The sequence below is a fragment of the Grus americana genome, chromosome Z, assembly GCF_028858705.1.
Source record: "Grus americana isolate bGruAme1 chromosome Z, bGruAme1.mat, whole genome shotgun sequence".
NCBI lineage: Eukaryota > Metazoa > Chordata > Aves > Gruiformes > Gruidae > Grus > Grus americana.
The window spans coordinates 26303274-26447452 of record NC_072891.1 but is presented as its reverse complement, the minus strand read 5'-3'; the positions used below and the strand labels follow the sequence as shown (position 1 = coordinate 26447452).

The window sequence follows — 144179 nt, the reverse complement described above, 5'->3', positions numbered from 1 at the left end:
CAGAGATTTTAAAATATGCAAGGTGCCCAAATCCCTCATTACCTCAGATAATGGGGAGCTGATTGTATTAATATACCACTGCAGTTCTGCTACACAAGAATGAAACACATGCTTTGCAGGAATGTGGTGTTACAAGTAGCTGTAAAAAATGGTACAGTTTAGTAATCTCAGTCTTCATATGAGGATTTAGAGAAAATTTCCTTAATGAACACAAACTGCTCTTCTGATTTTCTTCTTTCCTTCCAGTCCCTGCCACATTATCTTCCTCATTGTTCCTGTCCTATTCTTGTGTCTTACTTGTTTAGGAGTCCTTGCTTTTCACCGATTTTCAACTAGTTCCACTCCTTTATCCTAGGAAATCTGAGTCCTTGTACACCATGGTCCCTTTTCTAGTGTCTCTGTCCCAGGTTTAGCCATTTTTCTATCCCATTTCTGCAGGAAAACTCCTGTTCAGTCTCTGGCTGTAGAATACTACTGTAGACAGAATGTGTGAATCTTAGTGCAAGATTTAGTGAGTATTGTTTATGAGCTGTAACATTTATAAAGGCTTGTGAATGGGCCTCATGAATAGATTTGGTGAAGAATGGCAGAAAGACATATCTTTAGGACAAAGGTCACTTCAGCCAAATGTGAAGTTCATTCTCAGAAAATGGGGAAATTAGAGCTTTTCAAAAGAAAGACTTCACCTCAACAACATACCTTCCAAAAATCTTGTTTTTCGGAATGGTTACACTGCTTTGACTTTTTTCTGAATAAAATTCTAGCCTACTCTTGTTAACATTTTCAAAGCTGTAACTGAAAACAATCTTAAATGGGAAGCATTGAGCAACCTTAATAATAAACAGTGCTACAAGCTGTTAGCTGTGGGCTAACTATACCTCTAACTTCTTTGCACATTAAAATGCCTAGCAAGCTGCTAATTTTAGATAATAAAATTTGTCTAAACTAACAGCACTAAGTCCTCTGTCACAATGTCCCTGCTAGTTGACTATGAGATAAGGATTTGCTAATGCACACAAAAAATTACAACACTGGTAGAAACACTGCAGTGACCCAGAAGAGGGTGAAGAGAGTCAAAAGTCCCTGAAAAGCAGACTTAGCAATCCAATACAGCAACATAACACCAACCTGTGTCTAAACATTTAGAGATTAATCAAATTCCTGAAATAAGTTGTTTAAAGAAACTTAAACATATAACACTGGTCTTCATTTATTCCTATACGGAAATTTGATTCTGTTCCCATTGACACCCATGAAGGAAAACAGGCTCCAAAGTCTGGCAGCACAGTAGTGAACTTAAACAGTCTTTCTGGTGAACAAGGACTAGGCAAACCGCTTTTGTAACTCTCAGTTCTGCAAATGTTACTAAAAGATAACAATTTTTTTTCTTTAAATCCAAGCAGCAAAGGTGAATACCTTTCACAATGAACCATTGCAAAATTACCAAACCTTTTTATTTTGAGGGTCTCAGAAAGCATGTTAGTGGTACTGCCTTATCTTATGATCTGAGGGTTTGTTTGGTTTGGACTGAAAGAAAACTGGAAAAAGCCGGATTTTGAACAGCAAGTTAGGCAATTGGAAAAACAATGTAAACAGAATGTGTTCAATAACATGTGCCTGGAAGTGTATTCAGTTCATTCTATCCATCTTGAATCAATGGTCAAACCAAGACAATTAAAGAGAAGTAAGAGTTTTACCACTGACTTCAGTGGGGCCACAGTATATAAGATGTAAGCCACATTCAAAGAAAATATTGTAATGAGCAGGAAAGAATAAATGACACGACTAAAACACCCATTCCTGTTGTCACACTGCCCTCATTTGCTTTCCTCTAACAACCAGCAACATCATTTCTCAGCTCAACCTTCCACAGTCAGTACCATTACTGTGTTTGTATCCCTAGAGTGGTCAGTAACCCAGGATGGTGTTCCCAGGGTAGGTTTAGATTGGATTTTAGGAAAAATTTCTTCACCAAAAAGGGTTGTCAAGCACTGGAACAGGCTGCCCAGGGAAGTGGTTGAGTCACCATCCCTGGAGGTATTTAAAACACACGTAGACGTGGTGCTTAGGGACATGATTTAGTGGTGGACTCAGCACTGCTAGGTTAACGGTCAGATTTGATGATCTTAAAGGTCTTTTCCAAACTAAACGATTCTATGATTCTATGCTGGCGCTGCCTTCTGCTTAGTATGCCCGTCCACTCTCCCCCCGAAGTTAATACCTCATAGTAGAAGTTCTCCCTGTACGGATCATTCTTGCCACAACTTCAGTGACACCAGTTTCTGCATACACCAAACAATTGTTGAACACAATGTAATTCAAAGCAATACATAAAATAAATTGGAAAGTATATTGTAAAGCCCAGCACTTTTATGACTTTAACTTGCTGCACAGACAGTACCAAGTTCTACCCATTTCTTGCTGCTTCATAAAATATCACATATATTGGCTTCCAGAATAAAAGGAGGAAGCAAATTGAAAAAATAGTGAGAGTTATGAAGAAGATGTAAGAGAGAGCTTGTATTTTATAGGTAGTGGTAATTAAGCCTATTTCAAATTACATTTTACATAAAATATGTGCAAAACAACTCGCAAACCCATAAAAATTTGCAAAGCTTGAGCTGACTGCCATTTTAACAATATGATAGACAAAAGTTGTCACAAAGAATTTACTCACCCAAAACCAATAGCTACCCAGTAATTTCTGACACCCTGATGTGGTCCCACCATAGGAAGAATGTCTGGAGAATAGGTGATAGGACCCGCAATGGTGTTTACGATGTCTGCATTTTTTAGAACTGGGACCATTTCCATAGCAGCCTCAATATGCTCCATTATTCTGTCTAAATCAGACTCAAAAAGTTCTTTTCCAAAACCTGCACAAATATTTGACTTTTATTATATACGTAAGTACAGTGAAAATAGTTACATTTTAAATACAGTTATGCAATCTACATATATAAAAGTTGTATGGAATTCATCAGTGAGTAGGTTCAAGCTTTTGCCATCCCACGCAAGAAAAATGGTGTGCGTAAATCCCTAGTTACCTGCAGGATCAAGCTTATTGTCACTGCAGTCACACTGTACTTTAACCCTAAGGTCACGCAAATTCAACAATGAAGTACAAAGGAAGTGGAGAAATACAGAAATTTCCTTCTATGTTAATAAGACCCACTTATTTTTCTCAATATGCCAACAATTTGGGGAGGGGAAGAAAGATACTGCCTGGGTCAGCTTATGATTTCCATGGTGTTTAGGTAATACCTAGATATATTTCTGTCTTACGTCCAGGCTTTAAGCATTATTGAACATCACTCTGTAGAGGGTCTCTTGACAGTACTGTAGGCAGTAAGTTCAGGAAGTTGTGACGGTGCAATCCAAAGCCAAACAATGCTGATTGCTCTTCCTTAGGAAACACATTGTGTTTTTTTTAAAATAGCAACGCTATTGACAATATAACTTTCTATCAAGAAGTTAATGAAAAGCTGGAGCCTAGATATAAAACAATACTTTTAATTTTTTTTAATAAGCAGCAGTATGGCATGGTTGGGATTTTTTGTACAAAAATTCTAATCAAATCTACAGCTCTCTTGCACTTATATCCTAGCACAGCATTATGTCTAAGACATTCCTTTGATATACCTGTGCTCCTGCTTGACAACCACGTTATCTCTGTGGGAACAGCAAAAATCCAAAGCCCTTCTCAGTATGCTGGAGAGAACTGTAGCTTAGAAAAATCCCTCTTCAGTTGCAAAAGGCTACATAATGCAGATTTGGTGACTACATCTAACTACAACACACAGGCATCTGTTCAGAAAATAGATGTGTATTTTGTGCCTATTTCAAATAGGCTTTTTTATTTCTATTGACTCTTATCACTACAGTTCTATTCTTTGAAAAAAAGTTTCCGCATTACAATCACACATTGCAAATGTTTTCTATTTTCCATCACATAAGGCAGCATGACAGGCTGGGATTTATACACATTAAAACATGTGCTAGTGCTTCTCAAGTTTAAAGATTTAATATTCTTAATTACCTGGTGGGACTCCATTTGTTACCCATGAGTCCTGCAGCTTCATCTTCTCCTCACTTTCATATGGACCAAATAAAAGACCATTCCTTTCTTGCCTTAAATAATATGATCCTTCTAAGTCACGAATCACAGGCAATTCTGTTTTTAGGGCTTTCACTTCAGGGATAGCAGATGTCACAACATACTGGTGATGAACGGGTATGAGAGGGTGCTGCAGGCCAATCATCTTGCCTATTTCACGGGCCCAGAAGCCTAGAGAAGACAAAAAAAACAAAATAGAAATATTCAAAGACTAATTTCAATGAATGGAAAATAACAGTAAAACATTTACAGGAAGCACTGTGCTTTACAGAATGTGACAAAGACTTTTCCATGCTTTTAATTTTCAAATTATTTTTCATATTATGCAGCATAAATTTCCCTCCATAATTCCATGTCCTTGTTCCTAATTATACTACCATATATTATTCTAGTATACAGACATTAAAAAAATAATTGGAAAAATATTTGGCTTCTAAAAGTTCAGAAGAGAGTTTAATTAACAGTCCCACAAACCTCATGGTTTATTTCAGTCAAATAGGCCTGCAATGCAGTCCTAGCAAAGTCACAGACACTTAAAAATCAGAATAAATTAGCTCACACCGTAGGTCTTAACCTAGCCTCTTACTATCAACCAAATGAGCTCCTATATTTTCCCAAGACAGTAGTGAAGTCCTAACACCTCAACAGAGCAAGGCAGTACTTTCAGCCAGCTAACCTCAAGAAGTTTCTCTCCTCTTTCACATGCATGATGTGACTCATATTAATTATGTTTCTCAGCAATCAATTCATTATAATGTTCGTACTGGTGAGTGGTCAGTGTGGTCTCCCATAGTTGTACAATTAAAAGTTCTGATACAGACTGTGACCAGAAAAAGCAAGCAACAATTTCCCTGCCCCTGAAGCCATTCAGGCCCTTCATGTATACCACAAGCCATAAGTTAAAGATTGAATTATTCTCTGTTAAGGTCCTTCCAGACTAGCTGTTTCTAGCTGGTATGACACATTCACATAGTGAGGTACCTGTGTCAAAGTCAAGGAGTGGAAGCCACATAACTGCCAAACTTAACTAGTTTGGCCTCTGCATCATGGCTTACATCTGTAGGGCTGGAACATACAGAGCTGGGAATCAGACACATACAATTGACTGGGATGGCAGCTGCTTTAAGAAGCCTGGAATACCCCTCAGATCCACCCTCCTGACTGATCAAGCAGTGGAGGTCTCAGAAATGGAAAGAAGGGGGAAAATCCAATGAAGCAGGATTTCCAGGTAAGTCTAGGAGTGACGGTTGGGGGAAGGTGAAATGGAAGAGAAGTAAGAGGTAGCAGGGACTTCCAAATAAAAGGCTATGTGCTATATGGCACCCAGGAAAAGAAGGCAGGTTAGCCCGGATCCTGTACCTAACACAGCTGCCCCTTCTGGGACTTAGACTCATGATGCCCATTTTAATATTCAACTTTTATTCCTTTTTGCTGCTTACTTGTCTTACTCAGATGCTCCTACCTCTCTCTTCAATTCCATGCTGTCTAAGCTCTGGTCAAAATTTAGCTCTCAGGGCCCTGAGGGCACTAATAATCATTAATGATCCAGAGCGGCGTCACCTGGGACTTCCACCCAGACCCCTCCTGCCCACAGGCCCAGGGAGCCCCATTTCAGGTCAGCTCGGGGCCTTCAGAACCTGTCTGAGCTGGATTGAGTGTAAGTGTGCCTGTTTACAGCTCTGTCACAACCATGGCCGTGCCTGGCCATGGACCTCATTGATCCAGACCCTGATCTGTGGACAACTTCCCAGCTTGACCTCAGCCCAGTCTCATCCCTGTGCTCCTGTCTGTTGATCACTGGGCAGTGTCTGACCCCGGTTACCGTCACCAGACCTGTTCCTGACCTGTGGATTGACTGCCGGGCTCGGTCTCAGTCTGGTTCATCACTGTGGATCTGCCTGTGCCTCATCACCACAAACTTGTCTGGAGATCTGGACCGTGGGCTGAGCCCAGCTGCTGGGCCTGGGCCTGCTCTGCTCCCTCCCTTGTCCCTGTAGGACGGAGCCCTTGCTGTCTCAGCCCCTGCCTGCCTCGTTACCACGCCTGGCTCCCTGTCCTGCGTGGAGCAGTCAGCCTGCGCTGCTTGCTGACATTACCTTGGGAATACATTCCTCTCATCTCCAGCATGGCCTAAAAACAGGGCAATTAGGAAAGCCGAGTTGGGCTGTGCTGGCCTTGTGCCATTCCCCCATGCCAGGAGAGCTGTCAATCTCTTATTTAATTTTACAAACCAGCCTTGGGTCTAACACCCACTTTTTTTAGAAATGCAGAGTTTCTGAGGAAAACGTTTTCTGTGGTGACTCACTTGACAATTGCTGACAGCCAGGTAAAGCAAGGGAGCAGGAAATCAGGATCATGATAGAGACATCTGTTCAGTTAAGAGCCCCTGCCCAGTAAATACATAAAAACAGTATCTGGTTTTCTGCATTTATCATATGTAAGAGTTTTACTTCTTAATGTCATCCTCACCACTTGGAGGAGACTCACTGACAGAACACTTAAGTCAGTTAAATTAGCTCAGGGAAGATTATGCCATAGTCATACAGTGATTCAAAACATCCAATAAGGCTACTGAAACCTGATTTATGCACCCTTATACAAAACAAACAAACAAACAAACAAAATTCAAATAAATTTACATTTCTAGCACATCTGCAAGGGTTTCCTCCATTACACATGACAAATACAAACGTGGATTTCAGTACAGTCTAACAATCTTTAGTGAACTGGGTTTGATTTGGGCATTTCCATGTCACCTACAAAGAAAACTATTTTAAGGTAAGGTCAGATAATGATCTATAAAGGAGAAGGAAAGGTGAAGTTAGCAGAAAATTCCATCTCTACTATCATGCACTGTTTTCCTGCCAAAATTGCTTGGATTTAAAGAGATATTTGGAACAGAAATAATGCTCTGGGAATGTGCTTCTAATAAATTCACTATTTTGCTTACTCATTAAAACAGAATGAGTGGGAAAATATAGAGAGCAAGCATATTTGAGCTCTTCAAAGACAATAAAAATTGTAGACTTAATATTAAGACTTTGAAACTTAACCTTGTTTCTTTCAAAATAATATTAAATTTCTTAGCCATTAAGTTTGCAGAAGTACATTATAAACACAGCTGATTTTAAATTGCTTTTGAATTAAAGGCAAATAGTTTAGGATTGCTCAAAATCAAATTTTAAATATTGTACTTCAAAAAAAAAATCACATGATAAGTGCTTATTTAATTACTTAGAACAACAAGAGCTGACATTTACTAAATGAAAAATATTACAGTTTCATTGTCTAAAGTTTTTGAACCATGTGCAAAAGCTATTACAAACACAAAAATGGCAAAAGGAAGAGTATGTTCTCTGAAACAAAATTCCAACTGGAAGCAGATGTCAAGTTCTTTCACACATAGAGATAAACGAAGGCATAAATTTTATCTTTAGGACATTTGTAAAGATTAAATTGTAGAGATTGCAAACATGCTGAAATATTTAGTGGTGGTAGTACTTAGCATATCTATTGAACTATGTAATCTGACTATCTCTTGTTTTAAAAAAAGAAAATTTTCCATTGCTGCGTATGTAATTATAGGTGTATATACAGTATGTACATGTCTGCAAATGTGTGCTTATGCACACGCACACATACTGTATATATAAACTAAATTCACTATTTTTGCAGACTTTAAACAAACATACCATTATAAATAGGCTGCAAATCACTTCAGCAGGTTCAGTAACAGTTAGTTCATGTCAAGGATTATTTATTAGGCATCTGCTTTCTTCCTAAATGGAAATCTCACATAAGGAATAGCTAAAGATTGGTTGAAACTAGTTTGTTCCAGTTCCACAGCAGATGTCAGTTGGGGGATGAAGGGGGAGAGAGAATGTAGAGAGCCTTCTGATATTTTTTTCTCTGCTCGTATTGCAACACGAGACTAAAGTATGAGCTCTGAATTATACCAGTCATGATCTGTAGTGGAATGAGGCAAGGCGGAGAAGAAGAATGAATGTTAGCTGAGAGAACATTTATAACAGATATGTGTTATACAGTATTGATTTCACATCCTTAGCCAGAATGTTAAGCTTCAAATGTTCATTTTGCCTGAATAGTTAACTACACAAGAGAATTAACTAAATATATTGTTCCTTTAATAACTTAGTAAATAAAAAAGACTATGAAAATTTCACAAGGGTGCATTCTAATTTTTTCAAATAAACTTTGAAAAGCATTTACTAGAAAACTCTGCCTAATGTCAACTTGATACATAAGCCAAAGAAAGATAACTACACTACAAAAATATGAGGAAATTACTACATCTGTGATACTGCATCCATGTGATGCAGAGCCAATGGTTAGGAATAACGAGTGCCTAGAAGTTTGTGGCCTAAATAATAAGTCTGATTGCCAAAAGAGCTGCCTTTCCATTCCATAATCTTGGATTATTCCCAGACCCATATATCCATTCTGTGATACAAGTGGCATAAGGATCCTATTAGTAGGAGAGCTTGTGATTTTGTAACTGAATGCTGTCCCATAGTTCATGCCTGAAAGCCATAAACTGACAATCCAAAGGCAATCAAATACTGACACCTCTCATCTTCTAAGTGCTTGACTTTGCAGTCTAAATAAAATTCTTTTGGTTTCCCTGTTTCTGTGGTTCCTTGCTTTCTAAAAAGCATATGAACTCCTCTAGTCCTCTTTCTCTTCAAAATGTCATTATGTGGCACTGCATGGACATCATGACAGTTCATGAGCATACTTAGAACCTTGGTGAACTTTTTCAGATCCCTGCTATTTTAGCTAGGCTTATAGCAATAGCAGGTAATCACCTATGCATAGGAAGCATATGATGAAAAAGCACACTTTTCAATGGGTTTTCCAGTTAGTCTTTACTGAAAGCCTGGAATTATCTAACATGGGGCTTTCTACATCCCGGTCACTGAAAGAAAGGTCTGTAAAGGTCAGTAAAGCTGATCCTCTCAGAGTTCAGCCCTTTTATGCCATTCCCTCCAAATTTCTCCTTATCCCAATCTTCTCTCTTCCCCATCACTGCTTGTCCCACACCTGCTCTTCTTTTCTATTCAGTGTCTTCTTACTCCAGTCCTTATATTCTTCTTTAGTTATTTTGTCTCCGTGTGCAAGTCAATCTCCTTCCTGTCCCACCTGCCTTTTCTTCCTTCCAGTCTATTCCCATCTATGTCTGCCATGCTACTCCGCCAGTCTTTCATGCTCAGACAGCTCAGGCAGCCTCAATTTTCCAGTCTCAGTGTCATACACACACCCATCTTCAAGTATCCTTCCTAATCTTTTTGTCCGAAAAGCTCCAGTTCTAGTTGCCTTAATGAACCATCTCAGATCCCTTTCTGCTATCCCTCTCTATGGTGTCATCCTCACTGTTGCCATCCCCACAGTCCCTCCTGGTTTGAGCTTCCTTATTTAGCAAGTCCTATAGCACATAAGTGTTCCACTTGCTGCCAGTGCTCCCAACCACCTCCAGGAACCTTTCCCAAGCATTTCACTCTCCCAATTTATTGCTCTTCCAGTACTACTCACTCATAATTCCAGTTGTCAGCCATGGGTATTCTATCCATCAACAAGAAGAGTCTCTGTCTCACTACTTCATTTTATCTGCTTTGCACTAGAAATATATGCTTTTTTCTTTTCCACTGCACAGATGTAAAAAAGGAATTATAAAGACATATCCTTGCTCTCAGTTCACTTGCCCATCTGAGCAAGAAGATTATTAGTGAAGTCTGATTATTCACTGAGGTAGGATGTATGAAAGACTCATGCCCTAAAAATGCAGGTATAATTCAGTTTGAGACAGTCTGCAAAAATTTCATCCAAATGGTAAATATTCAGCATGTTTTCAAACAATAAAAAAAAAGTCTTCCATAGGAAGCAGAAGGCACATTTCATATAGGAGCTGCCAATAGTTTCGCCAATAATATATTTTTCTATAACTTGTATAAAGCAGCATAAAATTAAGTTAAGTTTAGATTGAATGCAGGTTTTTAGACCTAACAACTTGTTTAGGAAAACAAATACAAATCCAAAGGACTTTTGCCCAAAAGCTCTTTGAAGCAGAAACATCAGTTTGGCTTCTTTAATGCAATGAAGAATAAAAATCGCATATGTAAATACAAGCTCCTTTGAGTTAGGAAATTTTTATTACATGAAAAAATGTACTGTTAAGCCAAGTGCATGTTTAAAATACTACTCAAAGGGCAACAAAAATCTTCTGTTTCAAGGATACATGGATAGAGTTAAATCTTAGAGAGATAATACTGAAATAGGCAGAGTTATCTTACTCGCTGCAAATCCTCGGTCTCTGAAAAAACAATGATGACATTTCTACTTCATTTGTACATCCCTTTTCCCTTCTTAAGTAGCTTCCATAAGATTCTAGAGGACAATATGCACAGACGGTAGCCTGTCTCTTCTACACAACTTACTGTAGATCAGTAAAGGTCTCTTCTGCTACTAAAATCTAACAAGATAGTCTGACTAGTGACTGCTGAAGACAAACCAGAAAGAAATATTATTAATGCCTAGTTAAGGACAATTAACATAAGAGCTAAATTTTCACAACTCTGTAAAGTAATATGTGCAAAGTACGTTTTTCCACAAACCAAGTAAATAGTCAAAAACATGTATTACTTATTCCTGTAATCCACACAGTTCAGTACAGATGCTCCATGTCAGCTAGTTTGTAAATCTGAGCAGTATATAAATGGTTACGTTACCTGCAGTATTCACAATTCTCTTTGCTTGAATTATTCCAAGTGGAGTTTCAACTTCCCATGTCCCATCTGATCGCGAGTTCAGATTAGTCACTTGAACGGGGTAATTTAGTTGGGCACCATATTTTCTGGCTCCTGCAGCCAAGGCCATAGTGAGAGAGTAGGGGTCAATGTGACCATCTCCAGGGTTATACAGGCCAGCTAAAACCTAAGTGGAGGTAAAATCCCACAAAATGAAGGAAATTAAAATTTCTCAAAATTAACTATTAAAAAAAACCCCAAACAACACTTTATTTTTTGAATATAGTAAACATTAAGGAGTCAAATTAAACAAAATTTCAAAATATATAATATAAGGCCTTCAGCTAGCCAGCCTAACAATGGTGTAAGGAAGTAAAATTGCTCAGTTCTCCCATGCAATACTTTAATATTATAATATTATATATATTATAATTAATAGTGTGCATACAGACATACTGACACACATTCAGTATGGACTAAAATGCATATGAGTCTGATTTTAGTTTATAATGTACGTTTTTTTCACTGAAAACCAAGAATTTATTGTACAATTTGTATAAACAGACCTTATGTCTACATAGCTGATAAACCGATATTTAATTACAATGGAAGTTATTTTTCATAAAATTAGGTTCTTTACCATATCCATGTTCAATAAGGGAAATAGCTCTTGTACTTTCTCAGGCGTGATTAGGTACTGCTCTGTTGGGTGCCAACCAGCACGAGTCATTTGGTACTTGAATTCATCTACCCTAGTGGGAGTTGAAGCAATTCTGATGCTGCCAGGCTGATGAAACCCCACAGCCTAAAAAAAAGAGCAAAAGTGAATTACTGAAAGAATCTTTACTTCTCTCCATAAATGCATCTTCCTATGCTATGGGAAGTCTACAGGAATTTTGCCACTAACATCACTGAAAAGAGATTCAAATAAGTTAGGTGCCCTTGGAGGAACAGTACTTGGATGTAAACTCCTAGAGAAAACAAAATTTTTGAAAAAGTTATCAAACTAACTTCCTAGGTTAATACATACTATCTTCAAAACAGTTGCAAAAATCTTTTATTGAATTTCATGATACTATTATTTGTGTTAAGATTTGATAAATATTTGAATTTATGCACTCATACACTTTCAAAAATAGAATCGGATACATCTCAAGAATATATGTGTAATAGTTTATATTAAAGTTCATAATTTTCTGTTGAGATGCTGCAAAATAAGTTGAACTGGCTAAGAACCTTTATTGACACAATTAATAACCACTTGCCTTTTTTTGTCTTTTTAATAAAGTAGAAATCCTTATATAGCTGGACACTGAATGCTCACTTTCTAGTATACACTATTTACTTCACCTTTTCTGTGTTAATTCACAAGACATTAATATGGCTGAATAAGTCTTTTAGTAGAACTCACAATGATAATATGCTGTAGTATCTAGCTGAGCAGTAGAATGAAGAAAAAAGCATTTTAGTACAATTATCAAGTTTGTAGACTAGTGCAGTGAGGATCATGAAACTTCTGCTGCTGTCTGAAGCAAGCACGAGTTTAGTAAATGAAATCTATATGGCTGAGTGGTGCCAGATAAAAAAGACAACCACTGTGTGTCTCTGCATACCCATTCCTGAAGTCACTAAATAAAAACATATCTCCGAAAGGGATGGGAGGAATTGCAGCAATCTTCTCAAGTACAGACAGCATCATATCAGATGGATTTTTAAGTGGACATGTTTAAAGCAGGAATGTATCATCATCAATCCATTCATTCCAGATCCTTGTTGCTATTTTAGCTCCTATACCAAGCTAAAGTTGAAGACTTTCATTCTGCTGAGCTTCTGAGATGTATGATGAAAACCACTTTTCTTAAACTTTAGAGGGATCTGAGAAATCATCTAAAATATTTAGTGACTAAGCACTAGACTATATGCAGGCAGGAGAATATATTTCAATAAAACGGGAGCTTTATGATAGTCATGAACACACATAATCAACTTGTCAATTCCAAACTTTTTTCTAAGACTATTCATAAGGTTAATGAATTAATCTGAATCTGAATTAATGATGAATTCATTATCTGAATTAATAATTACAAGGTTAAGGAGATTACCTGTCCAGTTTCTTCTTCCAGCTTTTCATAGAGTTTGATGCTGTAAGAATGGATTTTCTTCAGGTTTATTCCAGGATGAAAATAAGTAGTTAAACCAGCCTCAGATAAGAAATAGGAACAACAGAGATATGATTAGCAACGCAGTGTTTTCTTTCCCTCCTTCCAACTGTCATTCAAAAAGAAACTGTCAAGATACTGTAAAGAAAAGCAACACATGGATAGAGCCAACTGCTACGAAAATATAATCCTTTCCCTACTTATGCATTCTTGTTCTCTGCACACGTGTTTTTCCACCTGTCTCTTCTAATCAAATTTGTCAACCCATGATACTGTTGCAGTTGTTCTCTCCTATAGTTTCCTTTCTTCCTTAAATTATTCAGTTGTCAGTTTCAAATCTTTTGGAAGAGACACACCATCCTGTTACTGATCAACTAAATCAACTGATTGTCCTACTAAATCTCCTGTAGCCGGATCCTTTCCTTCTTGCAAATGGAGATGGGAGAGAAACCAAACCTTCACAAAGACCAGATCTTAACAAAAGTTATTACATTCCCGAGGTGTGAACAGCAGGGCTCTGGAAGTCAATATTATTCTGTTCTCAACAGTTGTCTTACATGGCAGTTGAAGAGCAATTGCTGCATTTCAGAGTAGCTTAAGAAATTACTATATGTATTTTGCACATCATTTTACTAGGTCTGACTTTAGAAAGCTGTCAAACCCTTTTGGGTTCCTGCAAAGGTAAAATCAAGAAGTTACTACAGCCTCTTCTATGTTTAAGGAAACTGTTTACCTGCCTACAGGAGACAGCTGCATTATTCTAACGATATTCATAACTGTAGACATTAGCACTTAAAAAAAGCAGAGTTAAAGTGTTACTGAAGTTAAGCATATGTCTTTGTATCTCCTGAATTTGATATCTCACTAAAACCCTTCTTCCAAGTGAGACAACAGAAATGCCAGATTAGCTTAGGTTGTCAAACTAAGTAACTACAATTATTTAAATATTTTGTATATATAGTGCATATTTTACTAACTAAATAGATCTTATGCATAGATGAAGGTTGCTTCAATTAAGGGAGGTAGACACCAGAGTCCACCTTTGAGTTCACTGCCATTCTGAGAAAAAAAACAGCAGGAAATCTAAGGGTGAAAAGTAACACATTTTAGAAGTAGACATTTTAAAGTAGAGTTTTCATAGTTTCCTTCTAAGTTGCCTAGTATGCACATACATTAACTACACTTGATTTTAGCTTGTCAGCTCTGTTCTGTGCTATGTAGTTTAGAGCTTTAACTTTTAAAGCTAGTGGAATAACTGTATACATATGAATAACAAAAGCAAGATTTAGTGGTCTTTAAAGATCTATTTTAATTCAAACTAATTTAATTATGCTAAGAACCTATTAAACATTACACTTCTCTACAAATAACATCAACATATATTGCATGAATTAGATCACACATCTTCATTTTTTGAAACCGTGGTCTCTTCTGACCCATCTTTCTTAGTGCAACTTCACATTTAAGACCTGATCTTTTCCCTCAGAAACAATTAGCTTCAAATTGCTCTTAGCAAATGGCTTACACTCACATAAAATGTCCCTCAAAAACCATAAATCATACCCACTGCCTGAGATGACAGGTACTCAGTATCTTCAGAGCAAGAGTGCAAGTGTCTGGCAATACTGAATGTATGTCTTTAGCCACAGTGTTAAGTTTTTGCTACCTTTCTTTGTGAGGATTTTATCTTTCTGATATCTTAAAGTTTATACATAATATCATAGTGTACCACATGAGTGAAATGCCAAAATAAACCAATGGAAAAATAAGCAAAATTAATAATCTACCAGTATCATATTTTTCAGTTATGCCTGTATTTTATTCATAAATTTGGCTCTACTTCCCTAAGTATGTTTGGTATTGTTCATTACCTCAACAATCTAAGTTTAAAAAGTGATCACACACATCTGTAGGAGGAAGAAAACCACATTAAGCACAAAGCAGGCACACTGAATTCAGGAAGTCCCCAGGCTAGATTAATAGTGTGGAAGAATATTACTTGTCCTTTTCTTATTATCTTTTCAGATCACCATCATACTGGACACTGCTGCAGACTAGATATTTGACTAAATGCGGGTTTACATTGTTGTTAACACATTTATTTTAATTACCTCACACTAAAGCCCAGGGCTGTTTCACTGCAGAATTTGTAATTAAAACTTGCTTGTTTCTTAAAAAATAAGTCCTAATGACCTTTTTTCTGTGTATACAGAATAAAGAAATAAATTAGGCATTGAAATGTTTACATTTCCTTAGCCATTTACAATACCCTATGAGAATTAATTTACTTATACCTGCAAATTGTGTCATTTCATATTATTTTTGCTGTCTTCTTTTATTTGTGTAAACATTTGCTGGTCTTTTGTTATGTTTCCAAATGTAGAAATATATTTTCCAGATGTAGGGAAATTCCAGTTTAGTGGTCACTGTTAGTGGAGTCATTTTGAACCAAACGAACAACAAATTACTTACAGGTCATCTATAAACCCATATAGATTCAAGAGAATTTAATTGCAGGAATTCCATCAAAACTTCTCTCTCTAACATTTTGAAGTGAATAAAAGAATTTTAAACACATTTGATGCCTTTTGGCTTCAGATAACGAATGTTCCTGGTTTCAGGAGTGCAGTTGGGAGGCAACTATAACCTGACTGGACTATATAAAAATTAAGATCAAAACATAATTATAATAAAATAAACAGATTGAATGGGACCTCAGGAGGTCTCTATCCAACCTCAAAGCAGGGCCAGCTACGAGATCAGGCCAGATTGCCCAAGATTTTCTCCAGCCTGGTCTTGAAATCTCCAAGGACAGAGACTACACTACTTCCCTGGCCAAGTACAGGACTTTGCCTTTGCCCTTGTTAAATGTCATAAAGTTCCTGTCCTTTCATCCCTCCAGCCTGTCTACGTCCCTCAGCAATGGCATCCATGCCCTTGAGTGCATTGACTGGTCCCCCCAGTTTGGCGTCAACTGCAAAATTGACAAGCGTGTACTTCGTCACCTACTCCAGATCATTGATAAAGATACTAAACAGGATGGGTGCCAGTACAGACCTCTGGGACAGTCCACTTGTTTCTGGCCCTTGGGTAGAATATGACCGATTAATCGCTACCCTCTGAGCCCAACCATCCAAACAGGCTTTTAACCATCTAGTTGTCCTGCCATACAGAACATAACATCCTCAGTTGAATACATTAATATTATGGGAGACAGTGTCTGAAGTCTTGCTAAAATTCATGTAAGTGACATCAACTGCTCTCCCCTTGTCTGCAGTCATTTTATCATAGAAGACAATCAGGTTTAGTCATACATCATTTATGCTTCACAGATCTATGCTGACTGTTCCCAATCACCTTTTTTCTCCTTCATGGGCCCAGAAATATGATCTGACACTCGCTCCATGATTTTCGCAAGAATCGAAGTATGGCTGCCCTTTAGCTCCCTTGCTTGTCCCTTTGGCTTTTTGTAAAGATGCATACATATGCCCTTCTCCAAACATTGGGCATCTCCCCCATCTGCACAGTCTTTCAAAGGTGAATGCAAAGCATTCTTGCATCCAGCCCATCTGGTCCAATATATGTGCATGAGCCAAGTTCTTCCAGTAATCCTTGTCTTGATCCTCATCCACTGTTGGTAGTTCCTCTTCTCCCTGAACCCTGCTCAGGCTTCTGTGCCCTAAGAAACCTTGTCAGTGAAAACTCAGGCAAAGAATGCATTGAGTACTTCAGCCTTACCAGTGTACAGTGACTAAATTACCTACCTCATTCAGCAACGGTCCTGCATTTTCCTTGTTCAGCCTTTTACTACTAATACAGCAGTACAAGCTCTTCTTGATGCCTTTAATGTTCCTTGGAAACCTTAACTCTAGTTGTGCTTTGGCTTTCCTAACATCCCCTTTACATGCCCACGCAATTTTTCTAAATTATCCCTTCATAGCCTTTTCCTGGTTCCACCTGCTGTATATCACAGTTTTGCTCCGGAACTCAGTCATGAGCTCCCTGACTGGCCCAGCTGGCCTCCCAATATGTGGTCCAGGGTGGACCGTTCCTGTATTTGAAGGATAGTTGCTCTAGGTTTTGCTCTATTTTTGTAAAACTGAGACTTTGTTGTAGGTGAACGTGATCTGGGAAAATAATTTTAAGAATGGCCACTTTGCTATGAGAATTGACACAGTGATTTTAAGGCGGTTTTATAGTTTAAATTTTAATTTGTTGAAATGTTCATGTATCAGTTTTCTTCTATTCCAATCTGTTTCAGATTTTATACTAACTCCATTTATTAAATTAGCATTCTGGAAGAAAATGGCACTAACACTCTTACCACCTATACTCTCTCTTCTTGCAAGTTTGACCAAGTTGTAACAAGTTTTTATTTGTCTTGTGCTGTGTTTTATTAACTATCAGCAGCAAAATCAATTGCAAGAAAGAGTATCACATAACAGAATGATACATTAAACATTTTCTTAGAAAACACCTTTCAAAAAAAAAAAAGGAACAACACGAAAAAATTATTTGCTTAGTGAGTTATATATCCCTTGTTCAGTCCCTAAGGCTTCAGTGATATTGTAAATGATCTGACCTGCAGAACAATACTGCTTCAAGAATTATTAAAGCCTAAGTCCTGACCTAATTTACACACATATAATAATGACTACTTTGTCATGGCTAGGTAAGTATAAGAATGAGCACTTGCTCTGTTATTTGTATCTTCTTATTACTGATAATATAAATATGTGCACACTTTCTGTGCTGTTTTAATTTAAATAAAATGAAAGTCAGCCAAATTTATCTCAGACCTGAGAAGTGGAAGAAAGTTTTGGCAGCACCACTAGCAGGAATATGATCTATATGAAACATGATCCTGAGCTCTGGCAGGATCTATTAGACTGTGAAAGAGGGAAAATGTGGTATAGTACAGCAACATCTGAACCAGACTTTCAACACTTGGAGCTGCAGGCAATATACTATGTGCCATTTCACATGCTAACTCTATGTGTAATTTTCATCTGTATCTAATATTGTATCACTGTGAGGAAACCACTGATAAACGCACAGCACATAGTATAATTAAGAACTCACAGTCACAGTTATGATCTTTCTCATAATCTGAACCATCAACTTTTTCATCTTCACAACACTCTCAGTTCAATGAAAAGAGACAGTATACATGTAGTTTACCTACTAGTTATCTATTTTTAACCTGTCCCATAACTAGATGTCTTGTTGTGTTAATCACATCAAATTCTGTTGCAGCAGGTGCCACAAAGCAGCCCTCTCAATAACCCAGTGCAGGCACTTTCTCTGCTGCGCTCCAGGACTCTACCTAGTTTTGAGACAGAATTCCTCACTCAGTGTTCCAGTTGCTGCATTGACTAAAAAGTAGGGGCAAAAATACTGGAGGGGTTGCTTTTACACAGTTATGAGCAGTAAGTTAGAGTGAGCGAGTATAACAAGAACAAAGGAAACATTTAGTAACAACCCTCCATTTATGATTTTGGTTTCTTATTCAATGAAGGGATTTTTATCATTTTTTACACAGTTACTGTTCTGTGTACGCATTGGGTATATAGAATGCAGTCTGTGCCTCACTCATATACTTGTCACAGTATTTCTTTGACCATTTCGTAGTTACAATTCAATACACAAGATGCATGATCTGATACTACACATGGTGTTGCTCTGTTCACTGAACTGCACCACCTGTGGTACAATTCTTTCTAAAAGAGACGTAATTACTGAGTTTGGTTTTTCCTAACTCTATACAGTGTGTTTTCTTTTGCTTTGTTTGTTGAAAAGCAAGTAAATGAAATATAAACCTACTTAAACATTTCAGGCAGTGATTTTTTCTAATTTCATTTGTTACTGTTATTCTCTCATAAAGCCCCATGCACACAAAACATCTGCACTAAGGTAAAGTATTTCAAACTTGAGACTTCCTCTCCTGGGAAAAGTATGAGTATACAAATAAAATATAATCCATCTGAGTCATCCTCCTCAATTTGTTCCTGAAAGGCACTCAGATACTATAGTTATAAAAGTACTGCATAAATGCTCTATTGTATTAATAGAGTAGTTCTAGAGACAGCAAACTGTTGGGGTTTTACTCTTTTGTATTGCTACACACACGGATAACATTCTGCCAACTTCAGCTGAGTGTAGTTGGAAATGAATGGAAAAAGCATCTATTATTGTCGCAAGCTTTATTTCATTTTGTTACACTACCTACTCCAGACATTGACATAGAAAATATGTAATTACATACATACATGTGCACCACCAGTACGTCCATGTGATTAGCATTATTATCCGAAGTGTCCCCACCCTGCCATTATTACATGTATGAGTTTTTAATTCTTTAGAGTACAGACAAACATTAAACCTAAAAAAAACCCCACAGTGTACAGTTGTTAGCTTTGCTCCTCCAAGATTTTCTGTAATGTCAGTGGTGGCAGGAAAGAAAGCTCTTGTCTCTATAAGAATCAATTGCTGGGACAGTGATACTCTCTGAGAACTGGATGCTGATGCTGCTTCTTGATTACTTCTTTTTCAGGATGGCACATAAAAAATAATTATACATACAATAATGCCAAATTTCACATTTCTGTTTTATGCATGATTGATAGTGCAACCACTCTCAATGAAAAAGTCTGCAGCACAAATTAGATTACCTTCTAAATAAAACCTTAAATTTAAAAAGTCTAAGTTAAACTAAAATTTAAAGTCTAAATCCAGTTAACTGACAAAAATATATAATAACACATCACCTTCCAGTAATTTCAAAATACAGTATTTGTCCCAATTTTTACAAATGAGAAAAGTGTACTATGGATAGCTGAACCAACTTTTCAAAACCTATACAGCAAATCTATAAAGAACTCAGAGCTAAAGTTCAGATCTATAAAATAACCAAGACAGTTAATTTCTGGAAAACCAGGGAATATAAAGGTAATGAAACTTCCATCACCTTTACGATAAACAAACTGCTGTTAATCTGAGAGATTAGCAAAACATTTCTTACTGCATGCCAAGTAGATCCTGCAGTGAGCTCAGATTTTTCTAGCAGAACAACATCCTTCAAGCCAGCCTTAGCCAAGTGATAGGCTAGACTCACACCAATGCAACCACCTCCGATGATCACTGTATCTGCTCTATCTTTCCCCAAGGAAGGAGATTGGGTTTCTTTCCTGGGGAAAAAAGAATTACTGACAGTTACAAAAAGACAATTGCACTTCTGTCCATCTTTTTTCTTTACATATAACTTGGTGCCTGCTTGGGAGTCTGAGTGAAACCTAACCTGTTCATGCTTACCTTCTTTCAAAGTAAATGCTCTTAAAGGGTCACATACATAAACAGTAGCATTACAAAAAGCAAAGCAAGTTTACTTTCACTCACAACTTTAAATCTTTGTTGGTCCAATATACCCTTCTATGTAGACCCTATTTTTCAATGAGAAACTGTACTCCCAAAATGACAGTGTCAAAACCTGACTTTTCAAAAGAGCTGTAGTATATGCAACACAAAGTCTTTAAAAATGTCTACTTAGTAAAGCTCCTTAAGAAATTTCTAAAGCCAGTGTCAGCAGACTACATCAGTCTGTGTTTCTGTTCATTAGCAATGAAACAATGTTTATTGTCATGTTCTATTTTAACACATTCTACTTTGCTGAAGTAAAAACATTATAGAAACAGGTTTTTGTCAATGGATCCCACCTGCTACTACATCACGCTACATTTTCATAACCACTTTAAGCCATCACAAACCAGAACTGCTGCCATAGGCAGCCCCATTCTCCTCCATCTTATCTGATTCTCCTCTCTACTGACGCATCCACAGACAGCCAAGAAGCAAGCCAGATCAGGAAATTTATCCAAAGTAAAAAAAGCCCTTTTTTTTGGATGTGAGACAAGGTAGGACCTCTTAGTACAGTAGCAGTACAGACTACTGTGAAACCATGGTATCTCTCCCTTCAGGACAGTTAATCAATACTCAATTTTATCTCCCCCCCCCCGCCCCCCCTTGTACATTTGCTTTTGCAACTTCTCTGGCAAAAGGCCTTCTAATGTGTAACTAGTCTTCCACCCATCCTTCACTCAGGAATCAAAGCTACTAGTTGTATGTCTTAAAAATGGAAATCTTATAATATATTTTAAATGCAAATGCAGGAGGAATACACACCATGCTTATTCACTATGTGTCAATGAATGAAAAGTAAAATAAATGGGAGCACTGGACACCACAAGTTTTCCGTATTTGGTGTACCACACATTTGCACGTGTTCTTTTTTGAGATTACATATTAATTTTTGCAAGTTAACAGTAAGCTGTTTAACAGCCAGATGCACAACACTTACACTGAATTTTGAGGCACAAATCAAGCTCAAGAGTGAAGGCTTTTCTCACGCTTCTTTTACACTGTGAATTTGAGACTTCCTCACCTGACTTTCAGCTCTTCTCAAAGCTTTTCTTTCAAACCCAGGAGCCTGGTAAGAATCTGGGGGTACCTTCCCTGTGAACTACACGGTTCACCCAGATGTTTGCTTGTGGCAGTTAAAGCAGGTGGTCATTTATCGCTCATTGATATGGCCCAGAAGACAGCAGAAGGGCTATCTCTATACCAGGTCAGCGGCTCACCCCGGGCTGGGTCGGGTCTTTAACGCAGAAATGCGCTAGGCGCAGGAGGAAAATGCACCTCCTACCCACAGGGAGAGGCCTTCGCAGCCCGGTGAACCCGTCCGGCAACTGGTGGAGCCCCGAAGGCCGGCAGAAGGAGCCCATTCTCCTTACCACCTTCCCCTCACAGCCACCGCCAGGCCGCTTTACCCTCGGGGGGCCGCGCCTTGAGGCGGCGCGGAGGCCACGCGCTGACAGCCGCGACCGTTAACGGCTCCTCTGCCCGCGCCCACCCACCGCCCCCCGCTCGCCAGGCACAGCCCGGCCCGCCGGCCCGCACTCACCGGCCCTGGGCACCCGCGCTGCCGCCGATGGGCCGCAGGGCAGCCGCGGCGAGGGGGTCGGGGGGGCCGCCGCGACGGGGGGGCCGCAGCCGCCGCAGGACTCCCCGCAGCACCGCGCTCATCCCTCACACAGCCCACCGGCAGCAGGGATGGAGAGCGCTGGCCCCCCGCCTCTCGCGACTCCGTCCCGTCCCGTCCCTGCCCCCGCCGAGGCCAGCCCTCGCGGAGGAGGGCGCCGGCCCGCCCCTTGGCTGAGGGGGCACCCAGGGCAGCAACCGGGCACCTCCCGACCTCGAGCCAGGCGGGGGCGGCGGCGGGAGGGCGCGGGGCAGCCCCGGGCTATGCCTGGGCGCCCCGCGGGGTCAGGGGCCGGACCGGCCGGGGGTGTCCTCCGCAGCGCTGCCCACCGCGGCCCGCCTCCTTCCCGGGCTATAAAACTGCGGGCTGAGCGGTCGCGGTATCTTCCGCTTTGTACCGAGCCGTCGGTGCTCACTCGGGCAGCCGGCGTCCCTGGGCAAGCAAGATGCTGCCGATCGGGAAGACGACGAAACAAGGCAAAAGGGTAATTCTCCCATCTCCCACCCCCGCTCACCCCCGGTCCCCTGCTACCGTGGGCCCGTCCCGCTGCGCTGGCCGGCGTGAGGGCAGCGGCGGGCGCTGGGACAGGTGCCCCTGCTGCTGTCCCCTTCGCCGCCTGCTGCGGTACGGGCGCTGCCCCGGCGGGACCGGGCGGTAGGGGAGACGCAGCCCTGCGCCTGTGCAGCGGGGAGCGGCCGGATCTTCTCGGCGGCATAGGGCCGAGCTCGGCTCTGGGTCGGGCCCTTGCGCCGCTGCGCCCGGCCGCCTTTCCCGCCTCGTCGGGGTCCTGCCCGGAGGCTGTCCTGGGGAGCTGCTGCTAAACTGGCACAACCCGCGAACCACGCTTCTAACTTCACAGTAAGGTACTCAGTGTTTCTGCAGGTAAGGTCATATTGTGAAAGGCAAAAGCCGTAATAATAACTATACCTATTCAACACTGAGCCATTAAAGATATTTGGACGCTGTTGTGAGATAGATAGATTAGATTGAACTTAGTGCTGTAACAGCTCATAGAATTTTGATTTCTCTGAACACAGACTGGAGCCACCGAAGTTCATAAACATTTTGCTTTTGATATGCAAACTAAGCAGTACTCGCAACACATTAAAATTGCAAATATGTTAAGCATAGACTGTCATTGGATGGGATTTCTGTCTCCAGCATTCTGCCAACTCTATTTAAAAGCCCCAAATTGCTCTTCCCTTGATTTATATGACTGAATACCAACAGTGTTTGTAATATGAGCGCAGTCTCCAATATGTGCATGCCCTTGGCACCCTCATTTAGCTAAAGAAATAAGCCAGTATAAAAAGTTACCTAGGCATCAGCCGTTCTGGCCATTAAGGCAAACACATGAACAATGTCTAAATCAATCTCTGATATATACCAGTACTGCTACCCTGCACTGCTGCTTGGGAAGGTTGGTGGAATCACTTGTTCTGTCTTCCATTCAGAAGGACACTATTATCATTAATTAGACACTTCCTACTCAGAACTGGTTTTACTCATTTTTATGTGTAGCATCTAAGTGTACAGTAAGGGAACAGAAGGATGTGGGGAAAAGTCGATGAGCTCTAGGCCTTTCAGGTAGATCAGTTATAAAGGAAGGGGGTGGGGAGGTAATTGTTCTGCTTTTTATTTTTTGGCACATACTCATGCCACCTAACTTCAGAAACATAGCAGAAGGCAATTGCCCTAAGTTCCCGGTACAGACAATGGACAGAGATAAGCTTCTTTTGAGGGCTTACTTAAGATCTGAATAGTTGTTTTGAGATGCTTTTTTCTCTCCACTGATGGAAAGGTAGGATACAGGTAGACCAAGCAGGCTTTATACTTACGTGGTTCGGTTACATTCCTAAACATGATTGAGAGAGTATCGTCATACGGACATTTGCACTCTTTCCATGTATAGATGTATGAACTATGTGGTGCAACTTCATTCATGGTAGCAGAAGTAAAGCAGTGAAAAGATGGCTCAAAAGAGCCTTGGTTAGCTTTGTGCAGATACTATTTCTTGTTATTTAATACCAGATCTGTGTACTACCAGATCACTTGACAATACAATTTTGATCTGGATTGGGCATGAGCACATAACTGTAATTCTCCAGGGCAGAACAAAACAATGTTGATGCTGAACTTATGCTAGCTATATATGAACCAATGGTATTTTACCTAGTATAGATAAAGTAAAAATGATGTAAAGAGATTATATCAGACCTATAATAAAGTTTGCAGAAAAGTTATTTCCATTGTAAGCCAATCTGAACTGACAAAGTAAGTTTGTATTAAGTACTTCGTGCTTTATAGTTTTGTCACCTGGTATTGGATGCCCCAATGCTAGGTTTAATTTGTCACAATATATTATGTATTAGGATGATATGGTCTATTCAATCCTGGCTTATGTTGCTTCTGTGTGTCAAAAGTGAAGATTATTTTAAAATGCAGTTTCAAAAAGCTAGAACTGTGAAGAAAAAGTGCGGTTAAATCCTAGAACTGACCTGTTAAAAGGAAAAAAAAACCCTGTTAGTTGTAGTGCATTTAAATATAATATCTATATATGATGCCAACATGTTTCTATTACTTAATGTTCAGTTAACAAGCAATGACTGAGGCGGCTTGTATGTTAAAGATTTTTTTCCTCTGCACTCCTGTTCTCTGCATATTAAGCTTCTGAAGCAGGCTCCATCTATAAAAGATTCTTTGGCAGGCAGAGGAAGCAGGGACTCAACCAGTGATCCCTTGAGTGCCTTTCTCTGGCCCCATTTGAGGCATTGTGTTACAACTGCAAATTAGTTAATTGCAAATACAATTTCTACAAAGCTTCCTGACATTTACACTTAGAACAGACTTGCCCTAGTAGACAGGCATGACTGATAGATTCACTGAAAATTATTGAGTTTAGGAGACTGAGAATTGCACATTGAGTTTTGCTCTGGTCCTGCTGAAATAAACGCTTGCACACTTTATTAATCAGGTTAATATTTTGGCAAGTCCACAATGTGAAATGGAATGAGATGCAGAGATTTGCAAGCCAACACTTTGCAAGCCAAGCTCATATATCTGCACAGCAGCACTGTACAGAGAAATCCTGTCACCTTGCTGCCATGTCAGTGCCTAAGCCAAAAGTGCCAGGCCTCTGTCGTGGTTTAACCCCAGCCAGTAACTGAGCACCACATGGCCGCTCGCTTTATCCCCTTCTACAGTATGTGGAAGTTTTGATTGGGCAGTGCCAGCTCGATTGGTAGACCCCCTAGCATTGACTAACCAGGTAGCCTTTGTAAATGTGTATCCCAATGTTTGAGGGTCCCACTACCCATTGCGCTCAGTGTAGTCTTTAACAGTCCATTGTATCATTTGATTTTCCTAGAGGCTGGTGCATGGTGGGGGATGTGATACACCCACTCAATGCCATGCTCTTTGGCCCTGGTGTCTTTGAGGTTGTTTCAGAAATGAGTCCTATTGTCTGACTCTATTCTTTCTGGGGTGCCATGTCACCACAAGACTTGCTTTCAAAGCCCAGCATAGTGTTCTGGGTGGTGGCACGGGACACGGGGTATGTTTCCAGCCATCCAGTGGTTGCTTCCACCATTGTAAGCATATGTAGCTTGTCTTGGTGGTTTTGTGGGAGTGTGGTATAATCAATCTGCCAGGCCTCCCCATGTTTATATTTCAACCATTGTCCTCCATACCACAGAGGCTTTAACCACTTCGCTTGCTTGATTGCAAGCACATGTTTCACATTCATGGATAACCTGTGAGATAGTTTCCATGGTCAAGTCAACCCTTCGATCATGAGCCCATCTATATGTTGCATCTCTTCCTTGATGGCCTTAGGTGTCATGGGCCCACCAAGCTATAAATAATTCACCCTTATGTTGCCAGTCCAAATCCACTTGAGCCACTTCAATCTTAGCAGCCTGATGTACCTGCTCGCTCTTTTGATGTTCCTCAGTGGCCTGACTCTTGGGTATGTGGGCATCTACGTGACGTACTTTTACAACCAGCTTCTCTGGCTGGGCAACAGTATCTTGCCACACTGGAGCAGCCCAGATGGGTTTGCCTCTGCATTGCCAGTTACTCTGCTTCCATTGCTGTAACAACCCCACAGGACATTTGCTACCATCCCTGAGTCAGTATAGAGGTAGAGCATTGGCCACTTCTCTTGATCAGCAATGTCTAAAGCCAGCTGGGTGGCTTTCACCTGTTCAAACTGGCTCAATTCACCTTCTGCTTCAGCAGTTTTTGCGAGTTTTCATAAAGGACTCCACACAGCAGCCTTCCGCCTCTGATGCTTTCCCACAATGCTACAGGACCCGTCAGTGAGCAGGGCATATTGCTTCTCATTTTCTGGCAGTTTCTTGTTTAATTTGTTCAAAGGTTTGTCATTGCTTTAGGGCCCCATTTGAAATCGTTCTTCTTCCAGGTCACCTGAGAGAGGGAGCTTACAATCAGACTGTAATTTGGAATATGCATTCTCCAGAAACCCACAATGCCTAAGAAAACTTGTGTTTCCTTTTTGCTAGTCAGTGGAGACATAGCTGCTATTTTGTTGACCACATCCATTGGGATCTGATAACACCCATCTTGCCATTTTATTCCTAAAAACTGGATCACCTGTGCAGGTCCCTTGACCTTACTCTGTTTTATGGTGAAACCAGCTTTCAGAAGGATTTGGACTATTTTCTTCCCTTTCTCAGAGACAACATCTGCTCTGTTGCCCCATACAATGATATTGTCAATGTATTGCAGATCCTCATGAGTTTCACCCAGTTCCAGTGCAGTCTAGATCAGTCCATGGCAAATGGTGGGGCTGTATTTCCACTCTGGGGCAGTCAATTCCAGGTGTACTGAACACCCCTCCAAGTGAAAGCAAACTGTGGCCTGCACTCTGCCGCCAAAGGGATTGAGAAAAATGCATTAGCTATATCAATTGTGGCATACCACTTGGCTGCCTTTGACTCCAGTTCATATTGAAGTTCTAGCATGTCCAACACGGCAGCACTTATTGATGCTGTGACTTTGTTCAGGCTATGATAGTCTACTGTCAGTCTCCACTCGCCATTGGACGTCTGCACTGGCCATGTGGGACTGTTAAAGGGTTAGCGAGTTCTGCTGATCACTCCTTGGCTCTCCAGTGGACAAATCAGCTTATGGATGGGAATCAGGGAGTCTGGGTTGGTGTGATATTGCCACCGGTGCACTGTTGTGGTAGCGATTGGCACCTGTTGTTCTTTGACCCTCAACAGAAGGATTGTCTGAGAGACTGGCCAAGGTAGACAGCTATTCAATTTTTTCTGTCTCCAAGGCAGCTATACCAAAAGCCCATTGGTACCCTTTGGGGTCCTTGAAATACCCTCTCCTGAGGCAGTCTGTCCCAAGGATGCATGGAGCCTCTGGGCCAGTCACAATGGGGTGCTTTTGCCACTCATTCCCAGTTAGACCCACTTCAGCCTCCAGTACAGTCAACTGTTGGGATCCCCCTGTCACACGACAAATACAGATGGGTTCTGCTCCTTTATACCTTGATGGCATTAAGGTACGCTGTGCACTGGTGTCCACTAGAGCCTTATACAGACCCACGTCTGATGTGCCAGGCTATCAGATCCACACAGTCCAATGAACCTGATTGTCCCTTCCCTCCACCTGGCTGGAGGCAGGGCCCCTCTAATCCTGATCATAATATTCTTTACCGACAAATGGATTTGTGTGGCACATACGGGTTTGAATCTCATCCGTATTGCTCACGTCTTGTAAATACAAATCAGAAGCTCCTTCCATAAGATTAGAAGTAAGATCAGTCGTCCTACTCTGTCTGCGGAACTGCCCACTGGAGACTGGAGCAGCAATTTTCCTGAAAGAAAGCCCATTTGAGATAGTTTTTCCTTACAATTCACATACCCATGCCTCTAAGGTCGAGCTAGGTTTTCCATCGCACTTCCTCATATCCTCTCCATGATCACACAGGTAAAAGCACGGGGTGCCTCATGGTATGCATTCTCTATATCCTCTCTCTTGAGCTGAGGAATGCTTACTCGTAATAGCTGTGATACTGGTCTGTACAAGCGGGGAATTGGACATATCATCTTTGAGATGCTGGACCTCCCAGGTTTTTGGATTTTTTTGACAGTCTTTCCACAGCCGAGACACAGGCCCGTAGGGAGGAAGAGAGATTTTCTTCATATTGCCAGAGTTGCACGAAAACTACACTCATTCCTTGTTGGTGCCTATTCTTTCCAGTCCATTACTGCCAATGAGTTGGTGTATGCTGCTGATGCGCTCTGTACAAACCTCTACTACATCGTGTACACTGGACTTCATCTGGATCTGTGGGTAACTGTGCGTTGTCATAATAAACTACCTCCCACACAGCTACTTCCCTCAGGTACTGGATACCTCTCTCTGTGGTTGTCCACTTGCCTGGGTGACATATAACATCTTCTTTGAAGGGATACCTTTCCCTCATGCTTGACAGAAGTTACCTCCAGAGGTTGAGGGCTTATGCTTTTTTTCCAATTGCCTTGTCAATGCCCCCTTCCCTAGACAGGGATCCCAGCTGCTTGGCTTCCCTACCCTCTAATTCCAGCTGCTGGCCCCACTATCCCAGCATTGGAGCAGCCAGGTGACAAGTTGCTTGCCTAATCAATGGCTGAAATCTTCTTGCTTATCATGCTGCTCCCTCAGGGATAGGGATCAGGTGGGTATCTCTGGTTCTGCCTCTTCATCCTGTTCTTCTGATGGCCCAGTTTCATCATCCTTTACTAAATGAGTTGACTTTCACATCCATTTCTTCTTGTGTATAGAGGTGACTGATATCGATATGGGTTGGTTCTCTGGTTCAACTGCAAAGCTTATTGCTGGGGTTTGAGTAGCTGCAGTGCCTATCACCAGGTTTTGAAGCCACTGTGCTTCTCACAGGGGTTGGAGTAACCACAGTGCCTGTCACTGGGGTTGGAATAGCCGCCATGCCTGTTGCTGGTGTTGATCTCCGGGTGGTGGTCTAAACTAGTTATTTAACGCTAAACAAGACCTGAACCACATTCAGGAGACCTAGCAATAGAAACATGCTGGTCTGAACATCCCAAGGATATTCAACATTCTCAAAAGCTATTGTAATTAGCCTGGAGAAGAAGGAGAAGGTGAAGGAAGGTATGTCCCCCACATACTGGCTCTCCAAGGAGAAAAAGTAAAAAGTGTAATTATTTATAGCTTCTGTCTATATTATAGACAGATGGCTCCTGAAGTATGGAGATGGAGCCATTGCTGTCACTCCACTCTGTGTGCCACCCACCACTGCTGAGTACAGATACCAGATTGGTCTGACAATCAATGATTTTATCATACGATAAGGCAGTGGTACACAGTACAGCAGAGCAATAACCTTAATCTAACACCCAGAGGTGATAAACCACACATAAACACTGATAACCAGTATATACAGCAAGTAACATGTTACATAACACAACTCAGAACAAATAACACTGTGACCAGTGATGATTAAACTAATGTAATGAATGCGTCTAACAATTTTTTTTCTACGTGGTCTGGTCAGATCTGTCATTATTTCCTTCATCTCCTTCGAGCCCCACATTGGGTGCCAAAAAGGACTGTTGTGGTTTAACCGCAGCCAGCAGCTGAGCACCACGTGGCTGCCCGCTCACCTCTCCCCGCCACAGTGGGATGGGAAGAATGGAAAAAGGCTCACGGTTTGAGATAAAGGCAATTTAATAGGATAACAAAGGAAGAGAATATTAATAATTATACACACACACACACATATAAAACACAAGTGATGCACAAATGCGATTGCTCATCTTCTGTGGAAAAAAATCCCCAATGCCCAGTTTGTTTCTGAGCAGTGATCCTGCCTCCCAGCTAGCTTCCCCAGTTGTATCCGGAGCATGATGTTATACAGCAGGGAATATCCCTTTGGCCAGTCTGGGCCAGCTGTCCTGGCTCTGCTCTCCCAGCTTCGTGTGCACCTGGCAGGGCGTGAGAAGCTGAAAAGCCCTTGACTTAGCGTAGACTCTACAACTATCTAGCAACAACTAAGAACATCAGTGTGTTACTATAAGAACATCATTCTCATAGTGAATCCAAAACACAGCACTATACCAGCTTCTAGAAAGAAAATTAACTCTATCCTAGCTGAAACCAGAACACCTTCTCAGCCTGGCTTTGTAGCCTCCAAGTACCGTTACACTGCTACACTTGGTACTGGAACTGGTATACTTGGCACAGCGCTCCTTCTTGTTGGAAAGGCATACTCTCATCCTGCCTAAAGGGTGGTGCTGGAACGTCATAAGCGTTTGACTTTCCTGGATGTATGGTGTGAGATAATTGAATTAATGAAGGAGAAATTATCAAGAAAGATAATCTACTAAAGGTTGGAGGCTAATTGTTAAAAAATCTTTCCTGTCAGCACGAAAACCATGCTCAACTCTTATGTCCACAAAACTTCTCTTTTTCCTACTCCATCAGATTTTATCTACCAAAATGCTAGTGTGCCGTCAAGAAAGATAAATATGGAAGGAAATTTTAGTCTTACCTTTGATTCTTTTCCTGTATCCACTACCTTTGTTAATGTAAAAGGGTCTGCATTCATCCACTTTTTAAAGTAAGTAGAATTATGCTTGTAATCCAATTGCAGAAATTAGTCCTGTTTAGTGTAATAGCAAGGTACTTTTTGGAAAATTTGAACAAGCCAATGAAGCAATGAAAGGAATAAAAAAATATACTAGGTGCAACCAATATATGTTGTTCTCATGTTTCTCAATTTAAGAAAAAATAAAATTACCACTTTCCTTGCATTATCATGGAGTTCAAGGCAGAAGCAAGGTTAATCACAGGGTGCTGTAAGGTTTGTAATTTGGCATCTTAAAACATTTGAGGGCTGTGCAAAACAAGCAGGATTTTCCTTAATTTTTTAAGTCTAGGTAAGTAAACCCAGGCCAGTAAAAAGTTTCTTATGTGATAGGAAATGTTACATGCTTACTTCTCTATGATGCTTGTTGTGCCATCTTGTGCCACAAGCTACTTGTGCTGAGGCTCTGTCAAGATGGCATTCTAGCTAAAGAGGAAATGAGCTAGTAAAGAGGTCACTGATACTAGTGTTTCATTGTAAGAAGTTTCTCATATATTTTACAGGATAATTTAAGATGGTGTTTTACTTTCATAGGAATGGAATTGGACCATTGACTTCTAGTTCTGGGGGCTATATATCTGGAATACAATAAAACTGACTAATAATATATATGCATGTATTAAAGCCTTATGTTGCAAAACAGATCATCTACCATTCTTTAAAGAGAAATTCAAAAAGGAAATTGATTACTTTTTATTATTATGGCAAAGATGTTTCTGGTAGCCCACAAATATTTATGCCGACTTTGCAAATACAGGAAATGACAACAAAGACAAAGGAAGCCCACAAAACTGAAGAACTATAATTGTTAATTTTTCCTCCCGCTTTCTTCAGGGTATTCTAGAGCGCTTAGATGCTGGAGAAATTGTGATTGGAGATGGAGGATTTGTCTTCAGTCTTGAAAAGAGGGGATACGTAAAAGCTGGTCCGTGGACTCCTGAAGCAACGGTAGAACACCCAGAAGCAGGTCAGTTTTACTGGGAAGTGGTAATCCTGTAGTGAATGTAAACATGGATGGGTAAATAATAAATGTATAGGAACTCATAGTAGGTTTTTAAATATAAGTGTTCCTTGACACTGTAGAATTGCTGTTAAGAATAGCCTAAGAATGTGTAGACCAAATGCTCATCTTACCCCTTTTTCTTGCTCTTAATACTGGCCAAAAGCAGAGTAAGAGTATGAGTAGTGCAAGCATACGGTGATACCTCTCCAGAATGCTCTCCCAGTCTTCAATAATTTGCAGCTCAGAGACTTTTTGACCCAGATATGGTATCTTTGTATTGAATAACATTCAGTGATTTCTCTCTCATGGATTTGTCCAGTCTGTCCTTGAGCTGATATAAAGCTTCTCATTAAAACATCTTGTGAAAAAGAACTTTGCAGTTAACTTTCTGTTTTGTTGTGTTGTAGCCATTCTAGGACTTTTACATTGTTATAAATTAATATAGTTTGTTTACTAATTCTTTCAGGAACACAGTGGCTTTTAATAAACGATGGAATAGGAGTATTTAATGTATCTGGCTCCTCTGTGAAATGGGAAACAATAAACCTCATAAGAACCTAAGAATTGCAATAAACAATTGATGGAGTAACTCTCTTAAAGTGGAGGGAGACAAAACGAGCAATCATTCTGTGCCTTCCAGCATAAAGATTATAGTGTTTAGCATAAATACTGCAAAAGCAGATGCTATTATCTATTTATGTATGCTTCATTACAAGAAAGCATTTGCCCGAGTGATATGATGTGCAGTTAATACTGTAACCCAATTCAGAATATCCTGAGGAAAAAAGATATCTTTGTTCTGTTTTAAGTGTCTTCCCTTCCAAATTAGTCTTTTTAGTCTGTACAGGGGGAGGAAGGAAGAGGAGGGGAAGAAGGTGAGAGACCTTAGCCCTTTCTATTACATTGCTTTGTACACCTTACCTACTTTTTCACCCTAATCCTTCTCCGCCTTGAAGTGTCACTTTATGTGTAGCATGCCTAACTTAGGGTCACAGCAGCCTTAGCTAGGAAAGGTTTAAAGGCCAATGATCTAATTTGCTGACTCTCATCTCCCAAAAAGACATCCTATCACCTCTCTCCACCTCTACCTTTGTCTGCCCCTGCACATTTCATCTTACGAATCATAGCATTTGCTCTGTGCTCTTTATTTCCCCTTTGCTTACTTATTTTGTACCTCAAAAGCCCTTTGCACTCTCTACATGTCCTTTTTGGAAGTGCAGGTCTCAGTCCACAGGGCATGCAAGACATTGCCTTATATAGAGGCAGTTGAAAAATGGTTTAAATTGGCTAAATTGGCACACAGATTTGCTTTAAGTAAGTGATCAGTAGTTACAGGTTAGAATCCATCCTTCTAAGATTTGCTGCTGATTTGCTAGAACATATTGCTCATGTCTGTAACATAGTTATAAAATTTTTATAAGCCTCTAATAGGCTGTTTATAAATACATCCTTCACTGGAAATGTGTTCATTTCTTTTAGTGCAGTGTGCTGCCTCCCCTCCATTACTGTTTTTTGCTCCTGCATGCTCAAAGGTCATGTTACTTTGAAAGCAGGTGTGAAGAACGGAGCAACTGGCTGAGCCAGCTGGTGTAAACCCCGTACAACTACCAGGCCTTCTTGTCTTTCTAAGGAAGGAGGGAAAAGGAGGAAGGTTCTGAGAATGTGGCAAGGAATGGGGGTGGAGGTGGGGGAGGAAGAATGAGTTCAAGACTGCTATCTCCATTACAAGAGAAAAGTTTTGCTAGACTGACAAATTTAGAAATGAGATCTAAATATTTCTCCTGAGACAGGTCAGGTATTGCTCTGTAGTAACCAGTATGTATAGGCACTTATTGCCCCCACCTCCTGTTAGCTTAAGTCTGTGTCTTTTGTGAAATGTCCAGCTCACAGTGGATTAAAATAAAAACTCAGTGTCATACATCTGACTCCTAAAATGCATCAAATTGTTACTAATTGTTTAGACTTATACGTGGCTGTTATCCCCATTTCTCAAATGATGGAGGAAAACACAGCTTCAGTAACATGCTGGAAGTCACACAAGAAGTAAATTAGAGTGGTTTGGGTTTTTGATAGTGCATACTGCTGTGGGCCTGATAATAGTAACAGTATATTCTCCTGGTAAAAAATTATTTGCTGGGGTTGAATGAGAGTCAGGCTGATACTTATAACACTATTCTTTCCCTCAGAATGTAGACCCATTCACGGTCTCCTGTTCACAACAAACTGCTGTTTGAGCTTCTCTGGCATAGACGGCTGTGTTTGTTGCAGCCGAAGGGAGTAATTTTATTCTTATGGAACATTCACACATTTCCCTAATGCCACAGATTGTCTGTAGACAATGAGGTATGAGAAACCAGGACGTCAAGAAAACTTTTCCAAACATCTGCCATAGAAACTGCATTGTTCTGGTGTCTGTGTACAGTATCTAGGGAATAAATTATTCCTGTATTTGCTATAAGCTGTTGAGCATTTTAACTGTTTTACATGATAAATAGTGTTCTAGAAATTATTATTATTATTGGTCTGTGGGGATACATGTAAAATCAATTGACAGTTCCTGTTCTGTTCCCCCTGAGGCAATTGCGGTATACTGCTTACAGCGATGAAGGCAGAACTACTATTACAGAGCCTGCTAACACAGTCCTAATGTAGGAAATTTGCCCAGCAAAAGTAATGCCAACCTTTCCTTCAAAAGAAGTGTTGGATCTGTAGTAAAATCATCATGTGCTGACTTATGAGAAGAATTAAGTCTGTGTTGCAAGTCACTTTTCTGGAGCAACAAATCATCTTTTAATTAAGGGTGTATTTAGCAAAATAGAGCTTTGGTTTTGGCTGACTAGCTTCAGCTAGAGTAGGGGAAGAAAAATAGAAAATACAAAATAGAGGAGGTAATGGAACACTGTATTGTCCCATATAAATATCATCTTGTCCTTTAATTTATTACCATGATACTTTCTCCTGTTTTCTTCTTCAGAGTCTAGAAGCTAAGAAAATAGGGCTTTTTCATTTGATGATCTTTTGGTCTGGTATTTCTTGTTATGCTTTCATGTTCTTTTTGTCAGATGTCTGCTTTCCTTTCCTAAACCACTACGCAATTCTATAAAGTGAAATTGGGAGGTCTGAAGGACTGCAGAAAGTAGAAGATAGGCAAGGTGGCATGCAAAACTGAATCTGATGATAAACTAAATAGAAATTTTCAGTTATTCTTAGCAGAGAATAACTAAGGAGAAAGTTTTCTACTTAATGTTCTGAGACTGAGAAGAAAGGAATTCTACACTGACTGGGGTACTGCTTCTAGTCTCTCATAATGGCTCTTCTAGTAAACACAGTATCACTTATTTTACAGTAACGTTACTTCAATAAACATTTAATTTTGGAATAACAACAGTAATAATGGCACCAAACATCTCTTTGTCTCTTTTAATTCTTTGCAGTTCGTCAGCTTCACCGGGAGTTCCTCAGAGCTGGATCCAATGTTCTGCAGACATTCACCTTTTATGCCAGTGAGGACAAACTAGAGAACAGGGGCAATTATGTAGCTGAGAAAATAAGTGTGAGTAAAACTCTGTTTTGATGGACATAGGAAATAAATGGATTAATTTCAAAAGGTTTAGTAGAAAGATTATCAAGTACTTTCACAGTTTGACATAACAATTCTGGCTATATTTGAGGAACAAAGAGTGAGATGATGCAATTTTAGAGTTTGGAATAGCAAGAAAGACAAGGTTAAAGGACAAAAAAATAACAAAATGGGGCAAAGATGAAAAGAGGAAAGAGGGTGCCCACATTGTTTTTTTCCCATCTGAGAAGATTAGTTTACTGCAGTTTTGATACAAAGAGTATGGGGAGGACTAAATGCACAGAGAGCAAAATCAGCTGAAAAAAAGAAATGCTTTAACATCCAGAGAAAAAAATCAACTGCAAAAATGGTGAAGAATCCTAGAGAATAATGAGTGACTAATGACAATGGAATGTTTTTTAGAACCATGTCTTCACTAAAAAATCCAAGGTGTACACCATGGTTAATATTCCCCTTCTCGTGTAAGGGTAATCTGCTACAGCAACAGAAGTACCATGTTGGTGGGTTTTTACACAAAGGAGTTATAGGATGTTGGGTGTGTTCACTAGATGCAGGCCCCAGCTCCACTGGGACTTCTGGCACAAACATTTCTATATAGTTCCTTTGAGACTAGCAGATTTGCCATTGAGTGTTTTGTCTGATACTTTCCCCCTTGGTCCTATTGTCTGTTTCAACCTCTGCAAAATAGAGAAGATTGTCCAGGGGGCAAGGAGGGAGGAATATCTTTGTATCTGTGAAGATACCCAAGTCAGAAATTAGAACAATCTGGACACTAGGGAAACACTTGAGGCTTAATTAAAAGGTCATACCAAAATGTCATGTGAGCAAATTTATCTGAAATGCTGTGCCTTTACATTCAATAGAATCAACATAAAAATGTCTGAAGCAGTAATCCAGGAAATACAGTGTCTCTGCAACAAGCCATGCTGCAACTCTTGCTGCCATGCAAAATTATAAGGGCTGGGAGAGCACCTGGTATTGGGAATGCGTTGCAGCAAAGCTTTCAAGATTGATTTGCTGCCAGTTCTAGAAGCAGGATTCTCCAGGCTTTCACTGGTTTATGGCTCCACCTTCTGGAGTTCCCAAATATGTACCCGAGCACAAGTGCAAATGGAAGACAATCTGTCAGCAATAGCCTTAAAAATCAGCTGGGTCTTTTGAGGCAGCCGTGGAAAAGTCACCTATATAGATTCTAAGTAGTCCACGGGTTGCAGAGAAACTTGCTGTAATCAGTACTTGTTATCTATCCCAAATCATGACTCTTTTCCCAAAATCTTTTTTTCCCAGCTTAACCTCTTTTTCGCAAGCTGTTCTAGTCATCTTGATTTAGGAATAGAGGGAATATGTCTGTCAGTCTAGGTGATTAATTAATCATATATAGTGATAAGTTTTCCTTTACTGTTCTTAAATTGATAACTTTAACATCAGATAATTGATGGTATTTTTTTAAAAATACCTTAAATAACTCTATATGAATATTATATCTTAAATTTTGAAAATTATCAAAATACATTAAAAAATGAAAAAATAAGTTGAAATTACTACATATTTTGTTTTCCACCCACAAATTGGATACACTTAAGTGTAACCAACTCATTTTCTAAGAGGCAAAGAAAATTCCACTTGACACCAAATATTTGGTTTTTATAGACTGTGTAAGATGTATTAAAGGTAGTATGGTTTTGTAGTATTTAATAATATGATAACTTAGAGGTGGCAAGAAATTTTTTTCCTAATGTTTGCTATTTTTTTGAAAGATGCTGATCTTCGTAATCAATATTATTAAAAAATCCATTTAAATTATAAAAGAATATGAAGAAGCCATTGTGGCTTTTGACTCTTTTTGTCCTTTTTGTGCTCTGAAATTACATGCATATCTCTGTCCAGGTAAAACTGACATAATCTGTATTCATACAGTGCCAGAAAGTGAATGAAGCTGCTTGTGACATTGCAAGAGAAGTGGCTAATCAAGGTGATGCTTTAGTGGCTGGAGGAGTCAGTCAAACACCGTCATACTTAAGCTGCAAGGATAAAGCAGTGGTTAAAGCAGCCTTTCAAAAGCAACTAGATGTCTTTATGAAGAAGAATGTGGACTTCCTAATTGCAGAGGTACATTGTAAAAAAAGTACATGCCTTCAGCTGGCATCTGTCTGCTTTAGGGACTAGAAGTATATATTGCTTCCTCCTTTAAAATTTTCTGTTACACTTTTATTCCAGTAGTAAGAGGTGTTTTTCTAAATGCATAGCAGCATCTGCACGTATCTTAGAACAGGACCTTGAAACTTAAATTTCTACATCAGTCAAGTCAAATTTTGTACTAGTACAAAGAGGATAAATTAATGTGATCTTGACTAGTTCCTATTTCCTCCCATACACCATAAGCAGTCAGCCTAAGGTGACTTTTCTAGATGAAAATAGTTCTTTGGGGATAAATCCCTGATTAACTTCCTGTATGGGCATTCTTATTCTGAAGTAAGAGTATAATTTTTTATTTAGCTTTACTTACTGACTTTTTAAAATCCTTTTTCAATTGTGTGGTCAGTGAACTAAAGTGAATTCTGTTAGTGTAAATCAGAAAAGAATCAAGTCATTGTACTGCTGTTGAATTTGAGGTCTGGATTAATGTGTTTATGCTTCCTCTCCAAGAAACAAATATAGTCCAGTTCTAATTTCTTTCAGTATTTTGAACATGTTGAAGAGGCTGTCTGGGCAGTTGAAGTTCTAAAAGAATCTGGAAAGCCAGTTGCAGCTACAATGTGCATTGGTCCAGAAGGAGACATGCATGGTGTGACCCCTGGACAATGTGCTGTCCAACTGGTAAAGGCTGGTAAGAATCTGCTTTTGATATGCCCTTTAAAAGTTTGGAACAGATTCCTGAAGTATTGAGATAAATGGATGTGTATCTCAAGTAGGTAGCTTCCCAATTATATCTGATAAAAGTTTTGACCCTGCAGAAAAGTTTTTTATGTGTACTTTTCTAGAGCAGTCTTGTAAAAAACATGAAAATGGAGCTCTGAAATCCTTGTTAACTAGGATGGTGTTGGGAGCAATAGCCACATGCGGCTGATACTGAATAGAGCAAAATGCTAGACCTACTCAAATTTGCTTACAGAGCTAACCCCAAATTCTGAGCTCACAATGATGAAACATAAGCAGAATCCAAAGCCACCTAGAAATGTATGAAGCACTGTTCAAATCCAGGATGAGAGAAAAAGAGGATGAAAAAAATTGAAAAAATTTTTGCCTATCGAAGTCTGCGTTTTCTGCAGGACAAGGGGAAGGGCAGAAGAAATTTATCAAAGGCATGATGAATGATGGTACAGGTGTTTGTTCTGAACTACTCTTTTCCTTTGAAGTTAGAGTTGAAATCCAAAGGCAGAACCTGTGTTAGGCAAATAGCTAACAGGTTCCTGTGTCGCTGTACAAAATCAGTGTTCATTGATTAAGCACTAATAGAAGCAAACTGTATGAGCGTGTGAGATGTGACTCATCATCAGGAAGGTAAAGAGTGCAATTGAGATGTAAATAGAATGATCAAATTCAGGAGAGTTGAGGCTGCCTCTAATCCAACTGTGTTGTTTTCATAATGCTGGTGTGAAGGTGAACTGCTCTGCTTGTGGAGTGCTGTGGCTAAGAACTTTCACCTCCCGCTTCCTGAGAAGATGTGACTTGAAGTTATGTTCCTGTTCCTAGGTGCTTCTATTGTTGGAGTCAACTGCCATTTTGATCCAGATACTTGCCTGGAAACCGTGAAACTGATGAAAGAAGGTTTGCAGGCTGCTAAACTGAAAGCCCACCTGATGTCCCAGCCACTTGCTTTCCATACACCTGATTGTGGAAAGCAGGGTTTTATTGATCTTCCAGAGTTTCCCTTTGGTAAGACAATGGTATCTTCTTCTTTTTTTTTTTTTTTTCAATTGTCAGTTCTTTTTTTTCCCCCAGCTTTTAGTAAAGCTGAAGCTGCAAGGTGTCCTTCTATACAATAGGATCAGTCCCAATTATCCTATCTGGCATTTTGCACAGATTGGATTAAAGATCATCCACATAGTGAGAGTATTTCAGTAGTATCATAGCATGTGACTGAAAGTGAAATTATGATGAAAACAGTTTAAGTGCCACAACCTAAACTCAGTTAAAAAACGTGGTTCTTCCTCATGCTATGGAACCTTGTTCAGGACAGCTGTGAACAGTCCAAAGAAATGAACGGAGCAAATACACTAAAAAAACCCCCCAGACTTAAATGCTTTTGCATTGGAGGTCTCCAGCTTTCTTGGTTGTGACATCTGTCCCACAAGCCCTATAATGTTTACCTACATAGTGATTTAATGTACTATGCATACGCAGTACTGGGTATAGGTGCATGATTATTGCACTCATAATGGTTCAGTTTTGTAAGTGTAACTGTCTAATACAAGTGAGATTAGAGAGAAACCAGAAGAGGGAATATGCTCTTTGTGTTGCTAACAAATGGATTAGCAGTTTGGAGATGGATTCATCATATGTATGCTCAGGAGAAATTCTACAAAGACTGAAAGATTCAGCCACTTTATGTGTATATAAGGCTTGTCTATTTAGAGTTTGTTTCCACCTGGGATGTAGAAGATCACATCCCTTTAAGACAAGAGGATAAAATTAGTGTAAACATTTTAAAATTTATTAGAAAAATGCTTTCATTTTCAGGTATCATACACTCTTCAAGATCAGACTGTAAAATAAGGTATTAAAACATTCAAAACTTGAATTTGTAGCAAAAAAAATGAGATAGATGTGATTTTCAGGAAGATTTTTTTTTCAGTCCCCCATATAAATGAAGGAAAGAGAATAAAGCATGAGCTTGAGGCATTCATTAAATGATAATAACATGTCTGAGTTCTGAAAATATTCTGGGATGTTTAAAAGTGGTAGGAACTCATTTATCCTATTCATTCCTTCACATAACTCCTCTGATTGCAAGCAAAAAAAGACAGAACAGATGCCGTAAGTAATCAAGTGAATTGAAGGATTCAGTCTTTGGTTTGTTATGGTTCTTGGCTTGTATGTTATAAGCAATCTGTATGAGATCTCAGCTTTCATAAATTTCATGAGTCAATTGGAGAAGGCTGGTTCTGTGAATGTTTTCAATACCCACTGTTCACTTGACAGCAGATAAGCAGTTTGGTAAATCATTGTTAAACTGACCTAGTTAACTCTGTTTTTTGTGGAAGGCAATAGGCACAAAGAGGTATTTAGATATTTGAAGTGTACATAACCTCTGTACAGGCCAACAAGATCTCAGTTTCTAGAAAAGCGTTGGCTATGTTGTATGGGCAAACTCCAGCATCTAGATGCCAGCAATATTTATTTATCTGTAGAACTTTTTCCAGTTTTTTGTGTTTTCCCTTCAGTGTTACTGCAATTGCTCTGAAATGTCACCAGTTAAGCAAGGACAATATTTTAGAAAGAAGTGTCCTGGTCAGTCAAAACATACACAATTATCTCAAGAGTAGATATTATTATAGTAGATTATATAGTAAGTTATCTCAAGTAGTTGAGGAGCTAAATCTAGGAGCAGGTTACAATCTTATCATCAAAAATTGATGAAAATTTCAATCTCTTTTTACTATAAATGTTAACATAAACTGTTAAGCTATAGATATTTAATTCTGAATAAAGCCAAGAAAAGAAATGCATTGACAGGCATGAAAAATAGAATGTGAGTCAATTTTGGGAAGGGGAAAATCCCAGAAAATATGATCTCTGTGACTTCTTTTCATAGAATACTGCTTGTTTTCAGTCACCATGTTTCACCACGTGTGGCCAGTTCTTATGGCCAGATCTATCCCTGTTTCTTCAGAGAGGTTAGGTTATTGCTGTCCTTACACTACTGAAGCACAAGGACGGATTCATAGAATCATAGAATGGTTTGGGTTGGAAGGGACCTTAAAGATCACCTAGTTCCAACCCTCCTGCCATGGGCAGGGACACCCTCCACTAGACCAGGTTGCCCAAAGTCCCATCCAGCCTGGTCTTGAACACTTCCAGGGATGGGGCATCCACAGCTTCTCTGGGCAACCTGTTCCAGTGCCTCACAACCCTAAGAGTAAAAAAATTTCTTCCTTAGATATAATCTAAATCTACTCTCCTTCAGCTGAACGCCATTACCCCTCATCCTATCACTCCATGCCCATGTAAACTTTAAGTCCCTCTCCAGTTTTCCTGTAGGCCCTTTTAGGTACTGGAAGGCTGCTATAAGGTCTCCCCAGGGCCGCCTTTTCTCCAGGCTGAACAACCCCAACTCTCTCAGTGTGTCTTCCCAGGAGAGCTGCTCCAGCCATCTCATCATCTTTGTGGCCCTCCTCTGGACTTGCTCCAACAGCTCCATGTCCTTCTTATGTTGGGGGCCCCTGAGCTGGCTGCAGTACTTCAGGTGGGGTCTCACAAGAGCAGAGTAGAGGGACAGAATCACCTTCCTCGATCTGCTGGATATCCAACCAGGATACGGTTGGCTTTCTGGGCTGCAAGCACACATTGCTGGGTCATGTTGAGCTTTTCATCAACCAATACCCCCAAGTCCTTCTCCTCAGGGCTGCTCTCAATCCATTCTCCACCCAGCCTGTAGTCGTGCTTGGGATTGCCCCGACCCATGTGCAGGACCTTGCACTTAGCCTTGTTGAACTTCATGTGGTTTGTACCTCTCAAGCCTGTCAAGGTCCCTCTGAATGGCATTCCTTCCCTCCAGCCTGTCAACTGCACCACACAGCTTGGTCGTGTTGGCAAACTTGCTGAGGGTGCACTCAATCCTACTGTCCATGTCGCTGACAAAGATGTTAAATAATACTGGTCCCAGTATGAACCCCAGAGGGACACCACTTGTCAGTGATCTCCACCCAGACATTGAGCCATTGCCCACAACTCTCTTGAGTGCGACCATCCAGCCAGTTCCTTATCCACCGACTGGTCCATCCATCAAATCCATGTCTCTCCAATTTAGAGACAAGGACGTCATGCGGGACAGTGTCAAATGCTTTGCACAAGTCTAGGCAGACAACATCAGTCACTCTTCCCTTGTACACCAATGCTGTAACCCCATCGTAGAAGGCCACCAGATTTGTCAGGCATGATTTGCCCTCAGTGAAGCCGTGTTGGCTGTCCCCAATCACCCCCTTATTTTCCATGTGCCTGAGCATAGTTTCCAGGAGGATCTGCTCTGTGATCTTGCCAGGCACAGAGGTGAAACTGACTGGTCTGTAGTTCCCCGGGTCTTCCTTTTTTCCATTCTTAAAAATGGGGGTTACGTTTCCCCTCTTCCAGTCAGTGGGAACTTCACCAGACTGCTATGTCTTCTCAAATATGATGGAGAGTGGCTTGGTCACTTCATCTGCCAGTTCCCTCCGGACTCTCGGATGCATCTCATCAGGTCCCATGGATTGTGACACAGTAGGTGATAGAGAAGACAGGGAAACACTATACTGTTTCCTTGGAGTTTAGTTGCTTATGCAGGGATAAATTGAGTGCAAGGTGCTGCATTCTTATTGTTGATCATTTTGTATCAATTTTGCATTAGCTTTTTAAAGGTATATGAGAAACAAGGAAATAATGAATTTGTGCTTCTGATTCTTTCTTTCACACCTGCAAGACTGTACACAAGCTTACCTTTATTTAAACAGCTTTCTATGATAGCTTCATCTGGTTTTCCTTCTGATATTAGATCATCTACTTTTCCTTTCTCAGTCTTTCCCTCTGAGACCAATAATTTTCTCTTTGGGAACATTTCTTTTTTTTCCTTCTGCTTCTTATTTTCTGAACCTGTCACTTAAACCATCCATTGGACTTAGAGTAGATCTGCTTTTTATCACCGTCTTGCATGTTAGGCATTTTTGGGAAAGGACGTAGGGAGAAGAAGCTTACCTCTCTGCTGCATTGCTGGAGCCTTCCTACGTCACCACGGCTTCTTTGCCCAGTGGAGTGTTCAGTGCACAGACATCATGCTGCACTCGCCTGATGGCCACGCTGATTCATCTTCTACAGATGTGCATAAAGAAGTGGGAGGATTTTTATTTCTTTATTCCTGTATTTTTATTCCTTGAAGTTTCTTCTTTAGTCCCTGGTCTCTCCTTTCCAGTTCTGCCATTCTTGTGCCTCCTTCCCTTTGAGGTGTGCTTTTCCTTGTTCTTTTCACTTTTTATTCCTTTACTTCCACAAGTCCTTCCTCTCAGCTCTGTTATCCCTTCATTCTACTCACCACAACCTACAGCAAGGAGAAGGATTAAAAATAAAGATCGCATCCTAACTTTTCTGCACACAGAACTTTTCACAAGGAACGAAGTGGTTTGAGGCAGCAAGCTGCTTATGGCTGGGATTATAACTAAGGGATGGGCTAAGAAATAGCTACAAATCCCAGCTGTCCGTGAAACAACTGGCTGCCAATAGCTGATGATGGAAAAAAATGTAGTAAGCATTCCTGAGGAACAATAAGCAGGCTTATTCCTGTTCCAGGTAGGCTGATACCTTCTTCTACACATTAGAATCCTGGAATCAGATTTCCCAGGTATTGATTGTTTATTAGGAACTCTTTGGAAATGCAGACGTAACATTGAAAGTACTCCAATATTCCAGCTAAGAACTGTGGCAGAATGGCAAGCATGTGACTTAGGGCTTTATCAGTCTCAGAAGACATTAGCTGCTGTTTTGCAAGGCCCAAAAAGCTTACAACAAGCATAGCTCAGCAGAGCATATCAGAATCTAAAAGCTAGACTTCTGGAAGTTTGCATCATTAGTTCTAGCTCAGACAGTTCAAACATGTACATGTACAACTACCAACAGTTTTGCAAACAATGTGCAAGTGTCTCAACAATGTGATTTCTTACCAAAACTGTGCTGAAATGGAGCATAGTGGAAACTTAAGATATTAATGTCTTTGCAGGTCTGGAGCCAAGAATTGTAACCAGATGGGATATTCAAAAATATGCAAGAAAGGCCTATGACTTAGGAATTCGTTACATTGGAGGTTGCTGTGGGTTTGAGCCATATCACATCCGAGCGATAGCTGAGGAGCTGGCTCCTGAAAGAGGATTTTTGCCAGAAGCTTCTGAGAAACATGGTAGCTGGGGTGATAGCCTGAGCATGCATACCAAACCCTGGGTCAGAGCAAGGTATGTATATCTGAACTGGAAAGCACACCAACATACTCTTTGAAAAGGGTTATATTGGTCCATGCAGCAGACTGGCTTAACTGATACGGAGGTCTAAATATCACTGTAAACATTCTCCATGTTAATGATTTTGAAGAATTAAATCTGATCTGGGAGCAGGGAAGGGGACGAAGTAGGAGAGGTCCAGAAATTGTCATCCTTGTTTAAAATGAAGATTTGGTCTGAATTAATGTGAAAGTAATTCATGAAAGTTAAGATCAAAAACTGACAGACAGCTGTAAAACAGCTCCTAATGGCGAGTCGCTTACAGTGTTTCTTTCAAGGATGAAAAAATACTTTTTAAGCATGTAGCATTTCATTGCATGCTTTCATTCATACTTCAGTATCTAGCTATAAAGTCAGTCTGTGCAAGTTAGATGACCCTTTGCAACGGTGATTTAAGCCGCATTTCCTTTAGTATTTTGAGGTGCTGGAAAACCTCCTAAATTTCCTTTTCTTTCTTTAGGGCAAGAAAAGAATACTGGGAGAATCTGAAGCCTGCTTCAGGCAGGCCATATTGTCCTTCGATGTCAAAACCAGATGGCTGGGGAGTGACCAAAGGAGCCAGGGAGCTGATGCAACAGAAAGAAGCAACAAGTGAGCAACAGCTGAAGGAGCTCTTCCAGAAACAGAAGTTCTAACCCACTGCAGTTATATAAATGTTAGAATGATTTATCTACAGACCATTTCATGCTTCATGAGAATAACTGTGAAGATGAGTACTCTGTTGATTTATCAGTTAACATGTAATGAAAGAGACAAAATGCAGAAAGAATCAATGTGATTACGGATTAAATGTGTCAAACTTTGATAATAAAATCTTTCTCTGGACAAATAGTTTAGAGAATATACAGTCAGAAGGAGGTTTGGGTTCTCATAATAATTGAACTTGTTAGCTAGGTGCCATTAATTAGGTAGACATAGAAATACATGGAAAGTAATAATTGGCTCAACTCATCTGTGAAAAGACAAAAAGCCATCTATAAATACGGTAGCAATGGACTTCCATTCCTGAGTCTGTTTTCAGTTTGGGATTATCTAGGACCTTCCTCAGACGTCAAGATTTGTTGAGGGCTACTTCAAGGACACACAGCTGCCAATGCTTCAGACACAGTTACCTATAGTTGCTTTCTTGACTTCAAGAGAATAAAAGTAAACTGGAAAATAAATCTTATAATTGGAATCACAAGATAAGGAGACTGAGATCTTGCAGGAATTTCTTATATGCAGGAGAAACGTTCAGAGAACTTTTAAGAAAGAAAAATTACAGGTAGATAACTCACTGGTTTTGTCTCAAGTTACAATGTACACAAGATTTACTCTGGAGACTAAAAGGCTTAATAGATTATTCTGAAACTTTGAAAAAATCAAATAAATTAAAAGTAATGTGGTGGAATAGTATTATATTATCTTCATGCCTTAAATGTTACGAGCTCAAACAGAATAACATACCTCCAGTAAACAACTAATTTTCAAATGATCCAGCTGTTTTCTGGATATCTCATTGGAAAGACTCGGTTATCTCAAAATAGCACTTAAAAACTGAAGCTCCCTAAAATATAACTCCTCTATATAAGAGTAGTAGAACATTCCATGATTTTTTTTTAAGCTGATTGATTTACTGTAGAATCTTAGCTGAAGACGTGAAAAAACCCTGTTAGGAAATAGATCAATCCACTGAAGTTAAGAAAACCCATGGACATTTGTACAATGAATTTGTTGAGAAGGGTTTTCTTAGGAAGAAAGAAACACTTGGAACCCATAAATGACACATTCCTGTAATTTATTTTTGTGAAATATCACACAACTTAGATTTCTCTCTAGAATTCCATTCCCACCCATTCTATGTTAAAGCCACTACCTTTATGAAAATAGAATTCTCAAAGTTGGTGTTGAAAGCTTTTGTTGGACTACTTTTTATGCAGAAGCTTATTTTATATTTCTATCCATGCTGGTATTCTGCAGTTCAGGAAACATTTAAATATGCAGCACTTTAATGGGAAACTTCAGGTATTCTTTTCAGACTGTTGTGCACACACAGATTTTAGAAAAAGCCATCTGCCTTCACCAAGCTTATAACAGATTGAAATAGTTACTAGTTGGAAATTTTGCCTGAAAGCCAAAAGTATACAAATCAAGAAAGTGGATATTTTAAAATGTAGATTATTTGGAAAGCATCCATGTAAGTATATATGCACTACATTAAACTCCTTTCCTTCCTAAACCCTTCTGGACATTTCCCCTGCAGAAAGTGGAATAATGTAAAATCTGTAAAACAAAAAGGCCAGATCTTTGATCACCACCAAAACGCACGTAGCATTAAAGACATAGGCATGATCAAGTGGCTTCAAATACAAGCTACATTTGATAAAGAAGTGTTTTGAACAATCATTACTAGTTTAGGGGCTTCCTGTGGCAAAGGATGCAGTTTGACCCTTATATAAGCAGCTGGACTGATATTTTTGAAACTGTCCAAACATGCAAAAATTTGTATTGAAGTGAATGAGTTCACAACACAGCATATTGAAGAACCATGGTATTTAAGATGATGATCAAATATGATTCTAAGCATTTATTTTTAGATACCCAGTTTAGAAAGGACAAATTTTAACAGACACTATCAATGACAAGAAATATTTAAAAGGCTATTTGAAGCCATTCAAAATAAAAGCTGACCCAAGGGGGAAGCTATACATCCCTGTTTGATTCCTGTCACAGGCTGGGCTTAGAAAGGAGCTGACAGTGGGATGAAAACAAGTTGACACAATTGTTGATCACTACAGAACCCCAAACTATCAAAAAAACCTGCCAACGCACACATCCCTCAAAAAAACCAAACCAAAACAAAAAAAACCCCCACCAAAACCCTGAGCAGCAAAGGCAACAAAGCTTTATTTCCCATTTCATTCTGTGTAACATCTTAGTGAGGGGTAAGACAACTGTTAGATTTGTTAATTAAAGCTTTCTATCAGTTTATTACATGGCTTGTTAAGGAAATAAGACAGGCTGACAGCACAATCCTAGGAAAATTAGAAAAGCCTGTCTGAAAACTTAGGTAGGAAATGAAAGGGGCTTTAGAAGGTGAAATCCTGTACTTAGTACCCTAAGGCAGGATTAGCTATTCATAAGAGAAGACATTTGTTTAACCTTCTTGGAAACACATCTAATGATGGACCTTCTGTGCCAACCCCAGGCAGTCTAGTCTTTATTCTTCTTAACAAATTTTTCCTAATGCAAATATTCCTTGTTGGAATTTAAATCCATTATTTCTTGCAACTCATTATAGACATGAAGAATTTATTCCCTTTGTCTTTGCTGAATACATTTGAAGATTTACATACAATCCTTGTTTCTCTCTCAATTGAACCAAACCTGTTCATTCATTCTTTCCCTGAGGCCTCCGAATCCATGATTCATCACAAACCCAGAGGTCACCTCCATCAGATCTTTTCCCAGAACTTCCTACCTTTATGTTTTGGGTTTTTTAACCTGGAAGCAGAAGTGAAATGATCTGAACCTTGGAAGTTCAGATCCAGAAGAGAAAATCCAAAGTCTTTGCTATCTACAGAATAAACCTTTACTCACAAGGCTGAATGTCAGGACAAGAGGGATCTGAACAAACCATAAACTTCAGAAACTAAAAGCTCTCTGTGCTGCACATGAGAAGACGGTTACGTTTTTAGTCAACTCTGAAGTTTCCCAGACCCCATACAAAAAAAGGCCTAAAACCCTGCTGTTTAATTGTCAAGTGTTGGCTTGAGTTATCTGTAAATCACAGGAAAGCCAGGAGGGTATTTCTGTAAAGAAGGCAATTTTGGAGTAAGGTTCAAAATCACAGAAAACCCAGGGGTTTTTTCCCTGTTCTTCTGAAAAAAGATTTTCTCGGAATCCTACCAAATCTTAAATCTCCATGTACCACAGATTTCTTCCTAAAGTGGTTTGTAGCTCATGCCTTCTTTTTCAACTCTGTACACAAATGCAGTGGCAGGTTTAGTGACATTTTTTAACCTAAGCATAAAAAAAAGTGGATTCATATATCTGTCTTGTTCTACTCCATTGACTTTATAAAATATTGAACGTAAGCTAATCTCATTTCATCCTGCAATGTGTTAAGTATAGACACCATTGAAACAGGATGGGCAGAATGTTATCTTAAAATATATTATTTCAGCATCTTGCTTTATTATATTATAAAAATTCTTCATTACCTTTTCTTTGTTGAGAGAGATGGTATCTGGTGTAAGTTGTATATGAGATATCAACAGCACTACATACAATTTCATGGAATTACGATAGTGAATTTGGTCAGCCAGGTATACCTCTAACTCCTGAGACAGACGGCAATCAGCTACATCCCAACTTTAAGAATCTGAAGAAGGACTTTCCATATATTTTGGCCAACTTCACCTTAGAGCAGTGTCCAGTAAAGTTGTAAATCTGAAAAGAAATGCAAATTTAGGCAACAGGACTTGATGCAATGAGAGTGGAGGGTAGTTACTAAGAAATTAACGTCAAAGCAGGTTGAAGAAATGTATGTTTGGAATAGGGAGAAGAAGCATGACTCAATCACAGAACTAACAAAGCAACAGCAAACAGGCATGCTTTACAAGCATTACCAGTTATCAATGGGTGGTTCAAGAGTGGTTTTTAGCATTGATTTGCAAACATTTACATGTCATCATTTCAGTGCAATTGAAGAAAGATCAAGTGACAACTGAAACACAGGAGGAAAACGGTCAAAAGCAAATAAGCCCTGCTTTGCAATTTACCTGTTTGCAAATCAAAAGAATGCTAGAAAGAGACCAAACTTGTTCAGCCCAGTAGGCTAGTCTGGCTTTTGGCAGGCAGGATTGCAAGCTTTATAGTAGGTGTTATGCAAAATCTCTTGATCAATTTTTATTTCTAATCAAAAAAGCAGGGCAGTTGCACCCAAGAAAAAACAAGAATAAAAAGACTGTACTATTCATTGGGTCAAGCAGAAGTGTTCTTCTGCCATATTTGGAAAGGAAGTATTTTCCTGTAAAAAGGAAAGGCTTGTATGCGGGAAAGTTTGCATATTCTTTTCAACGATGTCAGCTGGCCCGCTGGAAGATCCCGCTGGCTCTTCCTACAAACCTTTCTGTAAAAAGGCATTTCTCAGTAGTATCACAGTACTACAGCTTGATAGAAAAATCAAAGATGTGTCCTATTAAGGCAAAAGCTTTTTAAAATCTTGTTTCTCACTATGTAATTTCTGCTCGGACTTTTTCTGCATGACGAAATCTCATCAAATTGTACTTTAAGCACAGAGGCTGGCAGCAATCTGTGCAAATACTGCCTCCTGGCGACTCTTTGTATAGCTACAGGACGGGGACGGTGGAACCTCAAATGGCTTCTCAGGTTTGTATACACAGACAGAAATCAGAAGAGCAATGCATTTCTATTTAATTTCAGAACAGACTTAATTATACCTGTATTTGTTACTTAACAACGTGTTTTCTTTGCAAGAACTTTCAAAGCTAATTAAGTGTTCAGTTGTGCAACGTTTCAGTCTTATTTTACTGCCACTGGGCTGGACTGAAGTTTTTCTTTGAATATGGCCAGGTCAGCTCTTATTTAAAAAAAAAAAAATCGTATGGCATACAATGTAGACAAACAGATTTTAAATTATAAGGCACAGGGCAGTGGAGAAAAAAGTTGGAAAGTAGTCAACAAATGCAAAACTTAAAACCTACCTAAACACTACCTTCTCCTTGCCTCCCCTCTAACACTACTGAAAAGTCCTGACATTATTAGAATGCAAATTTCCAAAGTTCAGTTCTTAGTAGTTAAGAAATTTAACCAGATGCCCTTAAATCTGCCTACTAGTGTGTGTGTCCTACACAGTGAGTAATAGAGGCAATGAGGCACTGTGTGTACTATTAAATGCTGTATGTACAACACTGCATCTGCCACACAATAGAGCAGAATTTAGCTGAATGACAGGCATGCAGTGCTGCATCCACTGTACCCACTGCTTTCTGCTGGGCTAGACCTTGCCAGGTTTCTGTCTGCTATCCTGGCAAGACTGCCCCATAACTGAACAGCAAATGGAGGCTATATGCTTTAAATCTTCTCCTGCCTTTCCTGATGCCTTTATTTATATGGCTATTCTTGCCTGAGACAAATCATTGTTATTCCACCTATGTTTAATGTGACTGGTTCTGCTGGTTCTGCTAGGCAGACAGGACTCTTAAAGATAATTAGTATTTGCACCATTGACCTGAAAGACGATTTGCATTGTTTTTTTTGGATCTGAAGCTGTACCTGCTCCGTTCTGTTCACACTGATACGGCAGCACACAGGGACAGAAACTGGATTAGCTGTGTTTGCCTGGAAATGAAGCAATCCTTGGCTGGCATAAAGATGATACGCCTGACTCTTACCCACTCTTCCCACATGTATGTATATGGAACATTGCAAAGGTGTGAGAGCACGGCCGGGACAGCTCATGCTCCAGTTGCCTTTGGCTAGAAAATTAAAATAATTCATCAGTTTTGTCATGTAAGCCTGTGGAAGGAAGGCTGCATAGGAGTATGAAAGTAAGAAGTTACTGTCTGTCCATGCTTTACATTTATGCTGGACAGAATTGTTGCCAACCACCCAACATGTAACAGTGTAGCAACTCAGACCTTTGATTTTTGCTTGTAATTTTTGCCACAATATTTAGCTTAAAGTACTTTGAGGTGTTAGTGAGAAGCTGTGTCAGGAAGTTGTCCTCATCTGAGGATAACAAAGGAGATAAGAGTATGTCCAAATGGTAACTGCCAGCACTTTTCAAGTTGTATGCAGAAAAATGTTTGACCAAACAAGGATTTGGCCCTTGTTTCAAAGCTCTGTGCATAAACCATGCAAAAATCCTCTGCAAGCCTGGTTAGCTATTCTGTTCTAATATACACAGAAAATCATGGCTCTAAATCAGTATTCCCTTGGGTTATTAATAGTCAGGCATACCCCACAGGTGAGCATTCAATGCTGACAGACGAAAGCGGTTCACTCCAGACCTCTGGGCTGGTGTGCTTCCCTGCGCGTAGCTCAGTAGCCAGCATCAAGGCAAATAAACTGTCACGCAGTGCAGCTAACTACAGCAGGGGCACTAAAAGTAAGGATGGACTGTGTTCACTATTAGGTATGTCTTTACTGTTCATAGCTCGGTTTAATAGTCTGGCTAGAACAGGATCTGCTTTAATAGGGTGTCTGGTTAACAGTTATTTATCTGAAGCATAAAGAGAATTCTGAGTAACATAGCCTATTCCATTATTCGGCTAGCTAGTTGTAGATAATAAATCAAAGCTCTTCTCATTCTTTTGTCCTAATATCCTGGCCTCATTTCTAAAAGCACTGTCTAAATGTGTGTGGTGCGTGTGATAGACTTACTATCAATCCAGTCCTGTGGGCACTTTACAGCTGTAAAAGGTGCTTTGCAGACACATCTAGTAGGAAATTCTTCAGGTTTTTTCTACTCATAGAGAACATATACATCAAGCTTCCATAAACCAGCAAAAATTACATTTATTTACAGGAGCACACAGTGACATTTTTGTTATAATCTTCAGTGACCTGATGCATAGAATTCATTAAAATAATAAAATGTGTGATACTCATGGCTCAAGAATTCCTGACACATGAAAGACAGTAATATTTTCCTTGTGAAAACCTGCTGCCCCTCAATGGTTTTTAAAGGAAACAACAGAGCAGTGTCATCGATCACTCAGAACAATAAGAACCTGCTGAGAATCCAGTGCTTTTAGTTTATAACTAAATTAAGAGTTAATTATTACAGCTAATTATTTGTTTGATAACTAAAGAATAGCATGATGTCAAAGAATAGTTTGTAAACAGTGAACTGATGAGATTGCCAAGTTGGTCTACTTATTTCCTGAGCCTACTACATGTACCTCCTTCTGTCCAAACAGTGTTTGGTTAGAAGCATTCAGTGTTTGCAGCTACAGGTGGAGCTAATGTGACCTGCAAGCAGTTTGCATGTCCAAAACAAAATTCTTCACTCAGGAAAGAAAATAAGACTGGGATTCCTCATGTGAAATAACATCTAGTTTCCACAACCACTAAGAGCATGAATAAACAACAAGGACATAGCAGAAGGTTATGGTAATGAAAGTGCAATTCATCTGAAGAAACTTACATAATTGGATTAGCTTTATATAACCTCCCTTCTTGCAGTATCTCAGGGCTTCATAGACTTTTAAAGTGTTCAATTCTACAGGAATCCAGTGAGGTAAATAACTACTGACCGTCTATTTTACAGCTGAGAAGCCAAAGCAAAAAGTATGAACTGAGGCAAGGTTCGGACCAGTTCAAGTTAACGTCACTATCATATATACCTTCTCCACTGGGTCTTCCAGTCTTGTATAAACAGTGCTCTGAAGTGCTGAGTGGCACACTGCTAACACAGATGCCCCAGAAATTGTGAAACCAAGGGTTTGTACTGATAGCAAGTGGTTTGAATATGACCCTAAAGAGCTTGTCCAAGGTCATCCTGAGTTTGAAGTAGAACAGAAAGTTGATGTTGGATGCTTCCCAAGTCCCACAGGTCAGGCAGGAAAAAATTGGGGAAAGGAGGATTTCTGAAAGTAATCCTTTAATGTAATGGCAGTTTTAGGTAAGCCAGAGGAAAGCACAGTCCCCTTACCTAGCTTCATAAGGTCCCGTGGGAGCTTCTGGCAGATGTTCACAAACACTCTGCCCTGGGATTCCTTTCTTCCCAACAGTCAGTTAGCTGCCTCTGCTCTCCATGACTTTTTTTTTCCATTTAAGAGACCAAAAGCCTCATTTTCAATTCAGCTGAAGATGATTATAATTGATGTGAATTATGCAAAGCCTTTTGTTGCATTTCCCATTCTGGTTCATTCAAAGCCCTGGATCTGAAACTTCACTCTATACTGCTGTGCCAGGTCTGAATCTGTAGAGCAATCCCATCTCTAGTTTCAGAAATATTTGTCTGGTTGATCATATTAGTAATTATGATTTGTATGAACATAAGTCACCACATTTAAATTTGAGTTAGTGGAAGAATACCATCAGATGAAACTGTCCTTTAGTAAGTCCTTTACAATCCATAAATAACTCTACTGAGAGCATAACAAAAGCCCTTTGTGTCATTGCACAGTGGAGCCAAAAATGTTCTTGAAGCAAAGTTTGTTTTCAATATAATTACATACAGTTCATACATAAAACAGCTTGTCGTGCTGTAGCCAAGAATTTAGTCTTTTAAATTCCATGAACACCTTCATCTATCTATGTTAAGAATAGAAACAAATGTATGGTAAAACTATTTATATTTCACTGGTTCCTTTCTTTTATTCTATTTGATATATTACTTCTTGTCTAAGGACACAGCCACGCAAGACTCTTACTGCTGGCACAAATGTCTGCCTGTACAAATGGCCTTGCAGCATTGGGAGTTCAGTCAGTGAATTCAGGACTGTTTTGATATCTTTTGGGATAGTGCCTGTTACTGATCCTGACTGGAGACTTAAATATCTGCAGAAAACGCAGCAAAGAAATTTTCAAATACTGCAGAAAAGGCTGAGAATAAAGACTTAGACTTTTTTTTTTTTTTCATATTGGGTGTGCTAAGAACAGGAAGATGTATTCAAACTTTCCAGTGAAAGCTTAGATGCCTAAGGTTTTATTTTAGGAAACTGAATATATCCTCAGCCATCTTTATCAGCTGAAGCATTCTGCCAGGATGATCCGTTTGGAGACTTCTTAACAATTAAGTAATCATTCTGCACTTGAAATGATGGAAACAATTTTGGATCCCCCAATGTTGGTGAGAGAACCAGACAATACTCCCTGCGAGAAAGTACCATAGTTCAGCTAGGAAATGTTGTTACTTAGTCATTTGTCCTCACATCCCTGCATCCTTCCATTCCACAGTATAATGACTGTTAACCCAGTGTGGTGGGTTGACCCTGGCTGGAGGCCAGGTGCCCACCAGAGCTGCTCTCTCACTCCCCTTGTTCACTAGACAGGGGAGAAAAGGCATAACGAAATGCTTGTAGGTCGAGATAAGGACAGGGAGAGATCACTCACTAATTGTTGTCACGAGCAAAACAGACCAAACTTAGAGAGGGAATTCATCTGATTTATTACTAGGCAAAACAGAGCAGAGCAATGAGAAATGAAATCAACTCTTAAAACACTTCCCCCCACCCCTCCCATCTTCCCGGGCTCAACTTCACTCCCGGCTTCAACCTTCCCCCCCGCAGCGGCACAGGGGGACGGGGAATGGGGGTTACGGTCAGTTCATCACACGGTGTTTCTGCCGCTTCTTCCTCCTCAGGGGGAGGACTCCTCTCATCGTTCCCCTGCTCCAGCATGGAGTCCCTCTCACGGGGTGCAGACCTTCAGGAGCAAACTGCTCCAGCGTGGGGTCCCCCACGGGGTCACAAGTCCTGCCAGCAAACCTGCTCTGGCATGGGCTCCCCTCTTCAGGGGTCCACCGGTCCGGCCTGGAACTTGCTCCAGCATGGGCTTACCACAGGCTGGCATGGGGTCCTCCACGAGCTGCAGGTGGAATCGCTACACCCCCTCATCCTTCCTCCATGGGCTGCAGGGGGACAGCCTGCTTCACCATGGCCTTCACCACGGGCTGCAGGGGGATCTCTGCTCCGGCACCTGGACCACCTCCTCCCCCTCCTTCTGCACTGACCTTGGTGTCTGCAGAGTTTCTTACATCTTCTCACTCCTCTCTCCGGCTGCAAAAGCTCTCTCTCTCTAAGTGTTTTTCTTCTTCTTAAATATGTTATCACAGAGGCGCTGATTGGCTTGGCCTTGGCCAGCGGTGGGCCCGTCTTAGAGCCGGCTGGCATTGGCTCTATCAGACACAGGGGGAGCTTCTAGCAGCTTCTCACAGAAGCCACCCCTGTAGCCCCCCCGCTACCAAAACCTTGCCACGCAAACCCAACACACCCAGATGCCGGTAGTATCCTAACTGTCCATTGTGTTCCCTCTTGTATTTCAGCATTTAATATCTTTCTTTTTCAGAGCACTAGTGTGAAAGCAAATTATGATAATCCACAGTGCTGTCTCATTCCTCAGTAGAGTATGTTTGCCACTACAACATCTGGGTTTGTACGGTTCCAGAAAAAAATTCCTTTTACAGAAATAATTTTCCCTGCATAGAAATCTATAGTCAGTAAAGGGCTGCTATAGTGACCCATCTCATACTCATCCTTACTCCTAGAGAAAGGACAGAAGGGATGCAATGGCTATGCCACAATGAGACGTGGAACAGACTGAAGGACAGCTGGTACCTGAAATAGTTCAGAAATATATAAATGCTGCCCTTCTCTGTTGGGGATGGGTCAAACCCCTGGAAGCCTCAGATCAAAGCAGCCAAGATTTGTGCAGAGCACTGTTCACTTTGCTAAGAAAGCATGAAGCAGATGCCACCATTGGAAGATTTCTGTTACTGTTGGGAAAAGTCCCTTTTCATCTCAGTTTCTGATTTTTTTTTTTTCCAAGAAGCAAAAGACAGTTCTGACCCTGACACAACCTACACAACTGGAGCAGTGTGTAGCCATTATTCCCACCAACAGGCTGGGAACCATAACATCAGAGATCCATAGTCCTCTGATTCTTCCCTTTTACTTTCTTGCACTACTCTGGGAAAGAAAAAGTATTCTTGTAAGTATGCCCATTTACTGCTACATAGTGTGGCACCAGGGTAAAGCTAATCAGGGCAAAGCTAAAGCTCGAGCACCACCTGGCCCACCTCTGTCAGGGGAAGAGCAGCTTCTAATAGAAAGCAGTGACTATACAGGAGCTCTGCAGTACGCTGTAGTAGTAGCTCTGTCCCCTCTGCCACTATCATCTGCATCTGCTTACGCTCCATGCTCTACTCACTCTATTGGTAGCAACAACTAGGAGCAAGGAAGGCATCCAAAACCCTTTTGCATTTCCCACACACACAAGTAGGCCAGACCAGTCTTGTCCTAAATCACAATCTATACAAACACAGCCTGGAAATCATAGAATCATAGAATTGTTTAGGTTGGAAAAGACCTTTAAGATCATCAAGTCTGACTGTTAACCTAGCACTGCCAAGTCCACCACTAAACCACATCCCTAAGCACCACATGTTTTAAGTACCTCCAGGGATGGTGACTCAACCACTTCCCTGGGCAGCCTGTTTCAGTGCTTGACAACCCTTTTTGGTGAAGAAATTTTTCCTAAAATCCAATCTAAACCTCATATTGTCATGTCATATTAACAATGACAACATAAAATTGTGACACATGGCATGAAACAAATCCCTCACTGGCTCAGAGGCTTCTGGCTTTGATAGGGATAAGCAAAACTCTGGAATATCTTTTTCAGTGGCATTCAGAGACAGAACCTAGAAAGAAACAAGGTAAAAGAACTTATATTACAAAGGCATATCCAACCTAAAATCTAAAAATTGCCTGTTCATTACTTTGCAGAAAGCTAAAATGTAAATTCTATAAAAGTGAATAAGTACATAACATACAAGGTCCCTAACCATAATAGATAATATCATTGCAGGGAGAGTATAACTTTGCCTGTTTCATGGTAAGGAACATCACAAGGGAACAGATTATTTTGCTGGTATAAATTGAATAGAGCTCTTCATCAAAAAGAAGTAAGTCTTGCTCCAAGGATCAATATGCATTTTATATTTATTGCTAAATCTCTGGAAATAAAATCATTTAAATGACTGCTTATCTAAGCAGTTTCAAGGCAGCTGGTAAGTTGCACTGACAAAAATACTTCTTCATCTGGGAGCCAGAAGAAAAGGTAAATCCAGCCATGAGGAGTGTTCTGTGCTAGGGAAGGAAAACTATATACATTTCAAATGTGTGTTAAAAATAAAGGCTGGCAGATGGGGATCCAGCAGAGAACCTACAAGACATGCCTTTTAAATTTAAAATTGCAGCAGAAAACAAAATCTAAAAACTAACAAAGGAATTTTTGACTCTTGAAACTTTAAAAAATGGGAAGAGTCTTCCAAAGCAGGACTACCGGTAGAAAACTTCAAGGTAATGTTGCACTTCAGTCTTAACACACCATAACCATCCATATGACTCTGGAAACTAGTAACACACTGGCAGTCTGGGCCCTAAATCTTTAGGCACTATCTGCCTGTACTTCAATAAAAACTTCAGACTTTAATAATAAAAATGATGATCAAATTCACTAAATACCCAATGGGAAGAGAACTAGAAAATTTGACCTGAAATTTTTACTAAAAAATGTCACTAAAATATGTGGCATTTAGACAACCCATTGCTCACTGCAGAGCAATTCCAGCAGTAGAACTAAACCTCTGTGTTTTACTCAGTTTTCTATGATAGACCCATAAAGAATATTCTGTAGTTGTCCATCAGCTAAGTTCCCAGTGAATGAGTCTTTGATCTGTGGGCAATTGCAGCAGTTTGCTGAAGTTGCTGGCATGATAATTATCTTCCACTTAGCCTACTTCAGGAAACAATTTAGAGGGACCCCTTTGTTCAGCAATGACTAAAATTGCAGCAAATCAGTCACACAAGGACTAAGCCACGCTGAGGGTGGGGCAACAGCTGAGCTGTAGGGTCCCATGGGTTCTTCTCAAGTGTGGGAAACAGTGCAGATCTATGGGACTGATTTGAATGCAGAACTCTGTGTGTGTGTGTGTGCGCGCATTCATATGTATAAATTTTTAACAGAGCAATGAAGAGAAGCTCTGCAGATGCAGACACACAAGTTGGCAAAAAAAGCAAGACACGACCAGCAAAACAGCAGCAGGAACACGACCATGAACAAAACTAAAGCAGTTTTTGGGCTGCCTGTGCTGAAAAAGGCTTGCAACTGAGAAGAGAGAAAGTTGCTCCTGTTACTTGACTTCAAATATACTCAAAGAAATATGCTCGGCTTCTCTAAAAGCCCTGGATTGCATTAGAAAATACCTCGCTGCATCTTAATTTTCTTCTTTTACTGGAAATACCCTGCGATTCCTTCCAAACTGATGAATTATTCATGCCAAAATGGAGAAACAACATTAAGGTAGAAAAATTTGGGAAGCTGTACAGGAACTGGAACTAAAATCTAAAATCAGAAGATTATCTGGAATGTATCTGCAACTAGTTTAATTTCTGGGGTTTCATTGCATGCTTTTGAAATTGAAATAATGTCTTCAACTACTTGATTTATGAAAGTTGCACAATGCTATGTCTGTACTTTATGTCTATATAAAACTGTTGACAAAAAAAACCCACACAAACTAGGTTGGAATTCAGTTTTGATGCAAATGGATCTCCTTAGTGCCTTCCAAAGCAGCCGACTGCTACCTCCAGAATGCAGACTGCTGTCTTAGTCTCACCTGCTCCTTCCTTGTCTCGCCTATCAGGAAGCAAACTGAATGCACATAGCGACAGTATTAGTGAGAACAGTAGAAGTTGTTACTGACTGAAATCACTATCTTGGAACATATACCACATATATATTACAAATTAATTACACAATTTGCCTGATTTCCTTTAAAAAAAAAAAGTTACAAAGAAGAAACAATGCAGTGATTTAGCCAAACCCATATGTCACGTTGTATTTCAGGGTATCTGTGCTGCCCCTGAGCTCCAGACACTACTTTGGTTGAGGTACAAACCTATGTACTTGCTGAACACTGAATATACTATTATTTTCCTCCCTGTTATTATTGCAAGAGCTTACAAGACATTTGTGTTGGGTTTGTGTGGCAAGGTTTTGGTAGCGGGGGGGGCTACAGGGGTGGCTTCTGTGAGAAGCTGCTAGAAGCTCCCCCTGTGTCTGATAGAGCCAATGCCAGCCGGCTCTAAGACGGACCTGCCGCTGGCCAAGGCCAAGCCAATCAGCGCCTCTGTGATAACATATTTAAGAAGAAGAAAAACACTTAGAGAGAGAGCTTTTGCAGCCAGAGAGAGGAGTGAGAAGATGTAAGAAACTCTGCAGACACCAAGGTCAGTGCAGAAGGAGGGGCAGGAGGTGCTCCAGGCGCTGGAGCAGAGATCCCCCTGCAGCCCGTGGTGAAGGCCATGGTGAAGCAGGCTGTCCCCCTGCAGCCCATGGAGGAAGGATGAGGGGGTGTAGAGATTCCACCTGCAGCCCGTGGAGGACCCCATGCCAGCCCGTGGTAAGCCCACGCTGGAGCAAGTTCCTGGCCGGACCGGTGGACCCGTGGAGAGGGGAGCCCACACCAGAGAAGGTTTGCTGGCAGGACTTGTGACCCCGTGGGGGACCCCACGCTGGAGCAGTTTGCTCCTGAAGGTCTGCACCCCGTGAGAGGGACTCCATGCTGGAGCAGGGGAACGATGAGAGGAGTCCTCCCCCTGAGGATGAAGAAGCGGCAGAAACACCGTGTGATGAACTGACCGTAACCCCCATTCCCCGTCCCCCTGTGCTGCTGCGGGGGGGAAGGTTGAAGCCGGGAGTGAGGTTGAGCCCGGGAAGATGGGAGGGGTGGGGGGAAGTGTTTTAAGAGTTGATTTCATTTCTCATTCCTCTACTCTGTTTTGCCTAGTAATAAATTAGATGAATTCCCTCTCTAAGTTTGGTCTGTTTTGCTCGTGACGATAATTAGTGAGTGATCTCTCCCTGTCCTTATCTCGACCTACAAGCATTTCGTTATGCCTTTTCTCCCCTGTCTAGTGAATGAGGGGAGTGAGAGAGCAGCTCTGGTGGGCACCTGGCCTCCAGCCAGGGTCAACCCACCACAACATTGTAATTTATGTCCCTTTCACAGAGATGACCCCACACAGTAATCAAAAGGCTACAAAATGTCTCACAGGAACTGGCAGTTGTAGCTAGAAATCAGAAATAACCTCTGCAACTGGCAGTGCCAATTTCGAAATGAAAGAAAATGGAAGTAAAAAGTATGCAGAGAAGAGCTGGTCAACGATGAAGGCACAAAGACTATTGCTTTAAATTTTAGTGATTTTTGAAGGAAGAAGATAAGAAAATAAAATACTGTTATCTCTATAATGTACATATTCATAAGCAAGGGAGAAAACAATTTGGAAATTTTAAAAGTATCTTAGGTCAAAATTTCAATTCAATTTTGTCATACATCAAAAACATTTTAAGCCAAATTACATTGTTGAAGGAAAATGTAGTAGATAAAATCCGTTCTTTAATCCAAAAGTGTAGTTAGATTTTAATTGAGGCATCCAAAGAAGGCCAAGCAACAAGAATACAAGTGATGGAATTAGAGATGAAAGAGGCAATCAACAATCAGATTAGGAAGAAAGCAAAAGCACAGAAAGTAGAACAGGAAGAAAGAGTGAAACAAACTGCTTACCTCTTGCTGCAGTGCTCTGAAAGCCTTTCTGTTTCATTCCTCTTTCACACTGACCATGTCCTCCCCAAAGATCTCAGTGTTTCACAACGGTAGAGATGTACCATCATGAAAATGCATTCGCATCACAGCATATCCTGCATTTTTTTCAGCCTCCCTTTTTCTTGACTTGCTTCACACCTCCATCACTGACTACAGTCCAATAAAATGACCTAGAGTGCACTTCTGAGCCATCAGTCTGTCTCCAACAAACTCATCAGTGCAGATTCCCACCCAGCAGTTTCCTGCCCCTCTACAGCCACACCTTCCATTTCCTTCTGGGCTGCAGCTCCTCTTGTTGACAGAGTTCATAGGTGGAAAAATGTATTCATGTGCCTGAATTGGAGAAACTGCTTCCTTCATGGCAGTGGAAGATCTAATTACAAAACAGTCCTTAGCCCTTATTCAGGCACCAATTAATTCCTCCTGGGCCCCCAAACCCTTTTGTCTTATAGGTGGAAGGCACAATAGTTCCTATTGCTTCTTTGTCCCTTACAAGACACAGTATTCCAGCAAAATAAATTTGAAACTGCTCAGTATTTCACAAGGATAATGCTTATATTATTTAAGAGATTCCCAAAATTTAATTTTCATAATGAAATAAAAATGTTTTCCTCTGACCTTTGAGCAGGAAAACAAAAAACATAAAACAATTTCCTTTGCATTTCTATCTAATGTCACTGAAAAGTTTTTATTTCCAGTCAAAGTGAAGGAGAAATTTGAACAAAATTGAAAAAAGTCTTTGGTTTTCTTCAAATCTTTTCATACAAAATCAGCTGCTTTTGCCTACAAGCCCAAGGGAGTGAAGGGCCTTAGCCTCACACCAAGGCTCTGGCCTGAGGGGCAGAAACTCATGTCCCAAATTGCCCGAAGTATGAAAGTCCAGCTCAATTGGTATGAAGATATACAGTTAATCTGAAATTGTGCGCTAAAGATGGGAAATACTAAGTAGAGTGGGAAGCATGCTTAAAGGTAGTTTAAGAGAACATTTGCTGCTGGCCGAAGAGAACCACAGGGCTTGGGCTCCCACGTGGAAGCCCAGCCAGACCAACAGTTTTGAACACTAGGGAAGTAGAGAGGTCATTCAATCCTAAAAGAGACACAGCAAACACGAACAGGAAATAAACTTTCATGATTTTTTTTTACAATGAGGGTGGTGAGGCACTGGAAGATGTTGCCCAGAGAAGCTGTGGATGCCCCCTCCCTGGAAGTGTTCAAGGCAAGGTTGGATGGGGCTTTGGGCAACCTGGTCTAGTGGAGGGTGTCCCTGCCCATGGCAGGTGGTTGGAACTAGGTGGTCTTTGAGGTCCTTTCCAACCCAAACCATTCTACAATTGTCTTACAAAATTAGGTTTTCCTCCCAAGGTAAGGAAGAAAATGGTTAATGAGGGCTAGTTGAAGTTTACCCTTGTTTTAGGTTTTTGTGGCAAGATTTTGCTAGCGGGGGGCTACAGGTGTGGCTTCTGTGAAGTTGCTAGAAGCTTCCCCCTAGTCCGACAGAGCCAATGCCAGCCAGCTCCAAGATAGACTTGCTGCTGGCCAGGGCCGAGCCCATCAGCCACAGTGATAGTGCCTCTGCGGTAACACAGTTAAGGGAAAAACCAAAAGGAGGGGCAGATTTTGCAGCCAGAGAGAGGAGTGAGAAGATGTGAGAAACTTTGCAGACACTAAGGTCAGTGCAGAAGGAGGGGCAGGAGGTGCTCCAGGCACCAGAGCAGAGATTCCCCTGCAGCCCATGGAGAAGACCATGGTGAGGCAGGCTGTCCTCCTGCAGCACATGGAGAAGACCATGGTGGAGCAGATGTCCACCTGCAGCCCATGGAAGACCCCACGCCAGAGCAGGTGGAGGTACTCAAAGGAGGCTGTGACCCCATGGGAAGCCCATGCTGGAGCAGGCTCCTGGCAGGACCTGTGGCCTGTGGAGAGAGAAGCCCATGCTGGAGCAGGTTTGCTGGCAGGACTTGTGACCCCGTGGGGGACCCACGCTGGAGCAGTCTGTTCCTGAAGGGCTGCACCCTGTGAAAGGGACCCACGCTGGAGCAGTTGGTGAGGAACTGCAGCCCGTGGGAAGGACTCACGTTGGAGAAGTTGGTGGAGGACTGTCTCCCGTAGGAGGGACCCAGAGCAGGAGGGAGAGTGTGAGGAGTCCTCCCCCTGAGGAGGAAGGAGCAGCAGAGACACCGTGTGACGAACTGACCACAACCCCCATTCCCCATCCCCCTGTGCCGCTGCGGGGGAAGGAGGGAGAGAAATGGGGAGTGAAGTTGAGCCTGGGAAGAAGGGAGGGATGGGGGGAGGTGTTTTAAAATTTGGTTTTATTTCTCATTGTCCTACTCTGATTTGATTGGCAATAAATTAAATTAATTTTTCCCCAAGTTGAATCTGCTTTGCCCATCATGGTAATTGGTGAGTGATCTCTCCCTGCCCTTATCTGGACCCAGGAGCCCTTTGTTGTACTTTCTCTCCCCTGCCCAGCTGAGGAGGGCAGTGACAGAGCGGCTTTGGGGGGCACCTGGCCTCCAGCCTGGGTCAACCCATCACAACCTTGTATCCATTTCCACTCAAATGAAAGTGTAATGGTTCTTTAAAGAAAACAGAGTCAGTAGCATGGCAAATCACGGTATTTGAAGAGTTATGCATGGCTCTCAAACTATAATAGCAGCTCAGATTATCTGATTATCTGATATTCAAAGGCGCATGCCCTGAGAGAAGCTCAAACAGGGAAAGAGAGCCAGGAAACATAAATATTGAGCAGAGGTAGCAGGCTGTAAACAGTATTATCTACACACAAGTCAGGGCAGATAAAGCTAGAAAGGTCTCCAGGTACCCATCCAAGGACCATGAAAAGATTGTGTGGCAAACAAGTAGATCCACTGTGACCCCTCTGGTTCTCCTTTCCTCAGTCTCAAGAAATACCCTGACTACAGCAGTGCCTACAGGGCTGTGGCATGATACTGCCTCTTCCTCCAGCTTAAGCAAATGCAGCTGCTGGAAGATAACGTGCATTCCTGCCATCACATCTCGTCACTTGTGCCCCTTTTTTCCCCCAACATCATCTTCTTTCTGCTCCTCTTCCAATGACTTCAGCTTATGCCTTAGCCAGCCAGATAACTCTTTCTGGCAGCACCAATGCAAGTCTAAAACAGGGAGGCAGAGTAAACCAATGCCTTTAAACAGCTCAATGCTCGTAAAAGCCAAATCTTGGGAGTCACCATGTGCTATGCTCAGTCTCCACTAGCAACAATGCTGTAAATTAAAATCAGGAGCAGAAACAGAAGGTGCATTTTCTAACTTGGCCTTTTTTCCTTTCCCCTTTTGTGTGTGCTTGTCTTAATTTATCATTTAGGACGCAGATTCAGGCTTTTACTACAACAGCAATAACAGCAGCTCTGGCTCATCATCTTATCTTCTTCGTCCAAAAGGAACAGTTATTACCATCTTTAATACCACTTAAAAGGCTGCCAAATACAACAGTTTCCCTTATTACAAGATACAAAACAAACGACGACTACTGCAGCTATGGAGAAAGGAAAGTAAGAGATCTGTTTAAAATCTCCCTCAACTGCTTTCCCTGCATTTTTCTTTGTGGTTAATAAAGGTTTAAACTTCTGGGTTTGGGGTTTTTTTTTTGATGCGGGTGTTTGTTGAAGGACATTTGGGTGTCTCTGGCCAGACTTTAACTGTTCAGTATTGTATAGTGGGTCATATAAATAAATACCTTTGACCCTCCTGACTCATTTGTTCCAGTAAAAGAGGCTGAAAGCTTCTAATTAACACAGGATACCACTATCATCTTTTCATCCCCCACAGATGACTCTATAAACACTGTGTCATTGTTTCATTAATTTCTTCTTCCCAGTGCTCTTCCTCTGACGGCTTTGCTGTCATTCCTTGGGTTACCTCCCCCTCCTCACTGATTTAAGAGCCCCTACCATCTCTGCTGTCCCCAGGAAAGCGCTGCTCTTACCCTGATAGCCTTTACTGAAGTTAAAGGCAGACCTTTATGTTAAAACTCAGAGCCTTTACTTTTGGTTACAGAAACCTGAGAAAACTCAGTTCTTTTTATGATGACAAGATGAGATCCAAGTACCTTTTTATAGTTCAGATCATTCATATTCTTGCCTTCAAGATTCTGGTCCACAACTACGGTATAGTTTGTGACCTCATTGCAGCTTACCCCTCCCTTCTGGCCTCAGCAGCCACTGCAGCATCTCCACTTCTTCCCACAGCATCATTCCACACTGTCTTCTCTGTAGCCACTTCCCTGAGAAAGACTCTCTATGCATGTCAGGTTCCCAGGCATCCATCCTCTCCCAATTTATTATTCCCTGCTCCTAGCCAATATAGAACCAAAGGATTTCACCCAATAATGAAACTGCAGAAGGCAGATAAGTTAGACACAAGGAAATATCTTCCCATCGCAAAGAAAACTTGGCAGTATAACAGTTTGCCTAACAAGACTGAGAAATCTCTGTTGTTGGACACATCACAAAAGACATGGCAGGGACATCTAGCAGGAACAAGTTACCTGCAGTGGATTATGTTCTGGGAGAATGGATGTTCTGCCTGATCGGTTGAGGTCCTTCAGACATAGTTCCTGATTCTGTAATAAAAGTAGCAGTATCTGACTCCACCTAAGCTAGGCAAGCCTACCCCGAGTAAGTTGCCACCACCTATGGCCCCACTGCAGGCTGCCCTTTTTATACCAGCCTTTTCCCAGATCATTTCCCCTGTTTCTTAGTGCCCGCTCTGACTGCAAACATGTCGAGAGAAATAGCTTATGTAAAATATTTGCCATACTACTTGGGATAGAAGATGTTCCTTTCAAGTCAGTGAGACAATTCAGGCCAGTAAAGTTAAGCACACATACATCTGTAAAATATTAGCGTAATAACAATGCAGATTTGAGGGACTGTGGAGGCTTGCATTCACATAGCTGTAATAAGGAATTACAAATCAGCTACATTGAAGTTATACTTTTGATGGCTGAAATGGCATTGAAGCTTTTGCAGTTCTATAATTTAAAAATAGGGTCCTGCAGTAAAACATTAATTTTCACTGTCATATGAAATACATTTGGTACCACTCAGAATCCTCAGGAAAATTCCGAATGCAATTTGTGAAATTAAAATGAAGGGATGCTAAACAAAGGCACCAGATGGGGAGTCTCCTGTTATTAATGAGGTCACAAGTGAAACATCCATTCCCAGAAATAAATGATTAGTATCTCACTAGAGAAAAGGTAAACAAGAGATGAGGTGATAGATATTTTTGATCGAAGACATTGAACTCCTCTGACATATCCAATAAAATCAGAATACATTGCAGCTGACTTGAATTAGTTGCAACAGGTGAAGATCTTCAGTAGGTCTGTTTCTGTCAGCAGACATATTCAAAACTTTGGCTGAAAATGATCAAAAGATAGAATAGGTTAAAGTCAATCAAGTCTTACAGAAAACAGTAAGCCACTGAAAGAATGGAGCTGTTAATTACAGAAGAACCAGTGATACTTTAAATAAGTGGAAACAGAGTGATTAATGCATAAATGAGTTTTTTGTGTTGGTAAACAAACAAGGAATTACCAAGCAGAAAAACCCAAACACCAGGGCCATCTTTCAGTGTTTAACAAATAGAAAATAACATAATCATTAAGAAAACAAACCTTATACTACCACAAAGAATCCTGCAAACAGTGAAAGGAAAAAGACTAGAATTTAACAGCTACTGACAGTATCAATTAACAATATTTAAAGATCATGTTTTTCCCTCAACTATATTTGTCTAATAAAAGATATCTCTCCCTTATTTTAAACATTGTTAGTCTTCTGTTTTTTATAACTATGGTTATGACAACCTGAATATCTCCAAAAGGAGTAAACATACAGAATATAGCTTTGATATAATTAAACAGAAAGGATTTTCCACAGTATGATGACAAGAAATTACCAACAGGAACTTGAATAACAACTCAGAATTCTTTAGGACTTGCATCAACAGCAAAGGATGTTAAGATGTGTTTGTCATATGATGCAATTCTAGGAATAACGAGTGGCTGGAAAAGGTGTCAGCTGGTAATTAATCACAAGCGCATGAGAAATCATTAATAAAAACTATTGCTACGGATGACCAGCTTCTCTGCAAAAGAAAACAAGACCACAGCCTTAAAGCAAATATACAATACCATAACAAAAATTGGTTTGTCTTATGTATGCTATATTATGCTAAAAACAAATAGGTGATTGTTAAAATATATGATAATAAATTTTAGTGTCATTAAGTTTCATTTCAGTAATGTCAGGTATGGAGCAAATTTGTTGAACAGAGGCTGAAAGTAAAACTTAGTATTATGAGAAGCAGAGCCTGAGCTAGCAACACTGAAATGCCAGTTTCAGAGCCCATGGCTGGGTACACTACTCTAGCCTGATCTTCTGAGAAAACAAGGCTTACCCAATAACCACCCATCAGTCTGTGTCCCTGCCACTCCACACCTAATAATATTTGAACTTGCTGGCCAATTTTTGCACTGAATTGCAAAATAATTCAGGTTGGATGAGTCCAACTGCTGAAGTATCCAAAGGTAAATTAATTTTAATGATGTTGAATCACAATATGATTCAGATTGGATGAGACCTCAAGAGGTTCAAATGGTGCAGTGTCAATGGGTAAATGTATTTTTTACAAGATTAAAAAAAATGTGCCATTAACATACACACACAGCTTATGCTTTGTATCAGCTGACCAACCAAGACACACATACCTATAATAACATAGCTTTAGATGAGTCATAGCACATACTGATGCTTACCCAGATGGGCTGGCGCCTTGGGGGGTGCAGGGTGAGTTAGGGCATTGAATTGAGGGTATAGAACATAAACCTGTAAGAAAATAGTTTTGAATGTTCCATTGCTCATAGAATAAATTGTTTGCCTGAGGCATAAATGTAAGAACTGAAAACAGTAAGACTCATTAAATGGGCTAGAGAATAATAGCATAAAATCTGACACAGGTAACCTTCTAATTTCAGTTTAAAAGGCTATGTTTCATTTCTGCCTACAAACAACTTTATAATGTAATGATATGGATTTTGTTTCTATTCTGAAGGGCCCAGAATCAGAAGGTGAATTTTTGAGCAAAGAGTTTGAGATACCGGTTGAGAGGACAAATAATTATTTCTAAAAATAAAAGCTGCTGTTATCCTTTTTTACAAGCTTGCTTTTCTTTCAGCCCAGCTATTAATCAGCAATCACATGACAGTAATAAAGAATCAGAACCAAACACTTTGTACAAATGCTGAACGTTATTTGGATACAGAAATGTGTATTATTTCTAACACTATGCCCTCTCCCATCCCACATCCTTGAATTTTGCTTCTTCACTACAGAATGCATACTTAGAGGCTTGCCAAACAGTAATGCCCAGTGACATTACATAAAGAAACAAAACTCATCTCTCCTTCATCACTCTCATTTAAACTACAAATTATAGCTCCATATGATATCTCCTGGACTTTGTTACTCTTCAAAATCTGACCATCTGGATTTAAGGAGGGCTTTTATCCACCCACTGGGAAGCATGGAGGACCCTCAATGGAAGATTTGGACTTATTTTTACCAGGACTGTTTCCCTTCCTCGGCGCTGGCTGTGGTATCACATGGCAATTCAGCTGAAGATGGAACCAGATGAAGATACCATCTGTTTCTCCTGTACTGAGTAACTGGATCAGACTCAAGTATGTAGCAGCTTCGGGTGTAGTTATGTCTACTGACAGCAGCTGATGCTATCCGGTATTTCTCCAGAACAGTTTAATCAGGATAAGAACTTCTTTTGTAAGTGAAGCTAAATGTCAGGCCTTCTACTGATACGTAGAGGAGAACATCTCGGATCTCCTAGATGCAGAGGTCTCATCCTGACATGCTTTGATATGAATGCTCAGGATGAAGGCTTGCCTGTACCGTCAGCAGCATTACTGTGACCTTTCACTCCATAAGCTGAGTTTGTGCCGTTGTGTGGAGTGTTCCCATAATGCTCTGGAGAATTTTGTTGCAGGACTTTCTCACTAGTGTGCATTTCTTTACCCAGCAGGCTGTCATCTGTCTTGAACTGTCTCCAATCTCATTGGATCCCAAAATCCTGGAACACGTATCTGCCAAATTATCACTGCTATCAGTAGTTATTTCTGCTCAAAAGCTGGCAAGACTTTAAACTTTGCTGTAGCCTGCTGACTAGTGCTTTACTAGCAGAAAGAATTTCAAAATGCCTAGGAAAATACTCTGTGCTTAGTAAACATCATACAAGTCTAATATTTTTTATGTTCCAAAGACTGGTGTTAGTCTGCCTTGTGTTTTAGCTTCTGCCCCAACTCTGCCTCTGTCTTAGCATACTCTGTTGCTGTTGTACCAACCAAAAATGAATTTTTTAAGATCCTGCTCTTCAAAGGCTTCAAGTGTGTCTACACTGCAGCCAGAGCTGTGACTGAATCCTGCACAAATGTGTACAAGACAGCTTTAACATAAGCAGGTTGGGTATTTAGAAGAGTATAGCTGAAATAGCAGGGAGATTACCTCCAGCCTGGAGACAAACTTGTTTCTGTGGTGAGGCCAGCAAGTGACTCGAAATGCACTGGGCATCCTTGAGACAGTGAGTAAATAATAAAGAAAATCAGTTAAGTATCCCTAGGCTTCCCTGACCTGTATGAATGAGGAGCAGAATAATAAACATCGGAAAATTGGGGTGAAAAAAAATTATGACACTGTTCTTGTGACTTTATAAATCAGATACTTAATCTGATAATTGATCATGCTTCGAATGCTTAGAGGATTAAGCAAAAGACACATCTCCTGTAACTCCCTGAAGGTGTTGTCTTGCTTGGAGGTCAAATTCCTTGTCTGGTAAGACAGCTTTGAAAGTCACAAACAATGCAAACAAATCCTGATGCTTTCTTGGCTGAGTGCAGATTTTTGCCACCTTAATAGATTAAATGTATCAGATTCGAGCTAAGACCTCTTGAGTATGGGCTAAAAATGGCACACTTACCCTTTAATCATGTAATTGAATAATTTAGGTCTATTACTCAATGTAGTCTTAGCCTTTTAGAGGATGTATTTAGAAATTTTACCATCCAAATTGTGACCCAAGGACAGTATTGGCTGTGCTTACAACAGTCTATTATGCTCATCTCAACCAGCGTATAATGCAGTGACATAAGCACTGCAGAATCTTGCAGGGGTCAGATGGCCTGGAAACATACTGGCAATATAAATGACTCACGCAGCATTCAAAGTTTTCCTCCCTCAGACCAAAGGAACAAGAGCTTACATGTTTATGGAAGATGCTAGGATCACAAAATAAGTGGTGGTGGTGGGCACCTGATCTTGGCTTGACCAGGTGCCCACCAAGCTGCTCTATCACCTTCCTCCTCAGCTGGACAGGGAGGAAGAAAATATGATAAAAGGCTTGTGTGTTCAGATAAGGACAAGGACAGCAATTACCAGCACAGGCAAAAAAAGACTCAACTTGGAAAATTAATTTAATTTATTGCTAATCAAATCAGAGTAGGATAATGAGAAATAAAAATTAAATCTAAAGGCATTTCTACCCCACCCCTCCCCTCTTCCCAGGCTTACCTGTAGTCCTGATTTTCTCTACCTCCCCTCCATTGAGCAGTACAGGGGGACAGGCAATGGGGGTTGCATTCAGTTCATAACACATTGTCTCTTCTGCTCCTTCCTCCTCACTCTCGTCCCCTGCTCCAACGTGGGGTCCCTCCCACAGGAGACAGTCCTCCACCAACTTCTCCAACTTGAGTCCTTCCCACGGGCTGCAGTTCTTCACCAACTGCTTCAGCGTGGGTCCCTTCCACGGGGTGCAGCCCTTCAGGAACAGACTGCTCCAGCGTGGGTCCCCCACGGGGTCACAAGTCCTGCCAGCAAACCTGCTCCAGCGTGGGCTCCTCTCTCCACAGGCCACAGGTCCTGCCAGGAGCCTGCTCCAGCATGGGCTTCCCACAGGGTCACAGCCTCCTTTGGGCATCCACCTGCTCGGTGTGGGGTCTTCCATTGGCTGCAGGTGGATATCTGCTCCACCATGGTCTTCTCCATGGGCTGCAGGGGATATCTGCTCCACCTTGGTCTTCTCCATGGGCTGCAGGGGAATCTCTGCTCTGGTGCCTGGAGCACCTCCTGCCCCTCCTTCTGCACTGACCTGGGTGTCTGCAGAGTTGTTCCTCTCACATCTTCTCACTCCTCTCTCTGGCTACAATTACTGTTGGGTTTCCCCCCCCCCCTCCTTAAATACCCCAGAGGCGCTATTGCTGTGGCTGATGGGCTCGGCCTTGGCCAGCAGCGGGTCTGTCTCGGAGCCGGCTGGCATTGGCTGTGTCGGACACAGGGGAAGCTTCCGGCAGCTGCTCGCAGAAGCCACCCCTGTAGCCCCCTGCTACCAAAACTCACATAAACTCAACACAGTGGTCAAAAGCTAAGAGGTATTCAACCCACTCTTTTCACCCAAAAAGCAATCCAGATTTTTTCAGTTAAATCTTTTTCCATACATTCAAATTATTTTAGTATAGGCCTGCTATGATCTTGCAGACAGACCAGGATTGTCAGGCTATTGATCCCTCCATCAGTATATCAGGGAAAGAGACGATGGACCTCTAAGGCTACTTAAAAACATCTAAACTGTTTTCTCATTCCACTGATTGATCAGAAGGCAGATTGTATTCACTACCACAGGAACTATAATTTCCTTTTTTTAGATTCATGTAGGTATTTCATCTGTTACAACTCAATGCTTGTTCTGTGGTTTGTGGCTTTCCCCCGTAGTTACAAATGTTCTTGATTTCAGTTGAATTGTGGATGTGGCTAAACATACTGCTTCCTCTTTCCCTGAATAATAGCTTCCAATGCTCCACTACAGTCTTTATATTGCTGTGCAGCTCAGTACACTGTATTTGGAGCTAAGTGGGCATTTTCTTTATAGATCAATATTTTGAGAAATCTCAAAATATTATGACTGGAGTTTTTACTCTTGTCCTCAAAGAACATAGAACTTTTAGGGAACTGTTTGATAAAATTATCTTTGTATAATTATGAGATATTAAGCATGACAATAAATTTTTTCTTTACATTAGAAATATTTCTTGCATTTTTGCCCTTAAAGCAAAAATCAAGTACTTTTAAAAAACTTTGTATTTCTCAAAGCTACGAATTGTTCTTTGTCATCAGGATCATTTTCCCTATCCCCATGTACTTGGGTGGAGCACGTAAGAATATAGTTTTTGTAAACAAACAAGTTGATGAATTGCTCTGTAAACTACTAAAGACAGCCGCAAGCACCATCACTCCCAACTCATCCAGCCTGCAAGACAGGACTGCTCCAATTGCCTCTCTTGTTGCAAGCTGGTTTTTTATCAACCACAGAGACTACTGATAACTTTCATGCAATTTAGTAAAATTCTTATGAGTTAAACTTAGAATTTTCCCACTGCAATGGCACTTTTAAATTGGAAACTTAGTTTTTTGTATCATCTGAGCTTTCAAAGAGGGATTCTTGACTATTACCAACATAATTTTTACTCCATTAAGTTCATTCTGCCTTTCACTTAAACAGACAAACTAACTTTGCCAGTGTACTTGTTTGGCTAGAAGAGAGATTAACTTTTATGAATGACTCCTTTCAAGGAAAGATTGATTTCTATTTAAGCTACTGGGTCCTCTCAGCAGAAAATGAGAGATTATATTACATGTTCAGTTTATCACACATTTGTAAAGCTTATCACACAGTAATAACTCCCCGTTCTACAACTGCAATAATATTTAGTTGCAGAAAATTCTTCACTTTAGAGCCAGCATAAATATCCAAAGTATACAGTTTTCCTCCATAAAATGGATGGGCTATCACATGTACTGCAGCTATACTGGTTCTGCTGTACAATGCAATTCCTCGTCCTTGGAAACTACCACAGATCTCTTACTTCAAAGTTGTTAAGGGTAGTCACTTCCAGAATTTCAAGTGCAGATAAAACTATTACTAGAAAGTATGCTTTTGGGTGGATGTTTCATTGCTACTAAGCCATCACAAAGTCTTCCAATGCAGCCAACTTCTTGTCTCACTTCACACAGACACACTCTTAAAACTTTTGCCAGAAAGAAGACTCCCATTAACAACAAACAGACATTGGTATTTGGCTTGCCCACATTAAATTTGAATCATACTATCAACAGAAACATATTAAGAATGCTTGTCCAACATAGCTGTGTGAAGCACGATACTTAATAGCAATTTCAGGACACCTAAAAACACTGTCGATGCAACAGTACTTTGAAGCATGCTATTGAATATCCTCCCCCCCTTCATTTTGACTACTCTAAGGAATTGCACAGCTGGTTAACTGAGAATACAATAGCCTTGTGTTTGGACGGAAATCATCTTGCAACAGCAGTAGTTTGGAACTGATCAAACTTTAAATCGAGCTTTCCAGATGAGACCTGGTTTTCTCAAGAAACGCTTTGTACTAAAGCTAGTTTATTCAAGATGTTTAAAGATTCAGATCCAGAAGGGTGTAATTTCAGTTCAGCCTGCAGCACGCTGTAGGAGTCACACACTAGGTGCTGGAATGTTTCTACAAACACTTAGAGAAGTATTTCTGTTCTTGTTCATAACATCAGCATGCAGAAGACAATTTGGGCACCATTGGGTGAGATCACTTTGCAGTGGTTCAGGTTATTCAATCCACAGAGGACCCAACCTTTTATGTCTGGCAATTACTAACCCACCCCACGCATAAGCAAGGAGGTACATACATGCAGTTCCATAGGGTTTCATTCCATCACCAGCCTGGTTCTGCATCTATTATGTATGCATCTGCCTAGGCAGGCTACCTTTTGTGCTGAATTTGGATTCTGTAGTTTCCTTGTTCTCCCAACACCAACCTGCACTGAGATCATGTCTGAGAACCAGCAGATACAGGCTCAATGAAAGGATACTGCAAGGCAGAAGCAGCACAGAGTAACTCCTGGAAGTTTGCAAACCTACACTTCACTGGCTTACTAATTCAACATCTTACTAAATATCACTGCTTGGAGACTGCCCAGGGATAGCAATGACTCAAAGTACTCCCTGCCTTAAAAGTTCTGGCGCTTCACCCAGTTCTTACAAAAAAGAAAAAAAAAAGAAAAAAAAAAGAAAAAAAAAAGAAAAAAAGGAAAAAAGAAAAAAAAAGAAAAAAAAAAGAAAAAAGAAAAAAAGAAAAAAAAAGGACATCAATTGAGTTCCTAACCTTACATTTCAGCTCACCAGTGACAGGACGCTTGTGGCTCTCAGAAAGCTTTGGGTCTATAAAACGTAATAATACAGCTTGTCGGCTGAGTAACTGCTACTTCCAACAGCCCTGTTGGTAAAGTTAACTAGGCTTCTCACGTGTGTAGTTTCTGTGATAGCAATGACATCCTCTTGTGTCAAAGTGCCATGTCCATGGCAGCAGCGTGGCAGCAGTTCCCTTCTCTCCAGACAGCTCAGGTTTTTTTCAGAGACACTCCCCAGTACTTCTTTAAGTTGCCGCAAACTTGGCACCTTTTTAAAGTGTGGAAATCAACTGCAGGTCAGGCTGATTGGGAGCTACCTAACCCACTCCAGCTTAGTGATGAAGAGTGCGCCTCACCACAAGCCCTGTTCAGAAGGCAATTTAAGACCTTTAAGAATGTAATTTTAATTTTTTGCTGGTTTATTTAGTAGACATCATTGATGTATTTCCTTTAACCACCCTTAAGAACAGTTCACCAACATCTGAAAAGCCTGCCCTTTATATTTTTATGAACGACAAGTTATGCATGTCCCCCAGTACAGAAGTTACTACGAAGACTACTCAATGCTCCTTGATAAAGTGATTTTGAAAAATTGTTGTCTACTTCCAGGTTTTTCTGAAAGGGTACAATTTTGGCAAAGTATAATAGCTCTTGAGAGCTGATGGCACAACTTTTCTGCTGCATGAAAAGAGGCCTATCAGGAACTTGATTGTAGCCGAGTGATTTTCAGACTACTTTTCAGCCAGCTTCCAAATGTTATATTTACCCAGCATCTGCTTTAAATCATACCAGCTTGCCCCTCTGCTATCTGAGAACAGCCAGGCTAATACTGCTTCAAAGACCTCAGCCTCTACAGTAATGTACCTGAAATACTGAGACTCTGATCCTTTGATAAGGAATTTTGAAATCATGTTTAATTATCTTAAGCCTGGACATATACATACATTGTTACATCTTCATTGTTTTAATTTTACTTTCATGCATTACTACAGACGAAATTGGATTGCTGCTTACATTCATGTACTGAAAATTTGTTGCTGAATACGTAACAGAAAGAGACTGTATTTCTTCCACCAATGTATTCTTTGCTTGCTTGCTTGGCCACTTCACATGGGGTATAATAAAATCTTCCAGATCACTTCACAGGTGCTTTGATCTCGTGCCTAAATTTACAGTAACAGAAAAGAATGCTGCTCTCCAAGATGTATGGCACACATCACCCTTAGCTTTAGAATGCAGATACGGTCTTTTCTTTGCCTGCTGAACCACAATTTCCTCCCTTTTTCTAACAGCTGTGACTTTGAATATTTGAGACATAACCTTGATTCTCCTCCATATACGAGGTTGCCTTGTTAATGACCAGAGAATGTTTGGCTTGCCAGAGGCCCTCCTCAAATACTTCAGCCTCCAAGGACAGGATGCTAGTCAATGCAGTAACTTTAGAAAAAGCTGTGACTCACTCTCGCTTCTCTGGCAAACTCAATTGAGAATGTTTTATTTCCCCAGTGCTTCCTCTAATTTGCAGCAGGACAACAATACCACAGACGGGCCAATGCATATTGTGTACTGATCTTATTTTTGATGCAAGTATTTTGACACTGTTTTAGTAAGAAATATTTTTATCTATACAAGAGGAGAAATGGAGTACCCTGAAGGGCACCAGAAAACTGGCCCCTGGTCTTGGAAGTAATCATTCCATTCAGACATGGTTATGAGAGTTGCCTGTGCTGCCTTACTGTAACCTACGTGCTCTGCAGTACACTTGGAAACCTCGGAGAACACCGCAATTCTTAAGTAGGACTGGCCAGCATAAGCATAAAATGTCGTATCTCTGTGCAGTTATCTTCAGTTATAAAGGTACACAATTGCCCAAGACAGCAGTTTCAGAGCATGTCCTTGTCTCCAGGTCTCATCACAGATGCTGCACTCTTTTGCAGTCTAACCACAAGTGCAAACTTCCGCTGCGACGCACGCTGTTAGGCGCTCTTGGTAACAGATCTTTGAAGTATTCTGGGTCAATCTCTCATCAAACTTAACTAATACAGCTCAAAGAAGCTGCTGAAGCATGACACCCTTTCCTGTGACCATGCAGAAAACCACTTTACAGGAAAAGCAGAGGCAAATCCTCTGCAGGAATCATTTCCCTGTGGGAGGATCTGCTGCCTGCATGTACCTCCATACTTAAAAACCTTCTGCCAGCTGGGGGGCAGAGGCCCTGGAAAGCAGCACTAGCTGCAGGCTGGTGGAGCGTGGCCAGGGGAGCTGCAGCACAGGACCGCTGAAACCACCGTGCCCCATCGGGCTGACAGGGAGCTAACGGCAAGGCCAGCGCTGCCTCAGAAGCTGCCCAGAGCTGAGGCCGATGCCCCCCAGCCTGCCCCCGGGAGCCACGGTGCAGGCACGGCAGAGGTGGCAGATTTCATCCTTACAGCCCGCTTCCCTCGGCTCGGCTCGGCTCGGCTCGGCTCGGCCCCGCTCCGCTCCCCTCCCGCGCAACCGCCGGGCCCCACCCCATCCCGTATCGGCCCCGGTCCGGCACCCATTCTTCCCAGCATGCAGTGCGCGGCGCCCAAACGGCCGCGTTGTATCTCCGAGGGAAGGGGCGTGACATCATCCTCCCCCGCCCACCACAGGAGCGCGAGGAAGGCGGGCGGGAGGGAGACCGCGAGCGTGGCCGGCGGAGACGGAGAGAGGCGGGGCGTGAAGCTCCGCCCATCTCCCTCAGCCGGGCAAACCAGGGCAATAGCCAATGGGGAGGGCGCACGGCAGACAGAGGGAGGGGCTTCGGGAGGCCGCGGGGCGGGGCCGGGGCTGTGTTGCCGCAGCGCCACTGCCGCTTGTAAACAGATCCTGCCCCACGTGACGCGCGTGAAGTACCTGTGCGGGGGCACCGGGTATTGTCCGCCGCGGCGGCAGGTCGATGACCACAGGCGGCGGTGGCATTCCTCGGCGGCGGGCTCCGAGCAGAGAGGAGGTGATTCCTCTCTGTCCTCCCTCCCCACCCCCCACCTCCCTCGCCGCTCCGGTGGGGATCCGGCGCATCCTCCCCGCTCAGCGCCTTCCCCGTCCTCCCGCCGCTAAGATGGCTGATGGTGGGCAGTGAGGCGGCGCGCGGGGCTGCGGGGAGCCGTTGCCGGCCGGCGCGCGGCAGGGCAGGCGGGGGCGGCTGACGGGACGGGAGCGGGGAGGGTGGGGGCTGTGTGCGGGTGCGGGAGGCCGCGCAGCGCCATGTCCGCCTTCGCCCTGGAGGAAACGCTGGAGGCCGACTGGGTGGCCGTCAGGCCTCACGCCTTCCAGGAGCGGGAGAAGCACAAGTTCGTCTTCATCGTGGCCTGGAACGAGATCGAAGGCAAGTTCGCCATCACCTGCCACAACCGCACGGCGCAGCGCCAGCGCAGCGGCTCCCGCGAGCTTCGCCGCGGTGGCTCCGCCGGCCCCGAGGCCAGAGCCGCCCCCAAGGCCGGCAGCCCCACGGTGCGCAGGAGCCCGGCCTGGGGCACGGACTCCGGCCTGCTGCGGGGCTCCTCGCATCCCCGCACCGAGACGGGGCTGCGGGGCTCCGAGCGGAGCGCGGCGGCCGAGGCGCTGCCGAAGGGCCCGCAGCGCGCCAAGAGCAGCCCGGCCCGGAGGCCGCAGCCCGGCCCGGAGACGGCAGGTGCCGCCGAAGAGATAGAAGTGCTGGAGCTGGGGAAGGAGGAGGCGGCTGCTGCGCTGTCTCTGCCGCCCTCGCCGCTACAGGCAGCCGAGCCGGCCGCTCCCGACGCGGAGCCCGCGGGGGAGGAGTGCAGCTGGGCCGGCCTCTTCTCCTTCCAAGACCTGCGGGCTGTGCACCAGCAGCTGTGCTCGGTGAACTCGGAGCTGGAGCCCTACCTGCCTGCCTTCCCCGAGGAGCCCTCGGGCATGTGGACGGTGCTCTTTGGAGCCCCGGAGCTATCCGAGCAGGAGATGGACACACTCTGCTACAAACTGCAAGTTTACTTGGTCCACAGCTTGGATAGCTGCGGCTGGAAGATCCTTTCCCAGGTACTCTTCACTGAGACTGACGACCCTGAAGAGTATTATGAGAGCCTGAGTGAGCTGCGACAGAAGGGGTATGAGGAGGTGCTGCAGCGGGCCCGCAGGCGAATCCAGGAGGTGAGGCTACCGCATGGTCCAGATATCTCCATCATAGTGTTACCTGTTCCTTACTGTGACATCCTTAGTTCTCACCAGCTGCTCCCCTCTACCTTTGCGGAATCAATCGAACCATAGGACAAAAAAAAAGTACAGGAAAACTGTCTAATCTAAAAAAAAAAAGGTTTTGGAAATCTAAGTAAGAAAATGAAGCTTAACCTTTCCAGGGTCTCTAGGGCCGGGATTTAAGAAGGTGCAGATTTCCCTAGTCATCTGGGTATGGCTCAGTACTTTTTTCTGTGCAGTTGAACGTAGATGTTTGCGAACAAGGATCTGATGGATTTGGCACGGTCTCGCGTCCAGATTTTTGCTTTGCACCAGGATGTGTTGGAGTCTGAATTTTTGTGTTTAATGGGAGTAGCAACATGTGGTGTTTACTTTGAGAGTAGATTTTAGGCACTTGAGGCCAAAAGATCTTAGGTTCCAACAGTCTCTGGGTGCTGAATCTGGTATTTCAAGTGAGATTATGTTTTCCAGTGGAATTGGAGTAACTACAACTTTTGTTCAGCTCATAAGTTTTTAGAGTTGGTATTTTAAAAAGCAGGCTGTCTGGTCCTACCGAGTCTTTATTGCATAGCTGTTGCTAGTGTCTGACAAGACTTGGATGTTTCAGGACACTCCGTCTCTCTTTCTCATACCATACTATTTAGACAAAGGTAGTTGAGGAGGTTCTACTAACTTCTAGCATCAGTGTGTGAGAGTTTTGTCACATCTTTGTGGACTGAGGTATATGAGGACCCAGATTTTTCCAGTGAAAAAGGAGAATTTTGCACTGGTTTTTATGTTTTGGTGGCTTTGATCCAGAATGTATCAGGATCTATTTAGGTGTGACTATGTGTATGAATCACGTTACGGAATTTTTTATTTTTGCAAACACCATCTAAATTCTGTTGTATGGATGTAGGCCAAGTTTGGCAGCTTCAGCTGCCCACATATATCCTACCAATGTTGTGTGTTCAGAAATGTGGTGGTGGTGAATATTTGTTCCTTGATGGAGTATGAGCATATCTGCTTGCTGTCTGTTTTGATAGCATAGTTTTGAATCTTTGTAGGATTTGGGCTGAGCTTTTCCTTGTGACTGGAGTTAGTGTGTGATAAAACAATTTTAATCAATGATGAAATCATGATAATGGCATCCAGATGTAGCATTGTCAGGTACAAGTTTATTTCGAAATTGTTGTGTTAGGATATATCACTGCGATTTTTCTTTTTTTCCATGGCTATTTAAAGGGCTGAATTCATCCTTGTTAATTTTGGTATACAACTGGTAATTAATCTGTTAGTCTTCTGCAATAATTTTAGTCCAGAACATATGAAAGCATACTGTCTTCTGCTTTTCTCTCTTTGCATGAATGCTTGGGAGTGTGTGCTTAGATTCACTTAGCCTTCAGCTCAGCAGTTTTTATAAGGACCTGAGCAGGACGAGAGAAATTCCTGTTGAATGGGTGGAGTTTGGGAACTGGGTACCTGGCTCAAAGTGGGTAGTGTTTTTGAGGAAAAACTAATTCAGAATTATTGTACAAGAAGTATTCAGGTTTTTTGAGAATATCGGCTTCTATTTGCTTAGCATCAGTACTGTCAGCAAAAAAGAAATTGGTTATTAATAAGCAACGCAAGCTTTATTCATCAAGATCTGTAAACTACATCAATGTTCGGAACTTGGTGCAGATAAAGTAGCGGAGCCTATTTGTATATTTGACTACAGTACAACCCTCCTTTATCATGGTAAACGATCCAGTAGTGTACCTAAAGTAAGTACAGCTGTACTTCTGTCACTCTCAGTTGTGTAAATTGATCCTTCTTTAATTAACAGTAGTTCATGTTTAAGAAAAGAAACCAATAGAATGACCTGCTCTTTTCCCTTTTGGCTCTCGGGTTTCTCTTTTCCTTACCTGTTAGTGGTTTACTTGGTCCACAGGAAACGTCTTTCTTTTAAGCAAATACTGGTATTGTTTGTCATTGCAATTCTAAGCAAATGAAGCAATGGATGATGGGTACTGCTCAGTATTTTTGAAGTAAAGGTTTTTTGTACTTTCAAGAGAACTTGCTAAATCAATGTTTCATCTCTCTTTAACTTACTTTTCCATCTGTGCTTGAAGTCTGCCTCTTAGCTGATTCTGCTTGTTAGCAGGAATGTTGGATTCCTGCAATTTTAAATGATTTTACCTCTTACAAGAACTTTCTGGGGAAAGGGGAAGGGATTGAGCAGCACTGGCAAGCAAAATGGTATCAAGGAGCATAATGAATGTGGAGGGACTTCATTAATATAGAATTGTGTTAAAAAAAAAAAAAAGTTTAAAACTCCAAGACTTTGGCTTAACGTTTTAAAATATGCCTTTGCAGTATATAATTATTTCATATATCTCTTTTTCCAGGACAAATTCCTCTGTGCAGTTAGATATTACTGGAGAAATGCTTGCAGTTTCTGTTAATAATATTCCTTGGGGTGGAGAAGCAAAGTGAGCAACAAAAACTCTGATGTTCCTTCTTTCAGCATCCCCTATTTGGCCATCTGTTGCTTTCCATAAGTTACACACAAGCCAGTTTATTTTCACAGCAGTTAATAATTGTTGCTCTTTGTAATAGGCATTTTTATCTCTGTCTCAATTATAAACCTTTAATAAGCCAGAAGAATGTTGCAAGTAGAAACAGATCCAAGACGAGGAAGAAAAATAGTTGTAGAGGAACTGTATGACCTAGAATTAATTTCTTCTGCATGAACTGCAGTTTTGAAATAGCACATCTTTTATTTTTTCAGATAAAACTATTTATTCTGGAATAGCTTAGGAATTTAATTTATGTTAATTTATGTTAAAGTATAAACTTGTATGTAAAGGAGTAACTATTGTTCTACCTCATTTTTGAAAACACTTGTTTAGAGCCCTTGCTCATTAAGTTTATGCCTGTTTAAAGAATTCTTCAGGTGTGCAGCTAGAGATCTGAGTTTCCAAATGCAGACATGATACAGAATCAGTTAATGACCCGATAAAAAGATGTTATTATTTCAACAGAGAGCATTACACTGAATCCTTATTTGGGATCCCAGCTTCTTGGCCAGTATTTCCAAACTTTTAAACTTTGCGTCTAGAAGGCAGAAGTAGTTCTCTGTACCCTGTTCTTGCCAGTTTCTTGCTATGCTCCTCCCCGTATAACATGGGAGGAGTTTTCCTCCTAAGGCTAAGTGTACATGTTTGTAAATTCTTGTGAGTATAGTAATATTAAAGATGGTGTTATACCTCTGTCAATGCCGTGTTGGCAAAAGGTTGAACATAGTCACAGCTTTGCCGAAGAAAAAGTGGTGTTAGTATAAACTATGATTAAAAGGGTTTGGTGGCTTAGTCACACCAACAGACATATTCCATTGTATGGTTATCCTTTTACTTGCTCTTCATAGTGAGTTGTCAGTTTGGGAAGCCTGTCTTTACATTATATGCCTACTTCAGCATCTTTCAATTAATGGTACTTGTGAATCTCTCTATTTCTTATAGCTCTTAATTGCCATGGCAGTCTGAAATTTGGGAGATGATAGCTTATAGGATCTTGAATGCCAGTTATAAAACTAGTCAGAGACTTGCTTTTGTTTTGTTGTTGCTCTGTAAAATCTGTGAATTCTGGTATCTGCAGACAGACCGTTAAAGACCATTTTACATCTCTGTTCCGTGTGTGTTCTTTTGAATTGTTTTAGTAGAAAAGTTCAGAAACACTTCTTAATGATGATTAAATTCTGAAGAAATTCTGACATTGTCTTATTTTCTGTGGCTATCCTAAGACTGCCTTGGGAGTGAGGACCTGCTGATATTTTTAATCTCCTTCCCTTGTATAGTGGAATATTTTATTAAGCCCCAGAATAGCCCTGGGAACTTTTGTCAGTTGACTTAATTTCCTTTTGAGTCAAAGGGCTAGAAAGGTTAAGAAAAATTAACATAAAATATTTTACTTGTTTTATTACAGTAACAAGTTATATGAGAAGAAAATACAGGGTTTTTTACAGAAATCTGTATTGGTCATTTTCTTCTTAAATCAGTATGTATACAATTTTTTTAAATGACTGGTGTTAGTAAGGAAGTATTTTTTGTTTTCAATGAATGAAATATGATTGTCAAATCACAGAAATTGATAAGTAAATGATTTGGTTATAAATCATGGAATTTCACATTTTGCTTTCACATGTTGCTTTCCAAGGGTGCTGACACAGATTTCTGTTTACGTCAAAAAGCCTAAATAATATCCATAGGTTATTCTTCTGTTTTGTTGAACCTGTTCTAGTATTTTGAAGAAAATTAATATTTGGGATTGTCTCAGTTGCTAGGAGGATTTTACTTCCTTGGTTTTGACTGAGTTTACATTCAGTTCTAAAGTAAACGTGCATATGGTAGGTGGGCGTGGCACTGTACCAAAAATACAAGTTTTCCAGAGGTAAGGTGACCTGCTTCTATTCAATGATCTACTGCTAGGCACAGTGTGATTCAAAGAAAGATTTCAACGTCACACTCATAAATAATGGAAAAGTAAATAATATGAAACACTACAAAAAAAGTATGTGGTGTTTCATTAATACAAAAAAATAAATGTTAGCCATAGTGTTTCCATCAAAACATACGTAATATCTTTCTATGCAAGAAGCAAAGAAAACTGGATCCTCTGTGTTAACTGCAATAGCTAGATTTAGAAGATATATAAGGTGTCTCAGGAGAGAAGAGAACACTGGTTCAGATTTAACGTTGTGAGCAGAGAGATTAAAATAAGATGTACTTTGGATTTTTTTTTTTTTCCTACTGACATGAATAGAGCAGAGTTAAGGCTAATGCTGAGCATTCTGGAAATCCAGCCTATTTTTCTTTGAAATATTTTTTTTATGTACTCATTATTTGTAATGTTAACACTTGTTTCCAGTAAAACTGTTTTGATTCACTTCTAAATACTTTGTGAATAGGCTATTTAAATACTGTACCAGTGCTACAGGTTAGTACTAACCAAAATGTAATATGTCAGCAGCTGCAGGGCATGCTCTGTAGAACAGGTAAGTAGACTCCAAGTTCTTAGCAAACACATGATAGAAGTACTCTGGTTAGTACTTGTGTTGCTGTCCAATGAAAGGTATTTTCTTCCATGTCAGCCATCATCTTTTTATTATTTAATTTGCAGCGGGAGTCATTAGCAGTTATGTCTGGTTGTTACAAACTAGTCCTAAATTAATAAATATTTTAAAGGCTTGGCATTTTAGGTGATGGAAGTTCACACCTGACTCATTCTGCAAATGTCAAACCCAATAGCAAGGATACTGCAATACATTTTCAGATAAGCAGAATTAAATGTGGAGTGGTTCCCTTGTTCCCCTTTTCTGCAAATAATAAAAATCTAAGTCACATGGGTATTTTGTTTTCAGTGGTTCACTGAGTTTCTGAAACGAGTTCTGTATGTGTAAATCCATGTTACTGGTTAAACACTTGATGATGATATCTGATAGTACTGGAAGATGTGGAAGTAAGGTAGAATGGGCTATATCACTTTAGATTCTTGGACACTTATAGTAGCAAGGACAATTAAATATGCAACAGCTTAATCATATGGTAGACTCACAATTGCTGAAAGCCTAAGATATGATTATGTGCCATTTTAAAATACATGCTTTAAAATGGCTTCTAGGAATCCAGTATTTAAAGGACATTAGACCATATTACCATAGTATGTACTTCTCTCTTTAGTCTGTATTAAAACCTTCTAAGTCCTAAGCAAACTAACAATTTACCTTTTAATTGAAAATCTTATCTTCTATCCTTCTTCCATTTTATATCTTCTTGAGTTAATGTTTATTTTTTTCTACTGCCTTTTCCTTTTACTTCTGTTTTATAGGTAGCAACAAATTGTTTCAGAGGGTTACAGATTTGTGATCATAGGTTAATTAGATTTTTTAAAAAATCTTTTTGTATCGTCTCTTTTCCAGTCGCAGTAGGACACTTGATTTGGATTTGAAAGTTGTGTGTGTTTCTTTTTTTTTCTTTCTTTTTTTCCACCTTCTATATTGCACTTATGGCCAATATATGTAGATAGACTTCTGTGTTTTATTAATGCCTTGTAAAGTTTGACGAGCTAGCTGAAGATGATGAATACTACTGCTGTATGTGAAAACAGCAGAATGCTGAAAATAATGTACATGTCCTTTTCTTTGTGTGCATAACATTTGTACATGTTTTGAAGACATCTGCTTGAAAAATTATGTCTTGCTTGACAGAACTTAAGTTTTACATTAAAAATAAGAGTATATTCTGTAGATTATAGCAATACTGTTCAGTATGACCGTTAGTCAGTAAGCTTAGACTTAATTTTTAGAAACTGAAGACAGCAGCTTGCCAGTCTCATAGTTCATTTCCTTATCCAAGTACCTGGGGGGAAAAAAGGGTATAAAATCCAATATATCCTCTATTTAGCTATCTGAACTGGGATTGGGGAACCAGTTACGTCTTGTAGTTGGGGGAGTATTCTGCTATGAAATTATTTTGATATTCCCCTTCAAAATTTGAATGGTTTTGTTTCCCTGGATGTAGAGGTAGACTTTCCTCTATTTATTGTTTAAAGTTGTTGTCATTGATACACAGTTGCAGCAGTTTGATATGCCAGAATGTTTTGAAGAGGTGTGTACCACCTGGATAATAAACTTTGTAATCCATTATGCTCCTCAGGATTCACTGCTCACTTAACTTCTTTTTTAGAGGTGGTGTTGGATTGGCTCTTCTTCATGTTTACCATTGTCTTCTTGCATATTTTTTATCAATTTTTCCAGCATTATTTTCATTCTCTTCAATTGAATGTCCTGTCTTCAATTTGATGCCTTTTAAAACTGCTTTCTTAATCCAGTCACTCCTTTTTGCCCTTTGTTTCTGGCTGAGATAGTATTACACAGACAGGTTTAGAATTTGAAAGCAGATTCTTTCAAATCATTTCATCTTTTATGTTTTTTGCTATACTATGACAAGACACTGCTTACAGATGATCAATGATGTTTCTGTTGTTCTTTATATATGTAAATATGGTTACCACAGAGCTGAAGAAGGCACTGAAAAGCAGATTTTTTCAGAAATGGCTGCACCTACCATTTTTCCTCTTTGGGGAGGTGCTTTTAAGGATCCCTTTTTTTATATTGGTAGAAACATACCATTGCAGTCCACCAGGAAATTGCTATTATTGACAAGAGCTTCAGTCAAAGTGGGGATTGAGTCCAACTAAAGATACATCTGCAGAACTTTTTTATCTTTTCAAGAGATGAAAACTTAGCCATAAGGAATATGGTAGGGAAAGAAGGAAGATAGGATGGGAGGAGAGGGAAGGAGAATCATGATACTCTTAAGATACATATTGACTAACTCAGAGATGTTATGTATATATATTTGAGCTGTTTGTAAGACTGTCTACTGAATAGGGGTTGGCAATGGAATAAGGTGGGATTGTGGGATGTTGAGCCTGTTGCTTTAGCAGCTGAGAGTATCTTTGAGATAGGCTCAGTCATCTTCTTCCTTTATTTTCTCCAGAGAAGAATCAACTATTAACATTTGGTGATACTATAATTCTACTGTGGGTGAGTCTATAATGCCAAAATGTATTTTTTTTAATACCATACAAAAGCAAGAGAAGCAAATGAACATGAATTGAACTCTATAGAGGAACCTGCACTTAAAATGTATTTTGTGATTTTGGGCAGTTGGAGTACTCAGGAGTTGCCAGTAACATAATAGTTGCATTGTTTATTTCTTTTTCACAGAAAACAAACAAACCCTAGTCAAAATAAATTAACTTTATTTTTAAAATATGCCACAAGTTATTGTTAATTTACTATGTAGTAAAAGCTTGTAAATAAGATATTCTGCTGTTGTAAATATTTTTCTGTGTTAAAAATGCAGTGTCCAGAAGCTTTGTCCTGCTATTGGTATTCAACATGATAGTGCTCTGGGACAGGAGCCTCTGAGGCTAACAGCAAGTATAGGTTTAACCGTATAGTGTATTACTGATCTAGATTACAAGATTGAGTTTTTGGGGAAGGGAGTCAAACTTAATATACATTGGAACAATTTATTAGAATTACTCATAGATCTTGCATAGCACTAACATCGCTATAACCATTCAGAACAAAGATCTTGGATAGTTCACTGAAAATCCCTGGTTTAAATGCAGTGCTGTTGAATAGCAACATGCAAGAATGTTTTAAGAATGGTGAGAAAAGAATTGTGCCCTTACAGGAAGTAATAGTATGATCTCATCAGAAATCTGGGGGTGCTGTTTGCTAGAATACAGGTTAGTCTTTAATTATTGAAGCCCTTGCATAACTTGAAACAGGATTATAAAGACAAAGAAAATAGTTCATGTTTATTGGGCAAGAGGTTGGATGATCTCATAGTATCTTCCAGTCATAAGCTGTGAAAATTAGTAAGGGAAATGTGTTTTTGTTTTAATTAGTTTGTTGTTGAAACTTGCCCAATTCCAAAGAATTTGGGCCTGAAATATAAACCAAACCATTATTAGTTTGTCTGAAAACTTCATGAAGAATTTTAACACACAGTGGTAGATGTTAACTGGAAACGTCTCCACAAATGTCTCCTTGTTTACTAGCTTTTGCTTTTCAGCTGTGTCCATTATTATTAGTAACCTTATTAGAGGCTCATTTGTGCAGTTTGGATTTTACTTTTAGATTAACTTCTCTGGTCATAGGCAGAAAGGTGTTCTGATGTGCAGAGAGCTTCCCTGGCAAGCTAGATTTTGAAAATCATCATCTGGAGCTGTTCAAAGTAGATGTATATAGAATGCTAGTGGTGTATCTGCCTATGACACTGCTCACCAGTTGCAAACGCTTTGGCAGAGGTTGTTTTCAGTTAAAAATCTTTTACTGGTAAGACCTTATCTCTGGATTTCCTTTCTATTCTTTTCTGCTTGTGGTATTTATATGATAGAAGTTATCAAATGTATGGATTTTTTTTGTTTGGTTGGTTTTGGGTTTTTTGTTACATATGGGGCAGATAGACATGCATTCAGAACAATTGGAATACTTTGTGGAATTTTTTTGTCAACAAGTTGCTCCTGGAAGGGTGTTAGAAAAGTAACCTTTTTTTTTTTTTCTAAGAGTAAGTTGAGTACCTCTGCTTTCTTAAATGGTAATGGAAATTTTTGTTTGTTTTATGCTACTGTTACTGTACTTTCCAAAATGCATTTGTAGACAAACGTTTATATAATGTTCTTTTGGAAAAAATGCTACGATATTGGTGTGAGGGAACTGGATGGGGTTCTTTTCCTTTGAAAAATGTTGTTTAAATAATCAATTAACATTTGTTTGTGATGACTTGCAGACAATTTATGTGGGTCATCTAAAATTAGTAGTAGCACAGCTTTTCACTTTATAGCATTGCATCATGACTTGTTTTAAGCTACTTTAGGGAGAAGCTATTGTAAAAGACTTTTCAATAGCTTAGAATCATAGATTATTATGTTAGAAGGAACCTCTCTGGGTTTTCTAGTTGAACCTCATGCTTAAAACAGAGGTAATTTTGATTAGGGCTTTTTTTAAAAAAAAAAACCCAAAACAACAACCCAAACTTTAAATAGCACTGTTGTTTTATATCTGTTTTAAGAAAATTTTTAAAAAGGAAATTATACATTTGTTTCTTTTCAGTTGTGAAGCTTTTGAGGGAGAAAATCTGTAGATCAGTTTTAGAAGTGTCTGAAAATTTACCATTTTTCTACAAATAGCACAGTGTCTTCAGAGCCCAAATTCTTCATCCTTCAGTCATGTGGTATTTGTTTATAATCATAAGATGTCAGAATTCTAAATTGTACCATTTTGTCACTTCAGAATAGTATAATTCAGCAAAAAATCCATATGTAGGAGCAGTTTAAAAAATCCCCAACTACTTGCATATTGGAGCTGTTCTGAAAGAGTTGAATTAACAGGTAAACGGTATGTATTGTTTTAACTGTGTTTTATCATGCTGCTTTATCACACGTGGATTTTATTTATCCATAATATTTACACTGTGTATCCTTTCCCCTTCACTTCTCCATGAAAACAGGAACAAAACCAACCCAAGTGGGTAACACCACATGATACAAGTCTGTGTTTGCTTGATACTAATATAAATTGCTTTTGTCTGGAATATGCTGTTATGAAAGTGATTTAATAGGTTGTTATTTACATGATATTGGCTGTTAGAATAAGAGGAAAAGTAGTGTGCATGATACAGGGTTTCAGGAGTTTCTTGATATTTAGCCTTTTGTTAATGGACTGTAAATGTGTTCTTTCTATTGGGCTTTTTTGGATGGTGTATTGAACTTTTAAATAAAAAGTTCCATTATTTTAGCTTAGAAACTTTTAAAATTACATTTAGTCATGCATAGTACTGTTTCCCTCTTAGTCCTGCCTTTCCATGATTTCGCCATTGTATAAAGTGCTGTAGAGGTTGGAACATTGTTGAACTGTGCCAACCTCGAGAAATCACCCAGAGGGCTGTTTGAGTTAACCGTCAGCTGTCATCTGGGGTTTAAAGGTGGTTCATCCACCTCCTTGTTGGAGGGAGATGAAGAACTGGATCATCAGCTTGCTAGTGCTGAAAGGGTGGGGGGGATCCTATTGCTTTGTGTCCTTCCCCTTTCAGTTTTGTGTTCCTTCCTGTTGTGCTTCTCTGTCCTTGTGGTGTGCTGATTCAACTTGGTAAATTAATCCAAGAGAAACTACAGAGATAGATTTCTGCTGGATGCTCAGTTAGTTTGTGGAAGGGTCTGAAATACCAAAGCCAGTGCAGTAGAGGAAGAGGACACCTGAGAGCAGAAGGAACAAGGAACTGGGGTGGAATTGGAAGAAGAGACAGAAGAGGGGATGGGAAGTAGGATCTCCTTTTGATAGGAGCAAGCCATTAGCTCAGCCCAGATCTAAAAAGTAAATTCACCCATATCAGTGCTTTCAATCTAGTATTGTCACAATGCTTTACCCAATTTGAATTATATTTTTAAAAGTCTTAACACTGGGTTCATCACATATTTGTGAATATCTGCGACCATGCTAAATGCATTGTAATACTGGTAAGAGTACCAGTTCAGTGCTGCTGATATGATTCCCGTGAGCTGACTTCAGAGTGAAATTGATTATACCTCTTAAATTTTTTTTCTTCCCATCAAATTTTCACCTTTGTTTTCATAAAAGAGCATTTGCTCTTTAGCAGAGTGGGTATTTATCTCGGCCTATGTCCTGACATTGAAAACCTTACACAGAGAAGGGTTTTAAAAGTATCATTGTAGTACCTGCTAAGTAAATATATTCATTGTATGCAAATACGTGAATATGTTTTCTTAACTAATAGCATCGTTCAGAAGCACAGAAGAAGAGGGTCTGTGGACCAAAAGTTAATGCATTTTGTGGCACAGCATGAACACTTATGTAATGTATGTTCTCAGTCTTCTGGCTTTTCTGGCTTTGGTTTTCTTTTTTTTTTTTTTTTTGTTTGATCAGACTCCTGCAGAAAAAATTGCTTAGAACCCATGAGGACATGTAAAATATGCTCTTTGCCAAGCCTTCAGGGTGAGGTGTTGCCTAGAAGTCTTTTTATTCAGAGTTACCATGTTCCAACTGATCAGTGATTCATTAGTGACTTTATCTTTTAGTTATTTTGCCCCTTTCCAGAGGGAGGGAGTCCCAGAGTGCCATAATAACTTTGAAATACAGTAAACAGATCTATTGTGTTCATGAAATTATATTACAATGTAAATACTTATTTCTGCGTTGCTAACAGCAGAAAAAAGCCTACTGCTCCCGTACAATGAGCGCTCCTATGCAATTAGCCCTTGTTTGCTGTGATTTCTGTAGCTTATTTGTGGTTGTGCTGTTCTAAGTAATATACTAAAATCAAACAAATAACCTGGTCTTTATAGGCACTCATTTGGCATTGTAGTGTAACTCAGGAGTGGCCCAGCCACATCACACAGTAAGGTAAGGACATCAGATGAGTACCATCTTAAAATAAAAGCAACTTTATCATGATGTTACAGATATGTTTGTCTTCCTTACAGAAAAGGAAATGCATAGTTTTTAATTGATGACATCTCCCTCTTGAGCTTTCAGAAGAGATCTCGTTGTTGTCACAATTGGCAGTTTTAAGCCTGAGCCTTACGATAATTCCAACAAGTTATATATATACATACAGTTCTGCTGAGTTGTCTATTTAGAATTTTGGGTGGGAGGAGAGAAGTTGCATTGTTCAGTAATGATGCATACATGGAAATAATGTTTTGGCTCACTTTGCTACGTTAAAATACTACTTCAATTTTTCTTACCCAGTTCAGTTCTTTTCTTTTTCTACGGACTTGTTGTGGTGGGTTGACCCTGGCTGAGAGCCAGGTGCCCACCAGAACAGCTCTCTCACTCCCCTCCTTCACTAGACAGGGGAGAAAAAGTATAACGAAAAGCTTGTGGGTCGAGATAAGGACAGGGAGAGATCATTCACTAATAATCATCACAAGCAAAACAGACTGAACTTAGAGAGGGAATTCATCTGATTTCTTACTAAGCAAAACAGAGTAGAGGAATGAGAAATAAAATCCAATCTTAAAACACCTCCCCCCACCCCTCCCATCTTCCCAGGCTCAACTTCACTCCTGGCTTCAACCTCCACCCCCCCTCAGCGGCACAGGGGGACGGGGAATGGGGGTTGTGGTCAGTTCATCACACGGTGTTTCTGCCGCTTCTTCCTCCTCAGGGGGAGGACTCCTCTCATCGTTCCCCTGCTCCAACATGGAGTCCCTCTCACAGGAGACAGTCCTTCATGAACTGCTCCAACGTGAGTCTCTCCCACAGGCTGTAGTCCTTCACAAACTGCTCCAGCGTGGGTCCCTTCCACGGGGTGCAGACCTTCAGGAGCAAACTGCTCCAGCGTGGGTCCCCCATGGAGTCACAAGTCCTGCCAGCAAACCTGCCCTGGCGTGGGCTCCCCTCTTCACGGGTCCACTGGTCCGGCCTGGAACTTGCTCCAGCGTGGGCTTCCCACAGGCCACAGCCTCCTTCAGGTGCCTCCACCTGCTCCGGCGTGGGGTCCTCCACGGGCTGCAGGTGGAATCTCTACACCCCCTCATCCTTCCTCCATGGGCTGCAGGGGGACAGCCTGCTTCACCATGGTCTTCACCATGGTCTTCACTATGGGCTCCAGGGGGATCTCTGCTCTGGCACCTGGAGCACCTCCTCCCCCTCCTTCTGCACTGACCTTGGTGTCTGCAGAGTTTCTCACATCTTCTCATTCCTTTCTGTGGCTGCAAAAGCTCTCTCTCTGTTTTGTTTTCCTTCTTAAATATGTTATCACAGAGGCGCTGATTGGCTCGGCCTTGGCCAGCGGCGAGTCTGTCTTGGAGCTGGCTGGCATTGGCTCTGTGAGACATGGGGGAAGTTTCTGGCAGCTTCTCACAGAAGCCACCCCTGTAGTCCCCCTGCTACCAAAATCTTGCCATGCAAGCCCAATACATCTCTGCACACATGTACTGAGGTAAACTGGCTCTGCACGCAGGTAAAAGGCTGCTTTAAACAGGCTTTAATGAGGAATAATGTGGCTTACTTGATATGAGCAGCTGTTCAGAATCCTAGAAGACACATCTTACGGAAGTGTTCCTGTTTATTTCTTGTGTTTTAAACACCCTGTGTTTTACTTCCAAATACCTTTTTTGGGTTTTGTTTTGTGTGCATGTGTGTGTGCTGTTTGTTTCTTAGAATAACTGCAGACTTTCAACTTGCTGTGTGTATGTTGTGTCTGTGTCTGGTTTGATTATTTTAATTAATCTCTAATTAATTTAATCTTCTTTAAACAGCCCTTCAGAAAATTCTCCCAAAATACAGACAATAACCTTTGCAATGTATTGGCATATACTTCCAATTTCCTATCTTCAGAAGCCTGGTTGAAAACGTTGGACTTCTTTGTCCACTCAGTAGGTGGATGATTGCTTTATGTACCAATTATAAATTGTGTCATTTCTAAATAATATTAATATGGAACTTGCTCATTTGTATCTTCTTTTAATATCAAGAGGTTAAACAGATGTAGTGCTGGTTCCAGCACTTCTCATGTGGGCAGTATCACTGTATTTGTTTATGCTGTCCCAACTTTGTGTCCACCTTTTGTATTCTCTTAGATGATTTCTGCCCCAACAGTAAAATATATTTTAGATCTGTATTGGAGAGTCAGGCTTTGGTCCATTACTGGGGGATTCACCTGCTACAATAATGCAAACGGTCTTTTTGTACCACAGAGGTAAGTATCGTTGATGGCAATGCAGTTATGAAAACAGAAAGCTAAATGTCCTGGCAAGGCTTGATCTTTTAACCACAGCAGATGACGTTTAAGTATAGGACCATGCGTGTAAGAGAGAGAAAAGCAGTTTGCTTACAGCACAGATTTCATGTAGTTGAGACTCCTGCTCATTACCGGGACATGTGGGAGTGTGTTTGCTTTTAACAAGAATTTTTTTTGTTGTGTAAAGATTGCTTAAAAATAGAGAAAATAGAAACAATTTAAAGCATGTTCTAAGAAATTGTGTTCTAAGTTCAGTTGCTAAAATTTAGCACCTAAATTTTACGTTCTCTGGAGCTTTACTTTGGAACTCATTGTCTGGAGCTCATTGCAGACTATTGCAAGTGTATCAGCAGGGGGATTTGTTATTTTACTCTTAGGACTCCTGTTCAGTGGAAAGGATCAAGTATCTAAAAACTATCTGCAGTACTGTACTTGTCTCTGAAAACAACTATCCTTAGTTTTACCTGTGACATTAAATACAGTGCTTCAATTAAACATCTTTAGAATTTGTCCTGGAAATGGCAAGTAATATCATCAGGCTTCCGTGAATCTAAAATTCATAGAAAAATAAGGTATTTTCTAAGTACTATTATTCAAAAAACATGAAGAACCTTAGGAAGACACTGCAAAATACCTTTATGGCCTGTTTTAGCTAAAAATGGATATATGTCATATTGCAATGTTTTTATAAAATACACAAAATAGGAATAACAGGGAAAGTTTTGGGAATAATAGCAAAGGAAATGTAAGACTCAGACCCTTCACTGATTAAATCAAGCTTTGGATTACACTCCCAACTGAGGTCAACCCACTTATAATTGCACTGTCTGCTGTAATGCTTTTAAAGCTTTATGGACAAAATATTTTTTTAAAAATACTGAAGACAATTTTTGTTATACAGTTGAAATGTATGTGCTGTTAAATTGAAAAAAATGTGTTTCCTGCTGGTTAGAGTCTATCTGAATAGTAGTTGCCTAAAATATATGGATTCATTTAGTTATAAACAATGTAACATCTGTGAAACATGATTCTTAAAATAAATGCAGTATTCAATGGGTATAGTGCTACTCAGGCCTGTACAGGATATTACTCTACCCTCCTCCACCCACTTCTTTAAATAATATAATTAAAAAGTTGTGAAAGTAAAAAATTCATACTGAGACTGTTGAAGTAAATGAACAGTAACACTGAATGTCTGTGCTGAGAATTAATAATGAGTGGGACATAAAACATGCAGCAAAAATTGTTAATGTATTTTATGCTAACATCTTGAAAACTGCATGGTGTAAGGTACCAGGTTGCTTTAGGCATTCAGCCAACTTAACCAATGTCTCCATTTTACTAAAAAGTATTAGCTGAATTTTCATGTTTCTAATAGAGTGTATTGTCTAGGTACTGCCTGTGTGAAAATTGACACACACGGCTAAACTACCTGTGAGTCTAAAGAGTGCCTGGTTTGCCTTACGACATTATTAATTTAGTGAATTCTGTGCTAGACCCAGCATTGTTGTTTTCTGATAGTCTGAAAACTTCCTGGAAAGCAGCCAGCTAAAAAAATGCTTCATCTGACTTTGATCCAGAACAGGAAAGCTTCCATTGGACTGCTTTATTGAGCAAAGTGGGAGAGGTCCTCTATGCAGTCAGCTTAGCATCATCTGTCTCCTGTGTGAGTGCCCCTTTAGGACTGATGACAATAGAGCAGCCTGGACTCTTCATCAGGCTTACAAGGCTCTGTCTAGAAGCAGAATCAAAGCTATCAGTCTTCTGCTCATACCACAGCTTATTGGTGAAGGCTTGGTGATTGGTAATCACATCATTTCCAAAAAGTGAGAGAGAATAGTCTGACCCTTCTGCATTCCTTTAAACCACATATACAGAATCATAGAATTATTAAGGTTGGAAGAGACCCTTAAGATCATTGAGTCCAGTCGTTAACCTAGCACTGCCATGTCCACCACTAAACCGTGTCCGTATGCACCACATCTACACGTCTTTTAAATACCTCCAGGGATGGTGACACAACCACTTCCCTGGGCAGCCTGTTCCAAAGCGTGACAACCCTTTTGGTGAAGAAATTTTTCCCAATATCCAATCTAAACCTCCCCTGGTGCAACTTGAGGCCATTTCCTCTTGTCCTATTGCTTGTTACTTGGGAGAAGAGACCAACACCCACCTGGCTACAACCTCCTGTCGGGTAGCTGTAGAGAGTGATCAGGTCTCCCCTCAGCCTCCTTTTCTCCAATTGAAATGGTCCTTCATTCCCTGGGACTTTCACTCCAACTTCTGCAAAGTTGTGACTGTCTTCCAGAATATCAGAACTATTAAATAGGCCTTAAGAGTGGTCTGTAAAGGGAAGAAAACACCCTGCATTGTATTGTTCTGTTCCTGGAATGAGATTACTTACGATTGTCCTTTAAATGGTGATGTTTTCTCTAATTTTTGTCATTATTTGTTGCCTTCTAGGATTTGTATCCTAGCAGAATAGTAGAGTTTCATGATGAAACAAATGTGTAATTTTATTTAATAAGAAGATGCCTAAGCAACTAAAAGGGAGTTAGCAGCAGCTCTACAGCACACTGTAATGTTAATAATAGAGACCCTTCCTGCAATTGTGGCTTGAGAAGAAAGGTTTGGTTTTTCAGTACCTTGACAGAGGGGTAATTACAGCTTCGGGACTGCAAGAGGGTTTTCTGATAGCGACGGGGAAGTAGGAGAAGGCTTGAGTATGGCAACTCTGTTCTTAGGCACTAGCAACAAGCAAGAGGAGCTGAGGAATAAAGTGGCTGTCTAGGCTAGATGGTTAAAACAGCTAATGGGCTGGAATAATGCATGAAATCCATAGAGACTTAGGACCCAAACCCAAGAGCATCCTGGGATGACTTTTTCCCTATAATTGGAGGTTAGATTATGTGTGTTTAGCCCTGAAAGTTCATCAGATGTCAATTTTACAGGCTGCAAGCCACAGACCACTACCCAGTACTCCTGTGAGAACACTGAAATGCCACAAAATACTACAGGCTGCTGGAAGAGAGCAGAAGGGTGTAGCAAATGACCTTGCATTAGAAGTAATTTCCTAGGTAAAATTGTTCAGGTAATACAACAAATTGCCTTGTGCTGCTGAGGAATGTCGCATCTGTTCTACACCATCTCTCCCAGACCTTTCACTTCTGCTAAGCCTTGCTGAGGGAAGGGTCTTCCTGGCTTGTCTTCTGACCATGATTTTAATGCTGAACATGTAAATAAAGCTACTACGAGCTTCTGTGCTCCATTCTGCATCCTGTCTATAATCTTGGCCAGTCTTTAGTCCTTCAAAGGAAACCCAGGTGGGGTTCAGGGAATCTTCAGAAGCGAACTGTACATTATGAAGAAAGAGAAAATTTTTCTTATCCAGTCAGGTAACTGAAACACAGTGTAGTAATACAAATGTAATGGAGCAAATTGAGTAGACAGTATGGTAATCAAGACTTCTCTTGACTGTCCTGGGATACAAATGAACCAGACACCAGAGGACTGTTCACCAAAGCTTCAATTTCTAATCTGCAATTCCTTCTATTTTCTCTTCCAGTTGTAATATTTGATGCCGTTGAGTATACTTGAGAACATTTCATGTAGGCTTGGCATCCAGCTTGAATAAACAGAAGATACAATGTGCTTATTCCATAGTGTTCCTAATCTATGTTAAGTTTAAATAAACATGGACTGTGAATTTATGTTTTTGAGATGATAATATAAAGGACAAGAGACTTTGAAAATTACATAAGAGGGGAATTAATTTCAGGTAATCTTGTCTTTGTAAATACATCAAGTACTCCACATATCTGTATGAGATTAGTTTTTGTTGAACAGTTGAGTATTTTTTTATAAATGGCAAAAGATTTCCAGCAGCATGTGAGGTCTGCCCAGGCAAATGCCCAAAATAGATGCAAAACAAGCATGTACATTAAAAACATACATTGCAGAAATTTATATGAACAGACAAATTTTCAGCTTTATAAGAACTAAAGGAAGGAATGGACAGATTTTCATGATGTTGTGTTTTCTCATATGAATTAAACCACAAATTATTGTAAGTATTTTTTAAGCTTATAATACTTAGATAATTTACTTTTAAAAAAAAAAAATCTAATGGAAACTTAATGCATTTGAAATTTCATGGTTAAACTGTCTAGGCTAAAATAAACCGGAAGGCAAAATTACCAGAAATGGAGATCACTGTTTTGATTCTTTTAGATTCTTGTGTGTGTCTGGAGCTGCGCTGATACAACGAGGCTGTGTGGGTCCAAAGTACAGACAGGCAACACCTCCCCCCCACCCCCCAACACCGAAAAACCTAGAAAGATCAAAATGCGACTTCTCCTCTTTTATCTCCTTTCCTATCGCTTTCTCCCCTGACACCCAAAAGTGGTAAATGTGTCAAGTAGCATATCCAATTACTACATAATAGATTCTTGTATTAAGTGGCTTTTTATGCTGTCTTTGTGCTCATATTCATTACCTTTCAGAGATTTTTGGAAAGAAAAAAATCAATAGGAGTGCTGCACATTTTGAGTTAAGGTTATCAGAGACGTGCTCATACTTCACTGGCTAAATTCAAGATGTGGGTGGGGATTAAGATTTTTTGTTTGGTTTTTTTTTGTCTGAGTGATGATTTTGTGGGAGAGGAAACATAATGCAAGAGGATAGATTAAAAATGCTTTAAAAATGACTGGCACTTTTAGCAGGAATGTTTGAACATGCTCACTGAAATTGGAACTTTTTCTGCAGCTTCTGGAAAAACATAAGAACACGGAAAGCATGGTAGAGTTGCTTGAACTGTATCAAATGGAAGATGAAGCCTACAGTAGTCTTGCAGAAGCTACCACAGAGCTCTACCAGTACTTACTACAGCCATTCCGAGATATGAGGGAACTTGCAATGCTTAGAAGACAGCAGATAAAGGTATGGTAAAGGTAACTGCGCTTCTTATTAATGGGGAAATCATGCTTTTTAGTTACTATTTACTTTTTATTACTTCTGTTATACAGTATATGCAGCGATGGTTTCTCCACTAGAGCTTGACCCTATTTTTCTGGTTCCTCCACTCAGAAGAGTGCTTCTGAGGGGTGAGGAAGTCTCTGACATAGTAGCTAACCATCTACTGTGTTTGACTGTTCAAATTAATTGCTGAATTTAATAGGTGATTACTGGGAATACAACTAATATATAAAGTGGAGACATATGTACAGTATCTATGCTATTGTTAATTCTTTTAAAAGGTTATACAGGAAGTTACTATTCATTTTAGTTTTCTGAGATAGTCTGATAAACCATGAGAAGTCAGTAGCTTTTCATCCAATGTTGTACAGATTTAAACATGGAAGTGTTTTATAATTTGTTGTAACACTTTAACAGTACGTTTTCCTAAGAGCTGAAAAACTGTAGCCAGCTGAAGGATCCTACATGTTGGTAAAGCTGTTTTATAATCCATATGGGTTTTTTTATTTAAAAATAATTATAATTTTACATACTTAACTAAAAATAGCATATGTCATCTTTATTGCATCTCAGAAGTACTTTTGGTAAAATTATTAGTTCCTATGTAGATTATTAAGACTGTAGCCTTCTGATTCTTTTAATGTATGTATTGTAACATAGAAGCTAAAATGGGTTTGTTGCATTTAATCTGTATTGCAAATGTCAATTTGTCTCAGCTTGGCACCTTGTTCAGTTAGCCAACATGATTTTTACTGGTTTCAATTTAAAAATACAGTGGTTTTCTCTGGTTTTGAGCATAGAATGAAGGAAGCGGGCATAGTAATTTTTCAGAAAGTTCAGCAATCTGAAGGTAACTCAGTGAGGTAATGTGATGAGATTTGAACTAAAAGTGCTTTTTTCCCCCTGAACAATAAATGTAGCTGCAAAGAGAATTGGGATGAATATTTTTTCCAGATGTATTATATGGTTTAAGATGATGAACACTACAATTAATAAAAACCTTTCTGCAAAGCATTATGAAATAGCTCCCATTTTATTTGAATTTGTAGCAGAGGAAAAGATGGGGTTTTTTTTGTTATTTTGTCAAACAAGAAAAGACAAATATTATATTAGTGGGCAATATGAATTAAGAGTTGAGTTTTGATTTTCTGCTTTTTTTTTTTTTTTTAATCTCAATGAGCTCTTGAATTCCAGTTTTAAAATACCTCATTTTCTACTTTTGCTGAAAGAGTAACCTTGGTAAACTTCAGAGGCATGTTCCGTGGTTGATTGTTTTAGTTGTACATAGCTGCATCTAATGTACATTAAGTTCTCTTCCTAACTTGGCAATTTTTGAGTTATAAAACTTGGTCATCTGTATTATGTGGTAGAGAAAGATGCCATCTCTTGTTTTTCATTTCATTGTTTGAGAGAAAACAGTACTTGTATCTATGATGACAAAATATATATTACGCTGGGTAGCTAGGGTAGAAGAATTGCTTTATAAATAGAACTTGTGCATGAAATGGTTTGTGTTAACTTGCTGCATATGTTTTTCTGGCAGTCTTAATAATGGAACAAAGATCCTTAGGTTTCTAGAAACCCTTACGGCTGAGGTTAGCTCCATTTTCATGCATAACAGAAGTATTTCTGACGCTTACTACCTCAGTGAAATGGGAGCTGTGAACATATAATACTGTTTACATACAAAGAGTTACAAGGAGAAAGATAAAGTTTGGATGTAGGGCAGGGTAAGGAAGGAAAACCCTGCAGAATGTAGTGCTAAAATGAAAAAATAAGTTACAAGGATAATTAAGCTTGAATACAAATATCAGTATTTAGTCAAGATTGCATATGCCTTCTGTAAGTACTTTTTAAAAGATTTTTAGACCTTTTCTCTATTAGGTCTCTGTTTTTAATTTGTGGGGAAGTTGTTTTAGGGTTTTTTTTAAGAATTTGGGGGGGGTTAACAAGTGTTTTAATCAGTTCCATTTTGTCAAGTTTCAGAATTAGTTTAGGAGGAAGTTAATTGCTTTGCCTGTAATCTTTGAGAAGAGTGTTAAGTGTCTTCTCCTTTTGGAGCAAAACATAAAAATAGGAAGGTGTATCTTGGGTGTTAAATTTCTGCTATTGCTGTGAAACTTTTAGCAAGAGACAAGCCTACAGGAGGCAAGGGAGAAACAAATACAAAATTCTGTCCACTCAGCAGAGGCTTATTAGAGTAGGACAGCTGTATTCTCTGTAGATTTTTTTTTTTGGGGGGGGGGGAGGGGAACACAATCAGCAAAAAAACCAGAATAAAAGTTCATAACAAATTTAAAACATTTAGAAGCTTGAAAATGCAGATTAGTGTTGTCCATGATAGAAGTGGGGTTTTTTCTCTTTTGTTTTTTATATTTTAACCTGCTTGTATGCTAGTTTTTCAGGTGTAGTTTGCCTCGTTTAGCGTGAAGGATGGATCATTTAGTATGGATGAAAAATCAAAGCTGTAATGTGAAGCACTTAAATATTGCTGAATTTGGAAGACATAATGAAAAAGGTAGAAGATTATGGAAGGAGAAAAGGATGGCTTATTATGAAATTAAATGTGTCTCTGGAAAGTTGACTTCTGCCAAAATTTCTGTTTAATTGTGGACTAGTCATCTTACCCTAGAACAGTGTGTTCAGTAGTGATACATTTCTCATTTTTTGGGCTCCCAGCTTCGGAAAATTGGTTTTGTTCATAGATATGCTTAACATTTGTAGGTGCTGCTCAAATCCATGGGGACCTCCCTTTAAGCATGGCAAAACGTTTACCAGATACCATGCATCCTTGAAAAAATTGGAGACTGCAAGCACAGCAGTGTTTGGGACTTTATATATATATGGTATGGGAATAATCTGGCTTGCCCCAAGGGGACACAAATAAAAGCCAATTCATAATGAATAGTATTATTAAATTGAGAAATGCTCATCAAAGAGGCAAGTCTGTACTCATTTCAAGATTAAAATGTAAGATATGTTTACTAGACATATTCTGTGTGTCTAGTATGACCATATTTTGTAAGGTAAATGTGAAAAGTTGTATTGATAAGCCAGCCAAACAGTCAGGACTATAAATATGTTCACGGAATGCTGGAGAAGGTATTGTAAAGGAATTGAAGACAATATTGTAATTTATATGCACATAAAAGCTGTGCTGAATTTGTATAGGCATTTTTAAAGTTTATTATTTCTGGACTGTTCTGGTTTAGATGTAATAATATGTAAAGACATTCAGCCAGTGAGTTTTAGCATGTTAATATCATAGAATCATAGAATGGTTTGGGTTGGAAAGGACCTCAAAGACCATCTAGTTCCAACCCCCCTGCCATGGGCAGGGACACCCTCCACTAGACCACATTGCCCAAAGCCCCATCCAACCTGGTTTAAACACTTCCAGGGATGGGGCATCCACAGCCTCTCTGGGCAACCTGTTCCAGTGCCTCACCGCCCTCACAGTAAAGAATTTCTTCCTAACATCTAATCTAAATCAACCCTCCTTCAGCTTAAACCCATTACCCCTTGTCCTGTCACTACACTCCCTCATAAACAGTCCCTCACCAGCTTTCCTGTAGGCCCCCTTCAGGTACTGGTAAGCCACAATTAGATCTCCCTGGAGCCCTCTTTTCTCCAGGCTGAACAATCCCAACTCAGATTTCATTGTTTAGGTTACTGGTCCATTTCTTCTGATTTCAAACTGTCGGATGTAACACAGGCATCAGGCCAGTGAAGCTTGATATTCAAATGCTGTATTATATGTTTTGGGGTATCTGTATATTTTTTCAAAAATCTGGAAGACAAATATGAACTTAAAACCACGGGGCAAACAATATTTATAGATTATTTTATCTAGCATTAATTTACCTTGTAAAGTTGCTCCCATACATCAAGTGCATGCGTTCTGTATTACTGAATCCATATTTTTATCATTGGCTCTTGAACAATTGATGTCTCAGTGAGCTGGTTTTTGAACTGTGCATTTTTATTTTTTTAAGCCTCATATTTTTGAGTGCATGGCAGTCTTGCGTTGAAAAACATGAATACAAAGCTACACAAGGCACATTGAAGGACACTAAAGCAGCACTGATTAAAACTTAAAATTACTTGCATGGCAATCAGCTCAATTTCATTCCTCTCAGTTTATGAAACACACCCTCTTGCAATTATAGACTAGTGACTTGCTGACAAGAAGGTGATGAAAAATGTCTGTTAAAAAAAAAGCTAAGGTAGTACTCAGCAGAGAGACTGAAGCACTTCAAAGAATTCTTAAGTATCTTTTAGTATATCTGTAGTTGAAGATGTGTCCTCACACCATCAGAAACCATAATTAAATAAACTTGTTTTTTGACAAACCTGTACAGTAGGGAAGAAATGGTAATCTATGCTTATGCAAAATGGTTGGATTTGCAAATGAAGGTGATAAACTTTGCTGAACATATTGCGTTCTTGTTTGAGAAACTGGTTTAATATGCTGAATTATGCTGTGGTAATCTTTATAATCTCAAAGTCTGTTTCAGAAGGGTTATATGCCAGTTTCTGTTTACATTCTGAACTATAAATGCTCTAAATTTATTATATGAACTCATAGCAAAATATTTTGCTGACTTAAAATCAGTGGTTTATGGGCTTTCTGAAAAAATGCTCTAAACAGGCGATCTGATGAAAGGCAGACTGGGAGTCTGAATCACTGAGGAAACTGAAGTTTTGGTATGAGGTTGCTGATTCAAAAACCGTGGAATGTATCTGATCACTTAAATCTGCCTGTCTGCAAGGTGAATAGAGTAGAAAAGTGCTCTGGATGTTCAACTGCAAAACAGTTTAATAAGACTTGTGGAAAAACCTGATTATGTTTGAATGTGAAAAAGGTTTTGTTTGTGGTTTGTTTTCTTTTTTTAAAAAAGTTCCCTTACAAAAGGCTGGATAATAGAACAGTAGGTTCTGTCAATAAATAAAAAGTAATGCATGTGTAGAAAAGTGATGACAACCTCCAAAAGTATACATGCACATTTGTATGCATTTTATTAACTATTACTCTGCAGAAAAAGGTATGAGAATTATCTTGATGAGTTCTCTGAAAATAGCTTGCCATTCAACATTTTGAAAAAGGAAAGAAACGTTTTGAATTATTAAGGGAAAAAAGCCAAACGGAAGCAAAATAGAAACAACATCACACCCTCATATATATCCATGGTATAGTTGCATCTTGAATGCTGCAGTTTTAGTTTCTCTCTCTCAGAAACATACTGTAGGATCAGAATAGTTATTGGATGGCAGTGAGGATGGGAAAGGTATTTCTCTGCAAACAGTGTCAGTGCAAGGACAGAGTAAATGAATCAGATTGCCTTACTTTGCAAAGCATGGGATTCATGTAAGAAGACAGAGATATGAATGATAAGGGAAAGAAAATACTGAATGATTTCTTACAGTCTTTCCCATAATAAAAGAAAAACGTGCCCCTCAATGAATTTGTGATGCTTTAAAACAACCTGTAAATAAAAGAAAAACAATAAAACTCTTACTAAACACACCTCACATGCTCTGTGGCAGTAATTTCCACAGTTTAACTATGGACACTAAGCATGTATGTGTTCCAGAAAGGGACAGACCCATCAGTGGCTCTTAACAATGATTCAGATTAGCCATCAGCTCAGGAATCATAGAATAGAATCATAGAATCATAGAATCATAAAATGGTTTGGGTTGGAAGGGACCTCAAAGATCACCCAGTTCCAACACCCCTGCCATGGGCAGGGGCACCCTCCACTAGACCGGGTTGCCCAGTGCCCCATCTAGCCTGGCCTTGAACACTTCCAGGGAGAGGGCTGCCACAACCTCTTTGGGCAACCTGTTCCAGTGCCTCACCACCCTCACACGGAAGAATTTCCTTCTAACATCTGATCTAAATCTGCCCTCTTTCAGTTTAAACCCATTAGCCCGTGTCCTGTCACTACACTCCCTGATAAACAGTCCCTCTCCAGCTTTCCTGTAGGCCACCTTCAGGTACTGGAAGGCTGCTGTAAGGTCTCCCTGGAGCCTTCTCTTCTCCAGGCTGAAAAATCCCAACTCTCTCAGCCTGTCCTCATAGGAGAGGTGCTCCAGCCTTCTGATCATCTCTGTGGCCCTCCTCTGGACTCGCTCCAACAGCTCCATGTTTTTCTTGTTAGGGGCCCCCAGAGCTGGACGCAGTACTCCAGGTGGGGTCTCACAAGAGCGAAGTAGAGGGACAGGATCACCTCCCTTGACCTGCTGGTCATGTTTCTTTTGATGCAGCCCAGGACACAGTTGGCTTTCTGGGCTGCAAGCGCACACTGCCAGCTCATGTTGAGCTTCTCATTAATCAACACCCCCAAGTCCTTCTCCTCGGGGCTGCTCTCAATCCATTCTCCGCCCAGCCTGTAGTCGTGCTTGGGATTGTGCTGACCCATGTGCAGGACCTTGCACTTGGACTTGTTGAACTTCATGTGGTTTGTACCTCTCCAGCCTGTCAAGGTCCCTCTGGATGGCATCCCTTCCCTCCAGAGTGTCAACCACACCACACAGCTTGGTGTCGTTGGCAAACTTGCTGAGGGTGCACTCGATCCTACTGTCCGTGTCGCTGACAAAGATGTTGAACAGTGCCGGTCCCAGCACCGACCCCTGAGGAACACCACTCATCACTGTTCTCCACTTGGACATTGAGCCATTGACCACAACTCTTTGAGTGTGACCATCCAGCCAATTCCTTATCCACTGAGTGGTCTATCCGTTGAATCGATGTCTCTCCAATTTAGAGGCAAGGATGTTGTGCGGGACAGTGTCAAATGCCTTGCACAAGTCCAGGTAGATGATGTCAGTTGCCCTTCCCCTGTCCACCAATGCTGTAACCCCATTGTAGAAGGCCACCAAATTTGTCAGGCATGATTTGCCCTTAGTGAAGCCGTGTTGGCTGTCACCAATCACCTCCTTATTTTCCATGTGCCTGAGCATAGTCTCCAGGAGGGTCTGCTCCATAATCTTGCCAGGCACGGAGGTGAGACTGACCGGCCTGTAGTTCCCTGGGTCTTCCTTTCTTCCCTTCTTAAAAATGGGGGTTATGTTTCCCCTTTTCCAGTCAGTGGGAACTTCGCTGGACTGCCAGGACTTCTCAAATATGATGGAGAGTGGCCTGGCCACTTCATCCGCCAGTTCCCTCAAGACCCGCGGATGCATCTCATCATGTCCCATGGACTTGTGCACCTTCAGGTTCCTTAGATATTCTTGAAGCCTCTAAGCTGTTTAGTAACAGAAGTTGGGAATTATCAATGTGTCCATGCCTTGTGGCTTTTTTCTTTTTTTTTTCTTTTTCTGCAAGTGCTAGTAGTAATTACAGTTGGAAGCAAGGACCAGAACAGCCTTGGATCTGACCTATGATTAGGGTATGGGGGGGAAATGGTGTGGAAAGATGCAGAATCAGTGTCCATTCAAAAAGACATCTTGATGGAACTCTGGAAGGATGTTAAACATGCAGAAAACCCTAAATTGTGTGTCCCTGCAAGGATTAAAGGAGGGTGAAAATTGGAGATGTATGATATTTTCTTTTAGTGTTGGACCTAGGGAAGGAAGAGACTTTGATATAATGTTATGCAGGCTGTGGAGGGCAAGGAAAGAGGCTTCAAAGACAGAAAAACTTGATCATGAGAGTGTAAATTTTTCAAGTGCATGTTTACCTAAATCTGTAAGTAGATGGAAATCTAGTACCTTGAGGACTATTTCTTTATTTAGGAGATGTATACTATATAAAACGTATCAAAATCCTATAGTTGCAGGCATGTTTCTCATATCTTCTCACAATAAACTTACTTAACTCTTTTTAAAACTCAGCAACACTCTGTGAACTTTTCCAGAGAAGAATGTTTCCAGTGGAAGAGTCTTGCCTCTTTGATTCATTCTCACTTGCTCACATGCTAGATTAGGGACCTCCTTTCAGTTTGTTTCCTCTGAAGAACTAATTTGTTTTCCTTCAGAAACATATCCATATGGTTTAGAAATATGTTCTTTTATGTTCTGTTACTCTGAAGCAATAGCTGATGGAAATAGATGTTTGTTGAAGTTAATGGCTTCTGCTGTTTCTTCCTCTTTTTGTCTGCTTTCCGACAACCATTTTTGTGAAAGCCATCATAATGTTCTCAGTTTCAAAGCATTATCTGAAGTAAATCTTGCAAAACATGAAAGTCTTCAAAAGCGAGTTTCGTTGTCAGGAAAAGAAAATTATCTTAGCCAATTTTATCATGAGGCTTGGATTCTTCTCACAGAGAATATAGAGGGGTTTTAGGAAGAATAGCTGGAATATTTTTTTTGAGAAAGTGATTACTAGAAAAGAAACTGTAGATTGGTGATGTGATCTCTTTGTGAGATGAGAAGATTTTCTGTTAGACCACACTTTCTCCAGAACTTTGCGTCCAAACGAGGAACTTCCAGACCAAAAAGTGAATTTGAGAAAATGTTAGAAGAGAAGCCATGGTGATTTTCTGGTAGTTTTCTCTCCTTTGTGTTTTTCTTTCTTATCCACCCTGAAACTGGTTGCTGTTGGCAAAATAGTAACAATTAATTGTGTTATTAATTATGGACTGATTCATTTTCAGATCTCAATAGAGAATGACTACCTAGGCCCTAGAAGAATTGAGAGTCTGCAAAAAGAAGATGCTGATTGGCAGAGAAAAGCCCACATGGCTGTGCTTTCTATTCAAGATCTTACAGTTAAATACTTTGAAATAACTGCTAAAACACAGAAAGGTAGTTATTTTCTGCTATCCTATTCGTCAAATGAAAGATCTTTAAAAATTTATTTAATATTTATCATGTTCTGTATTGTACTGTAATTTATTTATTTTTTTCATCAGTCTTCCATGAGAAAAATGCAGTTGTCATTCCCATTTGTTTTTATCTTCTGTGTCTATTCGAATCTTTCACCAATAAGTCTTTTCAGAACATCATCAGAAGTGAGCAGAATAGAAATTTTAGATAAAAGTTTCACAACCACTTTCTCAATGTGATTGTGTTAGCTGCACTGCACATTTGCAAAGGATTTAGGGACCATAGAGTCCCTGATGGATTCTGTCTTCTGTACCGGATATGGCAGACCACCATAGTAAGTGTTTATTACTTTTCAATTCGTTCCCTTTTCCTGTCTCCCCTGCCTTTCAGTAATGTTTTTCATGGCTCTAAATACAAAGTAACAGCTCAGTATAACTACTTTGTGACAGCTGCTCTATTGTCCAGAAAGCTTCAGGGATCTAACTTTGGCATTTCTCTGCTTGAAGAATACGGCAGTTTTACTGAAGAGTTGATGCCATAAAACCAGGTCATATCACTTGTCATGTACATTTGCACTCTCATCCTTGTGCCATTTTAACTTAAATAATCAGTTTATTAGGGCAAACATACCTCAGGATGTGGTTTCATGTCACCTCTTTTAGTTTGACTGTGGGCTACCACTGATAGAGTTTTATGTCCCACTGTCTTCCCTGCGTGACTCCAGATTCCTGTTTCTTTCTTTGCCTTGGTGATAGTGATTGTGCAACCAGATAAATGAGTTGTACCCTGGGGAGAAAATCTTTTTTGATGGTAGATTTCCTCTCATCTCCCTGCATGACTGCTAGATCTGCCTCAAGAGAAGCAGTCACTGCAAAATGCTTCCTTTCGGTGACGACCGAAGTTAAGTACCACATGAAACTCCACCTTATATTGAGAAAGTGACTAAACCCGTTCAAGCATGTTGGAATGAATTTAATTAGAACAAATTGTAAATGTATTTAATCAGTTTAGTTCCTTTTCTAGTATGACAAAGGCAGCAAATAAAATACCCCATTAGTTGATAAAGAACATATACCTACAGTTATTTATTGTTACAGTTATTTTTGGTTTGTTCACATGATTTTTTTTTACGTACAGCAATCAGGATGGTGGGGAAAAACATTGGGAAATGAAATGCCTGGAGACTGTTTACAACCACAGACCTTTGGTGTACAGGTTGCTTGCCTGTTTTGTTATGTTTGGGGTTTTTTTGGCCTCCTGCTGATCACAGGGTGGTCTTACATACCAAAATACTAACAGATGGTAGAGGAAGCATGCATGAAACATAAGGGAATTTTTTATTATTAAAAGTAATATCTTGTAATATCTTCTAGCAGCTGGGGACTGAATGCTATCCCTTTGATTTCATGGCTAAGTGTACAGTATCATGTGATTGTTCTATATATTAAAAATGGTGAAAGTCTCATGTGTGCCAGCCTAGATGAAGTCTGGGACTCAAGAACAGAAAATCTGTGTCAGGCAGGGGATTCCTGCTATGATGAAGTCTTCCCAAAAAGGTTCTCATTCATCCCTGCATATTAAGATCAGATTAGAATTTTAGTTAATTTGAATTAATTTATGAAGCATTTTGAGTTTAAAGATGGTATTTAAATTTAATTTGGTAATCTTACAGAATTGCACTTGAGGTCAAGCTGAAATTTTTGTTTTAAATTGTAATTTTTTTTCGCTCTACAGATTTGTTCAAACTTACAACTGCACTATAGAAGTTATCAAGGAAAACTGGAGACTTTAGTAGCTGATAATTGGGGCTTTCAGAAGCAGGGAGAAATTGGGATGCAGTTTAAGACCACATGGTAGCATTGATGAGATATTTTTATTAAGAATTCTGAACCAGTGATTCAAGTGTTCAGGTACTGTGTATTCAGAATGGTCCCTCTGTGGATAACAAAACCTGGAATTATAATGATAAGATTATCAAGAAATAGCTAATTAGATTTTACATGAAGTACAGGAGTACTTGCATCCTGGATTTGAAGGTTAGTACTGTGTACAATGACTGCTCTCTGCTAGGGGAACTTTGTATGCTTTTGGATACAAATGTGTGCGTTGTTTCTGCAGTAGAATTACTAATGATCTGAGGATTAGACTGATAAGCTGTCTGCCTTTTCTTCCCTTCTGTAGCTGTGTACGATCGAATGCGAGCAGACCAGAAAAAATTTGGTAAGGCAGCATGGGCAGCAGCAGTGGAACGTATGGAAAAGCTTCAGTATGCAGTTTCTAAGGAGACGCTGCAGTTGATGCGTGCTAAAGAAATCTGTTTGGAGCAGAAGAAACATGCACTGAAAGAGGAGGTAAGTTTTCATACCAATTAATAGAAAAATAAAACATGCAGGGGAAAAAACCTTAAAAACACTACCAAAAAAGTAAAAAAACCCACCAAAACAAAACCAAAACAAAATACAAAACCAATCCAGATTGGAAAGTCATTATTTTTCCACTTTTAATAGTAAAAGTTTGTATTTAAACTTTTACTACACTCTACCATGTTATACAAATGGAGTTACAACATAGGTATAGTGGGTTTTGTGCCACTTACGTTTTCTGTTTATCTTTTCCTGGTTAGTCAACCAGGAAGACAGTTCTAACTGTTAATGTTTACAGTTATCCACTGAGATTAATAAAATGAAGAGAAGGGATAGGACAGAAATCTGCTGCTATGTAATCTTGACACTTTAGGTCTCAGAAGCATGACCGCCTTTTTGGAGTAGTTCTGACATTCCAGATGGAAGGTGTCTGAACAGTAGCAAATACGCAGATGACTAGCTTGTTGTACTGTACTCTCTTTGTCTCTGCTTACGCTAGTTATGAAGGCCATCTTCCAGAGGTGTTGTGCTAACTACAGCTTTTCTGAGGAAAGAGTGCATGTGTTAAACTGTGTTTAAATGTCTTGGCAGAAAAAAAGCACATTTATTGGGTTTTATGACACTTCCTCAAAAGAAAAAGTGCTACAAATCCTCTTTTAAAATTTGCTGTCATATGGATATTTGGTGCTAAGAACTTTCTGTCATACTAATGTTAATTTACATTCTGTCCAATCAGTTGCTTGTTTTTAGAGCACTTTTCAAATGTTTAAGCAAAATTTGACTAAACTGGTGGCTCTGTTATGAAAACGTTATCTGGAGAATTCACTACTTTAGCACTGTATAGATTGGTAGGTTTGTAAGCTTGACAGACTATGTGCCTATTTTAGGAGCTTCTGTAGAAGACAGCTTGATGTGCAAGGAGAGAGAGTACTTGCAAGACCCAGAGCACGAAAACAAAAAGTTCGCCCCATTTCAATGCTCTTTATATTTAGAAAGCCAAGAGTTGTCTGGAAACCTAAGTTTATCAGGATGCTGCCATCCTTAGCTAAGAGTTGATGACAGAATCCAGCAGTACTAACTGGAAATATTATATTTAACATGTTCACATATTTGGGGCAGCCATGCATCATCTTTTCTATAACACATCTTATTTTTTTCCCAGTGGAGACCTTCCATGAATTTTTGTTGAATGAGATCTCAATCTGGTAAATGAATGATTGATTGTTTTGATGTGCCAAAACATTAGGGGCTGCATAGGAAAAGAAGTTTGTTGCAGTATATTGGGGGATGAAGGGCTTTGAATTGAGAGGTTGGGGCTTTTGGGGACAGAGAGCTGAGGAACATCTGATGGGCATGCAGGGGCATGGTGCTTTGGGATGGTATATTACAACGTATAGAGAGCTTCGGGTCAAAACGTGGTTATGGGGAGATATGAGGACCAACTTCTATTCTGAAACATCTTTTTTTTTTGGCTTTGAGAATGTAGTAGCCCTAAGGATGCAAAGTTGGATGTGACAAACATGACTGGGAATCCCATATTGGAGAAGAAGGGTTGCAGTCTTATCATAAAGAAAATATTTGGTGTTTACATTAGGTGGTGTATTTGGAAAAGATGACAGTAAAAAGAAGAAAACAACGACAACAACAAATGAAAATGTGGTACATTTTCTCCTGTAAGCTTAGGAAGTGAAGACCTTCCTGCTGTACTTAGATAAATAAACTTGCTTTCACTGAGTAGGAAAAGGAGATGGGAAATAATATACTTGTTTTTCTTGGACTTAATTCCCTCTTCTCAAAATCTAAACCAACCCTGCTGATTGATTTTTAAGACTGATAGTAAAAATGTCCCTGTTTCTGTAGTTTTCATTTAGTATTAATCAAGCACTTGTTTGTTCCCTAAAATGTGTTGACACTGTAAATATTTGGAAAGCTACTACGTTTTCGAAGTTATCATGATACGAAAATCACCTGATTAGGTGATTAGGTTAGATATAATTTTTTTTTATTTGACAACTGAAAATGTTAGCCCTATGATTATCTGTATTTTCTTTAAAAAATTGAATAACTACACAAATTATATATTGCGCTTTTTTATTTTCCTGATTTGTTCCTCTTAAGTGCTATCTGTTGTTCTGAATTTTGTTTGAGGGGAGTGATGAAAACTTTCCTTTTGAGGTAAACCAGAGCTTGCTTTCATGGAATGGTTGCCAAGTCTTGTCCTTATGACAGTAAACAGAAACATTGAATCAGAGTAAGAATCCTTTGTAATTCTCTAAGTATGTAAAAATAGTTTGGACAAATGGAAGTGAGTGACCAGAGACGTAAAGTCCAACAAGTCCCATCTTGCCTATATAGGATTCAGTAACTAGTGTTCTCTTTTTTGCTTTTAGAAGCATACAGTTCAGTTCTAAAGATACACTTCAAAAACAAATTTTAATTTACATTATAAATGTTCTGTGATGTTTTCATAAAATCGTATTCCAACAAAGTACTGCTTGGGTTTTTTAAGAATGTTTTTCATATTTTCATAATTCTGAGAGCACTTTCCTTTCCTGTATATTGAGTCTGAATCAAAGATATATTTGCTTCCAATGACTCTGAGTGTTTAAGTGTATCTTGCATTTCATGACTGTCACTTTACTTTGGCCTGAGTTGGAGGCATCAGCAAAAATAAGACTTTCATTAAGGATTCTATTCAAGAAGGCATGAATAGCTATTTCTGGAAAATTAATCTTCTTTCTGTAAGAATTGGACAGTGATTTTAGTACAGATACAAAATAATATTTTTTCAGAAAAGTATGTTTCACCTTGGTAGCTTTTATTGTATATTTTTTAAACCTTTTCTTTCTGTCACAACTTTCTGGAAAGGCTAAGAAGCTAAAATAGGGAAAACTTTAAATATTTATTAAAACACATTTGAATTATTATTTTTAATAACAGATTAAGAATGCTTTTGCTTTCTTTGCTTTCAGTGTTCAAATTGGCAAACTAAAATTGGTCAAAAAAAAGACAATTTTATTTGCATTCTGTAGACAAAACTTGGAGTCAGTTAGGCTTTTAATAATGCAGTGGGACATTATTAGAAAATTAGTCGTTAACAATGATAACCTACTTTGAACTTAATAGTTATTAAAGCCCACATAAGTTCTTTTGAAATCACATTATTAGAACAGAATTTATGGTTTTTTTCTTTTTTTTTTCCCAGAGAATGACTGGGTAATCTATTTTGATAAGTATTAAAGAGGGCAAACCCCAGCATTTGAAGAGACCTTTTTTGTTTGAAGCATTTTGTGCATCACTGACATTTGGTCTCATTTGCTGAGAGAAAGAAAAAGATCAGGTATTTATGGTCACTTAAAACAGACTCACTGCACTGTTAGAAAATCAGAACTAAAATACCCTCTGTGGCAAATCATTTAGCTACTGTTTTCTAGGTGTGAAAGATAAAAAGAGGATATTCCTTTAAAAATATTAAAATGCTAGAGAAACTAATTTAGCGGGGTTTGCGTTGAGGATTAAGAAAGAAAGTATGACCATTCAGAGCAAAGACCAGATCTGACAGTTTACAAGGACACCATGTTCAGCAGGTTGTCTATGCATTTTTGAACATTTAGTCTTGGAAAAAAGCAAATTTATAAAAACAGTGGTACACCCTTTTCATGGGTAAAAGATGTTTCTTTTAGTGTCTGAAATTTTTGTGATTGCCCAGGATACTAATTGTGAGTCATCCTCTTAACCTTATTTTTTTATATTATTATATCCTGTAGTATCATGGCCTGACTATAGGTGACTCCTGATACTTCATTGCGTGGAGGAATAATCTGTTCCACAAATAGCTAGGTTTGAGTGAGAACATGCCTTTTATCAGTGGTCAGAGTACTCAGTGTTTCCCTTAAAATAATTTAAAAATTCTTTAAAATTATTTTCTGTTGGGTTTTAGGGTGACCTTCCATATTCACACTTAAAGACCTGAGATTTTTTTTCTGAATTTTACTCCCTTCTGAGATTTCTCAGACAACAGTGATGAAGTAAAATGAGTACTTGAACTAGAGAACAGTCAGGATTGACATGGGGTGGATCGAAACATGACTCTGTATTCTAGTTGAACAGTGACAGATTATTTAAAAGGCTGGATAATAGAAAATTAAATAATAGCTATTAATATGTATTGCTAGAGAAAAGTAATACAAATTTTTACTGTGAACTGCTGGTTAATTACTTTTTAAATGACAGCAGATGAGAGTGACTATGATTTTATAACCAGGTAGCAATGCAAGTGAGCCACCAGTGCTACAGGTTTGTACAGCAGCAAATGCTCTCCAGTCTGTCAAATCAGGTATTTCCAGCAAAGGGAGAAGTGTTAGTGGCACTGCACATGGATTTGTGAGATTTCTTCTACACCTTTCTTCCACGTTTCTGATCACCCAAGAAAGATCACTTCCAACTGGAGTAGTTGCAGGGAGGGCTACCACAATGATGCAAGGAATGGCGAGTCTGTTTACAAGAGGAGTTGAAGTTGTTTTGACAAATAAAGTGAAGATGAATCAAAATTGTTCTCCACAAAAGTAGGGGAATTGAGCCTAGTAGCCCAGCTGTAGGGCCTGTTGTGATAGGACACGGGGTAATGGTTTCCAACTAAAGGAGGGTAGATTCAAACTAGATAGAAGGAAGAAATTTTTTCTGATGACGGTGGTGAAGGACTAGAAGATGTGGCCCAGAGAGGTGGTAGATGCCCCATCCCTGGAAGTATTCAACGTCAAGTTGGATGGGGGTCTGAGCAACCTGATCTACTTGAAGATGTCCCTGCTCAGTGCAGGGGGGGGATGGGGGTTGGACTAGATGATCTTTAAAGGTCCCTTCCAACCCAAACCATTCTGTGATTTTATGAAAAATACTAATGGGAATAAATACTAGTCAAGAGCAATGTGTGTTGCTGTTCAGTACAGGCACAAGAACAAATGGTATTATCTGGTTGTGCATACATTGGAAATAGAGAAGAAGTTTTCTGAGCAGTTAGGAGGGAGTATCTGGAACAGACTTCCAAAAGGAATAACAAGCACAGAGTGTTGTGGGAAGCTTTTTGTTTTGTTTTTGTTTTTACAAAAGCAGAATAAGAACAACAATAACAACATGGAAATTATTTTAAAAACTCAGTTTATGAAAGCAGTTAATTTTACATTTGTCTGAAAGAAAGCTGGATTTGATGGCCCTCTCTTCTGTATTCCATGTTTGGCTATTTTTCTATTCATTCTGTCATCTATCCATTTAGTATGTGTATTCATAGTTCTTGTTAGAAGCTTTCTCTTTTAACCTGTTATATCTTTATTACCAACGTATGGGTTTACAGATAATATATTTCTGCCTTGGAACTATTGAGAAACCTGAATTCCTGCTTAAGTTCTTTACTTAGTATGAATGAGACAACAAAGACCGTAAACGCTGTTACTTGATTTAGGGCCAGAGAGATTAAATTATTTGCTTGAGCTAATGCAGGAAGTTGTGGCATAGCAGGAAACTGAACTCAGATCTCCTCAGTTCTATTTCTTTGTGCAACTGCAAAATGTTTCTTTCCTCTAACATGCTCACATTAAAGTTCTTCATGTTTCTTTCACTGTGTTGATCAGCCTGAGACCTACCAAGGATGCAGCAAATTACTAGTAAAGATTAGATAGCAACTTGTAACATTAAGAATTGAACCACTCTTAAATTTTTAACAAAAAACGCTGAAATTTTCCCAAGAATGGTATTGTTTTGAATTATCATACATATATGGTATCTCACATAAGGTTTCAACATATATATTTGAAATTAAAGGTCTCAATTTTTCTTTTTCATGAGCAGCTATTATGTAGCTAGGATATCTGCCTGAGAACCATTCGACAGTATTAATTTCCCATTGCTGTTGCACATAGTGGCGCTGTACCCCTAAAACAGACCAGGTGGCTGGCAGCATCTGTGATGTATGCTTGTAGGGCTAAGATTAAGTTGTCAGACAGGTCCTTTATCAGGCAGGCACCGCTGCAGCTGAATGAATTACTGACCTACTGTTACTTCATTAGCTGATACTTTTGAAGATGGCCCATTTATGTCTCTATGCAGTCTTTATAGAAAGTCTGTGGTCTTAAATTTGAGAGCACCTTTTTTTTAAAGGAAAAAGAAAAGTATAAGTTTGAGTGAATTTCACAGTTTACTGACAAAGCAAAAGTTCTTAGTTGTGGTAGAAGTTTGAATGACATTGCCTTAATTTTCAAAATAATCCTGAAACAAAACAAAAAAGCTCCACCATGTTTTGTTGCTATGGTATATTTCTTTACAATGAGAAAATCCTTTGAAAATGCCAAAACCTAGGATACTCTGCCTCACCAACGAACATTATCTCTCTTACATGCAAAAACTGAAAAGTTCAAGAGAATCAGTCCTTTCGTCTTGAGAACTAGCCTCTAATTAACTCCAAATATGCCATCATTATGTCATTTATTGTTCTGGTCACAATTAGTAACGTAATATGGAAGCAGAGTTAATAGAATTAACATTTTGGTGTCACACTGGACTGAAACATACAAATGATACATTATTGATTGTAAGATTTATGATACTTAAAGACTTACTGAACCTTTCAGGCTAATAGCTGATATACAAAAAATGCATTCAGTAAATATACAATATGGTAGTAGAAATTTTTAAAACAGACATTACAAGAATTGATTCACAGGTCTTCTGTCTGTTGATCTTGTATGGAAAGAAGTGTAATACAGCACTGGGTCCTTAGTGTTTAATTGAGCAGTGAAATCCCTGTCAATGGGTAATGATGCAAGTGCTAAAAGCATACATGCTGCAAAAAAAGGGATAGGACAAGTTTATGAAGTAAAATCCAAATAAGTGTATTTTGTATAAAATAGTAAATCCAAGAAGTAAGTCTATTTTGTATAAAAGGCAGCATTGTGGCTTAAGCTGTGCTAGAAGCTGTGCTGCAGGCTGGTGAAACATTTAGAGAGGTATCACTGCACTGCCTATGATGTTTCATCTTCCTGGATACTTGCAGTTAACCTTTGTCCAAAATAGGATATTGAGTAAGATGGATCTTTGGTTTAATTCAGTACAGATATCCTTCTGTTCTAGTATAGTTATATTTAAACACGCATGATAAATAAAACCGAGGAAACCCATTTCTGGCTTTTAATTACAGATATAGTTTTATACCTCGAAGAAACCACCATAATGTAAAAACATAATAGCAAAGATTTTTTAAAATATCTAGTTTGCTAGGTCCTGGTTTTTTGCTTGGTAGACGTCCTTTTTTTAATGATTGAATGTCTGTAATACAGACACTGGACCACATTTCATCAGAATCGTAAGGTAGGTAGATCACAAATCTTCAGTAAAATTTTGAATTACTTTCATCCATTATCTGGGAGAAGCTATCAGAAATACGTTTTTTTGAGCAGGTAGAGAACTTGGATGTGGCCATAACTCTTCTGCATGTAGGTTGTAAAGCTGCATGGCTTTGTATTCCATCCAAAGTGAGACAGCACGCAAGATTCCTTTGCCTGTGGGTATTTTTTAAATATGGTCTGAATGGCCAACTGTATTGAGCAATTAAATCTTGTTTGTCTGAATGAAAGAGGATGATTGGAGTTCATGTTCATTGTATCTTGTGTCACTTTTCTATGTCAAACATATGACACAAGCAAGTGCTAAAATATATATAAATATTTTAATCTAGATCTTTTTTTCTCCTGTGAAGGACTCCAGAAACAATGAAATTCCTTAGTTAAGTTGTCATTACAAGAGGATCAGTGCATGTAATTATCCCTGTTTCCACCACTTTTCACATTTTTCCTCAGTTCAGCTTTAATGACAGTTTTAACTGCAGTTTTCTAGATGCTGCTAGCAAAACAACTTTTAGACTATTTAGACTGAAGATAAGAAAATACTATTTACATTGTATGTCTTCAGAGAACCAAGTGGTAGAGTAAAAGGGTGGTAGGGATGTCTCACACTATGCATTATATGACTTGTTACTTTGACAGTCACAAAGAGTAATCCAATGCCATGGATTTTTTCATCACCATGTAGAAAAAATGTCAGATATTAAAGATGTCTGAAAGTTGGTGGCTGTTCAAAACCAATCTTCTCCTCTTGATGTGTTCAATTTTAACATGTTACTTTTAGTGTACCAGACTGTATCTATCTGTAATCGTAAAGTCTATGGTTTTGTTCTCTTCATTATCCTGGAGTTGTGTGGTTTTTTGTTGTGGTTTTTTTTTTTCTCTTCCCATTTAGATGCAGAGCCTGAAAGGTGGTACAGAAGCCATAGCCCATTTGGACCAGTTAGAAGCTGATTATTATGATCTACAGCTTCAATTATATGAAGTGCAGTTTGAGATCTTGAAATGTGAAGAGCTGCTTCTGACAGCACAACTTGAAAGCATCAGAAGACTGATGTCAGGTGCTTTATGCATTTTATTTAAGACGTAATCTGTAAAAGATAATTCTCTTCCTAAGAGTCTAGTAAAACCTGTGGGAATGAAATGAGATTCTTTACCATGTGAAGAACTGGATCTTCTAATGTAACTACTGTTAAATTAAAATTTGCACCTGTTCATAAGGCATATGCATACACATATAGAAATTTTGGTCTGGTTCTGATTGCCTGTGTTGGAAATAAGCATATAAGATACAATGTAAGTTTTGGAAAACTAAATTCAGGGAGGAGGAAATGTCTTAATTACTGAACTTGCCTCATTAACAATTTGCATTGGTATTACTAATTTCTTTAAAGTGACTGGTTTTCAAAAGGTATTCTTACAAATCCAGAGTCTTTCAGCTAAACTTCGAAGCTTATTGTATTACCATCTCACTGATTTAGAGCAGTGATGCAAACTTTGTATTTCCAGAACCTACTATACCTTGTGTACTTAGGAACTATCGAAATGGAACAGGTAAATCATACTGCGTTTTTGAATCCAGTTCTGTCCTTTGAACCTTTCCATAGTTAATGTTTTTATTCACACAAGCTCTGTTTTATTGTTTAGTGCATAGGGCTTGAATAGCAAATTTGATTATAGAAAAGTCACTTAAGTGATTTGAAGCTGGATTGTATTGTGAGTTGGCTCTGGAAAAAGAGAAAACATTGGTATAATGGGTTCTTCTCACTGTTACGTGAATCTCCTCCTCTTAGGCTTGTGATGGCAACAATGGTTAACTGCACGTATGGAAGATGAGGATTGAATACTCTGTAAATGACTTAAAGAAATGTGGCAACTTCGACCAGGTGCCTCTGTGGAGAGTTAGTTGGTGCTTTAGACATAGATAGTTTTTGTACTTGGGAAATCAGACATTTAATTTTGGTACTGAAGACATGGTGTGGTTTGCTTACCTGTGGACCCAAGGAAAACCCTTGAACAGCACGCTGAGAAGAAACGTGTATCAGAATTCTTCCTCTTTGATGTAGTAATAGTAAAACATAAGGGCCCTCAGAGATTAAGCGTGCTATAAAAACATCGTAGGTCGTTACATCTTGTCACTAATGTTTTCTCCAGAGATCTAAAAGAAAAACCCACCCCAACCCCACAACCTGACCCAAAATAAACCAAAACTCCAAGTCAGCTAAACAGCCAACCCTCTCCTTTCCCCAGGGCAACAAAATAGTCCAGTATTCTTCCTTTGCTCTTTAATGCAAAATCCAAAAGTTGGGGTTTTTTTTTAAGTAAAGACAGCAGTCTATGTTAGAAGGAATTACTGTTTTTTAACAGTCCTCGGTTAATATCCCATAGGACAGAAAATTAAAAATAGAGTTCTTAAATATGAGGGTATTTTGTTTAAAGGATGAAATTACCTCTTCAGACTTTAGTTAGGTGGTGGGGATAGAACAATTAATGTGAAGAAGGTGACACTGAAGTGGCTACATCTCTTGAAGACCGGCACCTAATCTGAATGAAAGCATCTAAAACATATAGTGTTCTTTTAATATGTGTTATTTCTTATACAAAGAGAAAAGAATGGTCTGCTGCATCTTCTGTTATGCTTCCCTTTAAAAGTGTACTTATAGTCAGTCAAGAAATGGCCTTTTAATTGTGCACATCTGTATGATTTGAAATACGTGTGTCTTAGTGACTTGTAGAGGCCGTTGTTACTCTTTACTCTTTGTATTGGCTCTGCAGAGATAGTTCAGAGAGTTTTGGATTCTGTTTGGATTTGAGGGACATCACCAATACTGCTAATGAAGTCTCCACAGAATTTTTTGAGAGTGATTTGATTTAACTGCCAGTTGGTTGTAAGCTAGAAGAAAAACATTTTATTTTGCAAATTCATAGAATCATAGAATCTGTAAGAAAAGACCTCTAAGATGATCAAGTCCAACAGTCAAATTCAGCACATTGGATCTGAAAAGTATCAAATGATAATAGATTGTCATATTATAAACAACAGTAGTAGATTTTTACTGTCATTAACCAAATGCCTGCACTGAAATTCACAAAATGTGAATTTATTAGGTTAGAATTTTAAAGGGTTTTACCTTATCCATACTAACTATTTGTACGTTCTTGTAAAATGGTTTTGTGACAGATGCATTTCTGTCAACAGAGAATGTGATAGTATGTTCCTGCTTTGGTAGGAGGGTGGGTTGAACGAGTGCAAACGGTGTGGATCATATCTAAAAGGGAATAATTCTAATTGTTTTATTTTAAGTGGTACAGTCGTTAGAAGCTTTAAGCACTTACCAAATTTGTAGTCACTCCAAAAGCTCATAAGCTGTTTGTAGAAAATTCTTGGAATGTTTAATGGAGGTTGCAATAGTGTTGCCAAGGGGTTTTTTTGAACAGTAAAACATAGTTTAACATTGTGTTTTATAAATGGTAGATTTGACTGGTTTGCAGGTGTGCTGTTGGAGTTTTACTTGTAAATTCCTATCTTTAACTCTGCATGAAAGTGTTGTAAAAGAAAATTTTCATGTAAGTTCTTGCATTTTATAAGTTCATGACAAAATATAATAGTTGTTAGCCTTGAGTCTTATTTTTACTCACTGATGTCTCAAAGTGGGTTCTATTGACTTGGCAGCTTTACATATGGATGAAACTTTGTGTTGGTTTCTTTTTGAAATGAGCACTAAAGTAAAGAATGTAGTAGGTCTGTTTTTATTAGTTTTTATTTTAAGGTTAATATAATGCTGTGCTTTCTTTTCTGGTCCAGCTATATCTTCTGCTGAGCTAAAATTAGCATGAGAAATAACATGAAGTGACAACAGCTTTGAAAATGGACAGTGTACTGAAGAAAACCCTGCCCTTCTCCCCAAATAATCTAGTAGCAGAAGTAGGAGGAAGTTACAGTCTTGCTAAAAGTAGTTGATGAAGTTGAAATGAGAAGGTTTGGTGGTGCTGCAGAGCAGACACTTGACAGTCATGCCAGCTGTATCTGCTTGTTTCAGCCAGCAGTAATGCATATCCCTCTTGGTGTATTACAGAAATATCCTACTTGGTATGCCAGTGAAATAGGGAACAAGAGGCCTTTGCTGGTTCTTCATCCCAGCGTTCTGCAAGGATTTATAATAATCACTCTTTCCTTCTTGGCAAGAGATGAGAAGGCAGCATTCAGAGATGAGCTCAATGTTATACTGAATGCTTCGCTCAGGAGGCTAAAAAACATGATTGTTGATAAAACTATTAGTAATGACCTCCTTTCCAGGCCTATAATGCTTTGAAGGATTGCCTTGGAAGTTACCCTCCCTCTGTTGCCTCTGAGCAGAAACAGTGACTGGGAGGTCAAAAACCTTCTAAAAGAGGATTTTTGGTGTTTTGTTGTCTGATTCCCCTTTCTTGAAATTAATAGGAGGTTGTCGCAGAAGAGTCTCATATCAAAGACTTCAGAAAGAGTCTGAACATCCTGAACTTCATAGCGAAGACCAGAGGATATTACTGCACATCATGTGTACCTTGTATTAGTTAAGAGACCCCAAAGATATGTGTGGACATTGTGATCAAGTTATGCTACAGACACAAGCGTACATTTACAATTGCATTTGTATTTTAATGCTCTGAGCTTACCTGAATACCAAGATGTGCTTCATTGGTATTGATTTCTGTTCTTTATATAAGCTTTAAAGCTATACAGTGCTTTGCTGTTTAGTGCTTTTCCTCTGACCTTTTGATTTTTGATAGTCTGCTGAAAAGACTACAGCATTCTTCTACATTAAATCTTGCGACTCGGTGGGAGGGGTTGTTGATCAAAACAAAATGTTAATAAAATACAAACTACTGATTTGACTTTTTCATTGCTGACATTTTTAAAACAGAGAAGAGAGATGAAGTGGTGTATTATGACACTTATGAAAGTATGGAAGCCATGCTTGAAAAAGAGGATATGGCAACATCTATACGCTTGCAAAAAGAAGAGCTGCAAAAGTTACAACAAAAAATCCGTCAGCTGGAAGCAAGGCGTGGACGTATTTCAGCCAAGAAAGCCTACCTCAGAAATAAGAAGGTATTATTAAATTGCAAATTTCTACCATAATTAGCAAATTTAATAAAACTTCAAAAGGTTTCATTTCAGATACAACTTCCAAGTCTCCTAGAATTTTCATGGATTGTATTTACTACTTAGTAAAAGATGTTTTGCAGAGTACCAAATATAAAAGCATGTATTATTTAATTGATATATTTAAGATTCAGATTACCTTTTAGCTTTAAAGTAACCTTTAATCACTTTGAAGTCAACAAATAAACTTGTTTTTATTAACGAATCAGAATACTTTCATGTGGAAAGCCCATGCTAGAATGCACGTTTTTAGAGAAAATAGTTTTATATATATTTGCAGAAGAGAATTTTCAAGGGTGTTTTCTCACTAATGAGTTCTATTTTCATTTTCTCACCTCATCCTTTTAAACTACGTCATTTCTCATTGATACTCTGTATTCAGCAGATGGATAGGAAATCCAGTATATATTCTTAATTTGTAAAACTAGATGTGCTATTTAGGGCCATTTGCTTTTTTCATGCATTGCATGATTGGGATGTTGTGCAGAAAATTGTTTTGATATAGCTAATGTTTTGAAATTGTGTATCAAGTGTATGTAAATTTGTTCATTCGTTTTTTCCAGAATGACTTGTCAGAATGACTTGTTTATTGTTCCCTAGCAGTTTGTGGTTACATGAATATGTATTATTAATGAGCAAGATAGCTTAATGAGTAGAATAGATCAAAGTTCTGAGGAGAGCATTGTAATACTTGTTATAAAATAGATTTCCACCCTATGCTATAAGGTTATGAAGAAGTCCCAGTTGGGAGCTCATTCTAAATTGAGATCAGGGGTTGGTGTGGTTATATGTTCCCAGTCATGTCCCTTGATGTGGGAGATGACCCCTTTATATAAGCAGTTCTAGTAGGTTGAGGGAAAAGCCTTCAGGTCTTGCGTCCCCTTCATAACAATATATCTCTTTCTGTACCTGAATATGAAGCATAACAGAGCAAACAAAACAGTAGCTGATACATTTTATATTTTGGATTTTTTATATTTCTTCAGTCACTGTCCTGTCTCTGAGTAATGCAATAAGGAGAAGACTGCGAATAAATCATTATAAAAGAAATGTCTCTTGATAGTTATGGGAAGTAGTTTGCTCAGAGTCATTGAGTTTGTTTCATGTGAGTTTGTAAAAAGAAAAAATATCAAGTACTTTAAGTAATGAATCCTATCAGTCATGTTATGCTAATTAATACAGGCTGTATTATAATAGTTATGCTATTTTCTCCTGAATGTGAAAAGACACTGCTGGCATCTTACAGAGTACACAAACCTGTTTAAAAGCGACAAGCCTGGTTGCTGTTCCTTACTTAACTTATGTGAGTTAACAAGAAGCAACTCTGAAGCAGGAGTAGAGATTTTTTTAGCATGCCTTCATATCTGTATAAAGAACTCGTCACCTTCAATTGGCTCATTTATTTCAAGGTTATGCTATGATAAAATACCTTGTTTAAGCTGAAGGAATTACTTCTGGGCTGTAACAGCAGTTGCAGCATGCCTGCTTGTGCACTGAGACATGATGCAGAGTTGTATATGGTGGTATTGCTCATCTGGATCTGCGTGCAGGAGTAATATAGTCATGTCTGCTCAGCGCTGTGCTGGAAGAGCATGGCTACACTGCTTTCACAACCTGAGGTAATGTCTCCGTGTGGAACTTCACTGCTGGACATCATAGCACGGACATCACAGCTCTCTTAGAACTAATTCCAGTTCTGCTGATTTCATTGCCCAGCGTAGCATTATCTGGAGTTGAGTGCTGCAGTGAAATACTTTGCTTTCAGCTTCTAAAGAAATCACAGATTAATAACATGTATTTAAACTTGCCAAGGGAAATTAAAGATTTTTATTTGAGCAAAAAGAATAGGCAGAATCAGTTGTGTGCCATTTTGCGGCACTTGCTGGGCAGAAAAGAACATAGCCTTTTTGATGGATATTTATGTTAGACGTATTTACTGTATAAGCTATATCATTATAAGATATTTACTGTATAAGCTACATACATTATAAGGTGTAAGCTGCTCTTATTACTGCTGAATAATGCAGAGCCCTACTAAGCTTAATAGTAATTACCAGAAGATGAAGGCTTTTGTGGCTTTGATTCAAACATAAACAAGCTTTGTATCTTGAGTGACCATTCTAGTCCTATTGCAAAACATTGTTAATGAACACTATTAATAGTGCCTGATGTGGGTCGTAGTTGTACTTTAGAAAACTGGGAGGAAGAAAGGATTGTTGCTTTGAAGAGTTGGCAGTTTAAGTTAAGCATGCAGAACAAAGATACAGATGGGATGGAAAAACAGATTCTAGATAGTGAGAATGGGTGCAGTGATCACTGAATGCTCAGTGGAGAAAAAAAATGAGGTTTTGAGAGTGCATTTGGAAAGTACATACTACGTGGTAAATCTTAAAGTCTGTCTTTCTCAATTAAGAAACATTTGATGTTGAACTGAGATGAGAATCTACTTAATGCTTATCAGATTGTGTTCCTGACAATACTTGTTTCAGCAAAGTATCTTAAAATAGAACTGTAAACAAGTGTTCTGTTTTGGATTGGGTTGGTGAGGCTTTGGCAGGTTTTTTCCTTTTTCTTCTCTTTTTTTTTTTACCTTATCAGTTCTGTAGTTGAAAACAAAAAGCAAGCTGTGCATTGAGCAGTGTATATCACAATCTTGTGATATATTTAGAAATTACAGTCCATGCTCATTATTAGGTTTTTGGCAACTGAAAATACCCTTAGGAGAATGCCTCCTTTCTAGCAGCAGATATCATGATTAAGAAAACAATAGGAAAATATTCTCTATCATCAGTTTTTATTTTTTGGAGGGGGTTGTTTCATTATCCAGGTATTTGGAAATCTTTTCTGTTGAGGAGATAATGCAGTGAAAGGGAATCAATTACTCTGTATAAAATAAGACTATATGTAATACAAACTTCTGTGACTACAGTCTCTAATCATTTTGGTTTTCAGAAATTCCTTCCCTGTATTTGCAGCTGATGCTTTTGTTTTTTAATGTGGTTGTCAAATAATTGTACCAAACCTTTACTTAGAAACTTTTGCTAGCGGTTACTTAGACAACTCATTCAGTTGTGATTCTGTACATCTGAGCCAGCATTTTTTAAATTTATGGTTTCACAGAGGTTGATGTTCTTTCACTCCGCTACCATGAGTATAAACTCTTTATTTTCACATTTTTTTATACTAACCTATTTGCATTTGTTAAGCAGTCATTTCCTGATGTTCCTTTGTGTTGATGACAGTCATTCAGAAGTAAGACTTTAACAGCAGTCTCATTATTTTTCTTACTTCTTGAAAGCTAGTTATGGATTTTTCATGCAGGATATTGCTGCTGTTATCCCAGTCTACCCCCTGCTGGCTGCACAGCAGTATTAATTAGGTTATCATATGGAATAAGCAGCTGTTTTATTAGGGACCCTGATTTATAGCAAAGAGTTAAGGTTAAAAAGATGATGTAGAAGGCGTCTAGAAAAATACCTTTGGAAAAATAGACTTGTGGAGAAATTGAATTATTTTACATCCAGGAAGAGTATTCCTCATCGTGAGCAGACTAGGAGAAGCAACTAGTTGGTGAAGCTGTTTGGGATATGTTCATAATGCGTGCTTTCATCTAGGAAGCTTCCTCACATGCTGTTGTGCCCATGTAATAGGACACCTTTACTACTTTGCAAGCCCACAGTTTAAAGCATAGTCCATGCCAAAACAGCTGTTATGTAGATGCAGTGACAGCTGGCATAGGGTTACTTGGTATGCGTTCATCATTATCATCATCTCATTGTTGTTGTTGTTGCTGTTGTTACTACTACTATTAATACCACAACATAAGAGCATAACTACACAGAATGCTTATAGTAAAATATAATTTCTACACATACCAAGCTTACTACATGAGAAGCTAACCTTTTAATTGGGTTACTTTTCAATCTGAAAGCAAGGCTTACTGGAACTAGTTAAATATACTAATGCAGATCTCTTTTATGTATATTGCACACTACTAGTCTTAAACATGGTAGCTTATCTAGTGATGAAGGTTGAAATGGTTCCTCAGCTCTCCATTTTTGTCTCTTTACTAGAAGTAAAATTTGATACTGTGAAATCAGACAGGTGATTAAAAAAGAAATGAACATTACTTCTTTATGCTCTCTTAATTCCATACAGTTGGTCAACAACTTACTTGAAGTCTGGCTTTCACTGGACATAACGCTCCGGCTTTCCGAGAGCTGAAAAGGAAGGACTACTTCACATGTGCAGCAGGCTGTATTCCTGCTCATACACCCAATTACGATTTTTTCTTTTTTTCCCAGAGTTTGTTGGTTTATGTTCAACTTGTCATCTGCCATAATAATTGAGATAATTTTCATTAATGCTGCCACCAGGCTTTTTTTTTTTTACTTCATCCTTTATTCGCAGTCACTTAATCTTGTGTACAAGTAGAAGACTGCATTTGTCCCTACCTTTTTTGGCAACCTTTTTTTTTGACCATTTCTGTAATTAATTAAGGTGATTCAGATCTCTAATCCTGTACTGCAATGTTTTCAGGCCCTCCTAGTCTTTTTTGTTATTTCACGTCAGATCTAATTACATTAAAGTAGGTTGTTTATTAGTACAAAGTCAACACCAAGTATGTTTGGTCTCATGTATCCTCTTTACATGCTTAAAATATCTTTCATTATTGCTCTTGATCAGAAAGATTTAAATACTGATGCTAGAGAGAAAATGTTTCATAAAAGAGTGCCCCTAAAGTATTTGTGAGATATGTCAAAAACCCAAACCTAACACGCATTTTCTCATTATTTTAAATTACTTTTTTGTATCTCGTAACATACATTCCTCATTATTTTAGAAGACTTTTAATCAAACTTAACACAGAAATAGAGAATAAACTATAAAGGTAAAACAGTAGTAGTATTACAAAAAGTCTTTCAGATTCTCTAATAATATCTGAAGCTGTTGCTATGTCTTTGAAATGCAGAAATGAAGTAGTTTGTACTTTTGCAGTTAAAAATTAAAGGGATTAACTTTTCCAGCTGTATTAATTAAAGTCTTTTCATCAGGGAAAAAAATTCCACAAACAAACAAAACCCAGCAGTGTTTAGCTATATATATAATCTCTGATGAAGCTGGGACAGTATTTCCACAGAAACTTATGCGCTTGTTGGAGTGTTACCTGTATACAGTGGCAACACTGATGGTCTTACTGTTTGGAAGCATTCCAGACAGCATGGTGTTTCTGTCCTATGCAGGAACACTGGCTACCTTTTTACGTGAGCACAGTATCTCCATAGTCAGCTTGTAGAACGTAGCTTTTTCTGCATTTCCAGGTGTCCAGAATTGTGGGTTTCCTTCCTTGTTTTTCTGTCTTTTGGTGTAATATCTTACTTGATGGCTGGTAACTCCACCAGCTGCCCCAAGCAGTGCTTGCAGAGGCAGAGCTCCTGTCTGGCTCCACCCAGTAAGTCGAGGTGACTGGTGCGTGGGAAGCTGGGAAGCCTATCGCTTCTGGGTTCTTCTAGTTGCAGTCACACTCCAAACTGCCTCCTAACACTGCCCCCTCTTATACAGCCATGAGAACTGTTTCTAACGACACATGTGACTTTGTTCTGGTTCTGTGTGGTGCTTGTACCGGGCCTAACTTCATAGACATACTGTCTGATTTCCTGGCCCTCAGTCAGTGTTGTCCTATGAACTTGTCTGTCTTGTCACTACTCTAAATTCCTGCACATGCCTTTTCTTTGTAACTGATAATTCAGTTCTTTTTATATCATCTACCTGAAGTTTGAGTGTCATCCTCTTTCTTGTCATCTGTTATAACACGGACTGGGGTTTTTTAACCTGTTCTTAGTTTTAGGCAATGTAATAAATGCTTTTTTAAAAAACGAGGCATTGCAGACGTGAACTCTGTAACATAAGTGAACTTGCTTGTGCATGCATAAAATTGTAACAACTTTATTAATGTTTGTGCTTGCAGATAGTACATGCAAAAGATGAACTCACACTTATAAATGTGAAGCTGCCTAGTTGCACAAACAAAAATATGTAGTATACTTGAGAGTTAGTTATTATCCATGTATACAAATACACAAGGGTTTTATGAAATATTTTCAGTGATTGTTGCCACTTTTGTACTGGTATTGTAGAACAGTCTTTTCAAGCAGCTGTTACTTGTGTATATTCTTTTGACAGTTAAAAGTAATAGGTTTGGGTTTGTCTCTCTTGGTTTTGTTTCGATTTTATGGTTTTCCTGTAAGTTAAATTAGCTTGTCTGAGATGAGCTTTCTAATTTTTATTTTTCTAATTCTTAGTGCTGTTTGCTAAATATGACATTACACCCTGTAAATCAATATTTGAAATTCATATTTTATAGATAACATTTTATGTCTCTACAGGAGATCTGTATTGCAAAGCATAATGAAAAGATTCAGCAGCGTCACCAGAGTGAGGAGGAATACAAAATGCACCATACTGTTCAGCTAGTAAGTTTGAGTTTTCTGCTGTTGAGTTTAGCCTCTAGTTAATAGCTTGCATTCCTCATTATACATTAATTAGGAGAGTATTCAGAGTGATAGGTGTTCTAAAATGATAGTGTGTATCCCTGACCTTTGCACCATGGATTTCTGTATCGTATTATGCTGGTAAGGGGGAGTATATAGCTGTTGTAGGATGACAGTGAACCCAAGCAACTGAAACAGTTCTTTAATGCTAGGTTCACAGTCAAAGTGATTACTGTGAGGGTTAGGCTGCATGCAGTTTGTTATCATATGCACATAAATGATTCCAGACATCTTTGACTACCGCATCAGATATGGTGAAGTGAGTAAGGAAACTGTACAGATTTATTCTTGTGTCTTAGTAAGCTTGTTTGGTTGTGTTTTTTTCTTCTTTCTACAAAAGTAATCACTTGAATTGTGTTGTATGAAGATGTAGTTCCAGCTGTATGCTCCACAATTCTCTGCACAGTCTCATTGCAGAGAACAGACTAGCTCGTCCAACTCTTGTGCTGAACGCAATAGACTTTATGTTAAAGAATATTCAAATTCTGGGCTAGGTCTTGGGAGCTGATATAGTATCAATATTTAATAAAGATCACTCACAAAGATGCATTGAAATCCAAGTCTCTTTAATTCAGGCTTCAATTAGATTAGTGAAAGTGATTCTATTTCATACTTATACATTTTTAACATTGATACATTTGTCCAGGAAGTCAACTGCATAATTTATTTTATGAAAAGGCTACTTGTGAAAGACAGTACATATTGGCATACTCTTTCAGGAACTTAGAAAAAAAATTTTTTTTTTTCCAGTTCTTACAATAAGACAAAGGAATTTGCTGTGTGGACTTTAGTCCATTTATCACTCTTAAAAATAAGACTTGACAAAGTTGAAGATCTTTCTTGTCTCTCAAACACTAAAGGGCTCTTTTGTTATTTATTTCATAGAGTTGCCCATTTGCATTATATAAAGAACTTACGCTTTTTTTTTCTTTTTCTGTTAGTAGTGTGACTGAAAATTTCTACTATTATTGTAAAATAGGTTTTAAGCCACTGATTTTCATGAAGAATTTTGAAAAGAAAACCTCAAGGGTGTCCATACCTGAAACAAAATAAGAATTACAATTTCACTACTTATTTAAAAACAAAGCAAAACAACAAAAAACAAAGCAAACAAAAAACCCCCTTGAGTCTGAGACTGCTTCAGGAAAAGTTTGACCTGATTGCATATGTAACGTGCAGGCGTGGTGGTAGAACTATCCTTTCTTCTTGCTATAATCTTTTCTTTATACTTCTGTTTTAACTTCTTTGCCCCATTGCTCTGTTGTTTTCTTTTTGCCACATGCTTCTATTCCTCTTCACCTTTTCCTGTTTCCTGTCCTTAACTATTTCTCAGACATGTTTTCCTCTTATAGTTACCTCCTTCCAAATCACAGGAATTGGCCCTTTATGAAGGACACCAGGCAACTAGCTGAGTTCTGAAAATGGCAGGCGGGCAGACGCTGTTTTTGTATTGACTGAATGACAGTAGAAGTTCACAAAAGTGATCAGAGTTTTTAATTACGCTGATGAAGATGGGCTTTTAAAAGTAATACTTAATGCTGTGAGTCTCTAAGAATTAAAGCTGCTGGTTTTGCTCAGGGTTTTTTTTTTAAGTCACCTGTTCTATCACTTTACCTGATAACTTCTGAACTTGCATACAATGACTTTCACCATCTGATAACTAGCATTCACTTTCAATACATTTGACTGAAGAGTAGTGTTTTGTTTCAAAGACATAGTAACTTCACTGAATTTTTGTGAAAATGGATGGCTAGTTAAAGGAGGTGGATGCAAATGTGTGTTTTCACTGGGGTAAGATCCCCAAACAAGAAAAAATACAACTGTCTTAGCTGCAAGGAAGAGCTTCAAACCTTCATTGAAGTAAGATTACAGAAAATCAAGCTGGATTAAATAATGAAATCTTAAGTTAATTAAATACAAAACTTTCCTTTACTGTTGTAAATTAAAATTACAATGTTTACATAATTTGCTCAGTATTGGATTCAAAACTTTATGTCACTGAGTTCTGTGATTTCTTGCGCTGTGAAAATACTAATATGACTTGTTTTAAATGGGCAGCCTTGCAATTTGGACTTGTCATTTTGTTCTTGGAATGAGAGACGATGGATACTGGTTTGCTGTCTGGCTAATTTATACCATTTTAAATTTAAGGGGGCTTTTTTCAGTATAATATTCTGTCACGTCTCTGGTTCTTTCTCATCTTTCAAGGTAACAGGTCTTCAATTGTTCCATTTCCAGATCGAAATCTTTCTTTACTAAGCTTTCTGTTTCTTCGATGTTATAAAATAGGAAATGCATAACTTTTTTTAAGGTGAAGACAAAGGCCGAGTTTTGAATTTCAGAAATGTGTTTCTTTAAAAAGTAGATTGTTAGGTAATTCCTAACAATTAGTAGAAGTGTTATTTTAATTCATTTTTTCAAATGATGATAAACATAGCATTGGATGTAATATTTACGTATTTTCCATGTATTTTCTCAGAAGCGAGATCAATTACAAGATGAAGAAGAAAGAAAGAGCTCCTGGGTTAGTCAGGAACGACAGAAAACACTGGACAGACTTCGCACATTTAAACAGGTAATAGAAGTAGAGTTGTTCTTCTCCACCAGTTTCTTTTGCAAAAGAAATTTCCACTCTTTCCAGGACTATATTATGCTATCAGCTATTCTCTTTCATTGTATAGTTAACTGTTCCTTGGAAAAATTACAATAAAATATGGCATTGGTGGTAACAAATTCCTCTGGCTGTTACATTCCCAGTGCCATAATAAGTTTCTGTTCACTGTCACATCTAAATATTGTGACAAGACACTTAGCAAACGTTCCTAAAAGAAGTATAATATAAATGGTATTTCCCACAAAGGGCATTGCCCTCTGACATAACCGCACTACCACTGATTGCTAGAACACCTGGCAATACCTGTACCTTCCTATTATAATGGAAATATCAGAAAATGGATGGAATGAAGGGGAGAGAGTAAGGAAAGGGGTGAAAATGCAAGAAAACAGAGACTATATTAATTGGTGAAGACTTCTGGTTTTGCTGAATACATTTAAAAATACATGTATGAGAAGTTTCTTTACTGGAAAGCTGTCTTGCTCAGCAGTACAGTCTTCATGTCCTTATTGTTTGGAAGGCTTTTGAATTGCATAGCTTCTGTAAACTAGAGCAAATTTACTTATTTTAAACAGCAACTGTTAATGAACTGACTTAATGTATGAGCATGTTTATATTGTTAGGATCTCTATTGCTATAGCCCTACCACAATTGTGTATAAATGTATTAGACCTGTCTTTCAGAAGCAGTTTAAATTTTTGCATAAAAATGGCTATGGATGAAACTAATGAAAAGACAGATATTGAGGCAGCAAATTTAAGAACTAAATTAAAAATATTTTGGAAAGTCTCAAAATGTTGGATATTTTCAAGAGATACCTTTTTAAGGACTATGATTCACATGTAAGGCCAGTGTATTAAGTCAAAGAGGACTTTGTTGCAGAGGGAGCCATTGACCAGTTTTAGAAAAGGAAACCAAGAGGGAATTTTGAATTTTAGTTTTCAGAAAAAACAGTTTTGAATGTACAGTCTGGTTCTCAGTGAAATCCTAATTCTAACCCATGTATGCCCCTGACTAGACTAATCACATGTAAATTGTGGCTTAACCAAGAATAAAAATTAAGAAAATTGATAATTTTGGCATAAAGATGAGGATATATTTGCTTTGGTTTCACATCCAGAGCAAAATGAATGAAAATAGCAGATGAATTCTACTTGTCAGGCAAACCCTAACAACAGGAACTTAGTATCTAGAATATTGCGTTGCATGTGTTTATCTAATTGTCAATAACTTACTCACTTTAGCGGTACCCTGGGCAAGTAATACTTAAATCAACCAGACTACGGCTGGCTCATGCAAGAAGAAAATGTGCAGCCACCTCAATGTCCTGTGTCGATCAGCCTCATTCTTTGCCAGCAACCTTACAAATCCAAGAGAAAAGTGAAGAGGTGGAATTGGAAAATGCAGTTCAGCCTTTGGAAGTGCAGGAATCCACAAGCTTAGAACAACTTCAAGATATCTCGTTACCTCCCAATGGTGTTACCTCTGGACTGCCTCATGTTAGCACTTCTCCACTTACTAGCGATGAGCTTCAACCAGAGACTGTTACTGTAGTACCACTTCCAGCCCCTTTGCCTCCACCACCTCCACCTCCACCTCCACCTTTGCCCTCCAGGGAAGATGCCACCAAATCCTCAGAGAAAAGCGATGGCTTTGTTAAACGTCAGAGTGAGGAGAAAGGAGTCCAGCACTCTTCCGGTGTCCCACCAGCACATCTGTTTGATAGCAGTCAGCTAGTCAGTGCCAAGAAGAAGCTTAAGAAGACCGGTGATCTAGAGGGTTTGCAGAGGAGGAGAGGTAATGTTTTCATTTCATTGTATTTAATTGTAACGCACATCAGTTCCTCTTTTGAATTGCTCTGTAGAAAAGTGTATGCTGTGATTAATTTATAATTATTAATGGGAAAGTCGTTAAATCCTTTTCAGTTGACAAATGTCAGCAACTCCAACAAATGTTAGGCCCTTTACGGCAGCATGCATTGTAAAGAACAGCAACTTGTTCTATTGCACAGAAAACACTTGTGAGACGGAGTCTATGATACACCACGTTAGACTAGTTCGAAAATGGAGCTAAACGTTGCCTAAAAGAATCTTTTCCTATCTAGTTTACAGTCAGCACTGTGAATATTATATGCTTCACCTGAGGGTGCAGTGGTTTTTTAATAACATGATTTTACATAATTTATGACCTAATAAAATGAATATTTGTCTTGGGACAGTGGAAACCTTGAGAATGCTATCTTCGGAGTTTCTTCAAATTTTCATACAAATATCCACAAATCCTTAGGTACTATTGAGAGCTGAGTAAGAATATATACATTTAACTACAATTGGAAATGAAATCTGTAATCATTCAGCTAAGCATGTTAATAAATGTTAAAAGATCAAAGACTTCATGGAAATGGAGGAGAATGAATAGAGCACAGTGCTGAGCTGGGAGATCTGTTACAACTTGTTGATTATGTGCTCCTTGCTTTTAACTGTTTATTCTTTATTCCATAGATAAAATGGGGAGAATGGCAACCATATTTCAACAAAATAATCCTGGTGTTTCAGCAAAACATGCTATATTGGAGTTAAATTTTTGTTTGAAAATCAGAGACGCTATTTTCAAAAGCACTCAGCTGAACTATTTTACTGGAAGTCACAGAGAAAAAGTACCTTGAGTGGGCCCTGATTCACACTGCTGTAATATGGCTGTAATAAATATTCTATGGCTGTATTAAAAATTCTATCTGGCTCTGTCAATTACAACTACAGAAAACATCCCCCCATTGACACGTTCCCTTATCCAGATAAAATCAAAATTAGAACTGTCTTCATCACTCAGACAGAAACAAGACTGTTTCCTCTAGAAATGTCCTTAAATAATTCAAAACCCTTGAAGCAACTGCATAGTTACAGAATTCTTAAGCTCTTACGAATCTTGCAGGTCACAGGTACAGCGTCTGGAGTTCATTATCAATTTTGATGCTGCTGTGCTCCATTTTTCTTTTTCTGTAGTCCTATTGTTTATTTTTTGATACCCATTTTATCTTGCAGTTTTATACAAAGCATGTATTGTGTGTGCAATTTGATATACATCATTAAATCACGAATAGAAAATCAAATTATATCCTTCCTCTTAAGAATATTGTTAATGTCTGCAGCAGCACTCTACCTGCTCTGTATTCCCTGAGATCTTCCAAGTCTTCAGAAGAAGAAGCTTCAGAAATTTGTCTCTGTATGACAGATGAGTGTTTTACAATCCTTCCTCCTTCAAATGTGGAGTCTTGTATTCTTTTCTCTTTTCTTCGTGTCTGTTCCAGCTGTGTGGGCCATTAGTCTGATGGACAAAGCCCACTCATACATGCAAAACAGGTTTTAAAAATGTATTCTACAATGTACAAAAAAGAACTGGAGGTGGATATTCATCTGTTGATTGATATGTGCTGCACGTTGTCTCTGCTAGTGTATGCAAGCTATTTCAAACTGTTGTACTTTATTATAATGCATTCTCTTGGATAGAGATCTTACCTACTTGTAGCTCTTCAAAAAGCATGATTTTCTTTTCTGCAGAGAACTAGTTTAAAATTTGTGATAAGGATTTGTCATAAACTATTAACTCTTACTTCTCTGTTTCCATTCATTATAAAGGAAGGGAATGTATGTAGGCATACTGTGACTAGGTGCTAATACCTACATGAATTAAGCAGGAAAATGCATGTTGTTGCAGTTGACTATACTGCTGCTTCCCTCATTGGCATGTAGTAATAGTCATACAGTAAGTAAAATCTGCCACAAAATGCAAGTGCTGAGAATGGACTGCACAGTCCAATACTTAAGATACATACACATTACCTGAGTTTCAAAGTCGAGAAGGATAATGTAATAAATACTTTCATTAATGTTGGATTCATTGCAGCTATTTTGATTTTCCTGTACAATCAAAAGCAATCAGGACAGCAATCTTGTTCAGAAAGTTTTACTACCTACCTGATAGGAGGTCAAGTGGTTTTAGAAATTATAATTGTCTGTTTAAACCAGTTTTGACCTAGTAATAGGTAAGATGAATTTGGAGGCTAAAACAATAGTGGAGCTACCATTATACTTATGGTATGGGACTATTGCATCAATAGTATGCAGCTACTTTTTGGTCTGTAGGACATATAAATGAAGACTGATAAAATTTAGTAAAAATAATACTGGAGTTCTTTTGATTTACTGCAGTGAGTTCCCCGATGGATGAAGTGCTGGCTTCCTTGAAACGTGGCAGCTTTCACTTAAGAAAAGTTGAGCAGAGAAGTCCCCCTCCTTTTCCTGATGAAGATGATAGCAATAACATCTTGGCACAGATCAGAAAAGGGGTGAAACTGAAGAAAGTGCAGAAAGATGTTTTGAGAGAATCCTTTACAATTCTGCCTGATACTGACCCTCTGACAAGGAGCATCCATGAAGCATTGCGACGAATTAAGGAAGCATCCCCTGAATCAGAGGATGAAGAGGAGAGTTTGCCTTGCACAGACTGGGAAAATTAACCTGTAATTAACCTACATTTAAAACAAAATATTTCTTCAACACTTTTTGTATAACAGTAGCGGCTAAGCCTCAGGTTGTGCATTCTAGGATACTTAGTATGAATGTGACTAAACTATCTGATGTCCAATGTGGTAAAACATGCACGTACGAATTTAGTATCACTGACTTTTCAAAGAATTTAAGGTTTATAGTAAGGAAAACTTTTTTTTAGGCAACATCTTAGCCTTTTATTATTTGAATACTTTTGCTGAATATTGACAGCACTGCTGCTATGAAAAGCTCTATTTTACTTAGTAAATTTAAAGGGGCTGTTTGCAGCTTACCAAAAAGCTTTAAAAAGCTTTTAAGTAACAAAGCAGCACAATCACTTTTGTACACACCTTGTACTTACTTTCTGATTACTTCTGGCCTTGTAAAAATTTATCATGTTTATCACTTCAGACTGAATAGCTCCAGGTGAAGGACAATTAGATTTGACTGCTGAACACATTGAAGTGTCACTGGTTACCCTGTGTGACTGACTCTTTGATAGTTTGGTTTCAATCTGTAAACTCTGACTTAATTGAATTTCCAGACTATACAGAGTAAATATACAAATGTACTTTTGCTACTCATACGAATCCCATGAACTTGCATTATACTAAGCTACAGTGCCTGAAAGTACAGATACTAGATTCCAGCAGATGAAATTAATAATTTCAGAACAAACCAGAAATTGTCAAGAGATCAGTTTTCACAATTATGGCCTCATCAGTAGCGCAAAGAGGTTCTTGATTACAACAGCAGCATATGGCACTATTCTGTGGTGGTTCTTTTCTGCTCCTGGCATGTGGTGAACTTAAGTCTCAATGAAAGCTCCCACTAAACCTAAAATTTGGAGAGAGGTATGACAATCTGTGAAGAATTTAAAAATCTGTTTAGAAATCAAAGGCTAGTTCAAAAGTATGGAAGATAAATATTTATAATCCTTGCAACACAGCTAGCAGTAGGAAAAAGAAAACCTTTTTGGATGTTTACAATCAGGCATTTCTACCTTGGCTAGTTATTATTGTAGCTGGAGAGTGACTATTGATAAAATGCTACAGCCATTCAAAAAAGTGATGGTGACTTAGCACAACATCTGCTGAATGTTGTTGTGATTATGAAATACTATGTCTCAAACTGTTCCATTGGTATGCTATTTTCAGATAATAATGTTTAAATTTTTTAAAAAGGAAAATAAATGTTGCCTTTACTTCCTCATGAACTAGCCATTGGCCACACTAATGATTTATACTGTTTAATTATGGCATGCTCTTTCTATTCCATATCAATTGTACTGCTAGTTTTGGAGTTGAAAATCAAGGAGCGCAGGTGTACCTAACTTTTGCTGAAACTCAAAGTGAAAATAATTTTGCTTGGATGTACCTTTTTTCAGTTACTTGTGCACTGAAAACCGCCACTACTGCAGCCCTTCAGAAATCAAGTGGCAGATACAAGAGAAGACATGCCTTGGAATTGATTTGGCTTTCTCAGTGCAGTTATTCTCTTTTCATTTTCTAGATAACTGAGCAAATTTAAATTTGGTGATTTGACTTTATAATTTTAGTAAATCTAACTTATTCTTGGGGATCTTGTTTGCATTTTCTAGCAAGAATACTCTTTAATTCTGTGGGCTATTTTTTTAAAAAAAAGGAAGAATTTATACAAGAGCGACTTCGAATTTTTTTAGTCTAGTTGGTGGACCTCCTAAACATTTTCCATTGGAAGTACATCCTCTTAGAAGGATATATGTGTACATTGCCATACAATATAAATACACATTTTCCTCTGCTATCTTATGCAGCCTGGTAGAAGCAGTTGAGAGTGCCGGTTGAAAATCACTGCCATGCAGTACCTGTAGTGCACTGGTTTGTTGTCTCTGTTTTACCAGTCTGTAGTTACGGCATCTTCCCCTTCTAAGGCTGCGCTCCTGTCCAGTGCTGAGGTCCCATGAAGTCACTTGGACCTAAAGCAGGATGCAGTGTCAGAATTCTGAGTGTGTGCTCCTTGGAGTTCTTCACACATCTGGGACCTGCTTTCTCCTACCAATATCATATTTTATTATGAAAACAATCCTGTTTTCATGAGATGAGACTATTTAACAGATAGTACAGATCCAACTGAAAAATGGTTGTACAAAATAGCTAACAGCTCAGAGAAGAAAAACAGGCCACTGCTATGGAATTGCATGAAATAATCTTGGAGAACAGAGATGGAGACAAAGCCCTCGTGAAATTCAGCTGAATAAGTACTTTTCACATAGATTATTGTGCTTGCTTGAACAGATAGACTGGTTACCCATAATTTATGACACGAGTAAAATCTAATGAAAGTCTGTTGTAGAAATTGCAGAATAGTATTTTTTACTACAAGGTTATCCATTTAATACCATGCTTTAAGGTTGACCTACTGATTTTTAACTAAGCTCTGCACATACAAAAGAACAGTTGCATAGAGATTTTAGGTTGAAAACAGTTATATAAAAGTATATTGGTTCATACATTATGAACTATGCTTAATAAACTTACATCCTTATAGGCTAAATGTAATGCAATTACTTGTCTTAGGAATGAAGCCTAAATCTGATATCATGATGTATGTTTATGAAGTGCCAAAAAGCATCTAAATGTATGTGCAAGGAGTATTAACAATACCTACTGAAGTGGTTTCATTAATTATTGAAGTATGAAGACATACTAATAATAACTCATTCTTCTAGGAGATCTAGTCATCTCATGTATTACTTACTTTATGAGGTAACTTCTACATAAAGTTACAACTAACTTTTCTAAGAGCAGTTCCTTCCTTACAGACACTCTAAAACATGTACAAAAATGTAGAGGCATTCTGTGTATTGGAAGTACAGCTGAACAAGCAGTGTAAAGATGCAGTGGCTTCTGTATGAAAAATCAGATTACTGGTTAGCAAAAGTATCCCAAGCCTCTGTGTGTGTACATATAGTGCATTAAGAGTACTATCAGTAATATGAAACCTGGGTTCTTGAGAGTGATGGACAAAATAACAGATAAGAAGAGAGCTGTTGCTCTCCATAGTCTTCTAATCCAGTATTTTGGGCCTCTTCAAACTGTAATCTGTGTTCACTGCCAATAATACCAGAAGCCAAAACAAGACCTGGTCATACTCTATGTGTCCTGGCTCCAGAGTTAGTGTGTCATTACTCTGGGAGCAAAGACAATCAAGGCTTTTGAAGATGCTGCTCAGTATTGCATGTTGGAATGGCCTAATATATTGATCAGGGAGTATTTGAACAGCCGTTTAGCTTTTCAGATGTTCCTTTTCTTTTCTTTTTTCCCAAACAGGTGATTCACAGCCATTGACCTGAGAAAAGACACGTCAGTTGAAGATTACTTTTCCTCTTCATTTCTGAAATTTCAGAGCCAGCAGTTGTGACCATCAATTCCACAGGAGGCTTACTTTGGCAAAGAAATAGTCTTTCTTTGGCAAATGATTCAGTATATGGAAAAAATGGCCTGAAACGTTAATTTTTGGGTCACTTTTTTTCTTTAATTTGTTCCCAGAATTCTGGTTTGGGCAGAAAGCTACACTGTTTAGATCTGCATTTTATATAATCAAGAATGCCCAATTCTTAAGCACTTTTTATATAGCATTAGTAATGTGTGGCCAGTTAATTGAGGGGGGCATTTTGAGTTGGTAAAATTCTTGCTTTAGAGTAACTTTGGGATTTGGCCAAGAGATCAAGCCAGCTATAAAACGTACCCTTCACTGCATTGAGTATATTGTCTGCTTGAAAATCCAACTAAATAGCTCCTTGCAGAGAAGCTTGCTACGTAGCAGTGTGATGTTCCAGAATGAGCAGAATTCCTAGTTGCACTACAGTAGCTGAAATTCAGTAACATGCAACTAAGACATTTTCTTCTTAGTTTGAAGAAGTGTATGTCAGTATGAAAAATTACAAGTGACCACAGCACAATGAGAAATAAGAGTTGAATTCAGCACATATTCACAAATGTGTTTGTTTACAACATGGTACATTTAGCAAGACATACTGCAGCACCTTTTTAGAAGGTCATTTGTAGTGTTAAACCTTTTTTAAAAAGACATTTTCATGCTTTTTTTAAAAATACTATTTAGCTACGCTGAACCAAGTTAGTTATACTTTATCATTTGTTATAAGAAGCAATATTTTGTAATTTCATACTTAAAATTATTTTTCTCTTTTGGTTTAAATGGCTTTTGATTAAGCAGCCTTCTTTAAAAAATATCAAAGCACTTAAACATACTGATAATTCAGTTGTGAAAATCATGCTTCTCTTGCTGGTTTTTATGATTTCCTTTAGTGGCTGCAAAAATGTTTATATTTCATACACAAAATGACTGACTACTTTTTTTAAAGGAGAGTTACAACTTCCTCTGCAGTGAATACTTATAAGTAATCCTGAGCTTCATGACCAACGGCTGCAGGTAGCTACTCTTGCGATACCCCAGTACTAAGAGGTATGTCGGTACAGAGATACAGGTAGCCTTGTAACATCTAGAAACTCCATGTGATATTTTCACTACCATTTTCTTTTTACCAGCATGACATACACTGTGTTTGAGAAATACACAGTCCCTGTCCTTTGTGTAGTGTGTTCCATTCACTGTTCCTCTCATGAGAGAGAAACTGGTACATGGATTTGGGATTTTTTTAAGTGGAGTTACTCATCGCTGCTGTCATGTAATAGAACATGTACTGTGTTAATGTTTATAATAAGAAATTTCACGTCTTGCCATTTACTTATATAAAGAGGGACAGAAGAACTTACCTTAGTAGTAGGCTACGTAACCTAAAGGAACGTCAGCTGTTGGACCCTTCAGTTGTTTTGCTGTGGCTGTCTTGAAGTTAAAGTTCTGTCAAACATCTTGAAAGGATGTCACTTTACCCTTGCTATCAACAGGCATTTTCTTGACCTGGTTGCCTTATTTATAAAGTTCATGAACATTCATTTTCAAAGCACCTGTGAGCAGCGTTGCTGTAGAGTTGTATCAATTTTGCTGTATTAGTCGTCAGGTCTGTATTATTCTGTCTTGAGATCGGCTCTATGAAATGCTTGATACTGGTTTTCCAAGGACCTAAAACTACACAATGTTTTTTTTCTTAAACTGCTTCTCTGAACTCCGAGTTACGTGGTGTGGTTGTTGTAAGCTGTCTAATACTGTGTTCATACAGCAGTAACAGCAATTTCAAAGTTCATCATAGTCATTTGACATTGACTGTACTGTAAGCTGTGGTGTATTTTTGCTTTACATTTGTACTTCCAGTCATACCACATGTTACAAGCTGAGGTAAACAGATAAATTTTTGGCTGTAGCACAAAGCAGAACTACAGTGTAGAATGGCAATTCAGGCTATACAGTGCATCTGAAACTTAGTGCTAAATTAATAGTGGGTTTTGAGCAAATTTTATGTCCATTTTTTCCTATCTTCCAGCCTGCAGTTTTATTCCTTAGAGTGTGCATATGGGACACTAGCAAAATCCCAAGCCAAGGAAAAATAGTGTAATTTTCAAGTCTAGGTGCAGTGGTCCCTGTGCACAACATTTGTGTCTGCAGTTTAGCACCATGTTGTGATTTATCTAAATAGCTCCACACCGTGCTGTACTACAGTTTTCAGATTTGTTTGCTGTGTGATCTGTCATCTTTGCCTTGAAAGATGTGTGCATGATTGAGAAAAATTACTGTCCTTAATCTGTTCTAAATTTAGCTGAAATCTTAAATTCCTGTAATAGCTTAGTTTATAGAAGTTGAGTTGCCATATCAACGCATATTTCACACGCACACAAAAAGTAGTTACGCTGAGCATAGCAGCTTATATCAGTTCAAACCTGCCATCTTCAATGTGGAAAGTAAATGTTTTTTTCTCCACATACTGCTAAAAAATTAAATATTCTGGATTTTAATCCTCCATGAGTCACTAGATGTCACAATTTCACATAATTCTCCACTTTGGTATAAAAATTGTGCACATGTAGTGTACAGGCTAATGCATAAACTTCCTATCCTCTATAATGTGAAATTTTGCACTGGGATGGCTGGAGCAGCAAATGGGGGAAGTTTAAGCATATTCACAAGAAACTTAGGGAAATTGTGACAGTTCTGCATTGAGATTGGTTCCTCCATAGCTGAGAAAAGCTGTAATAATTGTGTTGGTCCTTGAGAAATCTTAGCAAGCATCACTATAGAAAACACACATAAGGAAGGAGAGCCTCTATAAAAAGACCTTTCTACCTATTACGGGGTTTTTTTATTTGTGGCTGGACTTCATCGTTGTGGCTGCCTTGTTCTGTTGCTCATCATTTATCCTAAGCAGTTTGTCAGCTTTCATGCTTTTTTCATCTTTAGAAACTTCTTTGTTCAAATTAAAACTGTTTTAGTATAGCGTAGCTGATCCAGTGAGGTAAAGAGTTGGAATGCATAGTGTTTATTGTACAAATGCTTATCTGAGGACTGAAAAGTCTTTCATGAGTGGGAACGAGAAATAGAATACTCAATTTCTGCTGAAATAACAAAAATGTAAGGTAAACAGCAGTAATATTTTGGACAGAAATGGAATTTGCATCGACATGAATTTCATGCTGTTATTCACAGAGGTTCCCGATCCTTTACAACTTACTAGTAGTCTTATTTTATTCACTTTGCTGTGTTTTCAGATCTTAGTTAAGTTACCTGTCTAGGGTAGATGATGTCATTTTTATTTTTCTTAAACATCACTTTTAAGTTGGGTTTTTTGTTTGTTTGTTTGTTTTTTAAATAATCTGACAGTCTGCATCCTACACCAGACACCTGTAAAATAGTATGATTACATATTGTGTTCTTTTGTGGCTGCATTGGGGATAGAATTCAACATACTCAGCTACGTTTTTTGTAAAGAATCATTCTGAGTATAAGCACTATATTCTGTAATGTTTAATATTAAAGTAATGACAGCTGCATTATTGAAGATGCAACTTATTGAGAAGAGGAGGCAGAAACTTTTTACTGATTAATGTTACCCTTACTCTGTTTGTTGCGCTGAATTTCAAGAGTGTAATTTGTAAATCAAGTTTGCTCGTGTGTAATCAGATTTTATTTTCATTGTAATGCTTATGTAATTAAATTACCTGAATATATTTCCAGTAATGATTCCATAAGCATGGACAATGTGTTGTTAAGTTTAACACTACAGAATTAATGTAAAGAGCAAGTGAAGCTTCTTGCAAAGAAAAGGAGTAAACAGAAGCACCTTACTGGGAGAGTGCGTTGCATGATTTCAGTGCTACTGGAGCTGACAGACAGTAGGTCATCCTAAACTTGACTGATGTGATAAGCACATTGACATACTGCTATCAATGCTGTAAAGAAGCACAGCAATGGCTGTTTTTAACCTATAAATATACTGTAATTTAAATTTTTCCTACAAAATAAATTTATATTTAATTGCTGCCTAATACATAAATACTTAGAATTTTTAGGAGGGTCAAGGGTGGGTGGGCATGCCAGTGTGGTTTTTTTTGAGGGGCTCTTGTATATATGGTTCTTGGCGCTCCCCATTCAGTTTGACCATCATTCCAAAAGTCCCAGCTCTGTGGTGAATATGCAACCTGACATTTATGTATGTTTATTGTGATGCAAGTCTTCTATATTCTGTGGCCCAGAGCTTCCGAATTTGACAGAAAAGGTCATCTTTCATTCTCAAATGTGAATGCTCTGATGTACCTTTAATACAGAAAATGACCAAGCAATGAATTTTAGTCTGCTGAGTTTTTCATATTAATGTAGAGCTGATTTATATTAATATAGAGCTGATCAAAGCTGGTATCTGAGGCTATTAATCAGTAGTGTGTCCATTTGGAACAAGTAGAAGGATGATGGCTGGTTTTGGTGAGTATAGTCCAAACCCTGCAGAGATTTTATTCCAGAGACTGTCACCTATTTGGTAATTAGTTTGCTGTAGACTGGCTTGATTTTCAGATTTAGACACATATTTTTCATTTCTGAATTGGGAAATAGGTGTTGGGGATTAAGGGTACTGACTTAACATCTCCCGGTGTGTACTGTGGTTGCTGTATGTTTTGAATTTCATCTTAAATACAGACAAATACATCATCATAAGATGAAAGCTTAAGAAATACAGATGGCTGCAGGATGTCTTGCATGAATGAAGTCAGTGAAGTTTAATTAAACTAACTTCTTTGTTAAGCCGGTTGAATAAGTAAGAAGTAATCAAAAGAAAACCAATTTGGCATTCATTAGCTTTATGCAATATTATCAGTAGACTCAAACACTATTAGCACATTGTGCTTGGCTTTAAGAAAATTCTTTAACTCCTTTATATTCAAAAGGACATATTAAATGTGTATTTTATTGTAAATTTATTATGCCTAAAAATGCTCAATGTTACAAAGTATTAAGCAACAAGTATGTTTAAAAAAAAGTAAAAATCTAAACAAACATTTCTAGCAATACCTAAAAACTAAAAAGTTTTAACTGTCTGCCTTCTGTTCTTTTTTCTTTAGTGCAGCTTTTCTGCAATGCAAGTTTATTGCCATGTATTTCATGTTTTTATTGTCATGACTCAAATTTAAACCTGTACACAAAGTTCTGCACTCACCTTCCTGTACATGCAATGTAACATCATACTCACAGTTTTGGTGCTTTAAAATATTCTTTTTTTCTTTATTAAAGGATATTTATTTGACCACTGTCTCATTTTAATTATGAATATGTACCAACATTAAAAAATATTTTTAGTAGAGTTTGGTTCCCACAAAAAAAAAATCATATCTATTTCATTTAGGTTCCCGTTGTTATTCTTCTAACTCCTCAAGCTGTCTGTGATTGCTTAATGGCAGATGGTTGTGCCTAAGCTATGTCAGAGCAGGGAATAATTATATTTAGGTAACATCTTTGTAAACTGACATAATTCAGGTATTATAGAAGAATCTTGCTCTTAAATAGTGCAGGATGGTTGTGCTTAAATACAAATCACACACACTTTCCATCTCTTAATGAAAAGATGAAAACACTATGAAAATAAAAATTTAAACCCAGAAATACTAAGAGCTTATCTCCCTTCCTGCACTCTCCTACCTTTTTAGAGCTAGCCAGTGGCAATGCCATTACAGGGAGAGAGCAAGCCTCTGCCTGCAATCACTTAAAAAAAGGCAAGTAATGATAATGGAAAAGCTCAAATCAAAACCATGCGACTTCTCTGCTATTTTCTTTTTTGGTATGAGTACA

The 144179-nt window shown here is 39.1% G+C and overlaps 3 protein-coding genes across 4 annotated transcripts in view; 2 read left to right on the top strand and 1 right to left on the bottom strand.

The window, feature by feature from the left end:
• Positions 1 to 22182, bottom strand: part of DMGDH (dimethylglycine dehydrogenase) — a 49839-nt gene extending 27657 nt beyond the window's left edge. Inside the window, exons 1-7 of the mRNA XM_054811053.1 lie at positions 21994 to 22182; positions 20059 to 20224; positions 12981 to 13079; positions 11519 to 11683; positions 10861 to 11065; positions 4040 to 4288; positions 2678 to 2876 (exon numbers count right to left, since the gene is read on the bottom strand). Of these exons, the coding sequence (XP_054667028.1) occupies positions 2678 to 2876; positions 4040 to 4288; positions 10861 to 11065; positions 11519 to 11683; positions 12981 to 13079; positions 20059 to 20224; positions 21994 to 22115 (1205 nt within the window). The 5' untranslated portion in view covers positions 22116 to 22182. The remainder of the gene's footprint in view (positions 1 to 2677; positions 2877 to 4039; positions 4289 to 10860; positions 11066 to 11518; positions 11684 to 12980; positions 13080 to 20058; positions 20225 to 21993) is intronic.
• Positions 22183 to 22313: 131 nt separating this feature from the next.
• On the top strand, positions 22314 to 45945 carry LOC129199908 (betaine--homocysteine S-methyltransferase 1). The gene is made up of 8 exons (XM_054811055.1): positions 22314 to 22555; positions 31547 to 31679; positions 35150 to 35268; positions 37213 to 37404; positions 37975 to 38122; positions 38989 to 39171; positions 44198 to 44426; positions 44932 to 45945. The coding sequence occupies exons 1-8, from the start codon at positions 22517 to 22519 to the stop codon at positions 45104 to 45106; spliced, it is 1218 nt and encodes a 405-aa protein (XP_054667030.1). The 5' UTR covers positions 22314 to 22516; the 3' UTR covers positions 45107 to 45945.
• Positions 45946 to 76967: 31022 nt separating this feature from the next.
• JMY (junction mediating and regulatory protein, p53 cofactor) lies at positions 76968 to 143643 on the top strand. 2 transcript variants are annotated; one of them, XM_054808842.1, is made up of 11 exons: positions 76968 to 78248; positions 97358 to 97531; positions 106168 to 106318; positions 108521 to 108690; positions 116986 to 117151; positions 120995 to 121182; positions 127623 to 127709; positions 130267 to 130362; positions 131646 to 132198; positions 134610 to 134920; positions 138260 to 143643. In XM_054808842.1, exons 1-10 carry the CDS (start codon positions 77343 to 77345, stop codon positions 134915 to 134917), a joined length of 2799 nt encoding a protein of 932 aa, XP_054664817.1. In that variant the 5' UTR covers positions 76968 to 77342; the 3' UTR covers positions 134918 to 134920; positions 138260 to 143643. The 2 variants fall into 2 exon arrangements, with proteins under 2 accessions (XP_054664817.1, XP_054664816.1); XM_054808841.1 differs by having other exon boundaries at positions 134610 to 143643.
• Positions 143644 to 144179: the final 536 nt, after the last annotated feature.

Excerpts from the sequence above, each read along its gene's own strand:
- LOC129199908 (XM_054811055.1), top strand. The coding sequence starts at position 22,517 with ATGCTGCCGATCGGGAAGACGACGAAACAAGGCAAAAGG. Across the intron at positions 22,556-31,546 it reads CGACGAAACAAGGCAAAAGG|GGTATTCTAGAGCGCTTAGA; the intron begins GTAATTCTCCCA and ends CGCTTTCTTCAG. Across the intron at positions 31,680-35,149 it reads GGTAGAACACCCAGAAGCAG|TTCGTCAGCTTCACCGGGAG; the intron begins GTCAGTTTTACT and ends AATTCTTTGCAG.
- JMY (XM_054808842.1), top strand. The coding sequence starts at position 77,343 with ATGTCCGCCTTCGCCCTGGAGGAAACGCTGGAGGCCGACTGGGTGGCC. Across the intron at positions 108,691-116,985 it reads AACATGCACTGAAAGAGGAG|ATGCAGAGCCTGAAAGGTGG; the intron begins GTAAGTTTTCAT and ends CTTCCCATTTAG. Across the intron at positions 132,199-134,609 it reads GGGTTTGCAGAGGAGGAGAG|TGAGTTCCCCGATGGATGAA; the intron begins GTAATGTTTTCA and ends GATTTACTGCAG.